The 144,179-nt window shown below is 40.1% G+C and overlaps 3 protein-coding genes and 1 long non-coding RNA gene across 8 annotated transcripts; 2 read left to right on the forward strand and 2 right to left on the reverse strand.

The window, feature by feature from the left end:
- The first annotated feature begins 9,580 nt into the window (after nt 1–9,580).
- Akr1c3 (aldo-keto reductase family 1, member C3) lies at nt 9,581–26,480 on the forward strand. Its single transcript, NM_138510.2, is given in 9 exon segments — nt 9,581–9,701; nt 15,542–15,709; nt 16,484–16,600; nt 17,564–17,641; nt 18,619–18,741; nt 22,625–22,734; nt 22,989–23,154; nt 24,057–24,139; nt 26,240–26,480. Coding segments are annotated over 9 exon segments (972 nt in total). The 5' UTR covers nt 9,581–9,617; the 3' UTR covers nt 26,283–26,480.
- A 28,384-nt stretch (nt 26,481–54,864) lies between these two features.
- On the reverse strand, nt 54,865–71,853 carry Akr1c14 (aldo-keto reductase family 1, member C14). The gene is given in 9 exon segments (NM_138547.3): nt 54,865–56,193; nt 57,636–57,718; nt 59,288–59,453; nt 59,720–59,829; nt 61,722–61,844; nt 62,385–62,462; nt 64,541–64,657; nt 66,675–66,842; nt 71,713–71,853. Coding segments are annotated over 9 exon segments (969 nt in total). The 5' UTR covers nt 71,797–71,853; the 3' UTR covers nt 54,865–56,153.
- An 8,215-nt stretch (nt 71,854–80,068) lies between these two features.
- On the reverse strand, nt 80,069–106,550 carry Akr1c8 (aldo-keto reductase family 1 member C8). Of its 3 annotated transcripts, XR_015640908.1 has the most exons (11): nt 106,406–106,550; nt 102,077–102,244; nt 100,804–100,920; nt 99,739–99,816; nt 98,684–98,806; nt 91,830–92,063; nt 91,336–91,732; nt 89,959–90,068; nt 87,274–87,439; nt 83,281–83,363; nt 80,069–80,402 (listed from the first exon to the last, which is right to left on the reverse strand). XR_015640908.1 is itself a non-coding variant. In NM_001109900.1 (9 exon segments), coding segments are annotated over 9 exon segments (975 nt in total). In that variant the 5' UTR covers nt 106,493–106,535; the 3' UTR covers nt 80,076–80,359.
- On the forward strand, nt 103,658–115,979 carry LOC120097737 (uncharacterized). 3 transcript variants are annotated; one of them, XR_015641798.1, is made up of 8 exons: nt 103,658–104,041; nt 106,004–106,124; nt 106,222–106,329; nt 108,165–108,331; nt 108,744–109,085; nt 110,272–110,395; nt 112,188–112,304; nt 114,011–115,979. It is a non-coding gene; the product is annotated as an uncharacterized LOC120097737 (long non-coding RNA). The 3 variants fall into 3 exon arrangements; XR_015641797.1 differs by lacking the exons at nt 103,658–104,041; nt 112,188–112,304; nt 114,011–115,979 and adding an exon at nt 105,766–105,817 and having other exon boundaries at nt 110,272–110,608; XR_015641799.1 differs by lacking the exons at nt 103,658–104,041; nt 106,004–106,124; nt 106,222–106,329 and having other exon boundaries at nt 108,038–108,331.
- Nucleotides 115,980–144,179: the final 28,200 nt, after the last annotated feature.

Here is a 144,179-nt window from a genome sequence, read left to right on the forward strand (position 1 = left end):
GCAGTCTCTTCTGGTTTCCCAGGCTTGTCTGCCTCTCTGAAGGTTTAGCTCTCCCTCCCACGGGATTTGGGTGCAGAGAACTGTTTATCTGGTCTATTTCCTTCAGGTTCTGGCGGTGTCTCAGGCAGGGGTCCTGCCGCTCCTGGGCCCTCCCCCACGGGAGCCCAGAGGCCTTATACAGTTTTCTCTTGGGCCAGGGATGTGGGCAGGGGTGAGCAGTGTTGGTGGTCTCTTCCGCTCTGCAGCCTCAGGAGTGCCCACCTGACCAGGCGGTTGGGTCTCTCTCTCACCGGGTCTGGGAGCAGAGAGCTGCTGCGGGCCGGGATCCGCGGGTGTGGGACTTCGAAAGTTAACTTTTTTTTAGTTTAAACTCTATCATGACAGATATGCAAATTCTGCACATCTGTATATTAAAGTAGCAAGAACCATTTTTACATTCCAGAAGAATCTGACACGTGAAGCAGATACTTTACTAGTCTCTGATTTTTTTTTTGATCCTCTTGACCATCAATATAGTAAGAATTAAACATGATTCACTCCTGAACACATTTAGTATATTTCCATGAGTCAATACTCATTGAAGACATTTCCAACAACACTAAATAATTCTTAAAATATTATTTGATACGTACATTTTACCATTGTGTGTAAAATAAGCACACGGGATTTTTTAAATTTAATTTTTTGATGAATGTAGATGATCTTTGAACTTCGATGATGGTCACGTGGAACTTTTTGTTATAGTTTTGTTTATGTTCTTTATATTTCACATTTTCATTAATATACAAGAAATAATTCAGAGGATGCAAGGAAACGAAGCCCTTGATTCTATTCATAAGGATCTACATTAGTTAAGCCACTAAGGAAATCAGCCCAGAATTTTACCATAAAATTAGAGCTGCTATGAGATCAATCTCAGAGACCTTACATCCAGGCCTTACTTCCAGGAAGACACAGTTGAGCACATGAGACATTGCCCAACCCCCAGGAGCCATGTTGCTTTTCTTGATTTAGTAAACTGGAGGGAAGTTTCCACCGCTACTGTCCCCAAGGCCTATGCCCCCAAGGTGTCACTGTTGGGGTCTCACTGTTACCACTTTCCCTGCTTCCCTATTGATGGATGACCTCTGTTTTGGCCTTTAATTGCCCAAGTGTATTTATAGCTTATTGGGTCACCAGGCCGCAAAAACCTTTTGCAAATGATTATGTAGTTCTTTTCAGTGTTAAAATAAAAATTTGTGTAGATTTCAGTTTTTCTAATCGGATATCCCCTTCGGGACAGTCTTCTCTTCAGCCTTCTTAAACCCATGTGGAATTCAGATCCTCAACCATTATAATGGGTCCTGGGCTCTACCTGTCTTGGGACTTGACTCAGGTGTTTCTTGACATTAAGGGCTATTTTGTAGGGAGTTATGTTGGAGTTATGTCATGTATTCAAACTTCTGAACTATATAAATAGACATATGACATCTAAAAATTATAAATAAAAAGACTCAGTTCTGAAACTTCTTAGTATATATTCCAATGAATCAAAATCCACCTGCACTAGAGATATATTGGTATTTATTTGGGTGCTATGCACAAGAACCAAGTTTAGAAAAAAATGTTCATCAAAAATAAATGGGCAAAAAATTGTGCAATGCATATACAATAGAGTTAGTCAACCATAAAGAAGAATACCATTATGTCATTTTCATGAAAACAGATGGAAAATAATACTGTTTTCTTTTCTTATTTTCTCCTATGGAGGTTAGAGTTTTGTTCTTTAAAGTCTTAAATCCACTGAGAGATAACTTGTGTTTTTGCTGTGAGGGAAAGTTTCAATTTCACTACTTTATTTGTAGATATAAGGGTTTCTCCTGCAATGTTTTCAAAGCAGTTGTTCCCTCCCTGTTGAATGGTGTTAGCACCAATGACAAGAAACAGAATATACATGTGTGACAGTCTATCTCTCCATTTTCTGTTCAACTCTACAGATGTATGCATCTGATGTATGTATGCTGCCAGTCCAGGGTAAATTGTGAAATGAGGAAGATGGCGCACCACCAGATAACCTCTTCCACTCCACTTGTTCTTTTAGATTTCATATCTACTCTGATCCAGTGAATTTCCCCCTTCCCAGTGGCACATCGTTTGCAATGGGACAAAAGCTGATCTGTTCAGACGAGTGAGGCTAGCCAGACTCAAAAAGAAACAAATGTTCTTTTGAATTGACAGAATCAACAGGTCAGGGGAGAAGATGTCATAAACATTAAAAGCTGATTGGATGAGAGGAAAGAAATCCAAATGAAAGGAAGGAAGGGAAAGTTCATTTAGGATAACAGGAGTGTGTGCTGTATGTATTCAACAGAAACCTCACTCGTGAAACTATAATCTATGTTCTGTAAAATTGTTACACACTAATAAAAAGTATTCAATTCAGAAAAATACCTGCATGTCCTGATGTTGTCAAACGGTGTCTGAATTTCTTCACTTCGTAAGACTGATTACTATTGAAACATCTCTATTTACCATATTGCTAATTCTCTTTATTTTCATATTTTCCATGTATTTTGGGTTTTAAGTAAGGCTGCCTTGAACTTTGTCATACAAATATCTCTTTTAGTCCCTATTTTCAAATCTTTTTGGAATATATACCTAGGTGAGCAATGGTCTTGTGTAGTAGTTACTACTTCGTCTTCTGAGCAAAGTTTATTTCCCTTCACAAGAACATCATCTTTTAAACACAAACAATTTAGTCATGAAATGGTTTCATATATGCAAATGATAGTATATCTAGTTATAATATTCGCCAAATATTCTTATGGAATGGATAATAAGATCCCTAGAGCAGATACCACAACCTTTAATGAAGTTTAATTTGAAAATTAAGCAAAAAATTAATAAACAAATTAGCAAGGGTAGCTCACAAAATAAAGTATGAGCACATTGTGCAGTAAGTTTGGGGTTTTTTTTCTAAAACCTAATTTCCTGCCCTGCACTGGTTTTTGTGACATGAGAAGAAGCCAATGCCTGCATGATAACATGGTGAACTGAGTAAGGTAGCACTTTAATGGTGAAATGTTTTAAGCTAATAAACCAATGTTACTGCAAGGCAGCCATTGAAATATCACCGAGGTCATCTGAAAGCAACATGCCAGTAAGTGACTTAGACACAAGTTGTTTACATGGAAGAAGAGGCTATTCCTCATTCCCCCCAGAACAGAGAGGGTTGGCACCGATTTCACCAGACTAAGGAGGACACCTCTCAAGTTAAGGCTCAAGGATTATTTATTTCAGTAATTCTATTGAATGAAATTAAACAACAGATTATTCTTGGTAACCAAAACTGAAGAGGCCAGGGGAGGAATCTGATCATGTATATGTTAGATCGATCACCTCACACTGTGACATCTGTAATACTCATTATATTGTTTAATTGCCATGTGGTGCTTAAGCTCAATGAGAAGCTGGCTCTGGAGACAGTATTGACCCCATGGATCTGTGACCTGACCACATTTGTCTCTAAGAGTTCTCCAAGATGGCTTGTTTAGGAATGAGTTGTGTCCTCTACGCAGTGATAGGGGAAGAAGAAAGAAAAGTCACTTGCCTACTTGTTCCTCATTCATGATGGGTCTGATCTAGCATTCTCTATTCATCTTCCTGTTACAGTTTTATTCTTTGGCTAGAGAGATGGTTCGGTGGTTAAGAGCACCGACTGCTCTTCCAGAGGTCCTGAGTTCAAATCCCAGCAACCACATGGTAGCTCGCAACCATCTGTAATGCAATCTGATGCCTTCTTCTGCCATGTCTGAAGACAGCAACAGTGTACTTATACATAATAAATAAATAAATCTTTTTTAAAAATGTTTAGTCTTGTTCTCCTTCTTGATATATAAGAATAAGCTCAATCAAAACCCAAAGTATGGGTATCAGGAATCATTCTCGTTACAGAACAGAACCCCTTTTCATTTCCAACATCTGTCCACATAAATTCTATTCACTTGAAACATTCTTTAAGTAGCCTTTTTTTTGAGTACCCACATAATAATCGCAAAATTATATCTCATTGTGATTTTGTTGTTCTTTTTCATAGTTTTTTAATAGAACATTAATAACTTGAACATTGTCTCTTAAAAAGAAACATATTAAGTTTTTGCAAATAAACAACTTGGCAGGTTGACATTTTTGGAATTATATTAATAAAGATCTTTCATATTCTTTGTACTGATCCCTCATTATATACATGTTTGGGGATATTCATCCATGCTATGAATTGCCATTGGACACCCTGGATAGTCTTCTTTGGTGTGAAAAAGTCATTTGACTGTTTGTTTCTACATTTCCGAACATCTTTTTTGATTATTTAATAGTTTCAGATATTTATATAATTAATTTTAATGTCTTATCCCTATTCTCTTTTCTCCTCTTCTTCCTTCATCCTATAAAATCTTTGTTCCCAACAGTCACCCCTTCTACTTTTATGATCTCTTTCCTCAACACGGGTGGAAGTTTGTCTGAGCAAGGACAAGTCTCCAACAGCTACACCACTGAAGAACATGGCAGTCCTTCCTTCAAGAGCCATTAGTTGTCAATAGTGCCTCAGGGAGGACTGGAATCTCATGGTTCCCTCTTGATCATGGCTGAGTCCTGTTCAGCCATGGCAGGGACAGTGTAACATGGTTCCTGCCCCTGGAACAGAACCAGCAGAGCATGAGCCTCCAGGATTGCTGACGGTTGCTGTAAGATAAGTCTTGTTTGTATACACACAAACCTACAGACACACACACACACATACACACACAAGCACACACACCACACACACACACAAGCACACACACCACACACACACAAGCACACAAACCACACACACACACACACACACACACACACACACACACACACATTATTTTATGTTCCTCTTTTGGGGAATGTCCTCTCTATCAAAGTTATCAATGACTCCACAACAATTCAAAACAGCATGAGTCCAAGATTGAGGGTGTGTCTGTGTCTCAGCAAAAGTGGTAAAGGCTGAGAGCTTCAAGACAGCCTTTAAGTCTGTGGGAAAGAATACTGAAAACATAAGTTCAAATATATATATACATATCTATATATGTATATATATATATATATTCTCAACTATGCAAAATATAAGGATGCAATGTAAATTATATGAGGGGCTTCATGGACTTAGACAAACAGAGGCAACTGTTTTAGGAGCCACCTTGTCAAAAAGATACTAAGGAAGGAGGCTTAGGGAGTGGTGATTACAAGGCGAGATAAAACCCAACTAATTTTTTTGATTTATGCTTAGAAAGAAATGCAAGCAGGTTCCTGAGTTCAGGACCAGGCACTGTAGGAATGGCAATTTGAGGGTAGGGTCCCAGTCAGCTATCTTATTGTCTGTGCTTAACAAAGGCAGGCAGATCTCTGAATTCTCTTGCAATATTAAAAACAAAGTGCTTGTAGTCTCTTTCTAAAAGACATTATTGTTGATGCCAAGAAGTGTTTGCTGGCAGGAGCCTGATATAGCTGTCTCCTGAGAGCATCTGCCAGAGTCAGACAAATACAGAGGCAGATGTTTGTAGACAATCATTGGACTGAGCATGGGAACCCCAATGGAGAAGCTAGGGATAGAACTGAAGGAGCTGAAAAGGTTTGCCACCCCATAAAAAAAGCAACAATATCAACCAACTGGACTCCCCAGAGCTTCCAGGGGCTAAACCACCATCCCAAGAGTACACAGGAATGGACCTATATCTCCAGCCGCATATGTAGGCCTTGTCAGGCATCAATGGGAGGAGAGGCTCTTGTCCCTAGGAAAGCTCAATGCCCCAGTATAGGGGAATGTCAGAGCCAGGAGGTGGGAAGGAGTGGGTGGGTGGGTGAGGGAGCACCCTCATAGAAGCAGGAGGAGAGGGGATGGGAGAGCAGGTTTCTGGAGGGGAAACCAAGAAAGGGGATAACATTTAAAATGCAAATGAAAATATCCAATAAAAGAAAAAAGATTTATAAAAAAGAACATTTACCTAAACACTAATAGTAAATTCCTTCCCAACCACAGGGTCTTCTTGACCAGATTTATAAAACCAGCCTGTGTTCTTCCTGTGGAAACAATTGGTCACGGCCTAACAGTCATGCCACTAGTTAGCAGGAAATCACATCTTGTCAATCAAATCATTATTGAAGACGGCAAGAATCATAACTGGGTAAAATTCCAATGACTTTTCTCCACCAGTAACCTGCAAAGCGCCTTCTGGAAATATGAAGGGTAGCCAGCCCAGAAAAAGATTCTAGCTCAACTCCACCTTGATTTCTTTATGCTCTGTGACCTAATTGTGTAACACCTTGAATAATAAACTCTTAATGAGTGCAGGCAAGAGCAACGGCAATCAGCTGCATTGTTTTGAGAGCTCCTGGAACCTTGCTGACAACAACTCATGGGAATATATATGCCCTTCGTTATAATAAACGTTAAGCTTTGATGAAGTTAACCCTACCTGGGTGGAAGGCTGAGGAGAGAAGTTGGTGTCTGACAGCATTTGCTGCTCCTGCAGAGATATGCAGTTCTCTTCAGAGCACCCGCAGGGTAGCTCACAACTGCCTGCACCTCCAGTTCTGTGGTATCTGACACCATCTCCCGAATTTCATGGGCTCCAGGCTTGCACGTAGTTCACAGATCTGCTTGCAGACCAAACACTCATACACACAAAATAAATACCATAGAAAATCTAATTTTTGCTTTTGCTGCCTGTTCTCAGCGTCCTACCAAGAAAATCACAGTCAAGTCAAGTTTTACTGAAGTTTTTTTCCTTATGTTTTCTTTCCTGGGTGTTGAAAGTTTTGTTCTTATACTTAGGTCTTTGGTCCATTTAAATATATTTCCTGTTTGTAAGCTGTGAGACAGTTTGAAGCTCCCTGTTTAACATGTGCATGTCAAGTTTCCCTAGCAGCACTTTCTGAAAGATGATTGCTTCCTCACCGGGTGGAGTTGGTAACAGTGCTGTGCATAACACCACATAAATAAGGGTTTAATTGCATATATCTTTAATCCCTCGGAAAGGCATATTGTCATACTCTTCTGATCAAGTTTGTGGTAAATTTCGACATAAGGACGTGGGAGTACTGCTGTGCGATTACTTTTCCAGTTTGTTGAGGCTTCTGAGGTTTTGTACCCCCTCCATATGAATAACAGGAAGAGATTTTCTGGTTTGAGAAGTAAAAGTGTTAATATCGTGGTGAAAATTGAGGTTAGTCTATAAAAATAAACAAAGAAGCACAGACTCAAAGGAATCAGATAGAACTTCTATACTTGGACTCTATGAGGCAAATGAGTCATGAAAATTCAAGGGAGATATTAGATAAGAGGAAAGGGATTCGAGCAAGGGAAAGGAGGGTGAAGTAAGTTAGTGTCGTGTGTAGACATTATCTCATCAAAGCACACCACTGCACGTGCATGTGAGACTGACGTCTTATGGAAGCACATGCATTTTCTATAGTATACTTATTCATTCATAAAATGTTCAACTTCAGAGAAATGTCTTTATGTCTCATCCATGTGATTGGATGTTACCTGAACCTCTTCTCAAAGGCTAAATGATATTGCACTCATAGGCAGCAGTTCTGCATTCACCTCTTTGTCCTAACGTTACCTGTCTCCCACTATTAGGAGTTTAGTGAGTGAGGCTCCTCGAACACTACCATGCAAACATCTTTCCGATGACTTCCTCTGAAGGTTTTGGCTGCAAACCTACAAGTAGAATATCTTATGGTATTTGATATTTAGTCTCAGAGAACACTTCTCTTTTCTCTCAAAGGGGCTATTTTGAATCACTTAAACATATTCAGTTAATACCATAGAAATATTATCATTATCTTATTTTTAAAGTTTTATGTGCATTGGTGTTTTGCCTGTATTCATCTGTGTGAGGGTGTTGGGTCCTCTAGAAGGAAGTGTACAGAGAGTCGTGAGCTGCCATGTGGGTACTGGAAAATGAACACAGATCTTAGTGAAAAGTAGCTTATGCTCTTAGCCATGCTCTCTAGCCTCTTAAATGGTCATTATAATTCACAAGAAAATCTCCCTGATCTAGGCCTTTTCTTAGTTGGGAAATTTTCCAAGTTATGATGGATCAGGTGTGTGATAAAATAGGAGAGATGGCACTCAGCTGTCAGCGCCACTCATAAACTTCCCCATACCACTTTGGAGTCTAGATGGCAAGATGTTTATGATGATGGTATAGCCTTAGGACAGTGTCTCAGGGAGAAAATGCCTATTATTTGAAGATTCATGGAAGGTTTGCAGACAAGGAATTTTCTCCACAAATCCAAGTTTATGTATGTAGGACAGGCGACTCCAAAGTGACTGAACAAGTTAGGACAGTGAAGTGTCTCCAACAGCAATGAACAGAGGACAATTCAAAACTTTATTTCTAAACTGCAAAAACAGCAGAATCCTCTCCTAAATATTTGTGAAGAGTGAAGATATTTCCCATAGTGCTGAATGCAAGAAAATTAAAAAAAAATCTTTGTTTTCCCCCACATGATTTTGAGGGCGGAACCCCTTTACACAATACAGGGATGACACATTAACTTGGATGTTTGTTCATGGATGTGGCAAACTGAGCTCAGTGAAAGTATGTTGCCTCAACACCAGTATGTAGCTTTGTGACAATGCTGTAACAACATTTTATGTATTGTTTTCCATACATAAAACCTTTTGTGAAGGTAGCCTTTTGACTATGTTGTAACACCAGTATTTTAGATACATAAAACCTCTTCTGAACTTAGCTTTCGGCAATGTTGTAGTTTTCTGTAGGGATTAACACATGTGTTTGTTTAATTCTACTGCATTTAATCACTGGTATAACCAGTTTTATGTCTCTTTTGTTATGTCAACCAACCTAAAATTTCACTTCCATGTCCAAAATACTCTGTGTGAGAAGTTGCAAGGATATGTCTCCAATTCTTCATTTCTCCCAGGAGTATAAACCACAAAAGGGGGAAACTACATTAAAACTGCAAACTGCAGAAAGAAGATAACAGAAAAGGAAAATAAACAAGGGAAGAGGGAACCCGGATTACCTTGGCACAGAACTGGGGATCATTCTGGCTAGAAAAGTAGTAGTAGGAAAGAAGTGGAAAGGGTTTTGTAGACACTGCCTCTAAAAAAAACCAAAGAACCAAATTAAAATGGAAGAGAGACAGATATCACCATTGTTGGCTTTGACGTACTTTGCTATGCCACGTCTTGCATGTACATAGTGTGTTTTTATAACAACAGACAACTAAAGCAATAGCAAGCTTGCCACTCTAGAAATTGTCAATAATCACTTGGTCTCTTATAAAGCAACTTAAAATAATGCATGGGGTATTCCAACGACAACATTTATTAAATAAATCATTAATGGGTCATTACGTAGGATTTTTTTTCCTAGCAAATTATCTTTCATATAAAAATAAATGGACTGGTGCCAATTCTTTCCTCACAAGTAGAATACTGTCCTTGGAATTCACCCCGCCCACATGCCATTGACTACCGATTACTCACTTACTTGAAGCTATAATTCGCACTTGTTCATTGACTTGAGAAAGCAGAGGAAGAAAGCGACTCTTCTAGGGAAGAGCAGCATCTGAGAATGAATTCCAAAATTCAGAAGATGGAGTTAAACGATGGTCACTCCATCCCTGTACTGGGCTTTGGCACCTATGCAACCGAAGAGGTAACAAAACTGGTTTGGGGGTGAAGGGCTGGTGAAGAAATACCTAAAAGGATGAAGCTTACCAATTCCTGTGGCATTTTGGTAGGCTCCTCTGCCTCACCAGGTTAGAGCTGTGCTATGTAGAAGAGAGGCAAACTGTGTGTGCTCTGCCAGCATTTGATCGTTAACTATTCTGGTCTTTGGGTCTTCCTTCTGGTTTGATCTGCTTCTGAGAAAAGGAGAAAATTTGAAATTTAGTTAATATCACTGCCTGATACTATGCATTACATGAGCATTTTATTTGTTAACCACTGAAATATGCCTATTCAATCAATTCATGAATTATGGTTTACTTGGTTTTTTGTTATCTCTGTTTGATATAAGTTCTGTGCATTAGTCTTTATGAAATAATTGGGTGACACTTTTTTCCTATTCTGTAGATTGTTTCTTTACTCTGTTGACTGTTTCTACTATGATAGGAAAGCTTCTTAACTTGACATACTATCATTTTCTGCTTTTGCTATTGTGTCTTGTACTTTGAAGAACGTATCTAAAAATCGCCTATGCAATGTTTTAGAGAGATTCCTTGATGTTGTTTCTGGTGCTTTTTAACATCTCAGTTCGTATGCAAATGTTTTTTGTTCATTTTGATTGATATTTATACCAGGTAAGGAACTGCAGCCACGTTTCCGTCCTCTCTGTAGGGACATTCAGAGCTCCTGGAGTCACTGGTTGAAAATCCCCTGCTTGAAAATCCCCTGCTTTCTCTTAGCCTTGTTTTATGCCTTTGTTGAGCATCACTTTGGACCATGGATTAACATCAATGAAACCTATTCCATTCCCTTCGCCTATGTGCCCAGTTTTATACCAATGCCACTGCTTGATTTATTTTCCTACAGAACCACTAATATATATATATATATATATATATATATATATATATATATAATTACTTGGATATCCCTTTTCTTGGTATATATAAAAATAAGTATATGGGTATAGCAAATCAATACTAACATTCATAATAAATCAATTCAGTGTGCAGCAACTAATGAAAGATAAAAGAAAGCATGAGACAGACAAATTGATAGAAACACATAGGCAGGCAGACAGACAGACAGACAGATATAGATGATATAGACAGAGGTAGACACAGAGATAGAGATGGTGATGATACATATGTTAGGCCAGTATGCATAGAGAAAAGTAACTGTTATGTGCAGCTGAATAGATGGAACTCTGAGATATTGTGCTAAGTGAACTGTTCAGGCACAGAAAAACAAAGGTCACATGTTCCTTTTCATAAGTAGAAACTAAAAGAGTCTACTGGAATATATAATATATAATGTATAATGTACACTGTATAATGTATAATTATAATGTATAATGTATAATATAATATATAATACATAGTACATGATATAATTAATATATTATAATGTACAATAATAACATATAATTAATATATGATATGTGATATATGGTGTATGATGTATGATATATGATAAATTATATGTGATTATGATATGCAATATATGATATACAATGTTGATAACTAGAGGTTATAAAGGATAGAGACTAGGAGAGAAGGCTGGATAAAAGTCGTATAACTTAGATATACACCCAATTAGATCAAGGGAATAAACTGTGTTTCCCCAAACACTGTGGGATTGAGTATAGTGCCCAAGAGCCTACCACATTTCATAAAATATGCAAGAAAAATAAAAGTTTGTTAAAAGAAACTATATGCAGGGGAAGTGCCAATTTGAATAATTTGACTAGTGCATACTACATACAAAATGCTGAAATATGACAATTAACATCAGTGATGTAAAGTCAGTACATTAATCAAGGCAATGTTTTCAAAAAATATACACATCATTGTAAAATTGTTATGCACTGAAAACCGAATGGCACTGGGTTTCACTGTACAGTCACCCTAGCTGCTCCGTGTTTGAAGCTTCCACATTTAAAGGCAGTGTCTTCCAGTCTCTAGAGGACATTTCACTTAGCACAATATCCCCAGGTTCCATCTACTCAGGTACAGATAACAGTTGTTACAGTCAGTGACCTGGACCTTTCATGCAACTAGCAAAGCTGTAAACAGTGAAATCTATTTCAATTTGAAGATTTTTTTTTCAGTTGAGCCTTGTCATCGTAGAAATGCTCTATTAATAAAGATGACATTGACTCATTTAATGAATAATGCACCAAACCAAATTCATACGCAGTGTGCAGTTTTCAACAGACATAGGATATGGGGACACAAAATTTATGTGCAATAGAATAGACGGCTCTGCTTTTGAGAAAGGTGTGAGCAAAGTCCTTTGGTGTTTGTAGAAAGTGCTAAGCATGTTCTCTTACTTTACATTTTTAACCGACATACGGTTCTCATCTATTTCAAACGCAAATTTTACAGATTTAAAAGTGGAAATAATTGATCTGGGCCACTCATAAAAAGACCAGGGAATACAAGTCAGAACTAACGGGTGGAAAGAAATCAAGAGAAGCTGCATAAGAGGCCCTGCTCAGTGGCAGGCTCTCGCACACATGAATCTGTATCATTTTCTCTTTTCCCTGAAAGAAAATTGTCCCTCAGACTTGAGGAGGAAGGGGAAAGCACGGACCTAGAGATTTTGAATCCTGAATTTAAAGTAATATTTAGGTAATAGCAATTTGGTCAGGTGTTACATCTGACAATTGTTAGTGACAATTGTTAGCTTGAAGAAACCCAGATGCCCTTCAACAGAGGAATGGATTCAAAAAAAATGTGGTACATCCACACAATTCAGTACTACTCAGCTATCAAAAACAATGACATCATGAAATTCATAGGCAAATGGAATGAACTAGAAAAATATCATCCTGAGTGAGGTTACTCAATCACACTTGGTATGCACTAATTTATAAGTGGATATTAGCCCAAAAGCTCGAATTACCAAAGATGCAATCCACAGACCACAGGAAGCTCAAGAAGAAGGATGACCAAAATGTGGATGCTCACACTTCTTCTTAAAGGTGGGGGGAAATATCCATAGGAGGGGATATGAAAGCAAAGTTTAGAGCAGCAACTGAAGGAATGGCCATTCAGAGCCTGCTACCACATGTGGCCCATATATATCCAGCCACCAAACTAGATAAGATTGATGAAGCTAAAACGTTCATGCTGAAAGGAACCGAATATAGATCTCTCCTGAGAGACACATCCAGAGCATGTCCAATACAGAGGTCAATGCTAGTAGCAAACCACTGACCTGAGAACAGGACCCCCTTTGGGGGAATTAGAGGAAGGCTTGAAAGAGCTGAAGGGACTTGCAACCCCATAAGAACAGCAATGCCAACCAACCAGAGCTTCCAGGGACTAAACCACTACCGAAAGACAATAAATGGACTGACCCAGGGCTCCAACTACATATGTAGCAGAGAATAGCCTTGTTGGAGCACCAGTGGAAGGAGAAGCCCTTGGTCCTGCCAAGGTTGGACCCCCAATGCAGGGGAATGTTGGGGGAGGGGAGGTAAGGGGTTGGATGGGGGGAACACCCATATAGGAGAGGGGGAGGGGATGGGGGCTTATGGACAGGAAACCGGGAAAGGGAATAATATTTGAAATGTAAGTAAAGAAATATATCTAATCAAAAAAAATTTTTTAAAAGCATTCTTGGGTCAGCAAAATGGCTGAGCAGTTAAGGTATTTTCTGCCAAGCTTAGAACCTGACTGTCCCACCCAGATGAAGAGAACCTACCCTAGAAAGTTGTCGTCTAGCCTCCATATATTCTCTCTCTCTCTCTCTCTCTCTCTCTCTCTATATATATATATATATATATATATATATATATGTGTGTGTGTGTGTGTGTGTGTGTGTGTGTGCGTGTGTGTGTGCGTGCGTGTGTGTGTGTGTGTCTTCTGTCTCTCTGTCTTTCTCTCATACACACACATACACAGACTAAATAAATAATAAATAAATAAACGGTGGTATCTTTAAAAGTTATTCTTACTACAACCTCTTTTAGCAATCACTAGCAGTCACACAGTTTTCCCAAGTTCTCTTCTATTAACTCTGTATAGGTTTTATAACGCAAGCCACACAATAACATCATGAGGTAATACAAATACCTATAAATCAATAGAGTTTTGTGTATAGACTCTTTAGGTTTGCTGGAGGCAACACATAACCCATGAGTAACTGATAACTGGCGAGGTCAGAAGTCAGGTAGCATGGGACTGGAGTTAGAGCTGCCATGTATGCACTGAGAACAAAACATGGGTCCTCTTCAGGAGCAGCAAGTACTCCTCACCTTGCTATAACTCTTAACCTTAGCTATAACTTCACCCTTTCCCAAAGAAATGCATTGCATTTATTGTTAATTTCATACTCCAGAAATTTAATTTACATTTATTTAAGGATTGGGCAAAATTTTCACTTTGAGAAATGACATCTTTTTCATGATTTCTTTTTATTTTCGAGATTATAATAAAATATGATTATGTCATTTCCCTCCCCCCGCCCCAAGTTCTCTCGTATACACCTCATTATTCTCTTTCAGGTCCATGGCTTTTGAAAAAATAATTGTCGTTGAGAACATTCCCTGATTAATTTCTCAGGTGACAGTTGAGAGATTCACTAACCTCTGGATAGAAGGATAAGTGGTCAAGAGTCAGTTCAATTCTATGGCTATTCTTATAAATAAGTTAATAAATATTCTTATAGATAAGTTCTTATCTAGGGCCTATGGCCTTTCTGATTACAGGTTCATGACCCCAGTAAGGATATCTACTCTTGGGGAGTAGGGCGGGCTTACATCCAGAAAGTAGTTATTCTCATACTATCTATGCCCCTATTGTAGCAGTGAGCATTTATTGCAAAGACCAGTCATTACTGAAGCTTGCAAGGTTCGCAGATAAATAAAATTGGTGATTAGTTTTCTGGTAGTTAAATTCTTGATTTAATAATTATAAAAACACCTTTAGAACTCTATGAAATGTCAAGGGTAAGAACAAGCAGTTTTTGTATATTCAACTGGTAAATTTCTACTTTTGGCTTCTAAAGGGCTTGATAAAACATGGAAAATTTTTCTTATGGGCTTTATTGCTTCTGTCTCTCATATGCAGGGTTGTCCTAATTACACAGATGCCTGCAGGAGCTCCTGAAGCCAGAACACACATTCAAGAGTTCTAGCTATGTCCCTTTGAGGCTCTCCCTTTAGGGCAAGCAACATCTGTTCAACTGGACCCTGTTTACAAACTATTATGATTTTTATTATGATAACTTGTCTTGCAAAACCTTCAACACTACATCATAAAAGAATATTTACATTTATTTTATTCTTCCTACCCTCAAAATTGAATTATGAAATAAATGCTAATTTTAATTAATCCATAACAAATAAATGATGTATTTGGTTCACAATTTTTTATTTTTTAACCAAACTTGGTGCACAAGACAATAATTTTAAATATTGCTTTATATATAATTTTCCTAAAATTATTACTTTTAATGTAAAATCTGACAATTAAATTTTCCTTTATGATGTAGATAATTTATTATGCATAAATATGTCTTCTGAGTAATCATTTTCATTGAGCATTTTTATTTCTGATACATATATATATATTACATATATATAATTTAACTGCTTATAAAAAAGATTAACAGAGCATATTAGCCACTTTTTTTAGAGTAGAGGTTGCTGTTTTCTGGGAAATGATATCTCTCATCAATGTGCTTATCGAGTTAGGAAAGACCCAATAAAACTTGGCTAGATTTATTACTCCAAGCACAACTAACTAAAAACATGGGGAGGGTTTGATTCATGACTCAATCATACAGATCTCTAAATAGTATTTGTTTCTGTTTCTTTAGAATCTCAGAAAAAAGTCTATGGAGTCCACGAAAATAGCTATAGATGTTGGGTTCCGCCATATTGATTGTTCTCACTTGTACCAGAATGAAGAAGAGATAGGTCAGGCCATTGTAAGCAAGATTGAAGATGGCACTGTGAAAAGGGAAGATATATTCTATACTTCAAAGGTATGCTCTGTATACCCTGCCTGACTTTACAGATTAATGAAAAGGGATTTAGAAAACACTGTATAACTAAACCTGTAGTTGGTAAATTGTGCTTATTGACCATCTTTTGTTCATGCATATCCACACATTGCATTCAGCCTTGAACATGGTTAAGGGTGATGGCTTCTCATAATTACTATGTTTAAATTCATAAGCTTAATATAGAGTCCAGTTGTTTTTCTGAGGCTCGACTGATAGGACTACGGTTTAGACGTTATCAGGGAGGACTCTGCTGTGACTACACATTCCCTTGTGAGCTAAATTGTTTGCTAAAACTTATAATTATGAATATCAATCATCATATATTTAGATAAGACAGAACATTATAAAAGAACCCTTAGGTATGAAATTAAGAAATAGTTACACTACTGTGTCTACAATATATTAAAATACTGAAAAACTTCTCTTTAGTTATACAAATTAAAGGGCTATTAAATCGTTCAGTGGATGAGAGAATTAAAATATTAAACTGTTTTCTAGTGCATAATTCCAATGTGAATTGACTATGTATTTATATCTTAAGAAATCCCCTTCAATTTTTGTCATATTTACTAATAATATTTATGTATATGAGTTTATATAAGTGGACACTATTTTAAAACAGATATCTAGGGGAAAATGAGTATATTTTTTGTGATCAGTTTTTAACCACTTGAAATTTCACAATATCAGGTGATAGAAAGCCACTGAGTAACTTATTAATCCAGCACAATTTCCATTATCCATCCTCTGTAGCTTTGGTCAACTTCCCATCGTCCAGAGTTGGTCAGACCCAGCTTGGAAAATTCACTGAGGAAACTTAATTTGGACTATGTAGACCTCTATCTCATTCATTTCCCGGTATCTCTGAAGGTAGGCAATTTGTAATGGTTACCTAACTTTAGCTATCAACATGACCCTCGTTTGTGAGCACATGGATTTAATTTCTAAAAGTGTATAGAATTCTTGGTGTACTTACATGAGTTATAAAACAACAATGTATTGCTCAGAAATAATGGAAGGAAAGACCTAATTCCTATGCACATGCGCACACACACACACACACACACACACATACACACACACACATACACACACACACACTCACACACACACACACACACACACTAAAAAAATGAATAAAATGCAAAAAAATTATAAAACACTACTCAGGATAACTTATGTAAAAAAAATTTACCACACCATGTAAATGAGCAAAGCTAAGGATATATTCACTATTAGGAGTATTCTTTGGGAATATCTCCACTTATCCATACCTTGCTTCTATATTATTAAAGGTTTGATCAGCTTTTGTTTCAGACACCTCTAATGATGGTAAACATTGCCTTTCACTCCAAGTTCATGCTCATTAATATTTGATGGCTTCCTAAATGTTCCAACATCAAAGTTCATCTTGCAAAGCAATGATTAGCTTTTTCTTACTCTGAGCTCTCTATAATTTATGCATGCAGAGTGCTGAAGGCCATCGATAAGAACCCTGATTGTCCTGGGTTAAGGTTACAACACACAATTATCTGAAATCAAAGCCATGTCACAAGTGACTTTTTCAGAGCAAACTCAGCATTGCAACACAAGTCAACAACATTACAACATATGACATGGAATTACAGTTTTTATGATCACACAGAGCATATGAAAATGGAAAGAACTGTTGCTGAAGGACTTCACTTACAATTATGCACAAAAAGCACTGTTTTAATATGTCAGGAGATGTTTCATCTATATTAGGGATTTAATTCCCAGACATAAACTTGTGTGGGAGCATAACTCCAGGAGGAAATGCTACCATGTCTCTAAAGGCTACTACTATTCCAGCCAGGGGATGAGCTTTTACCTCAAGATGAGCATGGAAACTTAATACTTGACACAGTGGATCTCTGCGACACCTGGGAGGTGAGTGACAACACTAATTGCCACAGAAAAAAATAAAAAGACAACCAGAAAATGTTATGGTTGATTATCAGCCATTCTAAGACTCAGAGAATATCTCAGGGAAGGGCAAGAAGAATTTAAAAGCCACAAGAAAGAAGCCCTGTGAAATGCTGTCTTCTGGACCTGATATAGGCAATGCAGACATGGTCTCACACCAGGTGTGCCCCATCCCCTTTGAGTAGGCCTGCACAAGATTAAACCTGTCATCATGGAGGGACGCATGGAGGCCCTATCTCTCCCTGCTGAACTACTGACTATTGATGATAAATTCTTGGAAAGGGACAGTTATTGTCTTCATCTGGTATCCACTCAGGAACTCACCAGGCACCAATAGGTTCTTCCAAAGCTGTGGTCATATAGATGATCCTGGTTAAATTCTGAGGGCCTCAAAACAAAAGGATATCAATGTGGAAAGGAGGTTTGGAGGGAAGAGGGACAGGTGGTAGATATGGGAGGGAGGTTAGAGTGGGTGCAGGTTACAGTAATTTGAATGCACTATCTAATACTTGTCAACAAACCAAGTCTGTGAGTGTTACTGAAAAACAGAAGAGAAAAATCTAGGTCATGCAACTCCACATGTAAGAAAGAGATATGTGCCCTTTGCTGTGGATATTACAGTCTTTCTCGTGACTCTTCTGCTTAAGTAATAGGGGAATTCAGGGCAGAACAAAGTGTAATAGGACTGGGGAATATAGCTTTAACCCTGTGCTCCTCCCTATATGATAATCATGATTGCCTAAGGAGAGTGCGGGCACTCTCTATCTTATAATCATGGTCTTTTCTGCCATTTCCTTTATTAATTTTCACTTCTTAACAATAAATAACCGTTAGTTGCATTTTCTTTTCTTAGCACTCTTCTTTCTAGCAACATAGCTTTGCATTCCTGTCACTGGATTCCAATTGCATATGTTATTCTTAACTAATGTCTTATACCCCAGGCCATGGAGAAGTGTAAGGATGCAGGATTGGCCAAGTCCATCGGGGTGTCCAACTTTAACCGCAGGCAGCTGGAGAAGATCCTGAATAAGCCGGGGCTCAAGCACAGGCCTGTGTGCAACCAGGTGAGAATCTTTCCCTACTTTTCTTCAGGCTTTCTTTCCTTTCTTCTTGTACTATTGACTGGTGTCTGTGTGTCCTCCCTACATGTTTGCCTTTCTTTTATATCTTTCTTCTAAGGTGGCTAAGAGCAGCACTCTCATCCAGGGTTCTGGGAGGACCAATAATTGTGTCTTTGCTTGGTAAAGCAAAACAATGACTAAGGGAGACCACAGCACTGAACTATGTGAAATAATTTAGAGAAGCCAAGGCTAACATTGGGAGAGGAAGCCATTAGTCACACTTCAGATCGAAGGCGCATTTAGTCCTGAGTTATTAATAATGATGAGACACTGAATCAGGAAAAATGGAGAGAGTATGGCAATACTGGCGTAACGTGTAGAGTTGATGCAGTACCTGAAAACATCTATTGTGTGCTGGTTGTATGATCTGACGTATTTTCATAACTTTCATATATGAAATGCATTCTTGGTTGAAAGAATGTGACTTATATATTTATGCCTTAGATACTTAATGACATTATTTTCAAATATAAATGTCAAAGAAACAACATGAAAATAATTTTACATTGGTTTTATAATGAACCACATTCAAACTTTTATAATATTTGGAGGAATGATAAAAATAATACTACTGAGTCTAAACCACTGGTTCTCAGCCTTTCTAGTGCTGTGGTCCTTTAAAACAGCTCATGTTGTAGTGAACCCCAACTGTAGAATTATTATTGTTACTACTTTCATAACTGCAATTTTGCTACTATTATCATCTGTAATGTAAATATCTGATATGTAGGATATCTGAAGTGCAACCCTTGTAAAGGGGTAACTTGACACTCCCACAGAGGGATCACGACCTACTGGTTGAGAACCACTGGTTCAAAAGAGGTTAAAAATTAAGTGTTTCAAATTTTAACTGACAGCAAGCAGCTGGAGAGAATCACAGATAAGCCAGAACTTGAATAATCTAACAGCTAGTGACATGAGACTTGATCACTTAATAAAATTAAACCTAGCCATATATCTTCTTTGTAAAGGTAAGATTTCTTTCTTTCCCCTTTATTTAGGATATCTTTTTCTCACATAATATTTCCTGATTATGGTTTCCCCTTCCTCTACTCCTCCAAGTTCCTCCCCACCTCCCTTCCTATCTGGATACAATCCCATTCTATCTCTCATTATAAAACAAAACGGCTTCTTTTTATTCTAATAAAATAAAATGGGATAGAACAACAAGAAATATGCATGAACAGAGCAAACAAACAAATGAACTAATGAACAGAAGGATCGCATACTAAGAAAAGGCACAAGAAGCCGATATAAATAGGGAGAATCACTCATTCACACACTCAGAAATCCCATAAAAAACCACCGAATCCATAATATGTGCAAAGGACCTGTGGGGTGTGTATTTTATTTATATATAAAAATATAGATATAGATAGATGGTTAATGACTGACAGATAGTAGTTCATAGATACATAGATATATATACAGATAGATTATGTCAGTAGATGATACATACATACATACATACATACATACATACATACATACACACACACACATAGGTGAATAGATACATAAATAGAAACAGGATAAACTTTTTAAAAACATGACATTATAAGACAATGAGCCTACAAAGATGAAGTTGAATTTGCTTTCTTTTGGCCACCTACTTCTGAGCATGTAGCTTTCCCTAAAGAGAAGTTTGTTTCCCCAATGAGACTCCCTCAGAGGAAACCAAATTTTCATTTGCAAGTGGCTATCAACTGACGACAGCTTCTTGTTAGGGATGGGATGTGCCCACTTCTCTTTTCTGCTCTAGGACTCCATCTGCTGCAGACCTGCACAGGCCCTTTGCATACTGCCTCAGTCTTTGAGTTCGCTTGCATATTGATCCTATTGAACCAGCGAGCCCAGTTTTCTCAATGTAGTCCATCCCAACTGGTTCTTTGGCTCTGTCCACCCTGCTCTTCCACAGGGTTCCCTGAGCCCTGTGGCAAGGAATTTGATGGAGAGATCTCCATTAGGTCTGGGTGTCCCAAGGTCTCTCACTCTCTGTAAAACGTCCAGCCATCAGTTTCTGTATTTGGTCACATTTACTGCAGGAGAAAGCTATTCTATTGATGGCTGAGCAAGGCCCTGATCGATGATTATAGCAGAATATTATTAGAACTCATTTTATTGCCATGATCTCTCAGTAGTATTTGGCTTTAACTTAGGTCCCTGGCCAATCTAGTCTTGGTTCTAGACCCCTCAAAAAATGTCTGGAATGAGTCCCATCTCACTGAGTGGGCCCTAAGTCAAATCAGACATTGGTTGGTTACTATCACAAGCTTTATGTCACCGTTGCACTAATATACCTTGCAGGGAGGCCACCATTGTAGAACGAAGAGATTGCACCTGGGCTGATGTTTGCATCTTTCCTGTGGCAGCCTGCAGGGTACCTTCCTGTACCAAAGATACTAGAACATAGGAGTAAAGGCTCTGTTGGGACACCAACATAACTTCTCCATGTTCAGTGAGTTGTGTAGGTGTTGTCTTCAACCATGAGGACTTGCTGTCGGTTTGTGAAGAGCAACCAACTCTTGGCTACAGCCTGGGTTGTATAAGAATCCCATGGACTCCTTTGGCTAACCATTCAATTAGACGTATCCCAAACCCAGTAGTGGGAGCTACATTTGCTAACAAGAGATGACCAGTTAGGACTCTGTCTCCCCCCATTGTTTGTTGATTTCATTTAGATCACCTTCACATATGTTCATCTTTTAGGAAGCCTCTGTTGTATTGGGTTTATTTTCTGCCACTCAAACAGCTCCTAGTTTTACCTGTCTCTCCCTGTATTTTCCCCTCATCACCTGTTCCTCTGTGCCTCCCCACGTGATCCTCCCATTCTAGTCCTCTGCATTTATGTTTCTTCTCTTGAAAATTCTGATGAGATCCGCACCCCATTTTTTAATTGGGTGGCTTTCTTGGTATCTAGTTTTTGAATCTGCCTTTCTTAATTTTATGTATATGGCTTCGGCTGACCACTCTGCATTAGACAACCAGTAAGGGAGCTCATCCCAAGGAGGCTAATCATTCCTCCAACATCTTTAGTTGCCTGTGTTTGTCTAGGACTGAGACCTGCGAAATTTCCCCTCTTGGACATTAATGATTCTTTTGATACTGCTATTCACTTTCTTACATGATATATTAGTGTAAAAGAACTTGATTATAAAGATCAAACTGACTGTATGATAAGCTGTACTTTGATTTCTTTTCTTTAATTATTAATGCTGTAAGAAAGGAGTTACTATAATAAACAATATCATTAGAGGACAATACTTTTGTGTTGCCTCTCTCTCTCTCTCTCTCTCTCTCTCTCTCTCTGTGTGTGTGTGTGTGTGTGTGTGTGTGTCCCTCCCTCTTTCCTTCTCTGTACTTGTGCTTATTTTAATTGTTCTTCTTTTGATATAGAAATCAACTCAATATCACTGGTCTATGTTTTTAACAATTTCCTTCAGACTTTACTTCTACTGAGTATTTGATCAAATCCTCGCTTTAGTCTGCTGTTCATTATCCAAACCTCTGTGAATTCATTCTCCTTCCATATGAAACGACATGGAACTTGGTATATCTGCCATAGTAGAAATTGGTATTAAGCATCCGAGACCTGGTTACCACAGGGTTACCGAATCTCGAGAATGCTATTTGTTTTATTTTGACTTCCCAAGAGAGATGATTCATTTATTTGAAAAAAAATCATGATATAGTATTGATACTTTCCATTCAGATTTCATGTTGATATTGGTTATTTTTACTCAGCTTCCTACCCTTTAATATTCCTCTTTGTTACCAGTGTGAGTTTTTATATACTTTGATACCTTTCTATTCTCTTTATGTACAGGTAGAATGCCATCTTTATCTCAACCAGAGCAAGCTGCTCGCTTACTGCAAGATGAATGACATCGTTCTGGTTGCCTATGGTGCCCTGGGAACTCAGAGATACAAATACTGGTAACAACAGCTGTAGAATTCACCTCTTAGTCACAGTTGCTAACATATTCTTCATTCTACAATTGTCAGGTTTCTGGAAGTCACTCGTAGTCAAAGTGGGTGTTATTTTTGAGAGGTCCCAGAGGATGATCAGCTGCTAGTCCACTGACCACATCTGAGAATTCATGGGATTCTTGCGGCCATTTTCATCTGTGCTCAATCCTGGCACAAGAGAAAAAAAAAGTGAAATTTCTGGAATTTGTCTTTCCTTCCAGTATTAATGAAGATACCCCAGTTCTCTTGGATGATCCCATTCTTTGTACCATGGCAAAGAAGTACAAGCGGACTCCAGCCCTGATTGCCCTTCGCTACCAGCTGGAGCGTGGGATTGTGACCCTAGTCAAGAGTTTCAATGAGGAGAGAATCAGAGAGAACCTGCAGGTGATGAAGAGATGGGGCACCAGGACTCTTCCTTCCTTCCTTCCTTCCTTCCTTCCTTCCTTCCTTCCTTACCTCCTTCCTTCACTTTCATCCCAATACCAGTTCCCCTCCCCTCCCAGTACTTCCTCATGCAGATCATAGATGCTCCCCACCACACTCTCATCCCCCTAGCCCCACCTGATGTCAAGTCACTGCAGGTCTAGGCGCATCCTCTCCCACTGAGTGAGTGCACCAGGACTCTTAAGCTGCATCTTCCTTGCTCCCCACATCCTTCTCATTTTTGTTTTGGAAATTTTCAAATGTACAAAAATATATAAATTAAGTAGTACATGTCTTACCTAAATATGTCAGCTTTAAAATTGTTGCTATTTTTATTATTTCTCACACTAGTTTGGAATAACACCAATGAATTATGGACCCATGTGTTTATCATCATCTTGATAAAACTGGTTGGAATGATTTACAATGAGGGTCCTCTTCAAGTCAGTCCTTTGACCAGGAATGATCAATAATTGGGCAACTGCTATTTTAAATAATATGGAAGTTGACTTTTTTCTCATCCTAACTCTTCATGTATGGGATATACAAATTCAATTGTATCCATGAAAATTACTGAAGGACATTTTCAAAACTATCTCTGCACTTTTGCATACATGACATTATCTCTTTTGAATCACATCAGCTTCATTTCTTCTTTTGCCTGTAGTATTACATACTGTGTGTGATGAAGTATTTCCACTTAATTTTTAATCTGGTCTTTAAGATTCACTTGAATGTTTTGCTTGATGGCTTTGAGAATTGGGGAGAACTTCACAGATATTTTTAATTATTGTCTCTGAAAAAGGTTGACATATATTTTTCATAAACAAATATTTAAGGTAACATTTCTTCTTCTATAACAGGTCTTTGATTTCCAGTTGGCTTCAGATGACATGGAAATTTTAGATAACCTGGACAGAAATCTTCGGTACTTTCCTGCTAATATGTAAGTAACTTTCATAGCTTTTTATAATTTTGATGGTTCTCTATTTATTCTCTTAGGAGAGTATTTTAATAGCATGTTTGTCAGAAGTGACCTCAAGATGAGGACATCAAAAACCAGTGAGTCAGAGAAGACACAGATTTGTAGAATGCTCGTTCTAGACTCTCAGAGGTTTACTCTTGAGCACAGCCAATGGGTGATGGATACAGGATCACCTTGATCTGATGCACCTGCTCCTCCTACATCCATTGATTAGAGGGCACTGGGTCAGCCAGCATCATTGCTAAGTCTTTATTCTTCCTGAAGGTCTTTTGAGTCTATGTGTATCCTGTGCATATTTCAATGTCACATGTTTGAATATTGTAATGATCAGTTTCAAAATGCCATTTTAAAAATCAGTTCCATTCCTTATCAGACCAAAGACGAGGCCACCATCACTGTGGTACTTGGTCAACGGCTCTCACCCCTCTCCATATATTTTCTCAAGAATGTCTGGATTGCTGTGGTCAATAGAACACTTGGTATTGATGTTCTTCAGTCTGAGTATCCGAAAGCAGAGTCTGAAGAGGCTGTAGTGATAAGACATTTAGAAATAGTGTGCAGCAAAATGCCTGACTGCAAGAAACACTTTCTAATTAGCATGCAAAGCAGCAGATTTCCTTATGGCATTTTCACATAAGCTTAGTTCTGACCAAACCTCCCCTCACATTCCATTTTCCATTTCCTTGTCCTTCCCCACTTGTCCCTTTTCCCCTTCCTTGTCAAGTATGTGTTTTCAAATTCCCCATTTTCCCTTATTACACTTTCTTCTCCACATTCACCAGCCTCTCTAGTTGTCTGACTTCTGCTCGCACCCACCCTCACTTCAATACGCGTTAGTATTGAAAGTTAGTATCTAGAATCTACATATGAAAGAGAACATGCATGAACAGTCTTTCTGTGACTGGGATGTAGCCCTTAATGTAGGACTTTGCACTTTCCTCCATTTCCTTTCATGTTTCGTAACTTTATTATTCTTTACATTTGGATTAAATTACATTGTACAAATGTACGTACATTTTCATCATGTGTTCATCTGTTGGTGGACATCTATACCTGTCCTGGAAAAATTTATAATCAATGAGAGATCATAGCTCTCCTTCATGTTACCTCGGAGTCTGTAGGATTTGAAAAAGATATAAAAGAGGTTAAGCAGGGAATTTCTTCTCCGTGTGAGAAATTTAATCATAATTAATTTAAATTAAGCAAAATAACAGATGAAATGTACTAGAATGCACAATTGCATGTGATCCAAAATCATTACCTACAATTAGCAAAACATTGCTAACATTCCAATGGTATGGAGGAAAACAATGAAGTAAGCAAACCTTTTCAAAGAGATGGAAATAATGGCAAACAATCCGTGATTTTTACTCTTATTAAAATGATAAATCATTTTATCCGTTTCTTGCTACGTCATAAGTTTCATACAGTTAAGTCCCTTGGAGAGGGAACTTCAGTCTCATGAATGACATCCCTGCTAGGTGGAAATCTAACTGTGTCGTAAGTAGCTAGTGAATAATTGATGATATTTTTAAATGACACTGGGCTGCTATCAGTTTCTTTGTCGCCTAAAAGTATTTTTAACTTTTTGTTATTTTTTTAAATCGATGTGTATTTAATATGATGTGCATAAGAGTCGGAAGACAACTAGCAGAAGTTGATTCTGTACTGCCATCATGTGGCCAGGGATATAAGTCAAGTCACCTGGGATGGCCCCAAGCAAGGTTATCTTTTGAGTCATCTCACAGCCCCTCAGAGGTATTCCTTGTCGTCAAATACATAACTAGACTTACCCAATTCAAAACAAAGCAAAAATCAGTTACTGCTTCATTGAGAATTTGCAGTAAACGTCTCTTTGCTTTATAGAAAGATGTATATCTTCGATTGTCTCTGGGCTCTCTATGTATTAAGTTCCAAGGGAAATATAATTTGAGCAGCTCACTTGTTCTTCTGGCTTTATCAAAAAACAGCTTTCAATTTTCCCCAGTGGCATCTTTGTAGAAATCTTATACTATATAAGCAGACACCAGAAACATTGTGTGTTGTTCTTTCTTATTGTAGGTTTAAGGCTCACCCTAACTTTCCATTCTCTGATGAATACTAAGATGGCAGCCCTAGCCATGAGTTCTGCTCGAAGCTCCTTTGTGTGATGCTGGACTCTCAGAGGCCAATAATACAACACACTGACTCCAATCCATACTGCTTAGCAACTCACCCCCAGTTTGAGCTGTGTCTGTACATCGGGGAGCAAATTCACTAAATTTTCCTGCTTTTCTGTAAATAAATAAAAATATTTTGCTTCAGCCTCACCTCCTCCTATGTATGACTTGAATGTTTTACTTCCTCCTGTCCCATCAGAACTCAAACTGATTCATCTGGCAATGTATGTGTGGTGTTTGAGAGATAAAACCCATTCTGCTGACATTTCTAGGGTAGGTATGGATAGAGTGCTCAACTTTTATGGAAGTAGCAATTAGAAGGGGGTTTTATCAGTCTGTGTTTCTCCTTGTGTTCAAACAACAAGAAAATATACCACATGTGGTCTAGAAGGCAAGACACACATAAGAAGAACAGCCAGAAGCCAGAAGAACAGGATCAAGGAATAGAACTCCAAGAAACTGAGAAAGCAGCCTCTGTAGGAGGCTGAGAGGGAGCCCAGAGAGGAGTCAAACTGCAAAGAACTTGAGCTCTTTAGAATATAAACAGAACCAAACTCTGGTGTGTCCTTATTCCAACAAAGTCATCAATGGTGCCCTTCTGTTGAAACAACTCAAGGAATTCCCTTGTTTCTTCCAAGATACTTTAAAAGGCCTGTGATTTTAAAATGCTTGTGGAAAAAATGATCTTGTGGCATATGAATCTGTATAATTGTGTGTGTGTGTGTGTGTGTGTGTGTGTGTGTGTGTGTGTGTGTGTGTGTTACTTCCTTATAAGCCAAGTTGTAATGAAGGACTTATCTGCAGGTGTCAGTGGATTTGCTCATTCCATTTAGATTACAGAATCTTGGGCTGGAGAGGTGGCTCAGCGGTTAAGAGCACTGACTGCTCTTCCAGAGGTCCTGAGTTCAAATCCCAGCAACCACATGGTGGCTCACAACCATCTTTAATGGGATCTGATGCCCTCTTCTGGTGTGTCTGAGGACAGCTGCAGTGTACTCACATACATGGAATAAATAAATAAATATTTAAAAAATAATAATAATAGATTACAGAATCTTTACTCATACCACACCAGAGGATCACACAATGACGTAGCATACATTTTATCGGAAACCTAATTTATATTGTGTAGGTCAGAGTCCCCCAGTCACTAAATAAGCCTACCTGGTCGTCTGAGCTGATTTTACCTCTAGTCAAAACATCAGGTGATGACTGTACTCCTCTATGCTGGTTAATTTTTCTAAAGATAATCCTGGCCATAAAGATACCCAAGCTCCAGATAACTGGGACAGACATAGAGGTCACCCACGGTGACATTCTGTAGCCAAAAATAGCCATCCATAAGGATGCCTTTTGTAACAAAACTCAGCACTGATGGCTTTCTCGAGAGGAGGTCCACTAATAGATGCATTTTCTAGGTGGTGAATGAATTATATATTCTCATTGTATCACACATCAGACGCCAATGATGTGGTCAGACTCTCACTGAACAGCTCTAGCCCACTCTACATGACTCGTCTATGAGGACTCCGTAATTAAGGACCTGCTAAATCCATAACAGTTCTGTGTGCTGCATGTATTATAGATTCTCATCACAACCCCTGGCCTTTATGAGTTTGCATCTCCGAATAAGGCATACAATGGAATTTTTGACCTGCTGGATCACACTCCAGGACTATGTTGAATGGAGCACACACCATCTCTTTGAGTAAACACTCACTATATAAATGATAATCAAGCGAACAGTTCTACAAATGGTTCTTCCTCGTAACTCGGGCCTTGGCACTATTAAGTGCTAAATTTCAAGGACATTTACAGATCATCACATGCTCCCTTTAAGTTTCAAGAAATATTCTTTAAAGTTCCCATGTTCTCAGAGATGTTATCGGTATGGAACACACTCCCTTCCTCCCACCCTCCTTTATAAGTCATTCTATCTTCTTCTTACAGAACAGATCACATAACTGAGGACAGATGTCATTCTGTGTCCTAATATCAACACACTGTTGGAAAGGAATCCCAGTGGACCTTTATGGGACCCCCACACAAGGACATAACTTCACTTTGCTAGTCCTGGTACCTTTGTAAGTGATCACATGGTTCATAAGGTTCAAGCCCCACCTCTTGAAGGAAACTTTTAAAAATTGCAACTAAGACAATACCAGAACAAAGATGAGAAACTCAATTTGGTAAATTCCAATCATATGAGGAAATAATCAGGAAAGAGCTTCTTATACTTTTTGTAGAATACCTCCCAACAACACCTCCATATTCACCGGGGTCCTTGTGCTTATGTATCAGGTATTACACCTTGCCCTGGGTTAATACAGCTCCATAGAGGAAAGGCTACAAAATCAAGAGGCGAGTGTGTCAAATGTTTTCAAACTTAAACAGGAAACACACAAATTTGACAAAGAGTAAGTATGCCATATGCTCTTATGTTTGTCAAATGTCCTATCTCTCAAATAATTATATAAAAGGCATTCCATGTCTCCAATGGGACTAGGACAATACAGGAAACTTACAGAGTCCAATACCAAGCACAAAGGTTTTAAGTTCTTCAAGTGATACAAATATAACCAACTGTTGACTTCTGATGATCAAAGGCCAGAGATCACAAGATAAAACCATCCCAAGAAACACTCGGTTTTGACTTCCCACAGAATAAACAGAAGTGTTTCCAAATCGCAAGGCCCTCCTGTTCTATGTGTCTTAACGACATGAGTAATACCACCTACCTAATCAAAGATGGTTAAAGAAGCCTTCGCATAACCGTGCCTAAATCTGCATTTCCACAGTCACCTTACCCAGAACACAGACACTTTTCAATACATGATAAATTTGTTCCATGGTTTCTGCCCACCAAACTGGGGTGCCTTGCTGTACTTTCTGATGCAAGACATCATTGTTACTATTTTTATATGATACCTGTACTATGCTTCATTTAAATGTAATGGATATGTGTTGAACTTGATCTTGCTCTATGCCCTATAAGTGTTCTTTCCACATAGGTCTCAGCTGTCTGGTCTCCTTGATCTATAATCATTTCCCAGTTATACTAATTGTCAATAATGGTGCTGACCTCCACAGGGTGGGTTGTATTACCTGGGTGTTAAAACTTTACATATCAAAGCTGTGACATTCACAAAACAAGACACTTTCCTCATATAAACCCCGATTTGCCTAAAAATATATGGAAAGTTTAGAACACACCCTGTAAGAAGAAGAATGAGCATGAAATTTCCAGGGCTGACACATTCACCCACAGCTAGCCAGCATTAGGAAGTATTGAAAGAGGTGAAGGAGCTTGCAACCCCATAAGAACAACAATGCCAACCAACCAGAGCTCCCAGGGACTAAAGCACCCCGGAAAGACTATACATGAACTGACCCAGGGCTCCAACTGCATATGTAGCAGAGAATAGACTTGTTGGGTCACCAGTGAAAGGGGAAGCCCTTGGTCCTGCCAAGATTGGACCCCCCGTGCAGGGGAATGTCAAGGGGTGGGGGACAGTAAGGGGCATAGATGCGGGGAACACCAGTATGAGGGAGGGGGAGGGGATGGGGGGGTTGATGGACAGGAAACCGGGATAGGGAATAACATTTGAAATATAAGTAAGAAAATACATCGAATGAAAAATTTAATTTAATTTAATTTAATGTAAAAAAAAAAAATCACTGATCTGAAGTTGTTTCCTCCAGTAGAGAAACAGTGTTGATGCTTGCCTACAATGTGAGATTTCTACCGCCACCTAGTGGCTTGGCTGTACTTCCTACAATGGGGCTGTTCTCAGGGAACTGTCCATATAATAATCCTTCTAAAGTACCCAGCCATTCTGAGTTGTGGGGAGGCTTTGGGTCCTTTATTCTCATAAATTTATGCTTTCTGTAGATAAAACAGATATATCCAAAAGGCGACTTAACCTCCATCTTTTCAAGTATTTATCCAAACTCAAACAAGTCTCCTGAACTGAGAATGTTCACCACCAATACAACACATAGGCTTTGTAATAAGATCTGAAGTCCAGGGAAACTAACGTCCCTTATATTTTTGTAAGCATGTATACAGATATATTTCTGTCCATTATTAATGTTTTATATACATTTGATGAAAATTGAATCTCGTTAAAAATAAGACTACTAGAATATAAAAACGTATGAATGTATTACTTTATATAAATTTATATTTTATTATGTCATCTTCCCTGTCACAAAAGTAGAGTACATTTTCTTCCACGTGTTCAAATATAAAACAAGGGCCCCCAGGGACTGCCTCCAAAAGGATATCACTGTTTAAATTTGTAACACTTTAAGTATCAAAGTGATTTTTACTCATTACTAAACCATCAGTCTTTAAAGAGAAAGAAAGAGAAACAGCAAAAGGTATCCCTAATTTATTCGCTGATGAATCTGAGTGATCAGTATCATTTTATTTAAACTAACTTTTTTTGTAAATTTGAATAGTATCAAAGCAAAATGATCAAAGCAAATCGATCAAAATTTTTAAGTACGATCTGACAGAATAAATACTAATGTTTCAGTGGGCAAAGTAAAAACGTTTTTAATAATATTAAAGGGTGATATGAAATTTAGAAATGTATACCAAAATCATATTAGAAAGATTAACTTTGTAAAAAATTAGAAAAAAATTAAATTAAAATTTAAAAATTTTTTTTAAAAAATTAGATTGTGTTTCAATGCAGTAAGACACTATTGGGAGAAGGCGACTCTACAATTTATCTAACCAGAGGAAGTCAAGTAAAAAGTAGGGGGGGAAGTAGCAATACTGCAAGCTTGGTGACATCACTCAGTGGTAGAGAACCTGCTGTCCTGCAGGAAGCCCTAGGTTCAATACCTAGTACTAAATTGAAAGTAACAAATCAAACACTCAGTTTCTAATATAACAGAGAAAGGTAATTGCATTAGTCAAAAAGGAAAGTAGCCAATTTTATTCCTAGAAACCTTTAAATGCCATTTAAAGGTTACGTTTCATTACAGTCATCCTTAAAACTCAAAAACTTCTATTTGGAATAAAGACAAGTTGGGAAAATTATCACCTGTATCTAACGTAACAAAACTCATTTTGCTCTCCATATAAGACATAAATACTCAATGGCCACAAAGCGAAATCATAAAAAAAACTGTAGCTACAATAAGGGAGAGATTTTCGTACACAAAAATATATCATGAAACTAGTGAAAATGGGTAAATTGTGGGGAAATAATTTTGGATGTGAAAATCAAATATTCAGAATATATAAAGGTGATAGACGGAGAGTAAAGCACACACCCCACACACATGCAAATTCTTATATCTGAGGGTGTGCACTTTTGTGATATGAACTTGCAAATCTTCTCAGTATAAAGTGGCATCTCTCTCCCCATCTCTTGAGTCTTACCTGGCCTGGAGCTTACAATGACCCATGGAGCATAACAAAATGATTATGTGATCATTTTACATCTACACATGAAATGAGTTTCCAAATATTCAGTGACTAATATTCATGTGACTAAATAGGACTAAATCAGTAAGACGGTCATGATATGGAACAATTTCAGAACTGTAGATTTCCCTTCCTCCTTTGAGCTTGTTGAGTTAATGCCAAAATCTGGAGTTGCAAAACTAAAATTATACTAAACTGGGTGTGTAGCACACTTGTAAACCCAGTTCTTGGGAGGCTCAGTGTAGAGAAAAGTGCATCTGAGGATAGCCAGGATTGCCTACAGAGATTATGCCTGGCAAAGAAACAGAGGTAAAGGGGGCTTAAAAATTAATGTATTTGTTTTAAACATATATTAAAATTGGCCAAATGAATAACTATTAAAAGTAACAATATTTTCTTACTTGAAAATAAAGATAATTAATCCACAGACTGGATCAATACATGAATACTATTCTTTATGATCATCAAGGATATACATAATAAAGTTTTAATATGGGTGGATGTCTTAGTCAGGGTTTCTATTCCTACACAAACATCATGTCCAAGAAGCAAGTTGGGGAGGAAAGGATTTATTCAGCTTACACTTCCACATTGATGTTCATCACCAAAGGAAGTCAGGACTGGAACTCACACAGGGCAGGAAGCAGGAGCTGATGCAGAGGCCATGGAGGGATGTTACTCACTGGCTTGCTTCCCCTGGCTTGCTCAACTTGCTCTCTTATAGAACCCAAGACTAGCAGCCTAGGGACAGCACCACCCACAATGGGCTGGGTCCTTCCCCCTTGATCAGTAGTTGAGAAAATGCCTTACAGCTGGGTCTCATGGAGGCATTTTCTCAACTGAGGCTCCTTATTATGATAACTTCAGCTTTGTGTCAAATTAACACACAAAACGAGTCAGTACGGTGAAAAATCACATAGTTCAGATCCCTCAGTGCAAGGAATGAATGAAAGGTGTTCACTTGAACAAGACTACTGAGTACATTGCTAACTTAAAGATGAAACCCTGTCAATCCTAATATCTACAGCCATGATCCAAGGGTGCTACTTTAGAGGAGAAAATTCTCATGCATCTAGATGCCTAGGGAATGCCAAGTACATTCACTCAACAAGGGAAACTGGGAGCTTGCAAAGAGGTCTTTAAGAGAGAAACACTGTACAGGAGCCCTGATGCCTGTAGCCTGCTCTTTGCATTCTTGATCCTCTTCTCTTTGAAACTCCTGGCAACAAGTACAATCCCACACTGAAACAAATACCAGAGAGAAATTAGGGCTGGAGTTTGTGCTTTTCTGTCATAGCACAAAGAATTAGATCTTCAAAAAGATATGGGGCATTCTTATGTATTCTGACAAAAAGGAATATTGGCTATTTAACATCAAGATATAATGTGTTAGGAGGCTGACAAGACACATGAATGAACCCACCCTAGAGCCAGGACTCTTAAATGTGACTAAATAGGACTAAATCAGTAAGACTGTCATGATATGGAACAATTTCAGAACTGTAGATTTCCCTTCCTCCTTTGAGCTTGTTGTGTTAATTCCAAAAACTGGAGTTGCAAAACTAAATTATACTATATTTGTCTTAGGTCTTAGGTATGATTAAGGCACAATCCTTCTTACCAGCTCTTATATCGTTATATCGGCCTAGAGCACCATAGGCAAGCAGAACAATATCTTTTGACCTACAGTAACCCAGTAGCTTGCTCTGGTTCAGATTAGAATGGCGTCCCATAGGGGGACAAGATAGAAAGATATCAGATTATAGAATAACCTTGTATGACTATGGGGAAGAAGAGACATTTACAATTGGGGTCACCATAACTCAAGGAACTGTTGATTAAAGGGTTGAAGCATTAGGAAGTTTGAGAACTACTGATTTAAGGTGACAGGTTTCTTTTTTTTTAATTCTTACTTTTATATTTGTTAATTCACAGCATTTCCCTAGGCCTTAACAGGTATCCTATTTCACTTGCTAACTGTTTAATGCCAGTGTGCTTTTCCCTGGAGAAACATCTGTCACTGAGAAAAATCCGTAGTTAGGTGGTCGTGACATCAGCAACTAAACAATTGTAATCTCTGGTTATAGAATCAATGTTTTCAATAGTGTTCATTTCCCTGAGCATAGCAAAGGTCAAAGGTTAGAAATGGCATCTAAACATTGTCTATCAAGGAACTGGGGATACAGCTTAGCTGGTAGGTAGAGTGTTTGGTATAGTATGCACAGAGACTTAGATTTAATCCCCAACGTTGCTTATATCAAGTATGATAGCAAGTGGTTATTGTTCTAAATCTTAGGAGAAGTAGATAGAGAGAGGAGAAATTCAAGGATATCCCCCACTACTTGGTGAACTGCATAAGACCTTGTCTCAAAAATAAGGAAGTGAATAGACAAATAAATACTGGGACCTGTGGACTTTTTTCAGTTATAAAAAGTATAAACTAAGAAAAGAGAGGCTATGGAAATAGAAAAATAGATAGGACACTGGGATCAGAGTCCCTCTAGAATAATTTTCTCTAAAATCAGATAATTAAGTCAGGAGAAAAAAATGAATAGCAAAACTTCTCAGCTGTAGATTCTAGAACTTACAGAAACGCCTCAAGATAATAAGTGCTAATTATAGCCCTTTCAATGGTAGACAGATTATAGGTAAATTCTGGTCCACCTAGGAAGTGTGACCCACTAATTAATTCTTGGGGCTCTGGATTCTGTTAGGAACACTAAATGAACATATTTACTGAGGAATTTGTTTTCTAGGTCATAAGATCAAATATTTCAATGAGCAAATATTTTCTTAACCTTAATCAATGTCTTTCAAAAGGCGACATTTCAATGACTTACATTTGTCATCCTTTCTCTGATTGTAAGGTTTGGTTTTGTTTTAATTTTTAGTTCAGCATGTCAAGTGGACTGAATCATAGGAGAAACATCTGTAGTAAATGTCATTTTTTTATTGACTAAACAGTATCAAGATAGTTAGATTTTCCACTATTTCTAGACATGGACTAAGTTTATCATTTGTTTTGTTGCATATTATTTTACAAATATTAAATCACATACATTTACCAACTTCCTGGCACTATATTAATTCACTTTAAGCTACTTTTTCCCTCTGTGAGTTATGTGGTATTATTATTATTGGTATTTACAGATAAGAAAATTGAGTCATGGGTTTTAAAGGACTACTCAATGTAAACCAGCCAACTAAAACAAAAACTTCAATAACATTCCAAATGAGCCTAGCCAGTTGACACACATCTGTCATCTCATGACCCAGATGATTGAGAAAGAATAATCAAAAGCTTCAAACCAACATAGTTAGGACCCATTCAAATACAAGATTGTTCAGTCTGCTAGGGCAGTGCTCATATCAAAGAGACACCATTTTATTTATTAAAATCCTCTCTTGCTGACTACAAGTCACCTACATTTGTGCAGTTTTCAAATGCTAGAAGGCAAAATTTTTCAAACAAAAACAGGTCAGTGGGCACAATAATACATTTCCATAGCCCTAGCTATGGAAATGTGGAGGCAAGATAGAATATATTCAATGTTAGCCTTGGCCTAACAGCAAGTTCAAAGCCAGCCCCATCTCAAAAAAAAAAAAAAAAAGATGAACTTTAAAATAAAAATTTAAAAGAAGAGGTTATTTTCAGGATTAATCTTTACACTGGAAGATGTAAATAAGTCACTGAATATAAACAACTGTGAACTATGAACAAGCTGTATTTGTTCCCAATGGAAAAGGAAGGAAGCAATGAAAGAAAGCCCTAAACTAATAGGTTTAAAAAATGATAAACAAACACATTTCTAAAGACTTTTCCAAATACATCAATCTAGTGTGATCAGGGTTTCTTGTCTTTCACATAAATTATCTGGAGTAGTTCCCATGACACATGCATTAATGTTTTATCAGTTTATCTAGGTTGAAATAAATCATCCATGAGACTAATGGCCATGCTGACCTCTGAGGTAATGTAAGGATGACAATGCCAATTACTTATCTTCATTGCACTGGGAAGTGAATAACACAACCAAAGGTCAAGATAACCCAACTGAAGCTTTTTCAATGGCTTTTCCAAGCAAGGTCAGTCCACCCCTAGTCTATGACCAGTGGGGGAAAGCTGCAAATATTAGAGTCAAAGTCGTGCAACATTAACATATTGTCCAAATTTGGGGATTTCTTAAACCCAAATTTGAGACTTTTTCAGCAGATCTGATCAGAATCTGACAACCGCAGAGCAAAAATATTCTGTCCAGTCTTGAATTCTCCTTTGTATAATCTATTAATGTCAAGTCTGATACGTACTTAGATTTTATTAGTCTATAGAATAATGGAAGGAAGTTATTAATACTTGTGTAAAAATCAGATCTAATAATAATAACAACCATTCTCAGAGTTATATTTCACAAGGGTTTACAAACTTTTCACTATTCACTCAATAGGAAATAGTTAATAGTCCTTTCATTTACATGAATGAAAGGGAATAATTCTGTCATTTTTAATATATACTGGACAAAATGCAAGAATTGAACAAGGCTTTATGAAATACTCAAGAAGCAAATTTTTGTTCATCTCTAACACTTAATGGAAGCAAAAAAAATGGATGTTCAGAATCCATTTAGAATTGTGAATCATGAATTTTGCTGGAAGATGGGTGGCACTTGAGAATATCATCCTGAGTGAGGTAACCCAGAACCAGAAAGGCATATATGGTATGTACTCACTTATAAGCAGACATTAGTCATAAAGGTCAGGACAACCATAAAACCAAAGAAAAACCAAAGAAAAACCCAAAGAAAGTGGGTAATAAATAGAATTATGTATGTTTAACAAATGTGTTTTTACTTTTTTGATGGTAATGTTAAAATATATAATTTTATTATTTTTTTAATTTTGAGATCATAATATAGGGTTAACATTTCTCCCATTTTTCCTCCCTCCAAACCCTCCTATGTAACCCTTTCTTCTCCCTTTCAACTCCTTCTTCATTAATTGTCATTAAGTGAAATTTATGTATAGCACTTGAACACTATATCACATGTATCTGCATATACATATTTTCTTCAATATAATCTGCTCAGTCTGTATAATGTTAATCCTATGTAAATTTTCAGGACTGAACATTTGGTCATGGATAACCAGTGAGTGTGTTCTTCCCTGGACAGGACTATTTCTCACACTCTCAATACTCTTTACTTGCCTGTAGGGTTTGTATGCAGCAAAGGGAACAGTAGAATGAAGAAAGAACAGGTGAGAAGAAAATCCTTGACAACCGCCCATCTATTCGGTTTCACTTTGTTGGCTTGATTTAAATATTTTTTAAGGAACAAAGCTCCCAGGGATTCCTGAGATACACATCTGGATTGGTGAGTCATGCTGGAATTTACAGAGGTAATTAGAGCAACAGGACTCTGGCCAGATCATTGCATTGATATATTGATTTAATTTTCTTGTTGGGGGGTGTGGGAAGTAGGGGTGTAATCTATTTGGAGAAAGTGAGATCCTGGGGCTGTATCCTAGTATCCTTGAACGGTATCTTGCCTTAGCTACTTCCTTTGCTTCTCTTCTCTCTGCTCTTTTCCACCAAGAGAAGAGCAGCTGCCTCCACATGACCCTACCTTGATCTTCTGCTCAGTCAGAGCTGGTCAACCAACAGTGGACCGGAGCTTGGGAACCATGTGGCAAAAATCAAAAAAAAAAAAAAAAAGAAAAGAAAAAACAAACCACCAATCCCTTCTTTGGTTTCTGTGAGGTATTCTGACCAGTGAGGCAAGCATAACTAAAGTGTTAACTGGAAAATGAGTACTCTTCAGGGCACAGAAAGAAGTCAGAAAACTTTATAACAAAATAAGTTAAATAGAGGGGAAGTGACCTGAATAGGTATCTCTCAAAAAAATGAAAATATCCCACAGATATTGAGCTACATGACACTCAGTGTGACTAACAATCTCCTCTTTTGTGCTTACCTAGAAATGGGTTTGTTTCAGGCTTAAAACTCAAGTGAAGGGCTGGAGAGATGGCTCAGTGGTTAAGAACACTGTCTGCTCTTCCAGAGGTCCTGAGTTCAATTCCCAGCAACCACATGGTGGCTCACAACCATCTGTAAGGGGATCTGATGCCCTCTTCTGGTGTGTCTGAAGACAGTGACAGTGTACTCACATACAATAAATAAATAAAGATCTTTAAAAAAAAAAAAAACTCAAGTGAAAGGCAGTACTGAGAATTACAGTCATTAACCCCGTGGTCAAACTCTCAGATGCCACTGGTCCTGTCGGCTTTCTTCTGACCTCCAAAACCACCATCCTTACCTCTTCTGAGGCAAAGGCTCATCCCACACACAGTCACAGCCAAAGAACTAAGCAAATGGGAACTGGATAGGTAACTCGGTGACTAAGAGTGTCGTACTCGCTACACAGCACGAGGGCTGCAGTTCAGAGCCTCCACAGCTACAGAACAGTCAGAGCGTGGCTGTGCAGACCTATAATTCTAGAGATGCCAGGCAGGGACACAGGAGAACTGCTGGTCAGCCAATCAGGCTTCTGCTACAGTAAGAAACTCTGCCTCAGCAAGTAAAGAAGTGAGTAACAGAGCAATATTCTCACAATTTTCCTCTGGTCCACACACTTTCATACACCACCTATGAATACATTGCATGTGCATAAACCCACACAAACACACTAAACATATACACATACTACACATGCATATGTATACACACATGTATATGCAAATACATGTGTATACACAACACACCTACACGCATGCACACATCATCACACATATACACATACTCACATGCATAGACATGCACGCATAGAAAAATATACATACACACATGCATATATATATACACATATCAGATTTGTATTTTGTATACAATCATACACAGTCACTTTCAGCAATTCAGACACACTTGTACCACTCTTCTCTCTCACAGACATAGCATATGCTGACACTTACACACACATACACATATATACACATCAGATTTGTACACAACTGCACACAATCACTCTCCATAATTCAAACACACACTGAAGAGACACTCATCTCTCTCACACACATTAGCACCACTGACACACATGAACACACTCAAACATGCACATGCTAGCACACTGGTGTGCTTATACACACTTATAATCACAGACACAGACTCATAAACATACACTAACACAGTGCCCACTTGTGAATAATAGTCACACTCACTGAAGTACTAAAACGCCTTACAAATACACTCCACACATTTCACACACCTGAACACACAGTGCACACATACCCATGTATGAGAATACATTCCTACAAACTCACTCATCTTCTCACACACGTATGCACTAATGTGACACATACATATAAACAAACTAAAAATACACTACACACCTATTGGATTCCAAAGATTGAGCTTGGGTATCCAGGATTGTGTGACAAGCACACACTCAGACATCTTGGAACTCAATTTTTACCTTTATATTTACTTCTCTCAGTTTAAATTTCCACTTGGAAGAAGTCGCTATAACCTTTTATCAGTAATGTGGAAAAGGCAAGCTTCCCTAAGAGGCTGATTCATACTTTAAATGTACTTTCAGGTAGTGACTTCTATATTTACTGCTTGGGATTCTTTTACAAGAAAAATCTTAACACAGCACACTGAGCAATCCTTTTGCTCTGTGGTCTCTCCTAAGCCTCCATTCACCAAGTTCTAAATTCATTAAGAGCTGCAACAATTGGGCACCACTTCCTCTGCTCATTCTTTTATTCTCCAGCCTTTCATTCTCATTAGATTTAAACTATCATTCAAATGAGATGTCACCATATCCCACTTACCCTCTCTATGATTCCCTTCAAAGTAGATTTACTGCAGGGGTCCCCTGTCATTCTGTCATTGTTCTCTCTATGTATGACCTGTGTAGGACCAGTGCACACAAGAGCAAATTGTTTTGCTTTTGCAAATAGGGATTGTTTTAGCTAACCCTGAAGCCACTCCTGCTGTACAGTAAATCTAGATATTTCCAGATCTTCAGACCTTGCCAAGTGGTCTGACAACTCTCCTTCAGGAGGGAGGTCAGAATGCATATGAGCTATTCATTATTTGAAGTTCAAGGATTGTATTACTTCCGACTAAATGGATCAGATTCTCGTCTGCTCTCCCTCCTCTCTGCTCCTGCTGTCCTAGCTCCCTTCTTCTCTCTTCCCTGGGTGTTTTGTTTTGTCTTGTCTTATCTTGTTTTGTTTCTGTCTCCCATAAGACGCGGAATTCCTTAAATCTCTTCCTTCAGTGGAGCTCCTCCTGTTCAACGAATTCTACAAAAACAGAACTGAATCCTTGACAATTCCATCAAAACAGATCAAGCAGGAAAGCAGGCCATCTCCTGAGACTCAGGCAGCTGCAGGTTTGTTAGCGTGTTCTAATCTGTACTGTATGCATGACCTAACGCAATTCCTGCCCTGCCCTGATTACATGCTGCGTGATGTGGCCAGATTCTTCTACACCCATATCTTGTTTGCTTTTGAAGGAAGATATCAAAAGCACAAAAAAAAATATTTAAAGTAGGTTAGCCAATATCTGTTTGAATCTAGACAGCTTGCCACTTTGTAATTCAGTCCATGTGGTGCATGTACATATACGAGTGACGCTGAGCATAAATATTTCCCTTTCTCCCCTACATTCTTCCATCATCTTATGTGACTTCTGCCCCAGTGGTCCAAAAAAACATACTGTGAGTCTCTTGTGTCTGCTTCACATACCCTTGGGCCAAGACTAATTTTCCTCACAGCTAAAGCTCACCCTCAGTTACTGATTCTGTGTCTCCCAGAAGGAGAAGGCACCCTATGTGGTATCACACTTGGTCACCATTCCATGGTTAGTTATTGCAGAAAGTGCTACATAGAGAGAAATGACTCGTTAGGAGAGTTTTGAGTCTGAGCACTGTTTAGCATATGCTCTATCTACAAAGCTAGAGTTTACTCTAGAGATATTGAATGGTCAGCCATCTGAAGCTTAGCCCTTCCTTCAAAATGTCTGGATCCCATAAAGGCACAAGTGGAGCTTGGGGTGTATCTCATTTGGTAAGATGCTGTCCTCACATGTGCAAAGCCCTGTGGTTAATCTCTAGCACTAGATAAGCAGGAATACTAGCTCATACCTATAATCCAAAGCACTCAGGTTCAAGGTCACCCTTGGCTACTTAGCAAAGGTAGAAGTCAGTCTGGATATATGAGACCCTACATCAAAGAAAAAATTTTAGAAAAAACAATAAAGGCAGAAGTGGCCAAGTTTCTTGTGATTTCTCCCTCTCCTTTCTCCCTTAATGCAAGAACTCATCACAACCCAGAGTCCTTCACAAAGTCCTTTGGTCTGAGCTCACCCTTTAATCTGTGTACTCAGCTAGAAGCAATGTGGCATTGGAGGTAATTGTACCTGATAGCCACAATCATAAACTAACTTCATAAAAAGCTTTCCAAATTGGCAGGAAATACACGATGTACCCTGTGCCCAATTCCAGACATGCTTGAGAAATCTTCAGATTGACTATGGACACCATCACTTCGCCAAAATTCATGAACTCTTACTTATACCAGCTTCAGCCTGAACTTAAGACGAACCTGGAAAACAGCTTATAGCAGCAAATTGTTTCTTTCTTTCTTTTTTTTTTTTTCTTGTCCTCCGATTCTACATAGGAGCCCAGAAATCAGAACCTGTTGTTCTTATAATGACCACATAATTTGATGCTGGTCTGGATAGGTTACTCACTTGATTAACTCTTTCAATAATGCACATAGATATCATGGGTCCTCAGTTCTTGCTGTGTCCCAGGCCCTGACAAGCCACAGGCAACGCCTACCAGAAGACCAGTAGCCTGCCCAAAGACCTTCTCTGATCTCTCTAATCCCACAGACCATCCCCAATGACTTCCCTCTCCTGACTCTTCCCTATATTCCAGCCTCCAATACCAGTAGAAATTCCCTGTGAACACACTAACTGAACAGAGAGACAAAACAGGTAACACATAGCCATAGCACTCTTAAAATCTAGTGAGGAAACAGAAACCAAGGAACAAAGCACACATGCAACAAAAATAAACCCGGAAATCAACACATAGGCCTATAGTCACACCAACCCCATATACTCAGACACCAGCATAATAACACGCTAACCGCCAGAACAATGCCTCCACTAGATTCCAGATATCCTACCATAACAGGCACTGAATATTCAAACATAGTTATAACCCAAGAAAAAGACCTTAAAACCAACTATGTGAAGATAATGAAAGTCATTAAGGAGGAAATGAATAAATCTCTTAAAGAAATTCAGAAAAATACAAATAAACAATTGGAGAAAATGAATAAAACACTTAAAGAAAGCCAAAAATCAAACAAACAGGCAGGCAGGCAGACAGACAGACAGACAGACAGGCAGAAAGACAAAACCTACGAACAAACAGTTGAAGGAAACAAAATTCAAAGCCTAAAAAAAGAAATAGAAATGATAAAGAAGACACAAATTGAGGGAATTCTGAAAATAAAAAAATGTAAGACTTTGGAACAGGAACAACAGAGGCAAACTTTACAAACAGAATATAAAAGATGGAAGAAAGAATCTCCAGTAAGAAAGAAATGGTTACATCAGTAAAGGAAAAATTTTAAATCTAAAAATTTTCTGACACAAAACATCCAGGAAATGTGGGACACTATGAAAAGACAAGACCTAAGACAATAGAGGAAAGAAGAATCCTGGCTCAAAGGTATAGAAAATATTTCCAACAAAATCACACAAGAAAAGTTTCCTAACCAAAGTAAGGAGATGCCTATCAATGTATATAGAACATGCAGAACATGAAATTTATCAGAAATTTCCCTCAGCACATAATCAAAACGCAAAACATACAGAACAAAGAAAATATTAACAGTTAGAATGGAAAAAGACCAAGTAACATAAAAGCAGATCTATTAAGGTTATCCCTCAGTTCTCAATGGAGACTATAAAGCAAGAAGGGCCTGGACAGAAATGCCACAGATTCTAAGAAACCAGAGATGCCCACCCAGACTATTATACCAAGCAAAACTCTCATTCACTATAAAGTAAGATATTTTGTAATAAAGTCCAATTTAAACAATATCTATCTATAAATCCAGCCCTACAGAAGGTGTTAGAAGGAAAACTCAAACCTACACCCATGAAAACACAAACTAACAATATCACACCAGCAAAACCGAAAGAAGGTAAACACACACACACACATACACACACATACAGACACACAAACAACAGCAAAATGACAGGAATCGACACCTAGTCATTGATATCTCTCAATATTAATTGTCACATTTTCCTAATAAAAAGTCCCAGAATATCAGAATGGATGCAAAGACAGAAGCCTTCCTTTTGTAACCTTTCTTTCCTGTCCTTATCATGAGAGTTGCATATATCCTATTTCTGACTCATTCTGTCAAATCTCTCTCTGATTCATCACTTTTTCTGCCCCTCTGTTAGATGACATTGTTTGGGGTTAAGGTGTATACTAAAGGTGTATTTGCAGTTCTCTGCACCCAAATCCCGTGGGAGGGAGAGCTAAACCTTCAGAGAGGCAGACACGCCTGGGAAACCAGAAGAGACTGCTCTCTGTGCACATCCAGACGCCAGAGGAAAACACCAAACGTCATCTGGAACCCTGGTGCACGGAGGCTCCCGGAAAGAGCGGCGCAGATCTTCCTGGTTGCTGCCGCCGCGGAGAGGACTTAGGCAGTACCCCACGAGCAAACTTGAGCCTTGGAACCACAGGTAGGACCAACTTTTCCCCTGCAAGAAACCTGCCTGGTGAACTCAAGACACAGGCCCACAGGAACAGCTGAAGACCTGTAGAGAGGAAAAACTACACGCCCGAAAGCAGAACACTCTGTCCCCATAACTGGCTGAAAGAAAACAGGAAAACAGGTCTACAGCACTCCTGACACACAGGCTTATAGGACAGTCTAGCCACGGTCAGAAATAGCAGAACAAAGTAACACTAGAGATAATCTGATGGCAAGAGGCAAGCACAGGAACCCAAGCAAAAGAAACCAAGACTACATGGCATTATCGGAGCCCAATTCTCCCACCAAAGCAAACATGGAATATCCAAACACACCAGAAAGGCAAGATCTAGTTTCAAAATCATATTTGATCATGATGCTGGAGGACTTCAAGAAAGACATAAAGAACTCCCTTAGAGAACAAGTAGAAGCCTACAGAGAGGAATCGCAAAAATCCCTGAAAGAATTCCAGGAAAACACAATCAAACAGTTGAAGGAATTAAAAATGGAAATAGAAGCAATCAAGAAAGAACACATGGAAACAACCCTGGACATAGAAAATCAAAAGAAAAGACAAGGAGCTGTAGATACAAGCTTCACCAACAGAATACAAGAGATGGAAGAGAGAATCTCAGGAGCAGAAGATTCCATAGAAATCATTGACTCAACTGTCAAAGATAATGTAAAGCAGAAAAAGCTACTGGTCCAAAACATACAGGAAATCCAGGACTCAATGAGAAGATCAAACCTAAGGATAATAGGTATAGAAGAGAGTGAAGACTCCCAGCTCAAAGGACCAGTAAATATCTTCAACAAAATCATAGAAGAAAACTTCCCTAACCTAAAAAAAGAGATACCCATAGGCATACAAGAAGCCTACAGAACTCCAAATAGATTGGACCAGAAAAGAAACACCTCCCGTCACATAATTGTCAAAACACCAAACGCACAAAATAAAGAAAGATTATTAAAAGCAGTAAGGGAAAAAGGTCAAGTAACATATAAAGGCAGACCTATCAGAATCACACCAGACTTTTCTCCAGAAACTATGAAGGCCAGAAGATCCTGGACAGATGTCATACAGACCCTAAGAGAACACAAATGCCAGCCCAGGTTACTGTATCCTGCAAAACTCTCAATTAACATAGATGGAGAAACCAAGATATTCCATGACAAAACCAAATTTACACAATATCTTTCTACAAATCCAGCACTACAAAGGATAATAAAGGGTAAAGCCCAACATAAGGAGGCAAGCTATACCCTAGAAGAAGCAAGAAACTAATCGTCTTGGCAACAAAACAAAGAGAATGAAAGCACACAAACATAACCTCACATCCAAATATGAATATAACAGGAAGCAATAATCACTATTCCTTAATATCTCTCAACATCAATGGCCTCAACTCCCCAATAAAAAGACATAGATTAACAAACTGGATACGCAATGAGGACCCTGCATTCTGCTGCCTACAGGAAACACACCTCAGAGACAAAGACAGGCACTACCTCAGAGTGAAAGGCTGGAAAACAACTTTCCAAGCAAATGGTCAGAAGAAGCAAGCTGGAGTAGCCATTCTAATATCAAATAAAATCAATTTTCAATTAAAAGTCATCAAAAAAGATAAGGAAGGACACTTCATATTCATCAAAGGAAAAATCCACCAAGATGAACTCTCAATCCTCATCTTCGATTGGTTTATATACAAGTGTGCAATTTCTAGGCTTGAAAGTAAAATGATGCTATCTGGTGCTGGATAGAGGAGCCTTATTTTTTATTATGGCAACTTGCTATTTTTGTAACATGGTGATTTGGTTGAACACAATAAAGTACAGTAGTAACTGATCTCCCCCTCTTCCTGGATGAGTGAGGAGATGATTAAATGTTGATGTCAGCATCCATGAGCATATTCAGATGAGCTTCTGCTTCTGTTGAAAAGGATGCTGTGTTTGATTGTGGTCCGAAGCTTTGAAGCACTACTTGGCATCTCCTTCCTTGGAGGTCTCACTGTTTAAACATAACAGATTTGATAGCTTGTTGGTAAGGTGAGGTCCAGCTTGTCTCCACTAGGTCATCTTCATGTGAATCCGGTGGTTATACGGTTTTGTTCTAGGGATATTTCATTTTTTTAATAACGGTTTTAGCTGACATTCATGGAGAGAATGAATCCTTAGAAGTGTGCCACTAGTGAAAGGAAATCCTGTCTAGAGTATGTTTCTTTACAAAGCTGTGTCACACCATCCTTTGGGCCCTCTGTTGGAAAAGTAGAATCAAGTCTCAAATAATGCCTTTTAAATTGTATCCTCTAGTATTATAGATGTAGGACAGTACTGTATCATACCTCTGTGGATGTCAAATAGCTTGTACCTGCTTTATGATACGTAGTAGTGACCGTGCTTTATCAGAGCTGTTTTTAATGATGTTGCTCAGAATGTTTTCTTTCCAGATGATGATTGAGAAGCTAATTTAAAAAAAAAATGGTGCCAGGTACCACAAGAGTAACAGAACTGTGCTGTTTTCTCGGGTTTTGTTTTTTTACTTTTTTTTTTTTTAATGGAGTATGCTGGATGTCTCTACAGTTTTGTTCAGATGACTGCAGAACCTGGAAAAGCTGTTGCTGCTGTTGATGCATAACACACTGCTATTATTGGTCTTTTTATATAAATATAAATATATATACAGATATATAATTTGAATTTTTTGAAACTTTACCTGTGCTGTCAACTTTGGAAAAAAGTATCCCCGTTTACTGTGTTGAGTTGGCACTGTACAGAAATTAACAGCCATATTGGTCTAGAAATGTTGAACTTAAGTTTTTTCCATTTGTACAGGGGTAACACACTGTATTAAATATGTAAGGTCTTATATACGTGGGTTTGATTACAAAAACTAATAAAGTATTCTCTAAATTAAAAAAAAAAGATGGGAACTATTTACACAAACGAGGCAGGAGATTCTTGGTATTAGCATTACAGTGCCATGCTCAGGTTGAAAGAAGAGATGAGGGCCAAGAAACCAGCCTTTGAAGAACCCAACAGCCAACGTTACACAGTGTCCAAAAAACATCACCCAACAGCCACAGTGTCCAAAAAACATCATGCCTACAGATACCCAAGCTGCTTTACCCATTCAGCTAGTTAACAAGTCAAGGACTGGGAAGACCAAAGTGTGTTCACCACTGTAGAGAGCAGGTAAATAGGAAATAAGAACAGAACTGAGGTGGATGTTAACAGCAAGCAGCAGCCAGCTCCTGTCAGCTCCGTGTGTAGCAGATAAAATGAAGTACAATTTAATGATGTAATGTTAGAGCGTGATTGGCTAGATTGTGATGGCCCCTTTGCCGCAGGCAGGCAGACCTTGATGCTGTGACAATGAAGACCCTTGTGCTGTCTTGCTTTCTGACCAGAGGATAACTTACTGCTGCCCCTGGCTGCATCGAGATAGAGGATCCAGAGGAAGGAGCCACCACCCAAGACACGCTGAGGGACAGACAGATTGTGAACCTGGCCTGTGAGCCTCTCTGCCACTTGCTTCTGAGTCAGGTACCTCATGCGTGTGCTGTGGACTGATTCTTGTCATTGTACTGAATAAACCTTGAGACAAAAAAAAAAAAAAGGTGTATTTGCATTCCAGCCAGATATGTAATCCCTTGTTAGAGCAGCCATGTTGCTGGATGAAAATTCCTCTACAATTATATCTCTCCTATCTAGTGTTAGGGGGTAAAATTGGGTAAATAAAAGGTAAGAGGGAAGAACCCACAAAGTATCAAAAAATCAGCTAAAACTGGTGCCCAATGGGGGCTCAATAAAGAAAAAAATGGAAATCTGATTTCAAATGCCATCGAGGAAACAACAGGGGATAAAGGGATGTATTTTTTTTTCAAGAAGCCAGCAAAAAAAAAAAATATCATGGCTACTATCAGTGTGATATCCCCAGGTTTGCTCTCACAGGGAGTTTTCTGGGTTTTTTTTTCTTTCTCTTCTTCATATATTCAAATTTTAGAAAAGGTTGGAAGACTGGATGAGCAGTTGTAAAAAATTATGGGTGGAAATGGAGGGACCTGGCAAACAAAAAAATGTCTGAAATGGAAAAACAAAAGGGGTCAATCCGCTCTCTCATTTCTGAAAGGGTTGTAGAGTTGGCTTTGCAACTGGAACTCTTGGGAATTGAGGAGCACCACAGAAAAAAGAACAAAAAGTCTAAGTCCCTGTGACTGAGCAAGAGAGCAGGAGTTTCCTTTTGAAGGAAAGAGGAAAGGAAATTGCTGGAGGCTGTTCAAGAAAGACAAAAGCTGATGAACAATCTAGATGGAGAACCATCTGGTAAAATAGACTGGAATGAACGGGTTGATTTTGTTTTGTTTTTTTTTCCATTTTTCCCTTTTCTGGTTTCCCCTCTGGAAACCCCTATCCTACTCCTCACCCCCTGCCTCCATGAGGGTGCTCCCTCCCTCACCTACTCCTTTCCTTCTCTTACATGCCCTGACATTCCCCTACACTGGGGCATCCAGCCTCTCCACCCATTGATGTCCGACAAGGCCATCCTCTGATACAGATGTAGTCGGAGCCATGGGTCACTTCATGGGTATTCTTTGGTTGGTGTTTTAGTCCCTGGAAGCTTTGAGGGGGGGGGGGTCTGGTTAGTTGATATTATTGTTCTTCTTATGGGGTTGCAAACCTCTTCAGCTACCTCAGCTCTTTAACTCCTCCACTGGGGACTCCATTCTCTGTCCAGTGGTTGGCTATGAGCATCCACCTCTGTATTTGTCAGACTCTGGCAGAGTCTCTCAGGAGACGGCTTTATCAAGCGCCTGTCAGCATGCACTTCTTGGCATCCCCAATAGTGACTGGGTTTGGTAAGTGAATGTGGGTCTCCATGTGTGGTAGTCTCTGCTCCACACTTTGTCTCCATATTTTAAACCAACTGCACTGTCAGAATCAGAGGAGAGACAGCCTGGTGTTTTAAGACTACCATCAGCTTTTCCAGTAGTCATGCATCATATGCCTGCTAAGAGTGTGGAACGAGGTTATGACAAGACAGGGTGCCATCCTATACAAACGATAGTTCTAAGGCATTTTAAAGATTTCCTATGGAAGGTACTTGCCTTATGGGAAACAAATTCTAAATAACTGGGCCACTCAAAGTATAATTACTCCCCAAGACTGGAAGGGATTGGTAAGGGCTGCACCAGAAGCAGGTTCACAGTTGCAATGGTTAACATAAGGGCAGAAAGCCATGAAAATTAAATAGTGAAGCAGTGTGAGGGGAATGGATATAGAAAAAAGGTGAGTTGCTATATGAAGAGCGATATGCTGATATACAAGAGCAGATTCAATTTGATTATGCTACTTTGCAGCAGCTCCTCTGCCCTCCTTTGTCCAAGTCACTTAGAGGCTTTAAGAGCTTGGGACAAAGGTGAGTATCCTGGGGGAAAGTTCAACTCATTACAAAGATTGTACAAGCACTGGAGAGGGCTTCACTGTTTTGTTTTGTTTTGTTTTGTTTTGTTTTGTTTTGTTTTTACAAAGAGTAGTCTGTAGTCTGAACTATGAACAAAACTGTATCAGACTGTGACACAAGGTCTCTTCCCCTCTTTCCTTCTGTGGGAACCTCCTGCAGAATCTCACCAGGACTGAGACTTTGTGTTCTCTCCTTTCCAGTGCTCCACGCTTGGCAAGTGCTTCCACCCACACACACAACCTCTCCAGTTACTCAGCCAGCTCTGCAGCCCTTTCAGAAATGAGAGAGCAGAGTGATCGCTCTTGCTTTCCCATCTCAACTATTTTTTGTTTCTCCAGTCCCTTCATTTCCAATCGCATTCTTTCCAACTGCTCAGCCAATCTTCCAACCTTTTTTGAAACAGAACCTAACATATAAACAAGAAAAAGAAAAAATATAAAGTCTCTTCTAGAAGCCAAGCACGAGATATCCCAGCAATATCAGCCCCAATAAAATTTTACGGCCACTTGAAAAACTATTTTTATGGACTCTTCATCCCCTGTGGTTTCCTCTACAGCATTTGAAATCAAATTTCCTAGAGAGAAACCTTGGCATTCGAAAATGTGATTATTGAATGTTAAAAAGGTATTAGATCTGGGCTGGAGAGATGGTTCAGTGGTTAAGAGCACTGACTGCTCTTCCAGAGGTCCCAAGGTCAATTCCCAGCAACCACAGGGTGGCTCACAGCCATCTGTAATGGGATCTGATGTCTTCTTCTGGTGTGTCTGATGACAGCTACAGTGTACTGATATACATTAAATAAATATTTTTTAAAAGGTATTAGATCATTAAAGGCACAAGCAGAGTCTATAGATAAATGGATAAGGGATGTGACTGATATTGGTGCTAACAAGTACCATGCTAATATAACAGGTCAATCTATAGCTAGAGATCCCCAATATCAAAATTCCCAGTGCTTCAATTATGGTAAATAATGGTAATTTGCAAAGAGACCGTAACCAAGCCACCAAAGGTCTCAGATTTCAAAATGCCCAGTCCTTTAACTGTGGAAAATATCCTTACTTACAGCAAACAAGTTACCTCTAAAGGGAATGGTTTTTTTCAGACTTAAACCAGAAAGGAAGCCTAGACGTTCCAGGGATATGCTGGTGATATGTCAAGATTACCATTGGACCACTGAGTGTAGGCCCCAAATAGATATCCAAAGTAATTTCTTATCATCAGGAAATGGTCTTGGGACGGGCCAGTAAAAATTATGAGTCGCTTTAGCAAAGGAGTGACATGCACCCTCGGCACTGGAGATTTAATGCATGTCACTGTAGACAACGCAGCTCAGGACTCGGCCACAGGTAAGCATCTTACTTTATCCCTCAAAACTCAATGCTGTAAAATCACCACTGGAATTTATGCTCCTTTGCCCTCACAGACACTAGGGACAATCTTGGGAAGGAGTGGGTTGACTTCCCAAGGATTCATGGTTCATCCAGGAATAATAGGTGAAGATTTCAACGAAGAAATTAAAATTGTGGCCTCTGTAAAGAGAGATGTGATTTTACCCAGGTCATAGCTCAGCTGCTACTGGTTCCCTAGATCAAAGGTAAAGCCACTCCATTAGAAAGAATAATGGGCTTAGAAGTACAAGAAAATATGTGCTCTGGCAAATACTTGTTAATGATCAGAGGCCAAAATTAAAATTGCAAGTAAATTATATTAAAATAGAACGTTTGGTGGATCCAGGACCTGGTAAATCTGTCATCTCATAAAAATCTTAGAATTCAGAATGGACTTCAAAAGACTTAGACTCAGTTTCTAGGAATGGAAAGTGTCTTGTTTAGGGTTTTACTGCTTCGAACAGACACCATGACGAAGGTAACTCTTCTAAGGACAACATTTAGTTGGGACTGACTTATAGGTTCAGAGGTTCAGTTCAGTATCACCAAGGCAGGATCATGGTAGCATACAGGCAGACATGGTGCAGGAGGAACTGAAAGTTCTAGATCTTCATATGAAGGCTGCTAGCATTAACAGGCTTCCAGCAGCTAGAATGAGGGGTTTAAAGCCCAAGCCCACTTTCTCTTCCAGTCCCAGGCACTGCGGGTTGCCGTGAAGACATGGCTAAGTCCAAGAACCACATCACACCACACCACACACAACCACTCTCGCAAGTGGCACAGAAATGGCATCAAGAAATCCAGGTCACAAAGATATGAACGTCTTAAGGGGGTTGACCCCAAGTTCCTGAGGAACATGAGCTTTGTCAAGAAGCACAACAAGAAAGGCCTGAAGACAGGAAGATGCAGGTCAACAAAGCAAGGGCAGTGAGTGCACTTGCAAAGGCCGTCAAGGCCCTTGTGAAGCCTCAGGCCATCAAGTCCAGGATGCCAAAGGGCCCCAGGCGCAAACTCAGCCATCTGGCTTTCATGGCTCACCCCAAGCTTGGAAAGAGGGCTCAGACTCCCAAAGGTGCTCAGGCCCTGTGAAGGCTCCATAGAAAAGGCTCCTGCCAATGTGAAGACAGACGGACCGCTGTGACACACCTACCTACACACTATTTGCAGACGGCCAGTGTCCTATGCCATTTTTACAAGTAAACTTAAGACAAGAAAAAAAAAAAAGCCCAAGCCCACAGTGACACACCTACTCCAACAAGGCCACACCTCCAATTAGCGCCACTCCCTGTGCACCACAGAAAGTTATCTTGGATTATGTTTTAAGTGTGCAAAAGTCATATAGGAACAGTAAGACCTCGTGTGCTTGATATACCATAAATTTATGGGGAAGGGATCTTTTACAACAGTGAGGTACTCAAATATAATATTCCTGCAACCCCAGAGACAGTCCATGATGAAATAAGGGGTGAAATGGCAGATGCTTCTGGGGATGTTATTGATGTGTCATCAAAAACGACCCCGGGCGGTGGCAATTGTTGAAACACAGGAGGTAACAATGATTGAGTTTCCAAATTTATAAGGAGGGGAGGAACTGCTGAAACACCAATGGCCCTACTCTAAAAATGGTTTACAGATAAAGCCTTGTGGGTAGATTAGTGGCCCTTAACTAAAGACACTGGACCAAGGTAAGCTGAAGACTCGACATTTAAGAATCTACCAGCTCATGGAATCCCTTTGTATTTGCAAAGGACATAGTCAGTAGGACAAATCATCAAGCTACAGATTGGGAAACAATCCTCACTAACCCCACATCCAATAGAGGGCAAATAGTCAAAATACATAAAGAACTCAAAAAGCTAACCTCCAAAAAACCAAACAACCCAATCAAAAAAATGGGGTATAGAGCTAAATAAGAGGATTCACAGCAGAGGAATTTCCAAGGGCTGAGAAGCACTTAAAGAAAGTTCGAAGTCCTTAGTGATCAGGGAAATGCAACTCAAAACATTCCACCTGAGATGCCACCTCACACCAATCAAAATGGCTAAGATCAAAAACTCAGGTGATGACACTTGTTGGTAAGGGTGTGGAGAGAGAACACTCCTCCCGTTGCTGGTGGAATTGCAAACTGGAACAACGCTGGAAATCAATCTGGAGATTCCTCAATATTAAAAATAGATCTACCTAAAGACCCAGCTATACCACTATTGAGTATATACCCAAAAGATGCCCCTCCAGGCCACAGGGACACATGTTCCACTATGTTCACAGTGGTCTTATCTGTGATAGAGAGAAGCTAAATGCAACCCAGATATCCCATGACAGAAGAATGGATACAGAAAACGTGGTACATCTACAGAATGGAATTCTACTCAGCTATTAAGAACAAGGATATCATGAGTTCTACAGACAAATGGATGGAACTAGAAAATATCCTGAGTGAGGTAACTCAGACCCAAAAGGACATGCATGGTATGTACTCCCTAATAAGTGGATATTAGCCAAAAAAGTACAGAATACCTAAGATACAATCCACGGAACTCAAGAAGGTAAACAAGCCAAAAGGCACAAGTGAGGATGCTTCAATCCCACTTGGGAGGGCGAAGAAAGCAATCATGGGAAGCAGAGGGAGGGAGGGATCTGAGTAGGAAAGGGGAGGAGAAAGGGGGGGACATGATCAAGTATTAGGGGTAACAGGAGAGAAGCCCTGAGGGCCAGCAGAATGAATGGAAATATTCAATTTCGTCAGGGTGTCAGGTGCGGGGATCCTCTAAAAAGGACCAGAAACCTGGGAGGTGAGAGACTGACTATCAGGACTCAAAGGGAGGGACCTTAGACGAAATATTCTACAGTGGGGAGAGGGAACTTATAAAGTCCACCTAAAACTGAAGTCTATATGATCGAGCTACAAAATTTATATATTCTAAATATTATTCCTTTTAGAACATCAGCAATACTTATTGAAATATTTTCTCGAGTAGATTTTTACTTGTTCATTTTTTACATGGCATATCTTATGAACAATACTTCACCCATTTGTGTGTACGTAAGTGACTCAGGTTCGGTTTTTGCAATATGTTTATATGTTATATATATATAGTTATATAGTTTTATGTGTGCGTGTGTGTTTGTGTGTGTGTGTGTGTGTGTGTATGTATGTATGTATATATTGTTCTTTTGCTTAGCAGTTATTTGGAAAATTCAAGCAGTTTAACCAAAGCTGAGAAAAAGTAGCTGGGGCCTCCTGACCTTAAGTTCCTAGAATAGAAAGTTGCATAATTTTCCCACAGGTCTTCCCATCAAGGAGATGAATTTCTAGTTAAACCTAAAATGGCCTCGGCAAGAATAAAAGATAGATGAACTTCTGCCCTGTATTTGTGTTACACTGGCCTCTCTTATTCTGGTTAGCATATTTAACTTTGTTGTGTACATGTGTGTGCACATGTGCATGTGTGGGTGTATGGAAGACAAAGGACAACCTTAGTTGTTATTTTTAATGCTATATTCATTTTCTGTTTGGGGTTTTGTTTTATTTTTGGATTTTTTTTTTATTGACACTCTCACTGCTCTGGAATCTGCCAAGTAGGCTACAAAGCCGTGGATATACCTGTCTCTGCCTCCCCAACACTAAATTTACAAGTGTGGTGTTTCCATACCTGGTTTTTGAAATGTGGATCCTGGGGTCAAACTCCAGTCTTCATGACCTCAAGGTAAGCATTTTTTTGAATGAGCCAGCACTCCAGCCCTAATGTATTTAATTTCTGTACAGTCTTTATATCTTGAAAGGCAGCCTTGTTATATAGAATACAAACATCTCCATAACTCTTTCTATTTAAGAGTAACTTTATTTTTGATTTATTAATATGTTATGTAAAATTTTTATCCAACTACCTTATCAACCTCCACAAAAGAGTCTATGATCATAATATAAGTGTCTAGCTTTTAATCTGTTGTTAAATTCATTTTGAGACATTTTGAGACATATACCCTGTTATAACATTTACATATTTTATTCCATTTATTAATAAAAACATGGCACATTGTATCAGCACATTTTAATACATTTCATAGAATTTTATTATGCTATTCATTCATATTTTATGAGTTATTATTAAACAACTAGAAATTTTATTGCTCTTTGATAATTTTTTTATAATTTTTTATAAACATATAAGATCAAGTTTCACAAAACCAAGTTTTAAGTCTGAGAAAACTTGATGAATATGAAGTTTATACTCCTGTGAATTAGTTTTTCTTTCCATAGCTCAATAATGCAACTACTGAAACCCTTGAAAATATAAAGATCAAGTATAGCTGTCTGTCTTGGATGAAATATGTAGATTTCCCTTTTACTTGTCACATGCAATTGTCAATGAGGGTGCTGAGGGTACCTGGAAGAGAATGGGGGACAAGAGACGCAAAGAAGGACGCCAAGACAAAAGTCTGATCAAGGAGACAATTTTATTTTTTACCAAGGCTGAATTTATACCATAACATGAGTAACAGAGGGAGGGGGGAAGTGTGAAACATTTACACAGGCCAAGGGCACAGTATACATGTAGTCAGCTGATGTCAACAGGATGTTGGTTTTTCAGAAAGCTTACAGGTCATCACATTGGGTATCTTGATGTCAGATGTATTTCTCAGCAAGGTCAGAACTTTATCATATCATTATTCATCCTGACCACCAGATTTGTATTAGTCTTCTGCAGCTGGCTGGGGATTTTCCATGAACCCAGTCATACTTAATTCTAACCATAACATCAATAATGGAGGGTTTCAAGGGCATTGCTCCCAACATGTAATTACAAAAAGAAAAAAGATGATATATTTCCCAAAAAGAGAGACACATTCAAATTTCCTCTCAAACTCCCCACATCTGAATCATGATGATGCTTTTAAATTGGTTCTCTTCTTACCAACATTCCAACCTTCCCACAAGAACTTGCTCTCCAGGTTCTTGGAGCTCTGGTTCTTGGGCTGTTGGAGAGAACCCTGGGTCTCTTGGTCACTCCTGCCACAGGTGCCCTACCTCAAAACTAAGAAAAAGGGAAAATCTATGGAGTACTTTCTTCTTCCTCAAAGAATATGGGGAATATTGACTAATCAATAACCTCGAACAATTAATTCCCTGAATGTTGAACGTTCTTTCAACTCCCACCCAGAAATCCCTTTGCAATAACTGTCCTCAACACCCACTTCATGCCCAAGACTTCTAGCAAATCAGCTTGGTGTCAGAAGTCAGGAGAAAACAAAACATTGAGATCACAGAAATAGTGGCAGGCAAGGATCTTTAGGGTTGGACCTAATGAGATGGCTCAGCATTCAAAGGCACTTGCTAGTCTCACAGAAGACCTAGGTTTGGCTCCCAGCACCCACATGGTAACTCCATAATCAATGTAACTCCGGTTCCAAGTGACCTGCAACACTCTTCAACCCTGCATGGACATAGACATTCATGAGATACACATACATGTAGGGAAAATATTCATATATGGAAAGCAAAATAAATGAATATTTAAAAACACAAGGAAAAGCAACGTGATGTTCCATTTCAGAGTGTGACAAAAACATGGCTTCCCTCATAGCACTGTGGACATTGCTCCAGCTGACTGTGAATTAACAGAAACAGTGGTCTGATGCGTTCAGTCACCAGTATCCAAGATATCTTTCAAATCACAATGCATAAACAGATCTTCCGATAGAAATGCTGACAAAGTCCACCATGTTACTATTCATCAGTAAATGGATGATTGGGATGGTCATCAAAACTAAAATTAGAAAAAAATGTATAGTGTAAGAAATTAATTCCTTGTTTTAAAGAAGGTAAGTCCAAATGTTGGTCAGTACTAAAGGCTAGATCAATAAACCTTTTCCTCCCCAGGTTTCTTAGGTCATGCTATATCTTCACAGCAATAGCAATGCTAACTAACATAAGGACTTAATATGTTAAGTTTATAAATGGAATATTTTTTCAGTTTTATACACAGGGTCTCATATAACCCAGGCTGGCCTCAAACCCATCTACAGCTAACAATAATGTTAAGCTTATGACCATCTCGCCTCCACCACCCAGGGTTAGTGTGTACCACCATGCCCAGTTTAAGAATGTTGAGTTCCTTACTTCAGAAGCATACTTTGGAATTTGATACTGAACCTTTACTAGTGACACAAAGCACAGCTGACAACGATCATTCTTTATAGTTTAACACTTAAAAGATGGGAACAATTCCTCTCTGCTTGTCATTCTATTTTTGCGTTATTGTCTCTACTTATCTCTTATCTGCCCTCTGTACAAATCAAAAGATTATTAATGCTGTATTAATATAAATTAAAAATAGCAGTATTTTTAAGCACATATAATTTTCCATCAGGCTATTCTCACTTCATGTACATTCTATCATTTCAATTGTGAATTTAAATTCCCATGAGCAGAAGAATTATCCCTGCCTACTCTCTTTGATAGGGTATGTGTTTGCTCAGTTCCTACAACCTTACGACAGGAAGGAGACTAGAAACCATCTGTCGGCTTCAGATTTTTCCAACAGTGACAATCTCTTCAAGATCTCCCTTTGATTTCTTATCTCACTAATCTAAGATTCCTCTGTTCTCCACACTGAGCTCTCTGTCTGTCTGAAATGTAAAACAATGGTTTCTATTCGACTCACAAAGATTGGCTGGTTTTCATACAAATGTAGCTTTGAGAACCAAACAAATGTGAAGCCAAAGGAATTGAGAGGCCCAAAATCTATTAAAAACATCAATTTTCAAGGTGTAATTACCAATCCCATATGAAATAGATAAGAGAGTCTAACCAGGACAATAGCATTGAAAGCAACCCTTCAATCCAGTTAACAGGAAGACTCAGGAGATATTCAGAAGCAACTGTCATTAGCTGACCTTTAGAAACATTTCATTTCTCCGTATGATAATGTACATGTCTTGTGACATCGTTGTAAAAGGCAGAAACCTATACAGGGGCTGGTTTCTATGAGGGCATTGTATCATGCAGAAGTTCAGTGACACGAGACTGCGGAAAAGCTAACCCTAGTTCCACCATTGGATAGAGCTCTGGAGATAATTGGTAAGAACACCCAGAGCAGCTCCTTCCCAACTCATACTAGTCTCTGTCTTACAAATATTGACTATTTTAACACGTGACAGTCCTACTCAAAAAGCAAATTGAAGTAGTACAATGATCAAAGTTACTCACTATTTTGCATTGTTGTATCTGAAATTTCTGTTCAAGCCATCCAGGGCTTTCATGTCCTCTGAAGCCAACTGGAATTCAAAAACCTATCACAAAAGTAGAAATTTTATTATTTTTATATTACATATTGCTAGTCTGGAAAATCCAAGTGAATTCAACAGAGTGTTGCAGTGGCGATATTGAAAACATAGGAGGCACATTCCAAATATCTTGAAGATACCAAACAAGCATCCAAATTATTAAAGGATAACAGGTGGAAAAGACAGAAACTCAGGTTCTTATGTAAGAGATTGAAACCACACGACTACAAGCCAAAGGAAACCTAGAGAAGAAAGAGAGATAATGAACTTAGAATACCAGAAAAAAAATTTAAAACTGAATTTTAGTACAATGTATGGGCAGAGACTCCTATATCCCATTAGTAATACAATGAGAAAATTAGGTTTATGTAGTTTAATTTATAAATTGTCAAATACTAATGAAGTCATCAGCAAAGAGCATAGGAATTGGCCTCAAAATATCTTATCTAAATTAGGGAGATTAAACATGAATATTATCATCACTAGCACCCAACATATTCAGACTAATGATCTTATGGATCTACAGTATTCCTATAAAGTATGTTGGAATTCAGTATCTGAGCAGCTGAGAAAACTATTAAGGATAAGACGCGCTGTGCTTTTAATGTGTAAGCCAAATAAACCCTTTCTGCTCCCAAGTTGCTTTTGGTCATGGTATTATGCCAGCAACAGAAACCAAATTATGACATTAAATTAACCCAATGTCAGCCATGCGCAAGAGGGACTCTGTATCAAACAAGGTGAAAAGTGAAAACTAACACCCAAGGTTGTCCGACATCTATGATATATACCATACCATGTCCATACACAACAGAGAGAGAGAGAGAGAGAGAGAGAGAGAGGAAATAGCAGCCATCTTTAGAATAGCCCACTCCACAACAAGTAACAAGATGCAGCCTAAGCTAGTTAGCTAAAGAGTAAAGAAAAAACTATATGAAAGAAAACTTGGGCAGCACTGACAACAGACCAGTCAATAAAGAAGCCTCACTCTCTTCCAAATGTAAGAGTGGACAGAAAAGACATGCCAAAGGTCAGCCCAGGCCAGCAAAATGGTTTAGCAAGACCCAAATGCAATCCTGGAATCCATGGTGGGAAGAGAAACTGACTCCTGAAAAAGCACAGAAATAGTCTGAGAGATCATGGAGGACCCATGTTAAGGACATGTGTTAGCTTGTCTTAATGTCAAACTTGACACAAGCTAGAAAAGTGGGAACTTCACTTGAGGAAAAATACCACCATAAGATCCAGATATAGCTTCTTAATTAGTGATTGAGCCTAGCCCATTGTGGGTATTGCCATCTCTGGGCTGGTAGTCCTGGGTTCTATAAGAAAGCAGGCTGAGGAAGTCATTAGGAACAATCCAGTAAACAGTGTCCCTGCCATGGCCCCTGCCTCAAATGTTGCCCTGAGTGAGTTCCTATCCTGACTTCCTTTGATGGTGCCCTGTGTTGTGAACGTGTAAGACAAGCCCTCTCCTCCATACATTGTGTTTAGTCGTAATGTTTCATGTCAGCAATAGTAACCCTAAGACGAGATATTTCACAAGCACTTCAAGGCCGACAGCCCAGTCGTCACCTGTGTTAGCTCTTTGATCCGCTTCGCGTTGAAACTCCTGATCAGGGGCACAACCCCACGCTGCAGCTGGTAGCGAAGGGCAACTAGGGCTGGGGTTTGCTTGTACTTCTTTGCTATGGCACAAAGAACTGGATCATCTAGGAGAACTGGACTTTTCTGATCCACCCTGGAAGGGAAGGTTAAAAGAAAATGCTGAACCCCTGAAATGCAAATTACCTTTATGTCAGGAGACTTACAAAAACAGGTAACCAGACCATAGATAGACAACTGTTCTTTGCCCTCCCCTTTGCAGGGAGAGTTAATATCATCTCAGATCTTCTCAGAAATACCAATCCCCCTGAGTCCATTGGGAATTCAATCTAGACAGTGCTATGGAACTAAACATAGTTTCAGCCATGATGTTTGAGATGCTCTGTCACCTTTGGTACTGACCATGTTTTGTCTCGTGAACTTCCCAGCGTGCAGTAGGAAACCAGAATGATGTCTTTTGACTTACAATAGTCCAGCATTTTGCTCTGGTTGAGATAAAGGTGACATTCCACCTGACAAAAGACAGTCAGATTACACGAAGCTTTGTATTAATACGAAATGGAAACACCAAAATGAAAGAACTCGAATTCTTGAAAAGCAAAATATGAAATTTGAAGTAAAAAAAAAAAACATTAAGTAGCAATCACTTTAACAAAATGAATTTAATGTGTCTTTCTTGTAAAAAGTTTTGTTTTTAAATATTTACCTGAGAAGAAACAATTCTATAGACCATTACTTAGATTCTAAGTAATCATTTACTAGTCAATATCATCACAGATCTTCAGAAATTTAAATACCAACACCTCTAAGCCTGTTGAGAGTTAAATCTAGAAAATTACTGAACTAAACTTAATTTGTTTAGGATTGGCATATTCCAGGGTGGGAACAAGGAAAATATTCTTGCAAACTTGTACAGTATACCACAGTAGAGGCAACACTTCGGCCAAAGGCCCATAATAGCACGTGTGAAGACCAAAATGATAGCACCCACATCAATATAAGAAGTCCATAAGTCAGCCACAAAGAGGAGAAAAGAGAGTACACAAATCCCTTTGCTCACCTTCAGTTTGGTGCTTTAGTCAGAACACCAGTATTCAAAGGCAAACTACTAATGTTTACATTAGCTTATATAGAAGTGAGTTGGGTCTTACATGTAAAAAAAAATCATATATAGCAAAATATCATGTAAGAAAACTAAAAGGAGCGGGTGCAATGGCTTAGCAGATTAAAGCACTCGCCATCAAGTGCTGATTTCAACTCCTGTGACCCACGTGGTGGAAAGAGAGAACCAACCAATTCTTACAAACCTCCAGATATGTGCTGGTCTGTGTGTGTGTGTCTCTGTGTGTGTCTTTGTGTCTGTGTGTGTCTGTGTGTGTGTCTGTGTGTGTGTCTGTGTGTGTGTGTCTGTGTGTGTGTGTGTCTTTGTGTCTGTGTCTGTGTGTGTCTGTGTTTGTGTGTCTAGGGGGTGGTGTGTGTGTGTCTTTGTGTCTGTGTCTGTGTGTGTGTCTGTGTCTATGTGTCTGTGTGTGTGTCTGTGTCTGTGTCTGTGTGTGTGTCTGTGTCTATGTGTCTGTGTGTGTGTGTGTGTGTCTGTGTGTGTGTGTCTTTGTGTCTGTGTCTGTATGTGTCTGTGTGTGTGTGTCTTTGTGTCTGTGTCTGTGTGTCTAGGGGGGTTGTGTGTGTGTGTCTTTGTGTCTGTGTCTGTGTGTGTCTCTGTGTGTGTCTGTGTCTGTGTGTCTGTGTGTGTGTGTCTGTGTGTGTGTATGTGTGTGTTTAAACAGTTGATTTGCTGTTAGAAAGCAGAAAGGAATCAACTCAAAGTGCTCTGCCCAAAATCCCCCGATATGGTTTCATCATACCCAGATAAGATATCTCACAAATTCAGATGAGTCTGATAGCTACCAGTTAATTTCCCTGTAACTATGACTTTGGTTAATCAAACTGAAGTTGAATGTGTCAGGACCAAGGGTGCAGCCATCAAACACGCATGGCTGTACCTTTGATCTTTCCTTGGACTTTATCACTATTTACTGCCCACACTGTGTTTCCAGGGCCACTCCCCCTGAACACAGTTCCCTCCACAGCACCTTTCTTCCTCCAATCTAATCTCATAGACGGAGAAGAAAAGCAACTTGCTCTCAGAAGTCACACTATAACTGCTGCCTCCTGCCCTTGACAGCATTTCCCTCTTCTCCTTCTTATAACCAGTTGGCCAGGTGGTATCCCTAAGCCCACTGGCTTTCTCACAGAGTTGTAATGAAGAGATTTTTATGTCCTCTAAGAGACTCCACTCTGAGAATTTCCATCCTAGGAAAGCGAAATGAACAGGACTAGACAACAAGTCAGTGGTACAGGAAGAAAAAAATTAGGAATGAAAGGCCAAGAGGTGGAAATAGCTCACCTGGTTGCACACAGGCTTGTATTTGAGCCCTGGCTTATTCAGAATCCTCTCCAGCTGCCTGCAGTTAAAGTTGGACACCCCAATAGACTTGGCCAATCCTGCATCCTTACACTTCTCCATGGCCTGTAGAGAAAGAGAGGGTGGAGGATAAGTTGTGCAGTTGTTCCAAGAAGTAGTGTTAAGAGAGAAGTTTTCGAGCAATGCTGAGGGAGCCACTGGCTCTGACTGTCTAGAGGAAAAGAATTGGTGGAGAAAAGAAAGGGCAGAGGAATAGAAAACAAACAAATGAACAAACAAAAAAAGAAGTCCTGAGTCCTTAAGAAATAGCTGACATTACAACATGTGCTTGGAAAGAGATTCCTAACCTCAGTTCTCCTCCCCTAGTACTTTCCAACAACAAATTCCTCTAGCATCCCCATAGCACCACTTGTGAAAATTATACAGTTCTAGATCAAGAAAGGTACATTATGTTCTTTTTTTTTTTTTTTTTTGGTTCTTTTTTTCGGAGCTGGGGACCGAACCCAGGGCCTTGCGCTTCCTAGGTAAGCGCTCTACCACTGAGCTAAATCCCCAGCCCCGGTACATTATGTTCTTACAGGCGGACATCATACCTGATCCTCTCTCCCAGTGTCCCCTTCTGTGCTCTTTCTTCCAAGGACTCACCTCCCATGTGTCACAGATATCCACTGTTTCAAACAATAGTTTTCCATGCTCATCTCGTGGGAAAAATATATCTCCAGGCTGGAATAGAATCATTCATTTTAGAGACCTCTCTGAAGTCAGGTTACTATACTTAGCCACACTGCCAAGTCCTTCAAAGTCTGGACAATAAAGCCTTCTTGAGTGAGTAGGACATTATTTTAGCTACTTTACATTTGGAGTGACAAGAGGCCACTCTTTAAAGATTGGCCTCCTCTAATCTTTTATATTTTCCATATAATTAGAAATGCTTTTTTCCCCTGTCTGATGGAGTCTTGTGTGATTTTTGTCATTATTTCAGCCCCTATATTATATTTCCTATAAAAAAATGTCTCTATATTTTTGATAAATCAGATAATTACATAGACCATATATCATGTGATAATGTACTATGTTCATGACAGTTCCTTATCATATGTGTGTGTGTGTGTGTGTGTGTGTGTGTGTGTGTGTGTGTGTGAGAGAGAGAGAGAGAGAGAGAGAGAGAGAGAGAGAGAGAGAGAGAGAGATTATATCCGGATTAATGTGGCTATTAAGAAAACCAGAATAGCTCTCAAGTTCTACTAACCATGACTCTTGAATTGCCACAAGCCCATATTTTCTACCAATAGCAAATGATAGCCCCATATTAAATAAACATGATGTAGAGCTACAAGATGGAGAAATATTTCTGAAGATAGGCTACTTCATGCCTTTAAACGTAGTCGCCATGGCTTGGACTTCCTGGTTATATAACATAATCACTTCCACTGTACAAACTAGCTTAAAGTTTTGGTAATTTTATAGCAAGAATTCTGCATGACACAGTTATTTTGGGCTAAGTGCCATCTACAAAGCCCTACCACGAAGCTATCCAAAGGAATACTATTCGCCAAATCTCCAAGGGCTGGTAATATGAGAACCAGATGTTCTAGTTTTCTTTCTGTTTCTGAGAAAAACACCATGACTGAAAACAACTGGAGAGGAAAGGGTTTACTTAACGTCTTACACTTCTAGATCACGACCCATCATTGAAGGAAGGCAGGACCAGGATTCAAAAACAACAAAAACAAAAACACTGAAGCATTAAAAATGGTGGTACACTGCCTACAGGTTTGCTCCCTTCCTCAGTCTTAAGCTAACTTCCTTATACAGGCCAGGACTGCCTGCAGAGAGATGGCACTTCCCACAGTGGGGTGGGCCCTCTCCCATCAACCCATAATCAAGATCATTTCTCAAAGACATGGCCTTTGGCAAATATGAACTGAGCAATTTCCCAACTGAGACTCCCTCAGATGACTTTGGGCACTGTCAAAAATGACAGCTAAAACTAATGAGGACACCCAGGGTGTGTAACACCAGATCTGCTCTTAGAGCACAGTTATGAGAGATGATGTCATCTCAGTATGAAGCCTATGTATGGCAGTTTGATTAATCTCCACAACTGCATGTACACACCTTCCAAAGACTAAGGCGGACTGAGGAGATGGCCCAGAGGGTAAAGCATTTGACTTGAAAGCCTAATGACCTGAGTTTAAACTCAAAAAGGTAAAAAGGTGGAGACAGGTGGATTACTGGGCAGTCTACCCTACTCAGAATTCTAGACCAGTAAAAGACCTTGTCTCAAATAATCTTTGGACAGCATCTAAAGAACATTAGTGGCTGTGTTCTGTCTTTTATATCCATTAGCACACACAAGCAATGTGCAGTCACACACACACACACACACACACACACACACATGTGCACCTTCATATACATGAACACCCACAGAAAAATACACACACACACACACACACACACACACACACACACACACACACACACACACACACACAAAGAGAGAGAGAGACAAAATAGGGACCAAGACCAGAAGTATGCCTTGAATGTAGCTATTGGGTTTTTTCCAGGTTTCTAATGCAGACGCCAGCTAAATTATTTTCTTTCACAAGCAGAAAGCATGGTTTTGAGGCTTCAAAAATAACATTAGGAAATGGGACTTAGGGATTACTGTGTCTAATTTTCACTAGAACAATGATTATCCATATATTTACTCAAGAAGATGAATCTCGAATTGTCCGATAACTGTTGGTTGTAGCAGCATCACTACTGAGAAAATTTTAAGCATAGCAATTGCTCACCTGCAAAGCCATTGGGAAATGAATAATATAAAGATCCACATAGTCCAGTTGAGTGCTTTTCAGTGTCTTTTCCAAGCAAGTTCGGACCAGCTCTGGTCTATGGAAAGTGCTCCAAAGCTGCAAAGTTAAAGAATGATGCTTTAACCTCAGAACGCATCTTCTTTGGTTGGGTTACTTTATCGAATGTGGAGACACTTTTATCCACACCTAAAAACAGCCTCCCTGCTTTCCTTCCTTTTCCTTAGGTTTTTCACATGTCAACTTCCCTGAGTGTATAGTCCAATGCTATGTCACTATGACATGTTAGGATACTGTCACGTATCTATTGAACATGGAATGGAACGTTTAAGAGAGAGTTGTTTTCTCTAATAATAAGGCTCAGTTTTCAAAGTAAGGGACAGCTTGGTCTAAGTCACTCAAACATTTGAATACACAGGGAAGAGGAATTATTCATTCACAGTACATAACTGAAGGTTGTAGAGAACCATCTTGGGGCCGTGTGAGTGTGTGCTGGACTTAACTGTGTATACTTCAGCTATGAGTGAACAGAAACTCCTGCAGAGTGCTTAACTGTTTAGAACTTCAGCGTTGGGGCTGGGGATTTAGCTCAGTGGTAGAGCGCTTGCCTAGGAAGCGCAAGGCCCTGGGTTCAGTCCCCAGCTCCGGAAAAAAGAACTTCAGCATTGTGGACAGGTTGGAATGTCAAATGTCCAAAGGTTAATTATCTTATCTAGTCGAGCCCTCTGAAACAGCCATTCCTTATCATCTCTGTGTGAACTAGATCTTGTGACTAAGAGATTAAAAAAAATCCTTTGAGAATATATTAACTTAAGGGAACTACTAGCTTCCAGCGATCCGAAATTTAAGAAGTCATCAACTGCATCTTGGGCCCACAGACAACACGCCCATCTCACTGTACCTGTCTCTCTGACGTACCCATCAATGTGTTTTAAATGTGCATTATGAGTTTCTTTGTTCTGTGAAAATATAAAACTTTCACGAAACTACCTCTATGTTGGAACATAGAACTTCGGGTAACCTACATCTAAGTTCCTAAGCCAGGGTTACTCCAAATAGCTCCAGAATAATCTGTCTCTTATTCCCTTTAAGATTCGAAGTATGGCTCCTGTAGCCTGCACACAATAGATTTTTATGTACTAGCCTGCTGTGTGAACTCTATCCCCACAGAACTTTTTTTTTTTATTTTCCTGGGGGGAGTGCCTCTGCCTGCCTAAGAAATGCCTCAGGCAAGACATTCCCTCCTTTTCCCCTCCTCAGTGATGAAACTCAGTGTGCTCAAGGGCATGGTGCAAATACCCACATTTATCCACTGGACCTTGTCTTCTGAGCAAGTCTGGTGATAGTGATGAGAAAGATTCTGCTTTTCGTTGTTTCTCTCCCTGAATTAACTTGAAAGAAGTTCCCCAGAATGCCATGTAAAGTCACCCAGGAACAGTATAACCTACAGTCCCCTGCTACTGTTGCTTCTCAAATTCTCCTTCAGTTCCTCAGTAGTGGTCACCATTGGGTCATGGTTGAGTTCGGTCTGACTGTACATTTCATGATGTGCCACTCTGCTTTGACCTGAGACTCAGAACAGTATATTTACATGAAAGTCACACATTCTGACTCCACAGAGGTAACAAAGAAGTATTTATCTATTTTTGATCCTAGCTTGAATGCATGAATGTGTGTGTGGGATGGTTTATATATGCTCAAACCAGGAAGTGGCACTATTAGAAGGTGTGGTCCTCTTGAAGTAGGGTTGTCACTGTGGGCGTGGGCTTAAGACCCTCATCCTAGCTGCCTGGAAGCCAGTATTCTGCTAGCAGCCTTCAGATGAAGATGTAGAACTCTCAGCTCCATGCCTGCCTGGATGCTGCCATGTTCCTACCTTGATGATAAAGGACTGAAACCCTGACCCTATAAGCCAGCCCCAATTAAATGTTGTCCTTATAAGAGTTGCCTTGGTCATGGTATCTGTTCACAGCAGTAAAACCCTAACTAAGACAGTGCATGACTAAACCTTGTAGTATTTAAAAATGATGTAAGAAACAGGTATTGATCCAAACACATATTATCCCTATAGTTCTATCACATTAAATAGTCCACAAGCATCCCATATACAAAATACCTTTGAAGTATAGAATATATCTTCTCTCTTCACAGTGCCGTCTTCAATCTTGCTTCTAATGGCCTGGCCCACTTCCTCTTCTACTTCGTACAAATAAGCAGAGTCAAAATGGCGGAATCCATTATCTATAGCTATTTTAGTAGCCTTGATAACTTCATCCTTAGCAACCTAAAGGAGCAACCAAAAATAGTATCTATGTAATGAAAGATATTTCAAATACAATCAATGTTTCTCCAGTGAATCAACTTCTTCTGTCTTGGGGTTGTTATGTATGTGTAGAGACAAGCTCAGTACAACTTCCCTGGGTCTCTTCCAATCAGTCCTAGAGGTAAGCATTCCCCACAAACATGCTCAGTCAATCACTGCATTACTGACATTGTCAGTCCTGAGTAGTATCTCCTGATGCAGTCCTTTGATCAAAGGAATCACAGACTCAATTGAGGCAGTATAGAAATATAGGACAACTTATGGGAATGGAATACAGGAAGAGAAAGGAGCCTCTCACCCAGGAATCAGCCTCTTACCAGCTGAAAACCAAGAATACCATATCAGTTAGCAACATATGCTATGGTGGCATATTCAGCTATATTATGTTAAAATAACAATAAAATTGGATTAAGTCCAGACATGTATATGACCTTGAAGAAGACACTGTTTCCTTTCCCATGTATTTTCTAGGTATCTCTAATAAGACTGTTACCTTTGTATACAGTAAAGATGTCCTGCTTGATGGATTCCTGTGAACTAGATTCACCTTACCAACTGTGACCCTGCCATATTCATGTACCACTCTGTGAACTCATTTTGTATTAACTCTCTGAAGATAATAACTTCAGTTAAATAGTATATGCAGCTATTACACAATCCACAGACCACATGAAGCTCAAAAAGAAGGAAGACCAAAGTGTGGATGCTTCAGTCCTTCTTAGAAGGGAAAACAAAATACAGGAGGAAATACAGGGACAAAATGTGGAGCAGAGACTGAAGGAAAGGCTATCTAGAGACTGCCACACCTGGAGATCCATCTCATATACAGACACCAAACCCTGTCACTATTACTGATGCCAAGATGTGCTTGTTGACAGGAGCTTGATATAGCTGTCACCTGAGAGGATTTGGCAGAGGCAATGCTTGCAGTCAACAATTGGACTGAGAACATGGTCCCCAGTAGAGAAATGACTGAAGGAGCCAAAGGGGTTTGCAACCCCATAGAAAGAACAATAATATCAACCAACCAGACACCCCAGAGCTCTCAGGGACTAAACCACCAATAAAAGTGTACATAGGGATGGACCCATAGCTCCAGCCACATATATAGCATTGTCAAGCATCATGAGAGGAGATGCCCTTGCTCCTGTGAAGGCTTGATGCCCCAGTGTAGGGGAATGCCAGGGCAGAGAGGAAGGAGGGAGTAGGTGGGTGCATGGGAAAGCACCCTCATAGAAGCAGGGGGAGGAGGAATGGGCTAGGGTTGCAGGGGGGGAAATCAGGAAAAGGGATACCATTTGAAATGTAAATAAAGAAAATATCCAATAAAAGGAAAAAAATGATAATGGGTGATTTTTTCCATGAAAAGCCCATACCTATATTTAGGTGTGTCTTCTTCTTGCTTTTAATAGCCCATGTTTAAATATATGCTTTAAAATGTGTTTTAGGACTAGGCAAATGGTTCAGCCAGTAAAATGCTTGCTGCACAAGATGAGACCCTGAGGTGGACCCCCGGAATTCATGTAAAAACAATGGGTGTAGCTGTGCATGCTTTTGATCCAGGCATTGAAGAAGCAGAGGCAGGCAGATCTATCAGGCCAATTTACCCTGCCTGGTGAGTTCCGGGCATGTGAAGGATTCTGCCCCAAATAAACAGCAAGGTGAATAACATCAGGAGAACAGCACTTAAGGTCGATCTCTGGCCTCCTCATGCATACACCCACATGCATGTGCATGTGTGCACACACATACACACACATACATACACACATATACATTCACACATACACACACTTATATATACATACATATATATACACACACATAATTATATACACATACACATATATACACACACATACATACACACATATACACACAGAGCTATTGTAAAGAAAAATAAGAAACTATTTTATATCTGTAAGAAATTTTAGATGATTTTCAATGAAATTACAAAGGTTATATAGCATCTTATAGTTCTCTCTCTCTCTCTCTCTCTCTGTGTGTGCGTGTGTGTGTGTGTGTATGTGTGTGTGTGTGTGTGTGTGTGTGTGTGTGTGTGTGTGTGTGTGTGTTCCCAGGAGTAATTATTTTCAATTCTACAAGACATAAAGATCATTCTCTAATTACATCTACATTGATAAGAACAAGTGGCCAATGGCAATGCATGTCAATGCGTTGCATTCTAGCCCAAGACTCTCTCATGTAGAAGTTGTAAGAGGACAATAAAATAGCCATGGCTGCTCATAAAATGACCCTGCACTGAAGTCAACACTATATCAATGCTTAACAAAATGTTCCTTTGCTTAGAAAGCACAAACCTTTGAGTCATGGTCAGAGTCCTCTATCTATTGATTCAGGATCAGAAAGGGGGGGCGGGGAGCTAACAACATTCTTCAATGTTTTGAGTTCACATTCTGTTGAAAACATATCTCATGAATGACTGGCATAAACAGGAACTAACTTAAAAAAAAATCTTGTTTTGCTGAGTGATGCACCAAGGTGCGTTTTGATCATTGGTTGCAAGAGGAAGTGTGGTTAGAAGTCATTTCCACTGAATCTTTTGCATTAGATCACTGTTAGGGAGCCTAAAAACTGAGTTATGTGTAAACTTGACTGCTCTGGCTTTATTTATTGACTGAGCAGCTTAGCAATACAGGAATAGCTGGATACAGATGGATGCTATGTCATGTGTTAATTTGACCTGCATTTGTACAATTCACAAAAAGTGAAGCTGCATCTCATTAACCCCAGAGCCTGGCTTCCCTACACACCTTCTTCTGGCCTCAGGGCCATATGTCCATACTCACACAGAGACACACATACATTCACACACTGAAATTAAATCTTTGAAAATATGAGCAAGTATGATGCTACTTCAAAACTCTATGGAACTCGAAATGTTGCATTTAATGCAAATAAAATGAAATGATAATGCTGTAAATTACTAAGAAGGCTTACATAAGCTAGCAAATGTCACATGGAAATATCTATTCCCATAAATATTTGTTCTGGCTCTGTTGTGAGAGAAATCAGTCTTAGGGATAAAGCTCACATTACCTCTCCTGGATAAAATTGCCTCTAATACCCTTGTGTTTTATGTGGCAGCTTTACCATCACCATCACTCTTTGTTGTTGTTAATTGTTGTTTTCAGCTCAAAGTAAAAAATCAGTACTTCAGCTATTATTCTCTATACATAATTTACATTCCATAATGTTAAGAAATTCCACTTGTGAAAAATATAACCAAAATGAGTCTGTTTTCAATACAGCATGGATCTGATTCATCTTAACAGCAAAGAAGATAATAGGAATAAAATGGAGGATGGGGAGGGGAACACCCATAAAGAAGGGGACGGGGAGGGGTTAGGGGGATGTTGACCCGGAAACTGGGAAAGGGAATAACTATCGAAATGTAAATAAGAAATACCCAAGTTAATAAAGATGAAAAAAATAAAAAACGAATAAAATGAATTATAGAATTTTTCTAATATTTTTATTATTTGCACGCATGCATATGAGTGTGCATTCATGCATATGTTCTTGTGTGTGTGTGTGTGTGTGTGTGTGTGTGTGGTACATCTGGAGGTCTGAGGGAGACCTTTGAGTGGCAGTTCTCTCTTTCTGCCATGTGATCCCGGGAACCAACCAAACTCAGTTCATCAAAAACCCTACAAAATTTTTCAGGAATTGTTTTCTCTGGTGTATTCAATCTACCTAAAACAGTATAATTCACAGTTTTCCATTCTTTTTTTTTTAAATTATTTTCTCTCACGTGTTTTGCCTGTATGCATGTCTATCTGTGTATCCCTCGTTGTCTGCTGCCAGCAGAGACAGGAAGAGAATGTTCAATCTCCTGGGCCCCGAGTTATAGACAGTTGTGAGCCACCATGAGGGTGCCAGAGCTTGAACCCAGTTCCTCTGCAAGAGGGGGCACTCCTCTTAACCACTGAGCTCAAAGACTGAGTTCCAATTTAAACAGTTTTCCCTGTGGCCTCTCTTGAGCCCAGCCCTGCCCTTCTCTAAATTGTTCTGAGCCCTACAGATGTATTGAGACCTCAGCTGCTGTGATATCTTTCCTCCTTACCTCTCTTTCAAGTATGTATGCTATGAAGTAAAAATTCCTATCAAAAGAGGTCATAGTGTCTCTATGATCCTGTCTTCTGCAAGAGAAAATTGTGACTCAAGCTTAAAGTGCTAGTCGTTGCCACTCACTGAGGACTAGATCAGAATGGAAAATGTTTCCCAGAACCTCCTGTTGTGTTTTGATTCAAATGTCATGAATAGGAACATGCAGCAAGGGTTTAGAGTCGCCTTGTTAAAGTAGAGTTCACCTCAAAAATAGTGTTCTATTTTCTTTTTAGGTAAATGTTTGTGAAGCGAAAGTAGGAAAGAAATCCTATTTCAATATAGGTCTGGAATTTGTGCTGTGGATTTAACCCCTGCTCCCCAACTGCTCATTTGACATAGACCACAACTCAGTAAATTCTACCACAAATATTTCTCTCCGGCTCACGTCTACCTGAGAGGAGTAGTTATCTGAATTGTAGAAATAATCCATGTGGCTAATCATTTTGTAACAAAACTCAAAGCAGAGCAGTAGCACTGATTATTTTTCATTCTCTCCCAAACAGACTGAAACTAAAAGAGAAGCAGAGCCCAGAATAAACAACATTGTCCACATGATAAATCTCCAAGGGACAATAACAAGTCTGACTTCTCTATTACACATGAAGAACTCTAATCTGCAGACCCTGAGGCAAACAGGAGCAGATCTGAAAGCACATCCTTGATCTCCTATAAACCCTTAAGCCCAAGACCCAATTGTTACCTTCTCAGGCACAGTGGTTCCAAACCCCAGTACAGGAATGAAGTTACCATCATTTAGTGCTACACGCAGAGATATGGAATCCATCGCTTGTTACTCATGCAACCAAGCAGGTCTTGGGTCTTCTTTTTGCACAGGATAAAAGCCAGCGAAATTGTTACAGCTCCTTAAATATCTCCTGGAAAGTTAAACAATGGCATGTGGGAGGAGTCAGCTTAAAGCAATAGTCCACAGAGACTGAAAACTAGAGGCTTGCTTGCATGTGTGTGTGCACGAGTGTCCAATAAATTAATGAAACATGAAAATGAAACCAGGAATTTCTTGTAGAAGGAAAGGTTCTGTTCACAATCCAGATTTACTTCTGTAAATTGTTAAGGGGAGGCTGACCGATGGTAATCAATTATACGTTACCTAAAACGTAACTTCAGCTACTGGACTCTGGTTTCTCATTTGAAAAGGATATCTCTTTCTTCTTTACTTTCTAAAGAGTAAGAGTCTCATGGTAACATTTCCACACAGACACAATGTTTCTTGATCACCCTTACCTCTCCCACTGCTCCTTCTGTTCCCTCTCTGCCCCCCTAAATTGTCTACCTTCTCCTTTCATGTCTTTTTCAAAGACTAGACACCATCTGTAGGGATGCTTGAACTATTTGCCTTTCTGAGTTGGAGGTTTTATGTTTAACAAGATGATTTTCACAAAGCTCCATCCATTTTGGTGCAAATGATATTATTTGTCTCTCCCAAATAAAACTCTATCTTAAATAGGTACCACACTTGGCTTTATCCATGTATCCATCAATTGGCACCTGGGCTGATTCCACATCCTGGACATTGTAAAAATAAAAAATAAAAAAGCACTTTAAAGAGAGTGGATGTATACTGTGATGATTTGCATATGCTTGCTCCAAGGAATGGCACTATTAGAAGGTGTGGTCCTGTTTGAGTAAGTGTGTCACTGTGGCTTTAAGACCCTCAACCTCAACCGGGGCTGAGGATTTAGCTCAGTGGTAGAGCGCTTACCTAGGAAGCGCAAGGCCCTGGGTTCGGTCCCCAGCTCCGAAAAAAAGAACCAAAAAAAAAAAAAAAAAAAAAGACCCTCAACCTAGCTGCCTGGAAGTCAGTATTCTGCTAGCAGCCTTCAGATGAAGATGTAGAATTCTCAGCTCCTCCTGAACCATGCCTGCCTGGATGCTACCATGTTCCTGCCTTGTTGATACTAGACTGAACCTCTGAACCTGTAAGCCAGCCCCAATTAAATGTTGTTTTTATAAAGCTTGCCTTGGTCATGGTGTCTATACATAGCCATGAAACCCTAAGACACATGGATACTTTTATTATACTGACTTTGATTATTTCACATTTATATGAAGGAGCAGAATATCTGCACCAAAAGGAAATTCTGTTTTTAGCTTTCTGAAGCTAAATTTATGCTGATGTCCATAATGGCTAAAATAATTTACCTTTTTACCAGCCATGTAGAAGGCCCCCACCATCTCCCTTCCTCATCAGCATTTATTGGTTCATATTTTTCTTAATGTCAGACATCTGATTGGTATAGGACAGCTTTGATTAGCATTTTCTTGATTGCTTTAAACAGTGAATAACTTTATATTTCTTTTGGACATTCTAGAGCTGTTTACTTTTCCATTCATGGTTGGCTGAATTATTACTTCAATTATAGATTTTTCAGATCTTTAAATTTTCTAGATATTTATGCTTTGGGAGGGAGTAACTGGTAATGATTCCCATATATTCCATAGGCTTTTCCTTTACCTTATTGATACTTTCCTTTTTCTTATGTTATATTTTTCCATTTCCCCTGTATTTGAAACTGAGATTTGCATAGAAGTTAGGAAAAATATCTCTTCTACTTTTATGTAAGGATTGTATTAGTAGCCAGCATTCTCTTCAAGACTTCTTTCTCAGGGCTGGAGAGATGGCTCAGTGGTTAAGAGCACTGACTGCTCTTCCAGAGGTCCTGAGTTCAATTCCCAGCAACCACATGGTGGCTCACAACCATCTGCAAAGAGATCTGATGCCCTCTTCTGGTGTATCTGAAGACAGCTACAGTGTACTTATAAATGGATAAATCTTTAAAAAAAAAAAAAAAGACTTCTTTCTCTATTCCATTCAGAGAAGAGAAAACAATCTAAAATAACAATCCAGCATTTTTATTTGCATTTTTATTCTCATTTCTTGTGCATTGGTGCTTTGCCTACATGTATGTCTGAGTGAGGATGTCAGATCACTTGGAAGTGGAATTATAGATAGCTGTGAGTTGCCATGTGGATGCTTGGAATAAAACCTGGGCCCTCTGGCTGACTGGTTCAATTCAGCCGTTCTGGTCCAAACTCCTCTCCAAGCTGACTGATTCAAACTTCCTTCTCTGGCTTGTGCTGGTTTTACCTGTTCCAGTAATACTATGCTCCCTCCCTCCCTTCCTCCTCCTCCTCCTCTTCCTCCTCCTCCTCCTCCTCTTCCTCCCTCTCTCTCTCTCTCTCTCTCTCTCTCTCTCTCTCTCTCTCTCTCTCTCTCTCTCTCTCCCTCTCTCTCCTGTCTGTTTTTGTGAGAGTTGGGCAGTTGGGTATATCCTATCTCTGACTTATCTGACTCATTTTGAGAGTTGAGCATATCCTATCTCTGACTCATTTTGTCAAAGCTTTCTCTGTTCTGTCACTTTGTCTGCCCCTCAATTAGACGTCACTTGTAAACATGGCTATTTTTTTTATAAGCTAACCTTACGTTCATTGTTAGATGTGTACAAAGGCACATCTGTATTCCAGCCACATCCTACTGTAATCCAGGATGTGCCTGCCTTCCAAGCCAGACCATATCTTTGGATGGGATCCCTTGCCAGAGCAACCATGTTGCTGGATTAAAATTCTGTAGTGAGCCGTATCGGATTTGGGCCTGGCCGTTTTGTGACTGTTTAGCTCAAAGTGGCTACGTGACTCTTGGCCACACATACTCCTCTAAGAGCCTCTCCCATGAATTACGGCACAGGAAGATAACATTCACAGGATGCTTCAGCCTAAGCAAAAATCAGTTATCTCCTCAGTCAACACCTGGTGTCTCCACCACCTGACCTCATCGCCTGACCTCTTTGCCTCCAGCTATCACTGCCTATACCCTCATCTCCCCCTCCTTCATGTTTCACAAAGGTCACTCCCCCTACCTGAAAGCCTTAAAAGCTGTAATGTTCATCCCAATAAACGAGACCTTGACAAGAGAATCTTGCTTGGTCTCCTTCTTCTCTCGCCCCCCATTAGGCCCAAGGGTAGCGCCCCTTCGGGCCTGAATAACTGGGTCCCCACTGGCGGGGACAAAATTCCTCTACAATGAGGGAAAATTCCAGCGTGGCCATCTTTCACTATGTAGCACAGACAGCCATACTTCCTTAAGGAATGGGCTATGCTTCATGACTATGGAGGTTCCCCAAAGCAACTGAGGAGCTAGATAATAAACTACAACCTCTGAAAGCAATGCACACAGCATGAGATTGTAAGCAAGCTGTGACAGACATTAGCTCTTGCTCTGAGCACTAAGACATGCCACTGAGCTGTTGGCTCAGGAAAAATAAATAAATAATAAAGATGCGCCTGAATAAGAGAGGAATTCCAAAGAGAAAAAGACAGGTGGATACAAGGACTATCTATAGTAACAATGAAAAGAGATGACAGTGTCCTGAATAGAAATCTAAACTGTGAGGATCAAAGGAGTTGGCCAAGTAGTGGGGAATATAAAACAGGATGATAGCAGCTTAAAAACATAATCTCATAGAGGTCTTTTGTCAGACCCTGCACGGAGCCATATTGGATTTGGGCCTAGCCGCTTTTTGACTGCATGGCTCAAAGTGACTAGGTGACTCTGGGCTGTTTGGCCACAGAGACTCACCCCTAAGATGACTGCCTTAAGTCTTAAGATTGTTGAATGAAAGCCTCTCCCATGAATTTACGGCACAGGAAGATAACATTCAAGGGATGCCTCAGCTCCCTAGCAGATACCTGTTATCTCCTGAATCAACACCTGGTGTCTCCACCGCCTGACCTCATCGTCTACCGCCTGACCTCTTTGCCTCCAGCTATCACTACCTATATCCGCACCTCCCCCTCCTCTGTGTTTTACAAAGGACACCACTCCCCCTACCTGAAAGCCTTAAAAGCTGTAACGTTCACCCCAATAAACGAGACCTTGACAACAGAACTTTTGCTTGGTCTCCTTCTTCTCTTCACCCCCATTTTGGCCCACAGGTAGAAAGCCTCTTCGGGACCCTGAATAACTGGGTCTCCCGATGGCAGGGACAAGACCCTCCTGGGCTCCCTCAGTGTTTGCCCCCTGCTGAGCCTTGCTGATGCATGTGGAAACTTTTGTTCTTAAGAAAAGAACATTTTGGCCTTTTCTGTTTGGCTAATGGGCAATGGGTGGTAACACCGTTGAGTCAGTTCCTGGGTTTTTTCCTGAGGGCATAAATATGTTTTTCCACTGTGCTTCCTGGGTTTTTCCACCCAGTGGACTTGAGGTATGTATTCTGTGAACCTCAGTAAAGCATTGGCATTCTCATAGCACAAATGAACCGAATCTCTGTCTTTTGTTAAATCCCTCAGGCCTACGCCCAGTTCTTGGTACCATGGCAGTGTGGGCACCATCAGTCTTTCCAACTTGATACATGAGGCAAGAGCTTATGTATTCACTAGGGTTTAGTGAGTAGAATTACTGCTCATAGTCGGGTTCCAATGGAATCATCATTGCCCAACCTACTGAAAATAGGGCCCACTCTTAGCTGATGAGCTACTGATAGGTGATGGCTGGTTTGGGGAAAGACATGGAGTTTTCATTAAGTGTGTGACCCCTGGTAGGTGAATTATGCTGAGTGTATAGGCAGTATAAACTCTACCCAATGAGTTCCAACACTTTTTAATTAAAAATGAAAATGAATACATGAAGTTAGGCAAAGTTAGCATGGCTCTAGGAGGAATTAGGGGAAATGGAAGGAACAACCATGATCACAGTATGTAATATGAATTGTGGCATTCCCAAAAGATTAAAAAAAAAACTATATTGCATTAAAAGAAAGAAAACACAGCCAGGCATAATTGCTCACACCTTAAACCCAGTACTCAGGAAGCAGAGAGAGGCAGATCTCTGTGAGTTTAAGGCCAACCTGCTCTACACTATAAGTTCTAGAGAAAACTCTATAAATCCAGAGCTTTGTAGAGAGACCCTGTTTCAGAAAATGAAGGAAGGAGGGAAATAGCACATAATACTCCCATTCTACCACAACTATTCATTCTTCCTGCTCTGGAGTCTTCTCCAAATAACTGTCAAGAATATTAAAGAGCTGATATTTTAATCTGACTTGCAAACTAATAAAGTAGCTTGATATGTTTTGATATGTGTGGCAGTGAAAACTCTTAACATTCTCAGTTAGTATGGTAGTGTGAGTGAAAATGCCCCTAAAGCTCATAGGGACTGGCACTATTGGGAGGTCTTGCCAGAGTAAGTGTGATCTTGTTGGAGGAAGTGTGTCACTTTGAGGCCTCAGATGCCCAAGCTAGCCCTAGTATTCTAAATCCCTGCTGCTTGTAGATCCAGAGGTAGAACTCTTGACCTCTCAGCGACCTCTGCAGTACCACAACTTCCTGTATGCCTCCATGCTTCCCACCATGACAACAATGGACTAAACCTTTAAACTGTAAGCCAACACCAATTAAATGTTTTTCATTATAAGAGTTGTCATGGTTAAAGACAAGTAATAGCTTGTTTTCAGGACAATATCTGTGGCCAAAATCAGGTCCCTTTTGAGATGGTTCCTGCATCTCTAGTTTCCAGAACATGAAGTGAAGCAATTCAGTGGCATTTGAACACTCAGTGGATTTAGAAGAAAGAAAAAAGCTTTTGAGCACTGGGAACCCAGCTTATTTGCAAGGGATGGTAAGCATAGCTGCCCCTTTGACAAGAAGGAAATTTGTTGCTTACTTTATTAGACACACTTCATATTTCCTTGAAGGGAGCTACAGTCACTACACGCCATGACTGTTCACTATACAAACTTCTTGAACAACTGACATAGAATGTGAAAGACCCCCGAAGTGGAGAGACCCTCACTCAAGCCTCAGGATGATGCGATCCCCCCCCCAAGAACTCACGAGAGACCTCCTTGCTGTAATCTCACAAGTTTCATTGATGTGCACTGGGGTCAAGACTCATATCCCATGCGGGGGTAGAGGAGTTCGACCCCAAGTAGCTGGGAGAAGAGGTATTTAAAGGGAAAAAAAAAAACACAATCCAAGGGGGTAGGGTTGGCGTCATTGGAAAATGTCGAGAATAGCAGCGGAAAAAAAATCGAAAGGAGAAGCTCCCTGTTTCTCAAGATTGTTCTTTAAGATTTTAATCTAACTTTATGGTCAGCTGGTTCCTGGGAGAGAGTTGTTGAACCAGCTGGTGTAATCATCAGTTATATGGTCAGTTAAGTTCCTGGAGCAGAGTCACTGAGCTGGTTAATCTACATTTTTGGCTCTACTCTGTTCGATAGGGGGTCTGAGTTTTTTCCTGGTCTTTCAAATGGACAACTGGTCCCTCTGTTTGTCACATGTAAAATAGCCTAGAAAATCCTGACAGGTAAAGGGTCACACAATCCTACCTCCACAGTCCACTTTATTTGACAGCACAAATTGACCTTGACAGTTGTTCGGTTTGGTTGGTTTGGTTTGGTTTGGTTTGGTTTGGTTGTATGGCTAAAGAAAGAGAAAGGGATATGTGAAGAGTTGGGGGACCAGAAAGTCTGAACGCAACTTACACAAAATTCTTAAAGAATTGATTTTAAAAAGGAACACATACAGAAAATAAATTAAAACAAAGACAAAGAAAATGAACTGGTATTTAAAAGAAAAAAATGTAAGAGACCAGGTAGAATTACTATCCAATAGATACCTACTGATTTCTCTGTCTTTTTAAGTGTTGTTTTTACTTTCTAATTATATGGATTTTTTGGGGGGGCGGGGGCTGACTGCTTTGTGTGTCAACTGAACACAACCTGGAGTTACCACAGAGAAAGGATCCTCCCTTGAAGAAATGCCTCCCTGAGATCCAGCTATAAGGCATTTTCTCAATTAGTGATCAAGGATGGGAGGGCCCAGTCCATTGTGGGTGGTGCCATCCCTGGGCTGGTGGTCCTGGATTCTATAAGAAGGCAAGCTGAGCAAGCCAGGGGAAGCAAGCCAGTAAGCAGCACCCCTCCATGGCCTCTGCATTAGCTTCTACCTCAAAGTTCCTGCCCTGTGTGAGTTCCAGTCCTAACTTTCTTTGGTAATGAACAGCAATGTGGAGGTATGAGCTGAATAAACCCTTCTCTCCACAACTTGCTTCTTGGTCATGATGTTTTGTGCAGGAATAGAAACCCTGACTAAGACATGGGGCAGGTAGGTTCACATGATTACATGTGCCCATAGACACAAATACTCAGGTGTCCTAGAGCTGGAGTTACACTTGTATCGCACCAGTGTGAGTGCTGGGAATCAAACAGCAAGAGCAGCCCACACTTTTAACCTCTCAGCTGCCCCATAACTGGGCGGGGACCCAGTTATTCAGGGTTCCGAAGGGGCACTACCCTTGGGCCTAATGGGGGGCGAGAGAAGAAGGAGACCAAGCAAGATTCTCTTGTCAAGGTCTCGTTTATTGGGATGAACATTACAGCTTTTAAGGCTTTCAGGTAGGGGGAGTGACCTTTGTGAAACATGAAGGAGGGGGAGATGAGGGTATAGGCAGTGATAGCTGGAGGCAAAGAGGTCAGGCGGTAGAAGATGAGGTCAGGCAGTGGAGACACCAGGTGTTGACTGAGGAGATAACTGATTTTTGCTTAGGCTGAAGCATCCTGTGAATGTTATCTTCCTGTGCCGTAAATTCATGGGAGAGGCTCTTAGAGGAGTATGTGTGGCCAAGAATCACGTAGCCACTTTGAGCTAAACAGTCACAAAACGGCCAGGCCAAATCCAATACAGCTCCCTACACTCAGCCCTCTCCAATACACTCACCCCCTCCCCATTTCTCATTGAATGCTTCTGTTTTATTTTGTTCATAACCCACGTATTCTAATAGACTTATATACTCAAAATATTTATGTTTCCTAGTTTATTACGAAAACAATGCCTGAAACTCAAAAAGAAAGTTCAAAAATAAACCCAAAAATAAAACTTCAACAAAGCTTAATTAGAAAAAAAATGAAAGAATGTATGTTACTGCCAACTAATAAAATTATCCAAACCTGCTTAAATTAAGTTGATAATATCCATTTCTTTACAATCAAAAAGGTTATTTAAAATAATGTTCAATAACTTGAAGAAAAAACATTCAAAAAGAAAACAGTCCAATTGTTGAAATTTATTTTAATTTTTGTAAATAAAAAATACACATGAAACATATAAAAATCAAGGACACTACATCAAATATTTCCTTTTATTTTGTAAATTCTCTGTAATTTTTCTGTCATTTTTAATCATCAGGAAAAACAAATGTCCCTCTTGTGATTCATAGTTTTGTGACATTAGACAAGCACAAGGCAACAAGGATACTGCTTCTTTGCCACCCCACCAAACACAGCTACACACTAACTGGAAGGAGGAAAGTCTCCATAATGTTTAGCAGCTCATGTTCAATATTCTTCCAAAAATGGATAATCAGGGTGATCCAGAGCACTGAAAGAGAAAAAGAAATATGTGTTTGTTCTGATAGACAAAATAATGGGTGTCCAAAATTTGAGGACCCAGCAAAACTTCAGTGGACACTATCTGGCCATATGAAATGGGATACATCAGTGACTGAAGTTGTGGATCAACTGATTTCTTTCTTTTTAAAATTGTGTTGTTGTTGTTGTTGTTGTTGTTGTTGTTGTCATCCTTGTTGTTGTTGTTGTTAACATATCTGTGCCAAGACACGCATATGGAAGTCAAAGGACAGCTCTGAAGAGTCAGTTCTCTCCTTCCACCTTCCAGGAATTGAACTCAAAGTTGTTGAGTTTGCAAGACAAGTTACTCTACCCACCGAGCCACCTTTGTCCCACCCTCCTGGGCCCCATCAGTGTTTGACCCCTGCTGAGCCTTGTTGATGCCTGTGGAAGCCTTTTGTTCCTAACAAAGGAACATCCTGACCTTGCTGTTTGGCCTGGGCGGTACACCTGGGTGGTATACCTGGGTCCATAACACTGTTAAGTCTGTTCCTGGTTTTTGTTCCCATTTTTGTTCCTGAGGACTTAAGCCTGTTTTTCTACTGTGCTTCCTGAAATTCTCCACCTGGTGCACTTGGGGTACATATTCTGTGAACTCAGTAAAAGCTTGGACATTCTCCTAACAGGAATGACGAAACTATGTGTTTTTCTTAAAAAGTTGCAGGCCTATGCCCAGTTCTCAGTATCGTGGTAGTACGGGCACCAACAATCCTGTTAGCCCCATTTTGTGGTCTCCTATATTTCAAATTAGTAAGAATATTTGCTAAAGAAATGGGCTTGTGACAGGAGAAAAAGGCTGAGGAACGTTTGGGAATACAGGGTGTTCTTGGAAAAGGACTGCCACAGGGCAAATGCCCTTCATTGGACAGAGAGAAGAGGGGGCTGAAAGAGATTCTTTCCCTAAGGTTTACACTTATCTTTGAGAGCCCATCTTCCACAAAGTTTAGTTGAAGTTCATGTTACACGGCTTTGGTATAGACAAAGTCAGAATAGGCTTGATATATTACTGTGTTCCTTGTTGAATTCTTTCTTTTGATTTTAATTCACATTAATGAGAAAACAGTTTCCTGGGCCTCTTAATATATCTTGAGCCCAAGTTAGTCTGCTCTCTGTGTCTGATAGACAGGTTAGCCCTGAAGACATTTTCTTTGGCCACAGGTCATGAGGGGATGATTTAAAGCCAGTCCACAATGATGCAACTTTGATCTTTAGGCATGCTTTCTGTGTTTACCTTAAACTTACTGAATAAAAGAGGATGACATCAAAGTACTGCCGCAGCCCCACCCCCGTTTCCACCTCCCGGGTGCTGGAAATCATTAATGGCATAGGCTACTGTGCCTGGTTTTCTACAGTGCTGGAGATCAGAGCGAGAGCTTTGTGAATGCTTGAGAAGCATTGTATCAATGGAGCGACAACCCCAACATGACCAATTTTTGGTTTGTCCTGAGTCTGACTACACGTTATGAACTTCAGAAGCAATCTCTCTCTTCTGAGGTCTATAGAGGTCTATAGTGAGGCATTTGTCCCACACCTATTCTGAAAACCAGGCCTGTCTTCTGTAATGACATTATATTGAAAAGTTATCCTACATTGTTTGAGCTTACTGGGAAGCTGGCTCTTGAAGCAGAGTTTTCCATTCCCTTATTTAAGACCTAAAGTATTTTGTCTCAACCTTTCCTCCAAGGCCCCTCATCTAGGGTCATTACACTACCACCACCACCACCATCACCACCAGTACCACCACCACCCCCTGCCAAACTCTTACAGGGAAAGGAGAAAGCAATGAAAGAACCCACGAGTGAAAACATCATGCCTTTGAGAACAGATAGAGGTTTCCAGAATATAAACGTGCCTATAGTGGGAAAGAGAAGCCAGCTCAGCCATGGGAACTACTTCAGCTTCCCCTGTGACCTGCATATAATAGACTTTCACATACCGTCCTGCTATGGGAACTCCAGTTCCCATAGAACTTTGTTTACTCCCATGAGAAGAATGCCTGCACCTGCCAAGGAATGCCAAGGGCAAGATATGTCCTCTCCCATCCTCAGCTGTGCTGCTTAGAGTGCTCAAGGACGCTAGGCAGACAGCCCCCATCCAGCCAAGAGACCTTCTGTCTCCTGAGCTCATCTAGTCATGAGAAATACTCTGAATGGTTTTCATTGTTTCTCTCTCCTTGCTTTGAACTCTGAACTGGCCAGAAAAACATTTCAAAGAATGCTAGTGATGATGCTGTTAAGCAGCAAAGCCTGGAGTCTCCTGGTTCTTTTATGTCTTGAATTTGACTTCAATTCTTCACCACCAGTCACTGGTGGATCTTGTTATTCCCCAGTTGGTTTGTGCTAGATGTTGTAAGCACCCATTTTGATAATGCAATCTCTGTCTTTGACCATTTGTTCTACTGGGAATTCTCATCCAAGGGGTTTGACTACTGCTCTGGTCTCTCTATTAAGGAACTCTGGTTGATGACCTTGACTTCCCCAGGTGGTTTTTGCTTTCCCCGGTTTAATAATGTTACCTTTCTGCTGCTATTTATCCTTTTTGCCTAGACACCTCATCTGAGTGGACCCTGTGCTCTAATCAGGACTTTTTCTATTGAGAACTCAGGCTGGTTGCTTTTAAAGCATTCTCTCAGTCAACTTCTGGATATTTAGAGGGCAGGGTTCAATAGTGTTTGCTGTTTATCACTATTCTTTTACTTTGACTTGCTGTATATGTAATAAACTCACCCATTCAAAAGCAAACATTTAGCTACACTGACCACTCCCTGGATCATACAGAACATCTTCAAGGCTCACCTACACGTTACAAAATGCAAACAAGCTATAAAATGGTCTAGAGGAGTCACTTACAATGCCATTTGAGAATATCGAAAATTTCTGTTGAGGCTGTCAATTGTTTTCATGTCCTCTGGGGTCAATTCAAAGTCAAACACCTAGAAAGAAAGACCAAGTCATAAATAAATAAATAAATAAATAAATAAATAAATAAGTAAATGTTGTAGAAATTTTTAATCCCAATACAGGGTTTCTACCCTGCCTTTGATCATTTGGTCCCCCAATAAAAGACACGTAACTTTTATTATTAACAATAAGCCTTGATTAGCACTAGAGCTTGGCAGATATCTACCCTCTATGGTATTAAAATCTATTACCCTATCTATAATCCCAAGTAATTACTTACTATGTTTCATCTGGACTGTTCTTAACTCCAATTGGCCAGCCCTCAGGGCCACATTTTCATGAAGTCACCTAACACATGGTGGCTTCTCCTCCATTCACCTTCTTCTCTCCCTCATGGTCCTCCTCCAACCACCCGAGTTCGGGAACCTTAAACCCCACCTATGTCTCTTCTGCCAAACTATTAGCTGTCAGCATCTTTATTCACCAATCAGAAATAACTTGGGGACAAAATCACATAACTCACTTGGCTCTACTGCAGACTCTCTTGTATCATGGCAACTAGGTCTTTGGGGCCCCACACTTAACATTACAATATACAGCAAAAGACCAAACCTCAACAAAGAAATAAACAAATAACCAAAGTTACATTCTAGTTGGGGATATAAAGAGATACAACGAAAGGTGGCTTTAAGAGAAACTTTTCTGTCACATTGGCTTCCAGATGGTCTGGGTCTGAGAACATTTGGTTGAATATTCCTACCCTGATCCACCTCACAAAAGAAAAAGTCATCAATTGCAAATCCTCATAACTAAGGCAGGGAAAAAAGGACTCCCAGATATATTTTCATATCTAGATTAAATACTAGATTGAGATTCACCAAAATTTTTTCTTCACCACCCTGGAGTTTGATCTAGCTTTAAATAGAATGCAATCTTAGGGCATAGCGTAACTCCTCTCCAAATCTTGACTGAGTTGAAGAAAATTGTCCCTTGATAACTTGTTCAATCATACTACTAGATTACCTCATAGTTCTCAAACATTATCTATGTCTATTCTTCCTTATCCAAAGAACCGTTCTGACTATCACTGAGTTAATGGGTCCTGTATTAATCATTTTCTCCCATTTGAGCACAACTCTCTTACTCCAATCCATCTTTCTTTGTATTTGATAACATGGAGTTCCCAGTAAAGTGTATTTTTTTACAGAATAAAGTTTATTCAGGGCATGGAGAGGGGGAGTTGAGAGTATAATAGAGACAGGGAAAGGCAGAAAGAGAGAGAAGGGGGAGGCAGGCCATGAGCACTTGGAGAGAGAGGGAGGAAGAAATTGGGTTAGGGTTAGGGTTAGGGTTAGGGTTAGGGTTAAGAGCAAGACCTCAATAAAGTGTTTTAATAGAAAAGCAGAGATCTTTGGTTAAAAAATTTCAAGATCTTAAGATATAGTCATAGCTTAGTGGGTGAGATCACTTGGTTCACAAGCATGGGGGGAACCTGAGTTCAAATCTTCAGCACCAATACAAAAATAAGTCATGACTGTGTCTATATCCCCAGTATTACAGGGTGAAGGACACAGCATGAACTACTCAGGCTTACTGGCTGTCAGCCTACACCCAGATCAGTGAGAAAGCCTGCCTCAAGATAATAAAATAGAGAGTAGAGAAGAGTACCCACTAAAGAACATACACAACATGCATTCACATCAAAAACAAAACCAAAAAATCCTGCAGAGTCTCTACATCTGCATCTGTCCACCTACATACTATGTATAATAGGTGATTCCAGTAATTTGGGAGAGAATCTCATGTAGTCCAACTGGCATCATATATAAAATGTATGTATGTGTGTGTGTGTGTGTGTGTGTGTGTGTGTGTGTGTGTGTGTGTGTGTGTGAAAATTAAATATATAGCTATCTATTCATTTGTCTAATAAAAGTATCTATGGTCGTTAATGTTCATTGTCAACTTGGCAAAATCTAGACCCATCTGTGAGATTGATCTTAGGATATGCCCATATAGGATTATATCAATTGATATGAGAAGACTCATCTTAATTGTGGGTAGGATCATTCCCTAGACAGGGCATCTTGGATGCATAAAGCAGAACAAGAAGAGCTGAGCATGCATTCAACCCTGTCTACTTTATTTTTCTTTTTCTTTTTTTTCAGAGCTGGGGACCAAACCCAGGGCCTTGCGTTTGCTAGCAAGCGCTCTACCACTGAGCTAAATCCCCAACCCCTCATGTCTACTTTTTAACTGTAAATACAATATGGTCAGTTCCCTTGGGCTCCTGCCACTAAGATTCCCCTACCACAGTTGACTATACCCTTGAACTATGATTCAGACTAACCCCTTTCTTCCTGGAACTGCTTTGTCCAGGCACTTTATCACAGCAACAGAAAGAGAAACCAAGACACTGTCCATCCATCTATTTACCAGGAGTCTATCTTAAAAATGTGTTCTTTAAGTAACAAGGCTGCCATAAAGATATCTATTAACATGTTGAATTTTAAAATAAAATTATTTTTCTGATTTAACAATAAAATGCATACTCATGTATTAAATTCATTCATGAGAATAAATTTAATCATCAGCCACAACATTTTTAATAAAATGTTCCAAATTCTTACTGTGATGGTTTGTCTATGCTCAGCCCAGGGAGTGGCACTATTAGAGGGTGTGGCCTTGTTGGAGTAGGTGTGTCACTGTGCATGTGGGCTTTAAGACCCTCCTCCTAGCTCCCTGGAAGTCAGTATTTGCTAGCAGCCTTCAGATGAAGATGTAGAACTCTCAGCTCCTCTTGCACCATGCCTGCCTGGATGCTGCCATGTTCCCGCCTTGATAATAATAGACTGAACCTCTGTAAGTCAGTCCCAATTAAATGTTGTTCTATATAAGACTTGCATTGGTCATGGTGTCTGTTCACAGCAATAAAACCCTAACTAAGACATTTACCTTTTATAAATATTGTACTCATGATGAAATTTTTGGCTCTCATTTTAAAATAATTCAAATACTTGAATCTATGGTGAATATTTCTCATTGAAACCAGCAGCAGGTAACAGTGTTCACTGCCACCTCCCTGCACCCCTGAGATCCTCATGGTAAAAGGGGAGTAACAATTTCATGACTTACCCTCTGACCACCCATTGTGTGCTGAGGAGTGTACCTTCAAGCATACACACACAGAGAAACTAAATTAAATGGTATTTTTTAATCTTATAAGATTAAAAACAAAATAAATTTAAAAACCACTTATTGGTAGGAAAGTTCTAGCTAGTGCAGACATAAGAAAGGATTTAAGCATAACTTTAATCATTGATTTCTTTATGTGGTCAGTCTGTAGATTTATCTAGACTTTCCTCCCAAGAGACACACCAATGTTAACAGTGAAAGTGGCCACATGTAACATTCCACACTCCGGAAAGCACAGTAACATATAACTAAATAGCTGTAAGCTAATGAAAACCTCACACAGAGCCATGCCCAGTACAATGGAGTTAAAAAACAAAAACAAAACAGGAAACAAAAGTGTATTGGAATATTCCAGTGGTTTAACCAACCAGCAATCCTACTTGGATTTAGTCTGAATCCAACTTGTTGTCTTTAATACAAATGGTAATTTGTAAAGCAAAGAATATGAAGAAGAGAAAAGGAGGTATTCCAGGTTAGCTCTCTACCATCTAAAAAGACTCCCAAAACCAAATGAGGTAATGGAGTGGAGATGTACCGTGTTAAAGAACTTGTAAAAGGTGAAGCCTAGTGCAGAGGAAGCAAAACCCAACCTTTCACCCGGTACTTTCTCTGTTGCCTTCGCAAGCACACAGAAGCCATGTGTCTGTGGCACTCAGAAGCCAGGCACCGGGATGAATGAATGGCAGGTGCTCCCATTTGAAGGAAAATACCTCCATGTCTCATTCTGGAGAGATGATCTTGGGCTTTTACCTGGAAGTTCTCTTTGATTCTCTTCTCATTGAAGCTCTTGGCCAGAACCACCACCCCCCTCTGCAGTTGGTAGCGCAGGGCAACCTGGCCTGGAGTTTGGTTGTGTTTCTTGGCAATGGTCATTAAGACAGGATCCTCCAGGAGGTATGGGCTATCACTGCTGACCCTGAAGAAGAAAGAAAAGAAAAAGAACACACACACATACTCAGAGAAAGATGAAAAATCTGGAATAGATGGCCCGTCCCCCTTACCCATATTCCCAGAGACCAGTGACAAGCATAAATAAAATTCAGCATATTTAAAGCAGAATCTTGTGACTATTCATAGGGATCTGTTTTTTTTTTAATTGTAGCAACTGTAAACAACTAAGTTGTCCATCGATAAGTGAGAAGTAAACACTTTGTAGGACATGTGTCTATGCAATGGAATATTTCAGAAATACAGGCACTCCCCATTATGTTTGGGGGGATCTGGAACGGCTCTGATCCCTAACAGGCATTAAACATACATATATGATGTGCTACCTTTTCCAAATTCAGTAAGTGCACCTTACATTTGGTGGCATAACAAGGCTAGCATGAACTTTCTTTTTTTTTTTTTTTTTCTTTTTTTCCGGAGCTGGGGATCGAACCCAGGGCCTTGCGCTTGCTAGGCAAGTGCTCTACCACTGAGCTAAATCCCCAACCCCTAGTGTGAACTTTCTTTTCCTTCTTGGCAACTTCAGGGATTGAAGATTCATTCTGAGCATGGGTCTTAGCAACCTCCTGCATACATCCTCTCTTTCACTGAGCTGAGAACTTTCCCATTCTCACAGGAAGCAGGTGCTTTCCTTTGTCCTGGGCCTTCATACGTAAAATAACGGTCAAGTGAGTGCAAGCCCTACCTTGCTAAAACTGTTGTCCGAATAAAGCAGACATGTGACAAGTGATTAGCAAGCATGGAATATATCTGATAAGGACTCTCAGCATAATATGAAATTTAAAGTTAAAAAAGTGCTTATCTCTAGAATTTTTCCTTTGGTAACTTCCAACCACCATTAATTAATAGCTGAAAGTATGGGAAACAAAATTAACAAGCAGTAAGTCATGGAGATTGCTATAAAATTTAATGAATCCCAGGTAGTTGTGGTCACAGTGGCTGCAAAAGCATAGATATGTGAATTCTAGATAGGGATGGTGGGCGGCACACGTCTATAATTCCAGCATTCTATCAATGGTTCCCATCCATGAGCTTGCAGCCAGTGTGCTCTACATAGCATGCCCTATTTCACACCATGCCCCTCACACAATAGCACAGGATTTCTGTAGAACAGGCAAAACTTCTCTAGAGCAAAAGAAATAGTAAAGAAACTAATTGTCTAAAGGTGATAAAAAACAAAACTGACCCCAAAAGAAATAAGAACTTCAAAAGACATATACAAATTTACTACTACTATTACTACTACTACTACTACTACTACTACTACTACTACTACTACTATTACTATTACTATTAATTAACCTCTGTTTCATTTTGTTTTACTTTAGAAAATCAAGCTTCCACATTAATCATTACACTCTATTAAAAGCAAAGGATAAAAGACCATGTCTTCAATGGCCATCAAAACACCTTTTTTCTTGCGCCCCATCTAGGTCATGGTTTCTATGGCTGTGATAAAGCACCAAGACTAAAAGCAACTTGGGAAGGAGAGAACTTATCTTACACTTCCACATCATGGTCCCTCATCCAAGAAAGGCACAGCAGGAACTGAAGCAGAGGCCATGGAAGAATGTTGCCAATGGCTTTCTCAGTCTGCTTTCTTACACAACTCAGGATCACAGCAGGCTGGGTCCTTCCACATTGATTAGTAATAAAAATACCACACAGTCTTGCTAATAGGCCAATTTTATGGAGACTTTTTTTTTTATTAATTGTGATTCTTTATCCTTCTTACCATGTAAGTCTAGGCTTTTGTGAAGTTGATAAGAAGTCCAGCAATGCGTGCATATACAAATAAAAATCTCTTTACCTACAAATAGGTATCAGAATTCGCTGATAAGCAAGCAGTACTGTCTTCCTAAGCCTATGGATTTTTTAATTATTAATTACTTTTAATTATTAATACATTGATTTAACTTGTTAATTATTGATTGTTAATACATTCATTTTAATTTATTAATGTACATATAATCAGACCCTCATGACCTCAGCCCCATTCATCCTTTGTAAAGTCTTGAATAACATGCTGCCTACCAGGCAATGTCAATATCACTTTAAAAGACAGTCATATTGTCTCCTGAGAATTCTCTCTTTTTGGCTCCCATAAAACATCATCTCTGATATTATGAGAGAAAATAGTTCTAAGCCCCTCCTAAATTAAAAATTAGATGTTGTAGAAACAACGTTTCTGGAAATGGTATGAATGTGGGTTTTGCATTCTACCCACGTGTCAAAAAGGCTAGTTAGTACATATGCCGTCTAATCTCTGTACACTGTGTCTTTAAATCCCTTTTGGAGTTATACATTGAGGAAACAGGTAGACACAGAGAAAGCCAGAGTAGGAGAACACTAATGAATTTGAGGTTCAGCCAAGGCTCACGAGAACTGGCTGCACTTTTGGGTTGAACTTTGCCATGGGGTCAAAAGTTAATCTTTATCAACATAAAATTATTGGCTGGAGGAAATAAAGTCCACGAGTCTCATTACCAGCTTGAGTCTCTGTGGGATCCCAGAGCACTATAGGCAACGAGAACAATGTCTTTGGACTTGCAGAACTCCAGGAGTTTGCTCTGGTTGAGATACGGGTGACATTCTACCTGTAAATTTCCAAAAGGAAATGTCATCAGAATACATGTAGCGACAATGTCATGCAGGTTTGAAAAATGCCTTAAGGACTGCCCTGCTTCTATACTGACTTAAGTACAGTATGTTTCAAATTGATCATTTTTTTCCCTGAAATACTTTCCCCCCTGTCCTTTTGTAAGCATTTTCAGACTAAAATCTCCTGTTTCTGATGAGTGGTCTCTGTCACTTTCTATAGAATGAAGCCTAATGCCCTAATAGACTACTGGCTGAGTATAGCCCTAGAGGAGAAGGCTGCAAGCTGAGCCTGAAATTGTTTGCCCTCTAGGCAGGAAAGAAGTTAGTGTCTTGCAGAAGGAGCAGAGGGCTCAGGAGAATAGATGAGGTGAGCGGGTAGACTACACTGGATGAGAAAAATCCGTTCTTTAACGCCCATGGACTCAGTGGATTTTAATCTTCTGTTATCAAGGTCTTTGCTCTGGTCCATATAAGATGTTCAAAAGCAATATCCCAAACTGTCACAGTGATCGGCAACTAATTTCCCCTATTTGGGGAGATTTTTATCTTTCATAATGAAGTCAAAGGAGAAAGAGAGGAAGAGTGGAAACTAAGACCCAGGGTTAGAGTTGGGGCAGAAAAGAGAGTAAGAAAGGGGAAGAGGACATGGAGAATCAAGAGAGAACCTATTGGTGTAAAGAAATCTTTAACAGTCATAACACCCAGCTGCAATGGAGAGACTGTCCTTCCTCCCTACTTTGAACTAATCGGTTATTTAAAAAAAAAAAAAAGTCACAGCTAGGCATAGTGGAAAACATTTAGCTACTTGGGACACTGAGACAGGAAGGTTACATTTCAAGGTCAACTGGGGCATTCAGAGAGATCCTACCTCAAAGTAATTCGTTAAAGGATCCAGGATATAACTCAAGGTTACAGGATTTGCCTACTGTGTGTGAGGTCTCTGTTTCAATCCCACGTAACAAGGGAATAAAACGACATGATCACGTTTTAACCCTCAAAATATTTAGTGATACCGAGCATTGCTAAAAGTGTAGGTGTTTTAATAGTATTCTAGTAACATTAACTTCTTTTAAAACCATGTGTTTTTAAAATACGGGGTCAAAATGGCAGAAGGCCTGCTCAAGTGTGGTGATGGCTGTATGTGAAAAATTCGCTGTGCAATGCTTGGTACCTTTTGTAGCTTTAAATTTTGCAAAAGTTAAGGGGTCTTGAAAGTTATTTAAAAAGTATTTTCAATCTTTTCTAGAAAAAAAAAAAACCCACCACGAATTTTCTAGATTGCCACCAGAACCATGCAGCAGCAGTAGGATTTTGCTGGGCTTCACTTCAATCTGTTTTTCACTTTCTAGGACTTTATATGATTTTAAGGACAGCACACGGAATGAGCGTTATTGGGCAGCTTTTCTAAGAGCCATGAGTTTAGTCTATCAAACTTGCTTTCATGGGTTTCCAGCCTTGGCGCTCCAGATGAAGCTGACGGTCCAGATGAAGAACAGGTCCATTGTGCTACGAGTCCATGACACTTAAGAATAAAATATGCTAGCACATTTATGTAAAAACGTTCCCTCTGCCCTTAGAGGCAGCCCCAGAAGACCCCTTTTTTGTGAAGCTGTTTTACAACAGCTTATGTTTGTTTCCAGGATACGACGTATCGCAACATCTAAAGGAAATAAAATACAAAGAGTCTGTGAGGAAACCAACAGTTTCCCTTTCGCCACTTCGTTTTTTTGAAGACCTTCTCTCGTCACCAGGCTGACCTTAGACTCAGTCTGTAGCTGAGGGAGCTTGAACTCGTGATCTTCCTTCCTCCGGCTCCTAACTGCTTGAATTGCAGGCCCTTGCTGCTGCACCCAGCTTCAGCGTCCTCACTAAGCCAACTCGGGCTGAGTTTTCAGTTTCTTGTGAAAGAAGCATCACACTTGAGCAGGAAGCGTGTTATTTGATATGGTTTTCCTCGATTATTGAAGCCACAGTTTTTTTTTCCTTCGAGTCTAAGTAGCAAGAATGAATGAATGAATGAATGAATGAATGAATGGTTCCATGAATCCACTATATGTTTAAACATTTCTCTATTGTAAGATATGTAAAATAAGTTAATATGAGAATGTTCATCAAATATGAAAACACCGAACTAGAAAGATGGTTCAGCAGTTAAGAGTGCAGATGGATCTAACAGTGGACCTGAGTTCTGTACCCAGCATCAAACCAGGGAGGTCACGACCAATTACAACTTTAGCTCCCGGGGAACCTGACACTCCTGGCTTTTGTAAGCACTTGAAGAACTTTCCTCCCTCCCCGACCCACCTCTCTCTCTCTCTCTCTCTCTCTCTCTCTCTCTCTCTCTCTCTCTCTCTCACACACACACACACACACACACACACACACACACACACACACACATGCAAGCACACATAAAAACGAATCGTCTAGAAAAAATAAGCAAAAATAAAATAAGCAAAACCAGAAGCCACGTGCATTGTTGTGAAACTGTAATCACAGTGCTAGAAACCCTAAACCAGGGCTGGAGAGGTGGCTCAGCGGTTAAGAGCACTGACTGTCGCTTGCCTAGGAAGCGCAAGGCCCTGGGTTCGGTCCCCAGCTCAGAAAAAAAGAACCAAAAGAAAAAAAAAAAAAAAAGAGCACTAACTGCACTTCCTAAAGGTCCTGAGCTCAAATACCGGCGACCACGTGGTGGCTCACAACCATCTGAAATGGGATCTGAAGCCCTCTTCTGGTGTGTCTGAAGACAGCTACAGTGTACTCACATACAGTAAATAAATAAATCTTATTTTTTTTAAGTTTTTTTTTTAAATCTTGAAAGAAAAAAAGAAAGAACAAAAGAACGAAAGAACGAAAGAGAGAAAGAAAGAAAGAAAGAAAGAAAGAAAGAAAGAAAGAAAGAAAAGAAGAAAGAAAGAAAGAAAACAAGCCAGCCTAAGCCAGAAAAATCTCAAGCCTTATTTAGTTTAGCCTGGACTGTGTACCCAGACTACAACTCAAAAACTGAAAGCAGAAACAAAATGAAAATCAAAATGCGATACACCCACATATGTATGTGCTCCCCCTCCCCCGGATTTTAATATTCTAAAACTAGATTCCTAAAGGCAGCTAAAGCAAAAGATACTAAAACCTGGATCACCTTTTGTATGATTATCAGAATATTTTTAAGACTATCAAAATTTTATAATAACCATTCACGTAGTGTTCTTGATCTCTGTGTGGTGGCAGGGTTTTCTCTGGTCCGATCTATTCGGTGTTTTGTGAGCTTCTTGTATGATCTTAGGCCTCTCTTTCTTGAGGTTTGGGGAATTCTGCTCTATCATTCTGTTGAAGGTATTTTCTAGGCCTTTGAACTGGGAGTTTTCTTCTTCTATTCCTATTATTCTTAGGTTTGGTCCTTTTCATAGTGTCCCAATTTTTCTGGATGTTTTGTGTCAGGAACATTTTAGCTTTAGCATTGTCTTTGACCAACATATCAATCTCTTCTGCCATAACGTCTATGCCCGAGACTCCTCCATCTCCTGTATTCTGTCGGTGATGCTTGTATCTGTTGCTCTGTTCTTTCCCTAGGTTTTCCATCTCCAGGATTCCCTCAGTTTGTGTTTTCTTTATTTCTTCTATTTCCATTTTCAGGTCTTGAACAGTTTTATTCATTTGCTTCGCCCTTTTGATTTTATTTTTCTGTATTTCTTTATATTTACAACCATTTCCTCTTCGAAGACCTTCACCTGTTGGACTGTATTTTCCTATGTTTTGTTAAGGGATTTAGTCATTTCCTCTTTAAAAGTCTCTATCACCTTCATAAGATTTGATTTAAGGTCATTTCCTTGTGGTTCCGTTGTGTTACAATATCCAGGGCTTACCGTGGTAGGATAGCAGGGCTCTGGTGGTATCATTTTGCCCTGGCTTTTGATTATGTGCTTATGCTGGCCTCTGGATGATAGATAGCGTTGATTGTCCCTGATGGTAACCGGCTTCCAGAGATGCAGGCAGAGCTGGTGGTCCTTGATGACTACAGGCCTCTACGGTTGCCTAAGTAACCATTCGTGACTGCAAGTATTGGGAAGGGGTTTTTGTACCAGTTTCGACATGTGTATGTTTTATTTGTTTGTTTTTCGTAGCTTTGATGGTGTAAGGCCTTGTACATGCAATGCAAACAATCTACCACAGAGACACTTTTCCAGCACCTCGAGTGTCTTTCAAATAGTTGTGTGGATTAGGATCTGTACGCTGGCTCACCCTTCCCTCCCTCTTTTTGACCTGCCATCTGTTCGCACCACTTTGTAGCCATGTATGTTAGGCTCCACCTGAACTCAGGCACCAAACCCATCTATTGTTTCCTATTCCTCTTGGAATAGAGGTCTGCTGCAAGATCCCGTTCGTTCTGACTTAGCCTCTTCCGACACTTTTGCGTCCTGTGGTTTCCATGTATCGTTTTCCCTCAGCCTAACACACAGTCCCTGTTCCATCTCCTGGCCAGAAGCTCTTGCCATGTTTACTGTCCTGTCCTCTGCCTTTCCTTTCCTTTTTTTCTGTTCCTATTTTTCTTCTTTAACTGTGGAGTCTATTAAATGTTTGTTGCTCAACTGCTCCTAAACACGATGTCTGTCCTGCAATACCTGATGTACTCAGGGTTGTTCCCATCGGAGAAAAGCGATTTTTCCCCTCCCAACAGAAATAAATGACCACTCCATAGTTAGCCTTTACCCTAGTGGCTAGACTTACATTCATTCATTCATTTTTAATATAACAAAATAAAATATAAAACAAAAACTAGACTGACCAACAGAAGTAGCCCAAGGGAGGGCACAAGAATCAGAGACCCACTTGTTTGCACACTCTGGAATCCCATAAAAGCTCGACTGGAAACCATAATGTAAGCACAGAGGACATAGTGCAGACCTGTGCAGGCCCTGTGCAAGCTACCTCAGCCTCTGTGAGTCACAGGAGCTTTGCTCATGATGATTTAGAGGGCCTTGTTTACTTACTGTCGTCTACCTCATCTGGGAGAGGCAGGTGAAATCAAGGAACACTTGAGGGGTAATATGGGAACCTAATAGAGTGGAGCCTTCATGTATAAATAAAGCAAAATTTTATATATATTAATTTATATTTATATATAAAACATACATGTATGAATATATAAATAATTAATAATGTAATTATATATAAAGTACATATAATACAATCTATGTTTATTATATTACATATATTTATTATACATTGTATATATATTATATTTACATATGTTGAATATTTATTATTTATTATATATTACACAAAATATGCCATTATTAATAATATATTCTATTATGGGGTATTAATAATGTAGTTACTATTGTAATAATACAACATTAATAATATTAACATATCATATTATATATTACTATACAGCTTTTGCATGGCTAAGAACGCCATCAATAGGACAAAACAGCAGCCTACAGAATGAAAAAAGATCTTCCCCAACCCTACATGTGACAGAGAATTAATATCTAAAAGACATCAAAAGCTCAAGTAGTTAAAAACCAACAAACCAAATAACCCAATTAAAAAATGGCATACAGAGCTAAACAGAGAAATCTCTAATGACTGAGAAGCACATAAAGAAATGTTCAACATCCTTAGTCATCAGGGAAATACAAATCAAAACAACCCTGAGATTCCACCTCACACCAGTCAGAATAACTAAGATTTAAAAAAAAAAAAAACAAAACAAAACAAGCAACAGCACATGCTGGCGAGGATGTGGAGCAAACGGAACACTCCCCCATTGCTGGTGGGAGTACAAACTTGTACAATTACTCGGGAAATAAATTGAGTGGTTTCTCAGAAATTTGGGGATAATTTTATCTCAAGACCAGTGCTGGGCATACGCCCAAAAAATACTCCACCATACCACAAGGACACTTACTTGGTCAACTATGCTCATAGCTTTATTTGTAGCAGCCATAAACTGGGAACAACCCAGAAGTCCCTCAGCCAAAGAATAGATAAAATGAGGTTCATTTACACAATGGAATGCTACTTGGATATTAAAAACAAGGAGATGATGAAATTTGCAGGCAAGTGGATGAAATTAGAAAATATCATCCTAAGTGAAGTAACACAAACACAAAAGAACATGCACGGCACATACTCACTTATAAGTGAGTGTTAGCCATAGAATACAGGATACCCAGGCTACAATCCACAGACGCAAAGAAGCTAAATAACAGGTGGGCCCAAGGCAAGATGGTTGAATCTTACACAGAAGGGGAAACAAAATAGTCATTGGAAGTGGATAAAGGAAAGAAACTCAGTAGGAGAGGGGAGGGGGGAGGGGTGATCAAATGTAAGGAGAGCCAGAGAGAGAGAGGAGAGAGAGAGAGAGAGAGAGAGAGAGAGAGAGAGAGAGAGAGAGAGAGAGAGAACAAACTAGGAGAGCAAGGAGAATGAACAGAAGTTGGCAGGGAAGGGGGTGGGAGTGTACCAGAGAACTCAGATATGGGAGGCTCCAGGAAGTCTACCAGGGTGACTTTAGCTGAAACTCCTAGCAGTGAGGGATATAGAGCCTGAAGTGGCCACTCTCTGTAGCCAGGGAGAACTCCCAGTGGAGAGATATGAAATGCCAACCTACCCATAACACTTTCAACCCAAAATTTGCCTTGCCTCCAAGAAGTGTAGGTACAAAAATGGAGCAGAGACCGAGGGAATGGCCGACCAATGAGTGGTCCATTGTGAGATCCATCCCATGACCAGAACCAATCCCTGGCACATTAATGATACTCTGTTATGCTTACAGACACAAGCCTAGCATAACTGTCCTTTGATAGGCTCCACCCAGCAGCTAATCAAAACAGATGCAAAGACCCACAATCAGACATTAGATGGAGCTTGGGGAGCCTTATGGAAGAGTTGGGGGACGAATTGAGGGATCTGGAATAGGAACTCCACAGGAAGACCAACAGTCAACTCTCCTGGACCCTGGTGGGCTCACAGAGACTGAACCAACAACCAAACAGCATATGTGGGTTGGACCTAGTTCCTGCTTCCCCTGTACATATGTATCTCATGTGCAACTTGATCTTCATACAGGGACTGTCTGTGACTCTGTTGCCTGCCCATGGATCCTTTTCCCCTAACTGGAATCCTTGTCAGGCCTCAGTGGGAAAGGATGTGGCAGGGTGGGTTGGTACCCAAAGGGACCTTCCCATTTTCAGAAGAGAAGGGGAGGGAGGAAAGGGGAGGGATTCTGTCAGTAAGAGGACAGAGGGCTATAAAATGAATGCATAAATAGATTAATGGAAAAAATTAAGTATATATTATTATTTAATATATAATAAATATTATACATTATATAATACATAGTATATATTTTATATGATTATATATTATACAGTATATAGTACACTATTATATACTATATATAGTATACACTATATACTATATATATTACATATATTATCTTGCTCCTCACAAACTGACAGCAAGGCTAAAAACAATACACACACAACTCACTGAACATGGAGAAGTCAAGCCGGTACCTACATAGAGGCTTCACCCCTATATTCCAGTATTTTGTTCCAGGGAGGTACTCTGCATACTACCAAAGGAGAAATGTAAACACCAACCTAGCTACAATCCCTTTGTTCTACAGTGGTATCCCACCTGTAAGATATACTGGTGCAGTGATGGTACAAAATCTTGTGAAAGTAACCAAGCAGTGTGTGATCTGACTTAAGACTCATGCCATGAGATGGAACCCATACCAGACACTGCTTGAATGACCAAGAACCTGAGACTAGATAGCCCAGGGACCTAAGGTAAATCCAAAAAATACTGAAGAAAGAGGAAGAAAGAAAGAAAGAAAGAAAGAAAGAAAGAAAGAAAGAAAGAAAGAAAGAAAGAAAGAAAGAAAGAAGAAAGAAAGAAAGAAAGAAAGAAAGAAAGAAAGAAGAAAGAAAGAAAGGAAGAAAGGCAGGCGAGGGGAGGGAAAGGAAAAGAAAGGAAAAGAAAAGAAGAAATAAGATGTAGAGATAAAAAGACTCCTAATAACATTCTGCTATACTCGTAGATCGGACCCTTGTTCAACCACCATCAGAGAAGCTTCCTCTTGCAGCAAATGGGAACAAATACGGAGACGCACAGTCAGACATGATGCAATGACTGAGAGATCTTGGAACCCATGGGTCAAAATGGGATATTTCCATCAAGTCCTTTCCCTCAGAGCTCAAGGAAGCCAAAGGAGAGGAGGAAGAAAGAGTTTAAGAATCCTTTTCATTACCACAGGATGGGAGAACCCGTCCATCCTGTGCCCTTAATGACCATCCATGAGGCAGCGACACAAAACATTGGTACATCTATCCCTAACCACCTTGAGCTTCGAACTAACAGATGCTTTCAACACATCTTCACCTGGGTGTCTCATAGAACCCTCAGGTCCACGCGGGATTTAGAGGGCCTTGTTCTTAACACTCTAGTTAACCTGAACCATCACTGATATTTCCTGTCTCAGGGCAAATAGTCATGATCCAATTAGCTAATTCGAAACAGAAATTTAAGAAGCATTGAGTATGGAAGAAGCTTGGGAAGAATAAAGGTAAGGGATGGCCAAGGTGGACTAAGAGCTCACCTGGTTGCAGGTGGGTTTGTATTTCAACCCTGGTTTGTTCAGAATCAGTTCCAGCTGTTTGTGGTTGAAATTGGACACCCCTATAGACTTGGATAGACCTGCGTCCTTACACTTCTCCAGTGCCTAGGGAGAAAGAAAACATGTATCATATTCTGTTCTTTGGTGTTTCTCCTTGAACATTTTTTGAACACTTATATAACGATTTCAGCTTCTCAAAGTGATGTTGTCACTTGAACATAGCCTTGACTAATGCTCTCACCTGCTATGAATATGTACTTGTCTGCTCGTTCAATAACGTGCACATGGAGAACAGCAAATACAAGTCCCCTTTTACCTCCCTCCACATCTATTTTGATGCCAGACATGCAATGATTTCTTCAATAAATGCCATCATAGTCAAAGACAAAGAATTCACAGATCTTGCGCTAGTACAAAACATGTTGTTATATTTTTCCTATAATGTCGAAAACTCTATATGAGATAGGATGCATAATTGCGTGTTTCATTCTCAAGTATAGCTTGCTCTGTACTAAGGCAGATTACGCTTCTCTACACTTGTGTTTCTCTGTCCTGGAGTAGTGTTGTAACCCTTGAGTTTCTTTCTGTTGACCACCTTTATCCGGCTTCTATCTTTGATCAGCTCTATCAGGCAAAGAAATTACAACATCAAACTATAATTGAGATTAAAAATTAAAGTCATGCTACACAACTCTTACTTTACAGCTGAGATTACAGTAATAGAGAAAGGTTTGTTTACATCCCAACCACAGTTTCCCATCCTTCACTCCCTTCAGTTCTTCTCCCCCACCTCCCCTCTCCCCAGATCTACTCCTCTTTTATTTCCCTACACAAAAGAGCAGTCCATCCAGACATATCACCCAAACATGGCATAACAAGTCACAATAAGACTGGGCATTATGATATGTCTTAGGTTTGTCAACTAACAGAAAAAAAACTCTCCTGATTATTTAGATTGAAAAAAAACCCTTCTAATTATTAATTAATTTGTTTCTACCCTGCCCATAATTCCTTGGGCATTACACAGCAGTACATACCTCCCAAGTATCACGAATGTCCACTGTATCAAAAATGAATTTTCCATTAGCATCCTTTGGCAGAAGTTCCTCTCCAGGCTAGAATGAGGAGAATAGAGAAGCTAACAAATATTTTCCATAATAGTCAATTTCTAGTTCCTAATGTGCTAAACTTACCCAACACTCAGGAGATTATATTAATCACTTTGTGTGTATTGTGCATATGTGTCTGTAAAGGGAGATGCGGGAGAAAATTGAATTTATCTAAGAGATTATAGCAGAACATCTTTCCCCTTGATTGCCTCCACTTTCTTTCCCCTTCCCCCTTCCCCCCTACTAAGAAGTCCTAAACTTGATCAATTATGAGAGCTCCTTCAACAGAAATTTATTTCATATCCCAAAAACAGAATGATGTTAAGGCTAGAACTTAGGATGTTAATCATGAGGTTTTTCTCCACTTTGTGATAGTCAATTCTGAGTTAATGAGTCTACCAGATGTAATCAACAAACATGTACCATGATAGAAAGAAAGAAAGAAAGAAAGAAAGAAAGAAAGAAAGAAAGGAAGGAAGGAAGGAAGGAAGGAAGCCACAAGGCCCAAAGGAGCCCAATCCCAAATTGAACCCAAATTCCGATCCCTTTGTCTTAGTGTCAAAGGTACACATAGGCAAGAACATTCCCTAAGAAGGTGGAGAAAGCCCAGACTCTTAATCACTTAGACAAACTCCACTGAAGAAAAAAATATGTGGTAAGAAACCTAATATAGTATTACTAACCAATTCAATGTTTAATACAAATATTTGTCAGTTAAAAAAAAAGAAGGTGGAGAAGCCTCTAGAGTCTCAGCTGTTTCCACATTTGGGGAACTCTGATAGCTAAAAGGCAGTGAAGTCCTCAAACTTCAACCTTTCAGAATACTAGAGGTTGGGCGTTAAGAAGTTCCACCTGTGGGTCACTCAGCTGTCATGGAGAGTCATAAGCATTTACCTCAGATACAGATTGATGCATCTCTCTTGAGGAGAGCTCAGAAAAACTCACTGGTCTGACATAATACAACAGTCAAAGGCATAAAAATCTAAAACTGACCTTCATAGCAATCGGTATATGAATAATGCAGAGATCCACATAATCCAGCCCAAGTTTCTTCAGCGATCTCTCCAGGCACTGACGTACCAACTCTGGTCTAAGGAAAGTAATCCAAATCTGCAATTTCCAAACAAAATTATACTTTATAATGAAAGGATAGGGATGCTCTATCGTGGTCTTGGCTCAGCTAAGAACAGCTGGAGCTAAATGTTTAGTGATCTTTTATTTAAAAAAATCTCAGATAATATATTTTGATCATGATTTTATTATCACCCAACTTTTCCCAGATCCTCCCCCATAACCCTGCCCAGGTTTATGCTGCTCTGTGTAGAGCACATCGTCAATAGAGTATTAACATTTACTTCAATGGTGACAAAGTGAAGGACTTTAACAGGATCTAGAAAACAACCAACTTAAGTATTTTGAGATTTAGAAGCTTGGGTCTCAAAGAAATGAAGAAATGATGGGCTACTGGGGATGGAGTCACTGTCCTTAGTAAGTCCAGAACAAACTCCAAGAAAGCCAATCTAAAAACAAGTTGTCACCAGTGTTGATAAGGAGGAGACATCATTAGGACCTCAGCTCAGATCATGTCACGAGTGATCTGAGAGAATGTGACAAATTTCAGTCTAGTCAGTGCTGATTTGAAAAATGATTTTTCCCTTTGTGAATCTCAATAGCATGTAGTAATAATCTCTTTAAGAAATAGTTACTACCTAGGAAGCGCAAGGCCCTGGGTTCGGTCCCCAGCTCCGAAAAAAAAAAGAACCAAAAAAAAAAAAAAAAGAAAGAAATAGTTACTCAGATTCCAGAGAGGCCAGATAATCCAACAGAACTGTTTTCTTATTTTAAATCTAAACAGTGTCTGATACTCAAAAACACTGAGTAGCTATATTCCACATTTAATACAAGTTAGAGCAAAGGAAAATTTTTCTTTTTTAATTTTTTTCATTATGGGTGTGTGTGTGTGTGTGTGTGTGTGTGCGCGCGCGTGCACTCTTCTGTATGTGCACATTCATGGATACCACAGATGTAAAGAATATCACAGATATCAAGAATTACTTCTTTTCTACCATGCACATCCCAAGGGTCAAAGGTTGCCAAGCATAGCAACCCGCATCTTTTCCCACTGAATCATTTTGCTGGCCCTTATATGATGGGTCTTTGCAATAAAGAAATTATGCAAATTGATACCAAAATGATGGTTTCTCCCTCCCCAGTAATATATCTAAATTGGCAGTGGCCTCCAAACATTCTGGCCCCAAGTGTGCACCTTGGTGGTGTAGAATAAATCCTCCCTCTTCACAGTCCCATCAGCCATCTTGTCTCGGAGGGCCTGTCCAACTTCTTCCTCATTTTGATAGAAGTATGCTGCATCTATGTGACGGAAACCCACATCAATGGCTACTTTTGTGGCCTCGGCAGCCTTGCTCTTTGGAATCTATGAAACAAGAATAGGGAAGGTTGGGGATGTGGCCAATTAACAAAAAACCATTTATCTCTTCATAGTATGTTCTCCGAGTTGCTGCCAGTGCCATGGTTGATCTTTTTTGATGACGAAAACCCTGATAATAGACTTGCAATCTATCTGAAGATACAGACTACAACAAGACTAACTTCTAAATCATGACTAAATGGATTAGTGATATAGGATTCACGTGAAGCATGCGAGTGCAAGTTTCACTCGATAAAGATCAGCTGTGGGAACTAGCTAGCAGGAAAGCAAGCACAATGGAAGAAAATTTCTAAGGCACCCAGGAACAGGACAGGTGTACATACTCACAGGTATGGTTGGGGTGACAGCTGAAAACTAGCTCCTATTACCCATCATTCCCAATTTCCACCCAAATAGGCTCTTTAGTTCATGCAAGATTATTTTATACCCTTCGTTTTTTCCAGTCCTTGCAATCAGCACTTATACAATAAGCATTTACTGAGTGGCCTCTTTTTGCCTAACACTATGCTAGATTCTCAAGTCCTGGATATTTTTCCATAAACAAAAGGACTGCTTCCCCTTCTTTTAAGAGGTATTTGAGAAGAGGGTGGAGAAGGTGATTAATACACAAGGAAGTATGAAAAGTGGGTATGGTAGCCCACAGCCACAATCCTAGGACTTAGGAGGTGGAGAGGCAGGATGATCAGATGGTCAGGATCTCCCTTATCTATAAAGTAAGTCTAGGAACTTGTCACCATCATCATTATCATCACCACCACCACCACCATTATAACACTGCTGTCTATACATGCTTCAAATACCTCTATCTTATTGTGAAAGCCACACAGCAGTGGATCTTTAACTGTTGAAGACTCCTACCATTGCCAAGATGAATTTTAATACCAAGTAGAAGTTTAATCGTAAGGGGTTGGGGATTTAGCTCAGCGGTAGAGCGCTTGCCTAGCAAGCGCAAGGCCCTGGGTTCGGTCCCCAGCTCCAGAAAAAACAAAACAAAACAAGAAGTTTAATCGTGAACACTGGATTTGTTAGTTATCGATTTATAATTATATAAAAGAATATGCATAAATTTATATCATACATTATGTTGGTAAATATTCATAGGCTCTTAAAAGCTCATTGAGAAGCTGGCTCTGGAAGCAGACTTTCCTCTCCCCTAACTTCAGACCCAAGTATGTTCGTGTTAATTCTTCTCCAAGACTCTCTGCCCCAGGTCAGGTTGACCCACTGGCTTTGTACCATGAAGAGGGAAAAACTCAAGTGGTATTGAAAACATGTGTCTTAAAAACGGCTAGAATATAAATCATTCCTGTCAGAAGTGACTGTTGTTTATCCCATGATATGAAAACAAACCACTACTTGGAGAAGGACGAGAGGAAGTAGAAGAGGAACAAGAAGAGAGAGGAGGAAAAGGAACAAGAGGAGGGGGAAGAGGAGGAGGAGGAGGAGGAGGAGGAGGAAGAGGAGGAGGAGGAGGAAGAGGAGGAGGAGGAGGAGGAGGAGGAGGAGAAAAGAAGAAGAAGAGGAGGAGGAGAAAGATGTGACACTGACATGAAGGGTCAGTCATGGGAAGTTCATTCATGAAAAAAGAAAGCTAAATCAGGAACTCCAACTTACCACCTTGACTTCTCCAGTGGATTCCTGCTGGATGCTGCAGGCATCCAATTTGATGTCATCTCTATCTGCTGCTTTTTGTTCAGTTACTTGGAAGCCTCACCTAAGAGGGTACTTCATTCTGCCCAGGAGGGAACTACAACAGGGAAATTCCAGCTGGCTGCCTCAATGGTACTCTCAGAGTTCATTTCTACTAGATGTTTGTCAACCCCCTGATTTAATAATGTTTTACTACATATTTGTTTCTATTTCCTCTTCATAATTCTTTCTTTTACTTTTGCCTGTAAATACTTAGTAAATTGCTCACTCAGAACCAAAAGTATGGCCATCATAGGTGATATTCCAGACCAGTAAAATGGGTATATTTATTCCTTTTTATTCACTCTACTAAACACTAGTTTGTTTATTCTACGATTTGTTTACTGACAAAAATTGACCCACTATTTTTGCATGAAGGAAATTTATATGAGTCTGTCCCTTTGCGCACATCAAAACTGGGAGGATTGAAGAGCAGGATGCTAGATTAATACCCAAAAAAAACACAGTGAGAGAGTAGCAGATGCCCAGAGAGCTGACAACTACCTACCTGACCCACTACAAGGACCACACCTCACTGAGATCCTGTTGGGAGGCAAAGTCAGGACAATAATATTTACAGATTTTCCTCGAATTTCAATCAGTGTATATTTTAATGATTTAATCTGCTATCCTGTGTTTGTGTTCCTCCCAGGAAACAAACTTGGCTGGACAAATGAAGTCACAAGACACACAACTTGGCAGGCTTTTGTTCCAGCAATGACCCATAGAAGGTCATTGGTGGAGTTAGAGTCACAGACAGGATAAAAACTTCTACTAGATTGTGAGGGAAGCTTCTGTTTGTTCCTTTCTATTTCTCAAAGGCATGTGCTACCTTTACTTTTGTAAGTGAGGGCATTATGAAATGCTTCTGTTCTGTTCCCTGAGACACAGGTTTGTCTTTGACAATAGTAACAGATGTTGGCTAAAAGCTACAGAACATACTATATGCTTAAATCTATCACAAAGGATCAATATACCATTGTAAATAAGCTGGTTCTATCAGATGCTAGTATTTTATCATCCTTCCACCAACATTGAGTATCTTGATATCTTTGTCATTTGGAGACAAACCTTCCTAAGCCACCCCCAAAGCTTCTATTTCCTGTGACTAAACTTTGATACTTTGAATTCACTGAAATGAGCTGTTGAACGGGTATATAATGTGTTTGATAAGAAGTGTGACCGAACCCCCATTGTTACTTTATGTTTTGTAAGTCTTCAATACTAATCTATGAATAGAATGACTGTAGCCTATCATAGACATTTTTTTAAAGTTTGACTGCACTCTAAATAGGTATCTTTATGCCTGCTTATAAATGCATCTCTCAGTCTTCATCAAAGAAACCTTGTTTTTCCATTAACAGTGACTAATAACAAGACCCACAACTAGTCAAAGTTGAATGTCTAGGTTTCTGTGAAATACTTAGCCATAAATGGAATATCTATTTCTTACCATGTCTTAAAGAGGCTCAGAGAACATCATAGGAAAGGAGGAAGAAAAATAGTAAGAGCTACAGGTTAAGGGAACAGGAAAACTACCATATACGTGTCTTCTGGATGTGACAGAACCCCTAGTATTCAGGAGCTGACAGCAGCTGTGGTTGTCTGTGCAAAGCTTGAACAAGTCACTACTGCAGCATGCACAGAGGATGGGATGACAAGACCTCACCCCTACCTAAACTGCTACTGACAGTTGATGGCTTCTTGGAAAGAGAGAATCTATTTCCTTCAGGCATATGACCCCAAATAGGTTGGCCATGTTCTATTTATAGAAATTTAATCAGTATTAATGGACTGGGTTATTAAAACGAAAGGCCATGATGTTTGGAGGAAGATGTGAGAATGTCTGAGAAGAGTTAGAGGTATGAGGTGAGTCATGGCTATGGCCAAAATATGTTGCGTACATGTATAAAACTTTAAAAACCTGTTCAAAGAGTTGAAACTCTCTAACAAATATATCTTTGTCTAAAACAAACAAAAGCAAATGAACAAACAAAAAACCTCATAGCAAAACTGTTATCCAATGTCTCCACTGTTAGCCATTTTCTCCCATAGCTATTTACCATGGGAATGTCTAGCCAAGAGCAAAATGCTGGAGAAGAGCCTGAGCTTTCGAAGCTAAGAATGCAAAGGTTAATAAGAATACTTACATCAGGGATTCAATGCACTCAACCATGTAAGTACTCAAAATATATGGTAAGCATCAAGATTTGTTGGGAAATTATACTAACAAAATGAAAAATAGTCCACTAACAGAATCATCTACTTCCAAGTCTACAGAACTAACATCTTGTCATCTCGCCACGTACTGAAGGTGATCACCAAGCATTAACGGAAGCAAGCTGTGTGCAGTCAAAGAAAAGTGCAGAATCATCTATCAGGTACAGGTCTCCTGCCTTCTTACTTGCTTCCAGAGTAGGTAGTTTCCAGCCCTGTGGTTCCAAAATATCCACTTACCTCTTTAGAAGCAAATGTGCCAAACCCAAGCACTGGCATCAAGTTTCCATCATTCAGCTTCACTGAACGACTATGTTTGAGATCCATGATATCCACAGCCCAGTCGATTAGACTGTGCCCTTTCTTCCCTTGACTAACCTGAGCTGAATACAAAGCAAGGCTCCAGCACTCTTTATTTCTGTCAAGATGGGCGGGGTCAAGATTACAGAGGTTCTAAAATAAAGTTGGAGTGAGTCCATTGACTTTCTTGTAATCCCTTCATGACTCTGCAGAAATATCTTAAGGGAAACACACAGAGAAAGTTCACATGTTAGAAGATGCTGGATTTTTCAGCACCTAAACTAAAAAGCTAACTGACAGTCTACCTCTGATAATTAATTACACCAGACTTACATTATAAGATATAAAATTATCACCACGGTGTTTGTTTCTAAACATGAATTCTGCTACAGAACCTGTTCCTTTCCTCACCCTCTGTTTGTTTTATGAATCACTTCAAAAATTACATTATAGAATTTCTCAAAGAGAATTTGATGTCTGGGCCCAAGCTCCTAGAATATCAAAATTCCTTTGGAATCTTCACCTTTAATTTCATTATTTTCCTCTCTGTCGTAAGTCTTCATTCAAAATTCAGACTCTCTCTATTTTGCTTCTTTAATGGATAGAGCTCTGTCTTGTTGCCTTTGTTGAAAATTGTTGAAATAGTTGCCTATTTCCAGAAGAGCCTACTCTCCCCCATCACAGTCGCTATTAACCTAGTATGTACTTTTGCTCATTATGTGCAGCATATGTACATGAGCCTCCGGTTCCTCATGACTCCCACAGGCTTGTTATGAGTTATATTCTAAAGTAATTCAAAAACTCAGCTAGGATCAGAAAACCCTAAACAGCACTTTGCTTGGGGTCCCAGTTGTGTCAAACTTCCTTGTCTTGAAATTCTACAAGTGCTTTTCCAACAGCATTATAATCTGTCTTGTTATTTCAGTCCATCCCCATTGCTTGGTAGGGGATTAATCCTTTTTTTTCTTCATCAGAATGTTTATTAAAAATATAGACTGTGCTTAAAGTCATTGTGGGTGTATGCTGACTTCCAAACAGATTCTTCACAAGTAACACTTTGAACAGAAGTCGTAAACAGAAATGACTATTCATCCTTTTGTTGTGTATTATATGCCAGCATAAATTTAATGAGCACACACTTTGTCTTTCCTTTGGTTCAACTATGAAACTAAACACAAATAACGCTCTGTTCCATGAAATGCTGGACACTAGTATAGCCCTGACCACAGAATAGTGGTCACCAAAGAAGAAAAGGCTCATCCTAGACACAAGAAAAATCCAGTAGATGAGCCAGTCTATTGTGAAGATGGACAGAATGAGGATTTGCGTCCCTCTTCACAGTGAATCATAACACTCTTTCTAGGTGAGCAAGAAGCCGTCACCTAAGGTAGACAGATGTACGGTCCATGCCTACATAGTTTCTATTTTTCTCTTTCAACTTGGAGGTTAGAAGAAAAACCTACCAGAAGAAGCAAGAAACCAAAAGCATTCTGTGCTTTCCTATGGCAAATTCCTGATAAAAGGCTAAAGGGTAGAAAGCACTGAGTCCCACAGAAATCAAAGCCAAAAGCCAGGAGAAAACTTCCATGATGAAATGTCACACTGTCTTCACCTTGCTCGTGTCTTGCATGCTGATTACTGTCGCTCAGAGATAGCGACACGGCTGTGGGGACCATTGATCACTTGCCTCCCTTGACAGCTGGCGTGGCACCTTCTGACACTCTGGACGCTAGATCTGAAGAAGGAGGCTTTCAGGACACATCCAGCTCTAATCTTCTAAATCCTTCTTCCTAAATGTGTGGTGTCTTCAGCAGTAGGGTTTGACCTTCAGCCTCTGGGAGGGGACCACGGCAACAGCAACAGCCGGTATTGTTTTGAGAGTTTCTTGGGCTATCCTGACCTACAGCTTGAAAGGTGGTTCCTCATGCCTGAGAACCGGGCTTTTGTGTATCTATGGTTCTTGTGAGGCACACTATCAGCCGTGTGTGTGTGTGTGTGTGTGTGTGTGTGTGTGTGTGTGTGTAATTTTATATGGTAAATATAAAACAATATGAGTTAAGGCTTTTTAAACAATGTTAGTGTTGTTTGTCCTTTCTCTCCTGTCCCCCTTTCATTCTGTATTGACCCCTCCCCTCTACCTCATTAAAGCTCCAGCCCTGTCGCCCCCTTTACATCATCTGTATCCTGATATTAGTACTGCCCGAGGAGGTGGTCCTGGGTGTACATGGAAGCAGGTTGAGCAAGCTGTGTTCCTCCACGACCTCTGCTTCATCTCCAGGTGCCGACCCTGAGTCCTGCGTGACCTCCCCCTGGGATGGGCCTCTAAGTAAGCTGTATGATGAGTAAACGCTTCCCTCTAAAAGTGGCTTTGGATCATAGCAATGGAAAGCAAACTAGGACAATATTCAATCTTGGAATGTGCCTCAGTTTCTTCATCTGTATAATGGACCCTGTCAACACTTGTCTATATGGTTGCCTTGAGAATTAAATAGATGGATATATTTACTAAAAAAAGAAAAAAGAAAAAAAGAAATGTCACACTGTGTCCAAGCCTCAGAGGACAGGAGAAGTAGGCGAGAGGCTTCTGCCTGACTTAGAGCCTGGAAGACGCTGAGGCAAGGTGAGTTAGGAATATACAAAATTTTACTTAGTCATCTAGCTGTATAGAAGCTGAGAAATCATGAAATGTCATAAGTCCCTGACCATTTTTCCCTTCATTCTGGGTGTTCCTTTTTTGTCGTAGTTTTTCTCTGTGATGCTTATTGCAGTATGAAATGTTCTTGGTTTTAGCTAATTTTAACTCATTATAAGAATTTAAGACATACTTAATGTGTATTTTAAAAAAAAAGGTTGTACTAAGAATCTCAGAAAGACAAATATCATGAGTTCTCTCATCTAAGGCTCCTGATGTTAGATTTCTTTCATAGAGATATGTAAAGTATGATAGATAATCATACTTATCGTATGATTATTCTAAACATATGATACGTACATTTACAGAAATTTAAGATAACTAAAACACAGAATGCTGAAAATCAGACTGAGAGATCCAGCTTTCCCTTGATTAATCAAATAGGTCCGAATTTTTCTTTAGGGAAAAGGGAATGTCTCCCAGTCCACAAGCCACCTAGAAAGAGAGTTTCATAAAGCACAGAAAGAGAAGCTTGCGGTAAAGGCAAGCATTTCAGTCACATCAAGCAACAAGCATAGCAGCCCATCTTCTATCAAGTGATAATGTTGGCTTTGGATGGCACAGCTAACCTCATCTAAAGGGAAAAGAGACCTAAGGAGAGGCATGCCAAAAACCCTTTTCCCAAACTCAGAGGGAGTCAACAATAGTCAGGCTTTATTTACTTCTATGGTCTTACGGAACCTGAGAAACCGTTGAATGCTAATAAGATTAAAGTTTCAGTTAAGCGTGGTTGACTTGAACCCAATAATAGACTTGGAGTCGCCAATACTGTGTTGGTATCTCCAACTGTTGTCATCTATTGTGTGAGTTTAAATCTGTGCCTGCCTGAAGGTCATCTTAAGAATCTGTCCCTAACTCTTTGTCTTTCTCTGTATCCATTGTGTCCATCTGTGTCTAGTTCATTGTTTGGAGAAGGAATAAAAGATACTTTACAGAAAACTCTAGTTTTACAAAGGATTAAGTCACTGACTCCAACTGTCCCCAACTGACCCAGACGATAAACAGTATTACAAACACCACTGTTTACCAAGCAATATCTATATGCTGTGTTTAACATTTATGGTGGATATTCATTTTATAAATTGTTTTCAACTGTTTCTGTTGTTGTTTTCAGCCAATGATTATGAGAACACATGTTCACGACACTGGGGCAGGAACTGGGAAGATACAGAACGTGAGATTACAGCTAAGCACTGGCTTAGGTTGTAAAGTCAAAGTTGATTACTGGGAAATCCAAGGCAAGTAAGGTCGCTTCTTACATTGTTCTCTTAAAGGCAGATTGAATAAACAGGATGGGTGTGCAGGGGTAACAGTCTTACATCTTGAGTGATCTCAAGATTTGTTATTAACTTCCGTTATAAAGTCCAGCGAAGTCCAAGTCTCTTAGAATATGAGCTGGTGTCATGCACTATGTTACCACAGTTAATAACTTCATTAAGATAAAGACTATAAGCTCTCTTTCATTTGTGGCCCCTAGATTTTACATATCTGTATAAAATCCTTCACATGAGGGATCTCTCTGTCTGTGGCATGAAAAGTAGAAGTAAAATGTGCAGGGAGACAGAGGAAATTCATGGGGATGGGAGTGGGGGTGCCTGGAAGAGGGGTCAAAAATGGGGGGGAGGGAGTTTGAGGGAATATTCTCAATATAAAATTATGCACGTAGAAAAACTTTAAACAATGAAAATAGTTTTAAAAACTAGACTAAGCGAAACTTGGGTAAGCAAAACTCTAGGTATCCAGTTCTTTCTCTATTCAATATGTCTACTGAGTCCAATAAGGCCTGTCTTTTACCTATCTACTCTATTAAAGCTGTACCTTGATGTCCTCCTTCTCCTCCCTTTTTCTCCTCCCTCCTCTCAAAATCCTCTAATCAGCCTACCCTATTGTTTATTCTAACTCCAATAAAGCCATCTTCAAGTTCTCCCTTTTGTGGTCTCAAAAATTCATTCAGCAGGATCAACAACGGCAAGATCAACAAGCTACAAAACTGTGTTCCGTTTCCACAGCAAGAAGAGCGACAGAGGCATATTATTGTCAACTTTTAGAATGTCTTGCTCAGACTCCCCAAACCACCTGAAGGTCTCTGGTCATTGCCTTAAATCTTTAGTCACCTCGTATTGCAGAAACCACAGGTCTGGCCTATAAATCCCTTTCTCTGGATTATCTTCTTCCAAATGAGGATGATCACCTGTGAATAGAACTCACTGTGGGCCCTCAATAAGTGATGACAGTGTTAACTCAAATGCCCTTACTAAGGCAGAACTGACATATTAATCAAGCAACCATATTTTGACCAAGGCTGCTTAATCTGGTTACCACTCACCAATTGCCTCAGCTCTTCCTCTGTTTAAACCTGAAGCTCATGTCACTTCTCAGAAGCCAGACTTGGGGTCCACCGGATGCCATTATCTGCTTCTCTCCCGCACTGGGATCACAATAGTAAATCTGTCTTCCTTGCTTTGGGCCGTAATGATTTCGTTCACCGATGTGTTGTAGTAAATCTTTTGGATATCACACAGCTGGGCTTTGTCTTTGCCCCACCTGGGCCCTGGAGATAACCCTGATATGAGCAAAACCTGATCCTAAAGAATGGCGAGAGTAAAGACAAAAGTGTGGATGTCAGGATGGGTAATGGGTTAACGAGCTACGGGCAAGAAAAGAACAAAATCCCATACATATTCCTGAATATGTTAAAACCTTCATTCAAATCCTATCAGGATCTATAAGCGCCAGGAAGACCCTCCCCAAAACTCAACAATCCATGAGTACTTCGCCTTTATAGATTATCTTCATGTTCTAAGTCTATCCATTTTGTCCTCTTGTTCTATTGCCAGTTGTAGGCTATCTGTTATGGTGATCACACACTTTGACAAACTTTACCTGACTGGCTGGGTTCCTTTCATCACTGAAACACATGTAAAAGAACTTCTTGCCATTCATCTGTCTCCTAGTAGTCCAAACTTACAGGCCTACCCCCAAGTTTAAGATATATAGAATGAAAATATTTTCTTTTCTCCTGTGCCTAAGTGAACCATCCTGACGTTCCTGGATGTCCTGGCCCTAGAATTGAGGTCTGACAGGAAATCCTGCTGATTATGGATGCTGGAGGTGCTGTGTACCACAGGATTGCCTGCTACCTGAAAAGTGGGTATCAGACACATGTGCCTGGAGATACAGACAGCTGTGAGGCACCATGAAGGTGCTAGAAATTGAGACAGACAGAGAGAAACACAGAGACACAGAGACACAGAGAGAGGACAGAGAGACACAGAGAGACAGGCACACAGAGACAGAGACAGACACAGACACAGAAAGCACAACAGAGAATTGTTTGACAAGTGACTAACAACTTTTTTCTTGAAGGTCAATCCAAGAAAGAAAATTATTTCCCAGAAAAACTTTCAGGCAAATCAGGCAAATCGGTGTGTGTGTGTGTGTGTGTGTGTGTGTGTGTGTGTGTCCCCTACTGAACCAGGAAAATGACTCTAGGTTTGTATAAATATTTAAATTTCAGATAAGCTTATCTTACTTGAAGTATCCTAGGGCAGTGACTGCCTGAAGTATGGCACTTCAGGATAGGAATCTCATAAAGAAATCATAATTTTATGAAAATAAAATTACATGACTTGTCAGGGTAGGTTTTTTGATCTTGTTGCCAAACAGCTCTGTAACTGGGTGCCTCCCCTGGGGAGTAACCATCTGCACATTTACTGTCTGGCAGAAGCAAGAAACTAAAACCTCACATTTTGAACTGTGTACATAAGAGAGCCGACCAGCCAGAGCTCCCAGGGACTAAACCACTACCCAAAGACTACACAAGGACTGACCCAGGGCTCCAACTGCATAGGTAGCAGAGGATGGCCTTGCTGGGCACCAAGGAAGGAGAAGCCCTTGGTCCTGCCAAGGCTGGACTCCCCAGTATAGGGGAATGTCAGGTGGTGGGGGTGGGGAGGGGAACACCCTTATAGGAGAAGGGGGATGGGATATGGGGCTTATGTCTGGGAAACCAGGAAAGGGAATAACATTTGAAATGTAAATAAAAAAATATCCAATAAATAAATAAATTAAATTAAAAAGAAAAAAAAGGACAGCAAACTAGGAATGGCTTTGAAATCTCAAAGGCCACTACTAGTATTCAGTCTCCTCAGAGAGGCCCCATCTCTGAGACCTCTCCAAACAGTGCTACCAACTGGGAAACAAATGTTTAAATGCCAGAGCCTAGGGGAGATATTACTGGTCAAACTACAACAGCTGGTTGGCAGATTTTGTTTTGTTTTGTTTTGTTTGACTTTTTTGTGCTATCATACAACAAACCCTTTAAGAACATTTTGAATAGAAACTCAGCTATTTTTTTAAGATTTATTTTTGTTTATATGAGTACACTGTTGTTGTCTTCAGACACACCAGAAGAGGACATCGTATCGCATTACAGATGGTTGTGAGCCACCATGTGGTTGCTGGGATTTGAACTCAGGACTTCTGGAAGAGCAGTCAGTGCTCTTAACCACTGAGCTATCTCTCCAGCTGGAGGTTCAGGTATTATTAACTTGCAATTTCTAACTCAAGCTGGGCCAGAAGGCCATACAGAAGACTAATGCTAGCAATGACCACTGAGAATGCAGTCTGAGAAATTAATAAGCACCCTTAAAGAAAGGTGGGGTGCAGGGTTGACTCTGTATGTTGTCATAAGGAAGAGTGTATGCATATTCCAACTACTTACTTGCAAAGTTGAGCCTCCGCTGGTTGCAAAGTGAATAGAGTCTGTGCATGGTGGGCGTGGAGACCCCTCCTCACCTGAATCTTGTGGCCTTGACAATTTTAATGAAGATGTTAATGTGCTCGTCCTGCAGGGTGATGGTCAAATGATCCCAAAGATTTCTACCCTGATCTGTGAAGAAACATGATGACATCACAAATTTCCCATCATGTTAAGCAACCCAGACACCATCAAGAAAAAACTGCATGGTATTGGTACAGAGACAGACAGACAGACCAATGGAATAGAATCGAAGACCCAGAAATGAACCCACATACCTATGGTCACTTGATTTTTGACAAAGGAGCCAAAACCATCCAATGGAAAAAAGATAGCATTTTCAGCAAATGGTGCTGGTTCAACTGGAGGTCAACATGTAGAAGAATGCAGATCGATCCATGCTTATCACCCTGTACAAAGCTTAAGTCCAAGTGGATCAAGGACCCCCACATCAAACCAGACACACTCAAACTAATAGAAGAAAAACTAGGGAAGCATCTGGAACACATGGGCACTGGAAAAAAATTCCTGAACAAAACACCAATGGCTTATGCTCTAAGATCAAGAATCGACAAATGGGATCTCATAAAACTGCAAAGCTTCTGTAAGGCAAAGGACACTGTGGTTAGGACAAAACGGCAACCAAAAGATTGGGAAAAGATCTTTACCAATCCTACAACAGATAGAGGCCTTATATCCAAAATATACAAAGAACTCAAGAAGTTAGACCGCAAGGAGACAAATAACCCTATTAAAAAATGGGGTTCAGAGCTAAACAAAGAATTCACAGCTGAGGAATGCCAAATGGCTGAGAAACACCTAAAGAAATGTTCAACATCTTTAGTCATAAGGGAAATGCAAATCAAAACAACCCTGAGATTTCACCTCACACCAGTGAGAATGGCTAAGATCAAAAACTCAGGTGACAGCAAATGCTGGCGAGGATGCGGAGAAAGAGGAACACTCCTCCATTGTTGGTGGGGTTGCAGACTGGTACAACCATTCTGGAAATCAGTCTGGAGGATCCTCAGAAAATTGGACATTGAACTGCCTGAGGATCCAGCTATACCTCTCTTGGGCATATACCCAAAAGATGCCCCAACATATAAAAAAGACACGTGCTCCACTATGTTCATCGCAGCCTTATTTATAATAGCCAGAAGCTGGAAAGAACCCAGATGCCCTTCAACAGAGGAATGGATACAGAAAATGTGGTACATCTACACAATGGAATATTACTCAGCTATCAAAAACAACGGCTTTATGAAATTCGTAGGCAAATGGTTGGAACTGGAAAATATCATCCTGAGTGAGGTAACCCAATCACAGAAAGACATACATGGTATGCACTCATTGATAAGTGGCTATCAGTCCAAATGCTTGAATTACCCTAGATGCCTAGAACAAATGAAACTCAAGACGGATGATCAAAATGTGAATGCTTCACTCCTTCTTTAAATGAGGAAAAAGAATACCCTTGGCAGGGAAGGGAGAGGCAAAGATTAAAATAGAGACTGAAGGAACACCCATTCAGAGCCTGCCCCACATGTGGCCCATACATATACAGCCACCCAATTAGACAAGATGGATGAAGCAAAGAAGTGCAGACCGACAGGAGCCGGATGTAGATCGCTCCTGAGAGACACAGCCAGAATACAGCAAATACAGAGGCGAATGCCAGCAGCAAACCACTGAACTGAGAGTAGGTCCCCCGTTGAAGGAATCAGAGAAAGAACTGGAAGAGCTTGAAGGGGCTCGAGACCCCAAAAGTACAACAATGTCAAGCAACCAGAGCTTCCAGGGACTAAGCCACTACCTAAAGACTATACATGGACTGACCCTGGACTCTGACCCCATAGGTAGCAATGAATATCCTAGTAAGAGCACCAGTGGAAGGGGAAGCCCTGGGTCCTGCTAAGACTGAACCCCCAGTGAACTAGACTGTTGGGGGGAGGGCTGCAATGGGGGGAGGGTTGGGAGGGGAACACCCATAAGGAAGGGGAGGGGGGAAGGGGATGTTTGCCCGGAAACCAAAGAATTATTATTAAGTATTAAATAAATTTAAAAAAATAAATAAATAAAAAAAATAAAAAAAAAGAAACCCTATTTTGCTTTCTTTGTTGTTGCTGGCGCCATTGTTGTTTGAGACAGGGTCTCCCATAGTAGTCCAGGCTAATCTTGAACTCCCATGATCTTCTGACTTTGGTCTGTCAAATGCTGATATTGACACATTGCACTGTGATGTGTTGCTAAACTTTGGTGCCTTACCCCATCTTACCTCACTGACCTCATGTGGAAGCTAAGCAAGCAAGATTTCTCAACAGAGGGCTTTGTGGAGAATAATTACAATTACATGATTTCTCTGAGGCAAGTATTTAGCTGAAAACTTAATTGTATCATGAAAGCCAGAAATAAATTATACAGTTGCTGAGGCAAAGGTAATACACCCTGACACTAGCTAAGGTTAACATTTGTTTTTAAAGACGGGGTTTCACTGTCTTTAAAAGTCTAAACTAGTCTCAAAGTTGAGCTTCTCCTGCCTCTGACTCCAATGTGCTAGCAATACAGGTAAGTACCAGAGTAGGGCAGATTTTAATCAACAACACACCACTGTAGTAAGGAAAAGATGCTACTGGGTAAAAGATCTTAGATAAAGAGAAAATTCAAGGGTGTTTATGGCAGTGATTTGTCGGGGATTAGAGCAAGGTGAAGGTCTACTTCCCAACCCTACCTAGGAGGGTTTGGAGTCTGGGTTTTTATTGGGGTACATACTTGTGGCATAGACAGATCTTTCATGGAATTGGGAGGGAGTCTCCCAGAATCAGTCCATTAGAGCTTTATGGGGAATAATTACAATTACATGGTCTCTTTGAGACAAGTATTTAGCTGATAGCTTAAATATCATGAATAGAAATGTGGATTTTCCAGATTTGGGTAATCAGGACCAACTATCCTTCTAACGCACTGAGTGGGTAGGTTTTAACTCTGTTTGGTCCTAACTGAGGGTGTGGAGGAACTCAATGTTACAGAATTTGCTGTACTGCAATATGAACCACAGGTTTGTTTACCAACCCAAAGGTCACTCGCAAGAGCCAATTATTTCCTAACTCCCGAAAAGATACTGAGCTCGACCTCAGCCAACATCCATGAGTACAGAAGTGGCCCAGCACGCATAAGGCCTTGTAGGGGAGGTAGGAGCAGTGGTTGTGGATCCTGTGGAGTTCACAAAGTGAGAATGGCAAGCCTGTGGGGTGATTACTAAGGCAATCAGTCAAGGTAATTTAATAACTAGTACTGATCAATGTTAAGCTCTGAACTTCGCAAGGAGACTGGGAAACAAGAGTGCTGTTTCCAGATGTGGGCTGGGCTGGGCAAACAGTAAATTCCTTAGATAACCCTAAGTTTTCTCAAGCAGGCACTTTCGAATGGCTTTGAAGGTGATCCTGGTCTTTACCCACTCTGGCTATCTTTATGAGAGCAATTATTGTTCTGTCAGCAGTGGCAGATATCAAAATACACCATCCCCACAACAGTCTTCTGAGAAATCCGGTTTATTTTTACCAATGTTGACTTATTAAAACTGAGTCCACGACTGTTCTACCAAAAAGAATTTCAGAATGAGCCAGTATTAAGCCAAGTTGGAGATAATTAAACCTAGATATAGGTGTACCGGGAAAGAACATGGCACATGGAGAGTATAGGTGTGGGCTTTTCAAGACCTCTACTTAAATGCCTTAGCCGTAGTATGTATACCATGTTGGCGACATTTACTTACTTCGCATCTTGAAGGATCTCTAGGAAACTTTTGTTCTTGCTTTCTTTTGTTTTCACTTAGATACGTGCACTATAGAGTAAATCGGGAGGTATCTTGAAAGGTAATAATCATCAAAAGGTAAGAGCCACTAGGAATATACAATGGAGATAGAGCATGTCTTCTTACTAGAAGGGATGCTTCTGTAATTGCTTTCTAGAAAACTGTGGGTTGACGGCATTGAGCAAATGCTACTATGTTGAAGCTCTTGGCTCCTAGTGGGTGAGAAGTTTCAACCGAACTCCTGGGTAAGGGCCTCCTTTTCCTTCTCTGGCCCACACCTTTGTTTCTATCTTGCCTTGGTAGGTATACTTCAAGAGCAACACAGGCTTCGCCCTTACAGCAATATTCTTCTGTAGCCACTCTAAGCATTCCTAAGGAATGTTGGAAATAGCCAGTGGACCGTGAGCTCTAATTCTCCTGGAGTTCTCTCTTGGAATGGCTGGGATCCTCCCATTGCTGTCAGTGAACCCACTGAGTGCTGGAGAACAGTCGTTATTTTCTGGAAGACCTAAATGCATTGACTAAGCCCAAGAAACTTTCAAAGAGGTTTCACCAAAGAAGGGACTGAGTTCACATAGTTCTGCAATTCTCAAAAAAGAAAAGAAAAAGAAAAAAACCAATAACCTCAGATTGTGGGTTATTCACAATTGTGGGAATATTTCACAGTGGTACAATACCAAGCACCTACCTAACCCACCCTAACTAAGTAAAAATTTAGAAGCAGCAGAGAGACTCCCTTGCTGGAATAACCCGTCCCACCCCGCCTTCATCACCCTATAAGAACAGGGCAAATGAAAACACATTCTTCCAGGGTCTTTAAAATGCACAAAAAGACACGTACCCAGGGGAGGCTCCACCTCCGACCGCTCATCTCCTCCCACTAGTAGCACCATATGATAAAAGTTATCAAAAAAAAAAAAAGTCATCCAAGTGTTAGGTCCAAGATCTCAAGATTTAACTTTCCATAGAAAACCCATCACAGACTCCTAGGTGATTCTCAATTCAATCAAGTTGACAGCGGAACTTTACAGAGGCAACTTCTCAGTAAGCCTATACCCTGCCCCCAAAACAGGAGGGAAAATAAGTAGTTCCCGATGCAGAGCCTCACTTCCAATCCTCACTTCCAGGAAGCTGTGAAATTACCCCTGTCCTTAGCCACACACAAATGGAAGTGATGTGTGTTGGCTGCTCCACTGTCTTCTGCTAGCCAGGGGGAGGGAAAGCAGGGAGTATGAAAGGAATGAAGCAGAATGATAAATACTCTGATTTGAAAGGAATGGGAAAGTAGCCAGTTAAACACATTTCCAGGCTTGCTTGGATGCAGTCTGCTTCATACATACCCTGGCTTTTCATTTCTAACACCACATAAATAGGATATAGTAGTATAGACCTACAATCTCAGCACTTGGGAGGTAGAGATAAAAATGTGTGTGTGTGTGTGTGTGTGTGTGTGTGTGTGTGTGTGTGTGTGTGTGAGAGAGAGAGAGAGAGAGAGAGAGAGATTTTGTAATTTTGAAATAAAAATTTTGACAATTAGGATTCACTGTCACTCATTCATATATCACGTATTGTTACACACATATTCACTGTATCTTATATTATATAAGTATAAAATAGGATATCTAGAAAAAATATTCCCTGCTATAGTTTGAAAATGTGCCCAAATATGGTATATTAGAAACTGAATCTGCAGTGCAGCTGGGCCGGGGAGGAGAACCTCTTAGGAGGGGTTTACAACATGAGAGCTCTGCTCACGTGTATGGATCTGTGTTGCTACATGACGATCCAGCAGCAGTGGGGTCTCCAGTCTGACCTTCCCCCAGGTGAAAAACAGTGTTACCAGCCTCAAAGGGACGCAGTGTTCAGACACAATCTTGGAAGGAGAGACCAGGCCCTCCCTAGACACTAACCCTGTCAGCACCTTGATCTCAAACTCGTTAGCCTCTGAACTATGAAACACCTATTTCTGCTGGCTATAAAGAACTCAACAGTAGTGTTCTTTTACAGCAGCACGTGACCAACACTCCACCAGATGGTCAAAGAAGTAGGGAAGTAAGCTGAGAATGTGGGTATATTAGAAACATTTTTTTTCTGGTGTATTGTAGTTGTTGTTTAATAAGTCAGGACAGAGGAAGCACACACACACACACACACACACACACACACACACACACACACACACAAATATGCTCCTATGTCTCTCAGCTTGCAAAACATTCCACACCCATGATCTCAGAGATCCCTAGGGAAAGCATTCAATCATCATTGTCAGCCCTGGGTTCGGGGGGTGGGGGGGGGCCGGGGTGAGGAGATTAGACTTATAACTCAGCATACACCTTCCTAAGGATTGGTAGCCAGAAAGTAGCAGAGGTACATTTAGGTCCTGACCCTCTGGCTTCTGGACTCACATCCCAACGCTACCATTCTGAAGTTGACACTTGACAACAACTTTAGCCCTCCTCTCTGTGGTCCCTGTTTCCTTCAGACATGATCAGAGAAAGAACGTTTTACAACATGGTCAGCTCCCATCTACATCTGTCCTCTATAGCTTTCTTCTGTGCTTTGATTACATAACTCAGTCAGGACCATTGAAGAACTGCCATGAGGCATCCGGGGCACTGTGTTAGGTTCCCTTTGGTGCTGTCACAGTTTATCACGTGATTGCTGGCTTATAGAAATGTTTTTGCCAGAAATTTGACATTCTAGCATGGGTATCAGCAGGGCTGTCCTCCCTCTGGGATTTGGGGAGAGGAAATTGCTTCATTTCTTCTCATTCCTGGTAGTCCCATGCTTTCTTTGGATTGCAACTGAAACCCTCAAATCCCTGCCTGTGTCTTTGGCTGTTTTTCTTATGTAGAATCTGCAGCCTGCTTAGAAGGGCGCCGTGGTTTACTCTTGAGGTCATCTGGATAAGTCATAGTGTTCTCTCCTATCTCGAGACGCTTGGGTTAGAACACATCTTTAAAATCCATAAGCTACTATCACAGGTTCTGGCAAATTAGGTCTAGATCGTTTTGAAGATCATGAATCAGCCAATTGCAAACATTCAACTAACAGGATGCCCAAGATAAACCTCATAATTTCCCTCTATTGTCCTGCAGGGTGAGACAAAAGGATTATAGAAAGTCCAGATGGATCTTGTTATAAACTGTTGAAAACAAGTCAGAGAAGGTCATCCATTCTGAAACCCACGGTTTACAGATGAAAAGCCTAAATAAAGTACCATTAAACTCCACAGTATAAGTCATTCGTTAGGATCATAATGCCATAGTAATGAAATCTACCGCACTACAGTCATTATAAGAAGGGGGAAAAAATAGAATCATGTCCAGCATCCTTTATGTGTGTCAGTCATCCTGAGCTCCATAAATGCTGCATTGTTGGTATTGCTTATCACAATTGCTACTGGGCCAGGATGCTGAAATGAGTTTCTCGACAGAGTAAATGGTAAAACAGCTAGAAAAACAGCTAGAACTACCTCTCTGAACTTCCAAATTCTCAAGGCAGTGCATTTTCCCACATTAAAAAAAAAGAAAGAAAGAAAAAAAGGTGCCCCTAGAGAGAGAGGAGAAGAGAAGAACCAAGATGGGGGCAGAGAAGGACGACTCAGATCTGTGTGGCCCTAAATGGCCACAGGTAGTTATGAATATTTCTTAAGGTCTGGGTTTTCGTAGGTCAATTTATCTTGTCTAGGTGGGCGGTTTATATCAGTTGACTCTGTGTTTATTGTGTGGACGCTTTGTGGAATGTAAGTCTGCTGAGGTGAATTATTGAGATAAATCTGATTGCTACGTAATGAGCTTCTGGAGTTTTGATTTGGTCGGGCTGTGGTGGGTAGGGACAGTGACTGCAAGGAATTTGAGCTGTGAGTCTTCCTCTTAGCACTGCTTTCATTGTGTCCCATACGTTTCAATATGTTGTGCCATCATTTTCATTAAATTCTCAAAAGTCCAAAAACAAAGTGTCCGTAGAAGCAGAAAAGCAGAACAGACCATCTCATTCTGGCATGGGTCCGTCCTCTCTGTCACTAGGGTGATCCTGAAAGCTGTCCCACTGTCCTACCTAACTCTGTATGAATGTACAATCACTTTCATTCTAGATCGCTTGCTTTCCAGAAACCCCAAATAACATTATTCTCCACCAACCAACAACACTCATCACACTCTAGCAACTGTTCTGAGGGCTAGATGCACGTGTCCATGTGTATGCCCACAAATGTGTATGCACGTGCAAATACGTGTGTACAGACACACGTACATCAATAGATACACACTAAGGTTTTCATCTAAGCCTGACTACAAGAGAACAGGGAACGAGATATTTAAATCTGTCAGGAAGAACTGAGGGAGGATTTACAGGGTAACTGGGGTTAAGAGAAAACTATAAATGAACTGCTAGAACAGAGGGTTCCAAATGCAGGGAGACAGTTGTGGGTTTAATCACAGGCCTGTACCCAGGAGCTGTCTTCCTGAACTGCACTGTTATCAGTGGGTCATGGAGGGGCACACTACCGCTTACACAGATGTAGAAAATACTCCCCTTTTAAATGTGCACCAATGTTTTGCCTGCACATGCAAACTATGGGTCACTTTTATGCCTGGTGATGGAAAGGCCAGAAGAGGTCCTCGGAACACCTAGAACTGGCGTTTCAGATGGTTGTGAGCAACCACATGGGTGTGAGATATTGAACCTGGATTATCTGAAAGAGCAGGAAGTGTGCCTAACCAAGCTACTTCCTGGCCCCAGAAAAATAGTCTTATCTTTCAGGTCCATCTTGGTACCTACTAGCAGTTTGTCTCTGAAGTTCCCTAATAAGTTCTTATTAACTCTGACTCCGTGACCCTACTCAGAAGTGACCATCTTCTTTGTTATGGTTGACTAGCCACTGTTTTGTCTTCTGTAACCTGCTTATGCACACATTCAAGGACAATTGTGAGGTCACCTTAACTACCTAATGTTAGCAAAACAGAATAATAGTTCCTGGCTTGCTTGTACAGATACTCAACGGTCTTCTTGGGGTTTCACCCTTTAAAGTTATTCTCTGCCCCATCTTCATGTGGCAGTGTCTAATTTGTCTCAGAGACTCATATCCAGCTAGGAGTATCAATACGTTTAATTATAATGTAGCTCGAGGCTGCAGCCTTTCCCCATGGTCTCAAACACCATGACAGTTCCAGGAGCCTTCTGCACATGTGTGCTGGACTGGGCTGTTTGTCTCCTTTAGAAACTTGCCAGGATGCTTGGGGGTAAGAGCATGTAGTGCTCTGGCAGATCTGAGTTTGATTCCCATCCAATGGCTAACAATTGCTGATGACTTGAGCTCTAGAGATCTCAGTGCCTTTTTCTGAACTCCCTGGATATCTCTCTCTCTCTCTCTCTCTCTCTCTCTCTCTCTCTCTCTCTCTCTCGCTTTATTTCCTCTTCTCTCCCTCTCCAACATTTATTAAAAATCAAAAATCTTTTTAAAGAAAGAAGTGCATGCATACGTATGTAAACAGATACACATAGTCATACAAATATACCACACACACACACACACACACACACACACACACACACACACACACATCCAGTGATGACAAATTAAAGTTTACTTTAGACTGAGAGATGCCGGTGTGCCTGGTTTGAACCACGTGCCCAGGTAACATGTTTGTCTAACGCCTCATCAGCTCCAGCAAAGAGAATGTCCTGTATGTCCATAGTGGGTGGTCTCAATCTTCAAAACAGAAATCTTACAGCCTCAAATGTGCTCAACTTACAGTTCACAAGCTTCTAGCTGTGATCACAACAAATTTGCCTATTTGATTCCATGTTTTCCTCCTTTGACTTTTCTGGTGAGGGATGGGTTGAATAACATAGCAATGATTGTCTTCTATATGATGTCTATACAATTTAAAGCAAATTCAGATACTTTTACTTCCTCTGCCATTGGCAAAGTGGCAAAGCAGCACTGGTAAATGTTGGCAACAGAGTGAAACTGTCTTCTCCTTTTCTCCTGTGTGCTGATCATTAAAGGGATCACTTCCATGGATATACTTGCTGGTGGGAGCAAAATATAAGTTTTGCTGTCTTATATTCACAGAAGTTTCCCACTGTCTGACTTACAAATCTTTTCTTCTAATTTACTGTGTGTGTGTGTGTGTGTGTGTGTGTGTGTGTGTGTGTGTGTGTGTTGTGGAAGTCAAAAAACAAACAATTCTATGGCATCTCCTGTTTTACCACCTTTTATTGGTTCTAGAAATTGAACTGTGTGTTTCAATACAAAAGAATGCTCTAACCAAAGAGTTTAAAGCAAGTGCCTTCTTTTTTAAATGGCTCTCAGTAAATCTTAGCTAATAGTGCCATCTTGTGGTCAGATTCAATATTACAGCACCACACAGTTGGTCCTTAAGGAATTGACCACTGAGGAGCCCTTCCCATGTCACAGCCCTTCCTGTGTCATAGCCCACCAGCCTATGTCACAGAAAGTCAAACTAAAGTTTTCAAAGCAGAGTGTTTAGTCCAAGGTGCACAGTCTGTGACTATGGCTATAATTAGAATGTCTTCCATCTCTAAGCTCCTTGTCAATCATTAAATCAGCACGGCAGGCTGTGGGCAAAACAGTTTTATTGAGCTTCTTACTCTGAGGCTTCCTAAAAATGCAAAGCACTGTGTGGTGCTTGTCTTCTAGGAGCAGTCATCCAAGATAGAAGAGGGGTATCCGCTTCGCAAGAAGCTCAACAAAAGCCATCTCTCGTTTAAGCCTTGCACAGATGGATAACATCACTGTTTTGTTTTGTGGGGTTTGCTGAAGATGGTTTAACTGATTAACTTTGAGACAGACTCTCATACAGACCAGGCTGACCTCAACATCACTCTGTAGCAGATGATGCCCTTGAATCCTGATCCTTCTCCCTTTGCCTCTCAAGTGCTAGGATGCCAGGCTTACACCACGAGACTGAGCCCCATGTTTCATCCACGCTGGGTAAACACTCTACCAACCCAGCTATGACCCAAGCTCAAACTGCTGCCTTAAACCGTGTCTGACTCAACAAAAGATAAGGAGACGTTTGCCTTTCACAAAGCAGTGGTGACCACAATACTGACTTCTGGTTCATCCTCATCACTAATAACGTGGTCTTAATAAAGAACCAGGGAACTGGCCCAGGGAGATGGGTCAGCAAATAAAGGAGCTTGCCACCCAGAGTGACATCTGAGTTCAGACCCTGAAACCTACAGTAGAAGGGAGAAGTCACGAAGTTCAGAAAAAAATAGGGCAGGGGTCATGGGAAGCATTGCAGAAGGAAGTATGAGGTAAATACTATCTAAATATGTTGCACTCAAGTACGAAATTACCAATGAACTTGCAATTATTAAAACAAGTCACAAAAAGGGCAACAAGTAGGCAGATCCACACCTCTCCTGCTGCCCCTAGAGATCCCCACAGTCTCATCTCCAGCTGTAGCAGAAAAACCTACTGTGGTCTCCATTTCCTCTCTTATCTCACCCTCAATGGAGACAAATATCTTCTCCTTCAACTTTCCTTTCACCAAAGTCACCTATTATGCCAGCGTCACAACGCCAGCAGACGTACCCTGGGAACACACCAGCCAAGCAGGCCAGGAAAGCAGATCCACGGAAAATACTTAACAAGCCACACAGAGTCAACACAACTCTCCCTAAGTCCAGGTATTAAGCAGAAGCCAAAGATCAGAAACTCTCACCCAACAGAGACAAAACTAGAGATTACTACTCAGACTCCCAATCCTGGATATCTAAACATCAGCAGAGAAAGACAATTAATAACAATCAAGACAGGACATCTCCATGGAGCCCAGCTACCCTTTGGGGGCAGGCACTGAATATTCTAACATAGCTGAAACCCAAGAAAAAGACCTAACGATAGGCTGTATGAAGATACCCTTGAAAAGGACGCTAATAAATCCCTTAAAGAAACCCAGAAAAACACAAGCAATGCAAGGGACAGAATAAAACTGTGCAAAACCCAAATATGAAGATAGAATCAATGAAGAAAACCCAAACGGAGGGAATGCTGGAAATTAAAAAATCGGGAATTTGAACAGAGACTACAGAGGCAAGTTTTACCAAAAGAATACAAGGGAATACAAAGGGAAGCATCTCAGGTGTTGAATTTTCCTAACAGTTGTGATAATGTGCTGTGGGCAATGGAAATTTTGAGTTTGTTCTGTGTGTGGCATAAAACCATGAATTGGTGGAACCGAGCGGTATGAGCATTGGGTTGTTATGAGGTCTTAAGGAAACTTGCCAAGTTTGAGACAGGAGAATCACTGGGACAAGTTCAAAGAAAAACAATACGTAGCTCTCCGTTTGCATGCGTGAACTCACTGTGAGTCTTCAGAGTTTGCGTACAGGGACACAACATACGGCTTTTCAGAGATTGGGTCCGTGGGATAAGAATTGGGATGTCTGTGTACTCTGCTCCTTGACCAATAAAATCTCAATTATGAAAAAAAAAGAATATACAATAGAAAAAAATGGGTACATGGGTCAAAGAAAATGTTTAATCTAAAAATTTCCTGACACAAAACATCCAGGAAACCTGGAATAGTATGAAAAGACCAAATCTAAGAATAGAGGAAAAATAAGAAACCCAGCTCAAAGGCCCAGAAAGTATTTTCAACAAAGTCATAGAAGAAAACATTCCTAAACTAAAGAAGGCATTCCTAAAGATGCCCATAAAACTACAAGAAGCCCACAGAACAGCAAATGGACTGGACCAGAAAAGAAAGTCCCCTTCCCACATAATAATCAAAACACCAAACGTACAGAAAAAAAAAAAGAAAAAATATTAAAAGTTGCAAGGGGGTAAAGACCAAGTAACACATAAAGGCACACCTATTAGAATTACACCAGACTTCTCAGTGGAGACTTTAAAACCTAGAAGGGCCTGGACAAAGGTGCTGCAGACACTAAGAGACCACATGTGCCAGCCCAGAATACTATTATAGCCAGCCAAACTAAGTCACCGTACATGGAGAAAATAAGATATTTCATGATAAAACCAAATTTAAACACTATTTATCTACAAATCCAGCCCTATAGAAACTGATATAATGAAAATTCCAACCTAAAGATTAACTACAACCATGAAAACACAGGGAATAAATAATCCCAGGCCACAAAAATCAAAGTAAGGGAAACCTCTCTCTCTCTCTCTCTCTCTCTCTCTCTCTCTCTCTCTCTCTCTCTCTGTGTGTGTGTGTGTGTGTGTGTGTGTGTGTGTGTATGTATGTGTATGTGGTGTAACACACAAAAAAACAATAAAAATAAAGGTAACCAACAATCATTGGTTATTGAAATTTCTTAATATTAATGGTCTTAATTCCCCTAATCAAATGACATAGAAAAACATAATGCAAAAACAGGACCCATCTTTTGGCTGCATCCGAGAAACAGACTTCAACCACAAAGATAGACATTATCTCAAGGTAAAGGATTAGAAAAAAATAGTCAAAACAAATGGATCTTTAAAAAAAAAAGTTGGTATAGGCATTTTAATATCTCACTTCAAACTAAAACTAATCCAAAAGGATAGGGAAAGATACTACATGTTCATCAAAGAAAACAAAATCCACCAAGGCGACATTTCAATTTTAACATCTATGCCCCAAACACAAGGGCATCCATCTTTGTAAAAGAAATATTTAAATCACATAGTGACTCTCACATGCAGATAATGTAAGATTCAACACCTCACTCTCACCAGTGAACAGGTCATCTAGGCAAAAACCAGGGAAATACTGGAGCTAACAGGCATTATAAATCAAATGGATCTAACAGATGTTTACAGAATATTTCACTCAAACAAAAATGAATACACATTCTTCTCTGTACCTCATGGAACTATCTCCAAAGCTGGCCACATGATCTGATGCAAAGCAAGTCTCAACAGATACAAGAATATTGGAATAACTCGCAGAATCCTATCAGATCATTTTGGATTAAAGTTGGATATCAACAACAGAAAACTTAAAAATTCATGGAAACTGAACATCTCTACTAAATGAAAAATAATGGGTTAATGAAGAAACAAAGAAAGAAATTAAAGACCTCCCAGAATTTAATAAAAATGAATATACATGCATACCCAAACCTATGGGATACAATGAAAGCAGTTCTAAGAGAAAAGTTCACAGTATCTACAAACATAATAGATATCTACATTTTTAAAAAAGATTGCAGAGCTCTCATACTAGCAACTTGATAGCACAACTGAAACCACTAGAACAAATATAATAAATAAATTAATAATAATAATAATAATAATAATAATAATAATAATAATAAATAAATAAATAAATAAATCACACCCAAAGGAATAGAAATCAAGAAACTTGGGACTGGAATCAATAAAATAGAAAAGAGAACAGAGTTGGTTCTTGAGAAAAATCAATAAGATTGGCAAACCTGTATCCAAATTAACTAAAAGGCAGAGAAAATATTAAAATTAATAAAATCAAAAATGAGAGAAGGGACATAAGAACAGACACTGAAGAAATACAGCAAATCATAAGCATATATTTCTAAAACTTGCACTATACCAAACAGAAAATCTAAAATAAATAGATTATTTTCTCAATAGATAACACCAGAGTTAAATCAAGATTAGATAAACAAGTTGAAGAGATCCATAAATCCCCAGTGAAATAGAAGCAGTCATTAAAAGTCTCTCAACCAAAAAAGCCCAGGGTCAGACAACTTTAGTTCAGAATTCTACCAGACGTTCAAAGAAGAGTGAGTGCTAATACTCCTCAAATTATTCCACAAAATAAAAACAGAGGGAACCTTGCCCAATCAATTTTATGAGGCCACACTTATCTTGAAACCCAAATCACGCAAAGACCCAACAAAGAATGAAAGTTATAGACCATTTTTTCCTTATGAACAAAGACACGAAAATACTCAATAAAATATTTACAAACAGAATTCAGTAACACATCAAAAAGATCATTCAATATACTCAAGTAAGCTTCATCCCAGAGTGCAGGACTAGTTTAATATATAAAAATCAATAAAAGAAATTCACTGGGAAGTCCCACACCCGCGGATCCCGGCCCGCAGCAGCTCTCTGCTCCCAGACCCCGTGAGAGAGAGACCCAACCGCCTGGAAAGGTGGGCACTCCTGAGGTTGCAGAGCGGAAGAGACCACCAACACTGCTCACCCCTGCCCACATCCCTGGCCCAAGAGGAAACTGTATAAGGCCTCTGGGCTCCCGTGGGGGAGGGCCCAGGAGCGGCAGGACCCCTGCCTGAGACAACGCCGGAACCTGAAGGAAACAGACCAGATAAACAGTTCTCTGCACCCAAATCCCTTGGGAGGGAGAGCAAAACCTTCAGAGAGGCAGACAAGCCTGGGAAACCAGAAGAGACTGCTCTCTGCACACACATCTCGGACGGCAGAGGAAAAAGCCAAAGACCATCTGGAACCCTGGTACACTGAAGCTCCCGGAAGGGGCGGCACAGGTCTTCCTGGTTGCTGCCGGTGCAGAGAGCCCGTGGGCAGCACCCCACGATCGAACTTGAGCCTCGGGACCACAGGTAAGACCAAATTTTCTGCTGCAAGAAAGCTGCCTGGTGAACTCAAGACACAGGCCCACAGGAACAGCTGAAGACCTGTAGAGAGGAAAAACTACACGCCCGAAAGCAGAACACTCTGTCCCCATAACTGACTGAAAGAGAGGAAAACAGGTCTACAGCACTCCTGACACACAGGCTTATAGGACAGTCTAGCCACTGTCAGAAATAGCAGAACAAAGTAACACTAGAGATAATCTGATGGCGAGAGGCAAGCGCAGGAACCCAAGCAACAGAAACCAAGACTACATGGCACCATCAGAGCCCAATTCTCCCATCAAAACAAACATGGAATATCCAAACACACCAGAAAAGCAAGATCTAGTTTCAAAATCATTTTTGATCATGATGCTGGAGGACTTCAAGAAAGACGTGAAGAACTCCCTTAGAGAACAAGTAGAAGCCTACAGAGAGGAATCGCAAAAATGCCTGAAAGAATTCCAGGAAAACATAAGTAAACAAGTAGAAGCCCATAGAGAGGAGACACAAAAATCCCTGAAAGAATTCCAGGAAAACACAATCAAACAGTTGAAGGAATTAAAAATGGAAATAGAAGCAATCAAGAAAGAACAAATGGAAACAACCCTGGATATAGAAAACCAAAAGAAGAGACAAGGAGCTGTAGATACAAGCTTCACCAACAGAATACAAGAGATGGAAGAGAGAATCTCAGGAGCAGAAGATTCCATAGAAATCATTGACTCAACTGTCAAAGATAATGTAAAGCAGAAAAAGCTACTGGTCCAAAACATACAGGAAATCCAGGACTCAATGAGAAGATCAAACCTAAGGATAATAGGTATAGAAGAGAGTGAAGACTCCCAGCTCAAAGGACCAGTAAATATCTTCAACAAAATCATAGAAGAAAACTTCCCTAACCTAAAAAAAGAGATACCCATAGACATACAAGAAGCCTACAGAACTCCAAATAGATTGGACCAGAAAAGAAACACCTCCCGTCACATAATTGTCAAAACACCAAACGCACAAAATAAAGAAAGAATATTAAAAGAAGTAAGGGAAAAAGGTCAAGTAACATATAAAGGCAGACCTATCAGAATCACACCAGACTTCTCGCCAGAAACTATGAAGGCCAGAAGATCCTGGACTGATGTCATACAGACCCTAAGAGAACACAAATGCCAGCCCAGGTTACTGTATCCAGCAAAACTCTCAATTAACATTGATGGAGAAACCAAGATATTCCATGACAAAACCAAATTTACACAATATCTTTCTACAAATCCAGCACTACAAAGGATAATAAAGGGTAAAGCCCAACATAAGGAGGCAAGCTATACCCTAGAAGAAGCAAGAAACTATTCGTCTTGGCAACAAAACAAAGAGAATGAAAGCACACAAACATAACCTCACATCCAAATATGAATATAAAGGGAAGCAATAATCACTATTCCTTAATATCTCTCAATATCAATGGCCTCAACTCCCCTATAAAAAGACATAGATTAACAAACTGGATACGCAACGAGGACCCTGCATTCTGCTGCCTACAGGAAACACACCTCAGAGACAAAGACAGACACTACCTCAGAGTGAAAGGCTGGAAAACAACTTTCCAAGCAAATGGTCAGAAGAAGCAAGCTGGAGTAGCCATTCTAATATCAAATAAAATCAATTTCCAACTAAAAGTCATCAAAAAAGATAAGGAAGGACACTTCATATTCATCAAAGGAAAAATCCACCAAGATGAACTCTCAATCCTAAATATCTATGCCCCAAATACAAGGGCACCTACATATGTAAAAGAAACCTTACTAAAGCTCAAAACACACATTGCACCTCACACAATAATAGTGGGAGATTTCAACACCCCACTCTCATCAATGGACAGATCATGGAAACAGAAATTAAACAGTGATGTCGACAGACTAAGAGAAGTCATGAGCCAAATGGACTTAACGGATATTTATAGAACATTCTATCCTAAAGCAAAAGGATATACCTTCTTCTCAGCTCCTCATGGTACTTTCTCCAAAATTGACCATATAATTGGTCAAAAAACGGGCCTCAACAGGTACAGAAAGATAGAAATAATCCCATGCGTGCTATTGGACCACCACGGCCTAAAACTGGTCTTCAATAACAATAAGGGAAGAATGCCCACATATACGTGGAAATTGAACAATCCTCTAATCAATGATAACCTGGTCAAGGAAGAAATAAAGAAAGAAATTAAAAACTTTTTAGAATTTAATGAAAATGAAGGTACAACATACCCAAACTTATGGGACACAATGAAAGCTGTGCTAAGAGGAAAACTCATAGCGCTGAGTGCCTGCAGAAAGAAACAGGAAAGAGCATATGTCAGCAGCTTGACAGCACACCTAAAAGCTCTAGAACAAAAAGAAGCAAATACACCCAGGAGAAGTAGAAGGCAGGAAATAATCAAACTCAGAGCTGAAATCAACCAAGTAGAAACAAAAAGGACCATAGAAAGAATCAACAGAACCAAAAGTTGGTTCTTTGAGAAAATCAACAAGATAGATAAACCCTTAGCCAGACTAACGAGAGGACACAGAGAGTGCGTCCAAATTAACAAAATCAGAAATGAAAAGGGAGACATAACTACAGATTCAGAGGGAATTCAAAAAATCATCAGATCTTACTATAAAAACCTATATTCAACAAAACTTGAAAATCTTCAGGAAATGGACAATTTCCTAGACAGATACCAGGTATCGAAGTTAAATCAGGAACAGATAAACCAGTTAAACAACCCCATAACTCCTAAGGAAATAGAAGCAGTCATTAAAGGTCTCCCAACCAAAAAGAGCCCAGGTCCAGACGGGTTTAGTGCAGAATTCTATCAAACCTTCATAGAAGACCTCATACCAATATTATCCAAACTATTCCACAAAATTGAAACAGATGGAGCCCTACCGAATTCCTTCTACGAAGCCACAATTACTCTTATACCTAAACCACACAAAGACACAACAAAGAAAGAGAACTTCAGACCAATTTCCCTTATGAATATAGATGCAAAAATACTCAATAAAATTCTGGCAAACCGAATCCAAGAGCACATCAAAACAATCATCCACCATGATCAAGTAGGCTTCATCCCAGGCATGCAGGGATGGTTTAATATACGGAAAACCATCTACGTGATCCATTATATAAACAAACTGAAAGAACAGAACCACATGATCATTTCACTAGATGCTGAGAAAGCATTTGACAAAATTCAACACCCCTTCATGATAAAAGTCCTGGAAAGAATAGGAATTCAAGGCCCATACCTAAACATAGTAAAAGCCATATACAGCAAACCAGTTGCTAACATTAAACTAAATGGAGAGAAACTTGAAGCAATCCCACTAAAATCAGGGACTAGACAAGGCTGCCCACTCTCTCCCTACTTATTCAATATAGTTCTTGAAGTTCTAGCCAGAGCAATCAGACAACAAAAGGAGATCAAGGGGATACAGATCGGAAAAGAAGAGGTCAAAATATCACTATTTGCAGATGACATGATAGTGTATTTAAGTGATCCCAAAAGTTCCACCAGAGAACTACTAAAGCTGATAAACAACTTCAGCAAAGTGGCTGGGTATAAAATTAACTCAAATAAATCAGTTGCCTTCCTCTATACAAAAGAGAAACAAGCCGAGAAAGAAATTAGGGAAACGACACCCTTCATAATAGACCCAAATAATATAAAGTACCTCGGTGTGACTTTAACCAAGCAAGTAAAAGATCTGTACAATAAGAACTTCAAGACACTGAGGAAAGAAATTGAAGAAGACCTCAGAAGATGGAAAGATCTCCCATGCTCATGGATTGGCAGGATTAATATAGTAAAAATGGCCATTTTACCAAAAGCAATCTACAGATTCAATGCAATCCCCATCAAAATACCAATCCAATTCTTCAAAGAGTTAGACAGAACAATTTGCAAATTCATCTGGAATAACAAAAAACCCAGGATAGCTAAAGCTATCCTCAACAATAAAAGGACTTCAGGGGGAATCACTATCCCTGAACTCAAGCAGTATTACAGAGCAATAGTGATAAAAACTGCATGGTATTGGTACAGAGACAGACAGATAGACCAATGGAATAGAATTGAAGACCCAGAAATGAACCCACACACCTATGGTCACTTGATTTTTGACAAAGGAGCCAAAACCATCCAATGGAAAAAAGATAGCATTTTCAGCAAATGGTGCTGGTTCAACTGGAGGGCAACATGTAGAAGAATGCAGATCGATCCATCCTTATCACCCTGTACAAAGCTTAAGTCCAAGTGGATCAAGGACCTCCACATCAAACCAGACACACTCAAACTAATAGAAGAAAAACTAGGGAAGCATCTGGAACACATGGGCACTGGAAAAAATTTCCTGAACAAAACACCAATGGCTTATGCTCTAAGATCAAGAATCGACAAATGGGATCTCATAAAACTGCAAAGCTTCTGTAAGGCAAAGGACACTGTGGTTAGGACAAAACGGCAACCAACAGATTGGGAAAAGATCTTTACCAATCCTACAACAGATAGAGGCCTTATATCCAAAATATACAAAGAACTCAGGAAGTTAGACTGCAGGGAAACAAATAACCCTATTAAAAAATGGGGTTCAGGGGCTGGGGCTTTAGCTCAGTGGTAGAGCGCTTGCCTAGGAAGCGCAAGGCCCTGGGTTCGGTCCCCAGCTCCGAAAAAAAAAGAACCAAAAAAAAAAAAATGGGGTTCAAATGTCAAGCAACCAGAGCTTCCAGGGACTAAGCCACTACCTAAAGACTATACATGGACTGACCCTGGACTCTGACCCCATAGGTAGCAATGAATATCCTAGTAAGAGCACCAGTGGAAGGGGAAGCCCTGGGTCCTGCTAAGACTGAACCCCCAGTGAACTAGACTATGGGGGGAGGGCGGCAATGTGGGAAGGGTTGGGACGGGAACACCCATAAGGAAGGGGAGGGGGGAGGGGGATGTTTGCCCGGAAACCGGGAAAGGGAATAACACTTGAAATGTATATAAGAAATACTCAAGTTAATAAAAAAAAATAAAAAAAATAAAAAAAAATGGGGTTCAGAGCTAAACAAAGAATTCACAGCTGAGGAATGCCGAATGGCTGAGAAACACCTAAAGAAATGTTCAACATCTTTAGTCATAAGGGAAATGCAAATCAAAACAACCCTGAGATTTCACCTCACACCAGTGAGAATGGCTAAGATCAAAAACTCAGGTGACAGCAGATGCTGGCGAGGATGTGGAGAAAGAGGAACACTCCTCCATTGTTGGTGGGATTGCAGACTGGTAAAACCATTCTGGAAATCAGTCTGGAGGTTCCTCAGAAAATTGGACATTGAACTGCCTGAGGATCCAGCTATATCTCTCTTGAGCATATACCCAAAAGATGCCTCAACATATAAAAGAGACACGTGCTCCACTATGTTCATCGCAGCCTTATTTATAATAGCCAGAAACTGGAAAGAACCCAAATGCCCTTCAACAGAGGAATGGATACAGAAAATGTGGTACATCTACACAATGGAATATTACTCAGCTATCAAAAACAACGAGTTTATGAAATTCATAGGCAAATGGTTGGAACTGGAAAATATCATCCTGAGTGAGCTAACCCAATCACAGAAAGACATACATGGTATGCACTCATTGATAAGTGGCTATTAGCCCAAATGCTTGAATTACCCTAGATCTCTAGAACAAATGAAACTCAAGACAGATGATCAAAATGTGAATGCTTCACTTCTTTAAATGAGGAAAAAGAATACCCTTGGCAGGGAAGGGAGAGGAAAAGATTAAAACAGAGACTGAAGGAACACCCATTCAGAGCCTGCCCCACATGTGGCCCATACATATACAGCCACCCAATTAGACAAGATGGATGAAGCAAAGAAGTGCAGACCGACAGGAGCCGGATGTAGATCGCTCCTGAGAGACACAGCCAGAATACAGCAAATACAGAGGCGAATGCCAGCAGCAAACCACTGAACTGAGAATAGGTCCCCCGTTGAAGGAATCAGAGAAAGAACTGGAAGAGCTTGAAGGTGCTCGAGACCCCAAAAGTACAACAATGTCAAGCAACCAGAGCTTCCAGGGACTAAGCCACTACCTAAAGACTATACATGGACTGACCCTGGACTCTGACCCCATAGGTAGCAATGAATATCCTAGTAAGAGCACCAGTGGAAGGGGAAGCCCTGGGTCCTGCTAAGACTGAACCCCCAGTGAACTAGACTATGGGGGATGGCGGCAATGGGGGGAGGGTTGGGAGGGGAACACCCATAAGGAAGGGGAGGGGGGAAAGGGATGTTTGCCTGGAAACCAGGAAAGGGAATAACACTTGAAATGTATATAAGAAATACTCAAGTTAATTTAAAAAAAAGAAATTCACTATATAAACAAACTAAAAGAAATAAAAAACCACATGATCACCTCATTAGACTCAGGAAAGGCCTTTATCATAATCCAACACCCTTTTTTGATAAAACTCCTGGAGAGGTTAGACATACAAAAGACCTACTTCAATATAATAAATACAGTTTATAGCAAGGTGGTGGCCAACATCAACTTCAATGGAGAGTAACTGAATTCACTTCCACTAAAATCAGGAACAAGACAAGATCGTACATTCTCTATTCCTTTTCAATATAATATGTGAAGTCGTCATTACCAGAGCAATAAGACAGTTGAAAGATTTCAAGGAGATACAAATTGGAAAGGAAGAAGTTGAAGTATTTTTACTTGCAGGTGATATGATAGTATGTGTAAGTAATCCTAAAAATTCAACCAGGCATCTCCTACAGCTGATAAATACTTTCAGCAAAGTAGCTGGATACAAATTAACCCACAAAAATCAGTAGCCCTTCCGTATATACATGGCAAGCAAATTGAGAAAAAGTCAAGGAAACAACACCTTTTGCAATAGCCTCAAATAATATAAAATATCTTAGGTACTTCTAACAAATCAAGTAGAAGACTTATATGATAAAACGTTTACGTCTTTGAAGAAAGAAACTGAGGAGTATATCAGGTGATGGAAAGATCTTCCATGGTTATGGTCTCCCTATTAAAAGTAATTTACAGATTCAATGCAATCCCCCATCTAAACCTTCACAGATCTTGAAAGTACAATTCTCAACTACACGTGGATAAACAAGAAAACAAAACAGCATAGCTAAAACAATCTTGAACAATGAAGACCAAAGGGAGGTCTCACCATTCTTGATATCAATTTATACTGCAGAGATATAGTGGTTTAAAAATAGTATTTACGTAAAAACAGGCACAAATCCACAAACCGATGGACACCTCGTTTTTGACAAAGAAGCCAGAAATGCACATTGGGACAAAGACAGCATTTTCAACAAATGATGCTCATCTGACTGGATGTCTACGTGTAGACAAATGCATATAGGCCCATACTTAGCACCTCAACTCCAAGAAGAGAAAATGGAAAATAGTCTTAAACACATTGGCACAGGAGAATACTTTTGAACAGAACAGCAGTAGCACAATCATTCAGATCAGCAATTAGTAAGTGGGACCTCGTGAAACTCAAAAGCTTCTGAAAGGAAAAGGACACTGTCAACTGGACAGAGAGGCAGCCTACAGAGTGGGAAAAGAGTTTTACCAACCCCACATATATATCAAAAATACATAAAGAGCTCAAAACCTTGATATCAAGCAACCAAATAACACAATAAAATTGGGTACAGACCTAAACAGAGAATTCTCATTAGACAAACGCAAGAGATACACTTAAAGAAATGTTCGACATTCTTAGCCATCAGGAAGATGCAAATCAAAGCTACATTGAGATTCCATCTTGCATCTGTCCAAATGGCTAAGATCAATAGCACAAGTGACAGCTCATGCTGACAGGGGTGTGGAGTAAGGGGAAGACTTCCCCCACTGGTAGTGGAAGGGTAAATCTGTACAACCACTATGAAAATCAATGTGGTGGTTCCTCAGAGAGATAGGAATCAGTTTACTTCAAGATTCAGCTCTCCCACTCTTGGGTATACACCCAAAGGGCATTGCACCTACTGCAGAGGCACTTACTCACAGAGAGATCATTACTACTTTATTCAGAATAGCAAGAAATTTGAAACAACCTAGAAGACTCCAACCAGAGAGTAAATGAAGAGAATGTGATACATTATACAATGGAGCATCACTCAGCTATTTTAAAAAAAAATGGCATCATGAAAATTGCAAGCAAATGGGTGGAACTAGAAAAAAAATCACGCCGAGTGAGGTAACCCAGAAAGATAAATATGGTATATGTTCACCTATATCTGGGTAGTAACAGTTAGATACATGATAACCAAGCTACAATCAGTAGACCCAGAGAGGTTAGGGATAGGGGAAGGGATGGGAAGGACACATGGATCTCCCTGGAAGTGGAAATAGAATCGATTTTATTGACAGACTGAAGCTGGTGGTGGAGATGAGAACAGGAGGAGCAAGTGGGATGAGGGAGAAGAGTTAGGATTGATAGAAGGGATGAGAGGAGAGACAACTAGAAGTTAATGGCATTTAAAGGGGGAACCTAGTGGTTTCTATAACCTAGGAAGGCTATCCTAATGAGATAGAACCTCAGCTGGGCCTCTCTCGTCACCAAGCAAAGCTTCTAGGACTAAGACCAAGTTTCATCCAACTGCATTGTTTGCTCAAAGAGTCGCGTGGAAATTCCGCCAAAATCCAGACTGTTTCTAAGACAATAGGTTTCTCTCCACAAACTGACGGCAAGGCCCTATTGTTGAAGACAACACCCACACAACTCACTGAACGCAGAGAGGTTGAACTGCTGTTTACACGGAACTGTCATCCACATGTCCTCGTGTCTATGACATGGAAAGGTACTCTGTAGGCTCCAAAAGAAAGAAGTAAACACCAACCTAGGTGCAAAACCTTTGACCTAAAATCTGTCCTGTCTGCAAAATACTCTAGGGCAATGATGACACAAACCTTGTGGGTGTAACTAACCAGTGTCAGATATAACTCAAAGTTCATTCCACAGATGGGACCCACATCGGACACGGCTTGGATGACCAAGAGCCACGGTCTAGATAGTAGCCTAGGGTAAAACCAAGTACTACTAGTCTATAAATTAATTAATCAATTAATTAATAATAAATCCTAATGATATTCTTCTCTACTCACAGATTGGTTCCTTATCATTGTCAAAGCGGCTTCCCCCTGCCTCAGATGGGAACAAATACACAGACACACAGCCTAGTGGGTGTAAGACCTTGAAACACACATCTCTAAATGAGAAGATTCTCATCAAATACCTCCCATCAGAGCTCAAGGAACCTTGTGGAAGAGGAGGCAGAAGGAGTCAGGGAGAGAGAGGGCATGGAGAATACAAGAACAAAGCCCTCTGGAAAAACAGAACAAAGTTCACATGAGCTCACAAAGGCTGAAGCAGAAATCACGGGGCTGCACGGGGCTGCACCAGGGCCTCTGTGTATACATTATAGCTTTCAGTTGAGGACACATGAGTGTGTAACTGAGTGTGTCTCTGATCCTTGTGCCTTTACTTTAGGCTCTTTTAATTTCTGTCGGTTTGGCTTGTCCAACTTTTGGTTTTGTTTTTATCTTAAAGGAAATTTAGGTATGCTGCACTGACATAGAACACAGAATGCTAGCTAAGTGAGCTAGTTAGTACTGTCAAACACCAGGAAGAGTGATCAAAATACCTACGGCTAGCCAATCAACCTAACACTGGGGAGATAGAAGCAGGTGACTCTTAAATTCAAGATCATCCCATGCGATGTATTGAGACCCTGCCTTGGAGGGCGTATTAGATGATGCCAATGCTGTGCTTGTGGGTAATAACGTAGGCCCCAGGCACAAGTCAAAAACAAAAACAAAAAAGAAAGTCCTTCCCAAACACCAGTGTTCTATATCAAGAGTATGATGACAAACTTGAAACAAGCATTTTTTTTCTGGGATTTATAACTAGAAAGAATCACCCAGCTGACCAAGCAAACACCCTTGGATCAGGTAACTAGGGCCTGGGCAGTACTCATTAACTCATTGATTCTTCCGGAAAATCAATACAGTTTGGTCCTCCAGAGGGCGCACTCCAGCAAGGCTCCCTGATTCAAGAGGCAGCTCCGATGTCTTACTAGTCGATGTCTTACTATGGCCACTTCCTTAACCTTGTCCTGTCTTCCTTTATCTGTAATAAAATAGACAAACTTCATGTCCCTCGGCGTCAACATCTATCTCTACAAAACAGGATCAGCAGTAACACCCCTTAGCCATGCTGAAATCTTTGAAATGTGTTTGGTTCATCAAGTGAGCCGCCCTCAGCATCACTTTGTGGTTATTGTTTCTCAGAGACCTTTGAGTCCCAGAGTTAAACAACGGCTCCACCTGAAAAAAACGTTGCTAAGATCTTGTCCTGATCTCCCCTCGGCACCCCAGTGATCTCTTGAATGATTTCTGACTACACAGAGAGAAGATGGCGTAGACAACAGATCGGGTCTGTCACAGTGTCCTTGGAGCCGCAGCAAGTGTGCCACACGTGTCCTTGAAGAACAAGTGACACTAAATCAAGGTTGAAGAAGTAAAAATGCAGCGCAAAGCTCCCTGGGAAGTCTGGCCAAGGACCCACAGCCACCAGGCCTCTGAGGTGAGGCTACTGCGCCTAAACCAGGTTGGTGGTATTTTCAGACCTACGGCTCTGCATCACTGCATGGGGAAGCTGTGGGATGGGAGAATGGACAGAACATAACCCAGTCAAGATCAGACCCAGTATCCCTCTGCGTTAAGGTCTCATTACTTGCTTCTGAGTCCGGAATGAGTGAGATCACCAGGCCTTAGTTCTCACTGCCTAGCTTTTCAAACCTAAAGACCTCTAGCAGAACAGATACTCAACACGTCAGAGAGCGTTGTGACAACTGCCTCAGTGTGTTCCCCAGAATGAGTTTCAATATTGCCTCAGTAGTTGTCTTCAGATGGACGCTTTTGAGATTTAGTTCTTCCTGTCTTTCTCATAATTGAGAAGAATTAGAAGAGAGAGTTTAACAAGGCACAAAACAATTCCATATTTCCCCATCTTATTTGCCAAGATTTGTCTTCATCCATCCATCCATCATCCACCCATCATTCAGTGCAGTATTCATTTTGTAAGCAGACACTCCAATAATAAAGGAGTTGGGTGTGGTGCCTTTGATCTCAAAATTTGAAAGCAGAGGAGGATGGGTCTCTGCAGATTGTGAATTTTAAGCCAACCTGGTCTAGAGAGCAAGTTCCATGCCCTGTATTTCAAAAAAAAAAGAAAAAGAAAAAGAAAGCAGAGAAGGAAAGAAGGAAGGAAGAGAAAAAGAGGAAGAAAAAAGGAAGAAACAGAGGGGGGTGCATATGGAGATGGTGCAGAATTTGCAAATCTAACCTTAGGGTCTCCAGAAAAGCTTTAAGATAGAACTACATAAAGAAGGCAAGAGGAGAGTGTCCCTGGGAGATACAACCACAAGGAAACACAAAGACAAAATTGCACTAAGGGAGAAGCTGACCCACAAAGCAGTTGCAGTAGCTCACGCTGTAGAAGTAGGTCCCTTAGGAGGATGCACTTTTGGGTAATATGTGCTCTCCAGTGAACCACTCCCTAGTTACGTAGCCAATTTTGTTAGGCCATTTCCTTCTCACAGGGCAAATAATTACATGCACTGAGAACCACCTGGACACTCTAAGAATTCCTAAAATTCATTCTAGCCACACTTTTTTCCATTGACGTGGCCCGAGGGGCATCCAGCTCTCTGTGAGCCCAGCTATTAGTCCTAGGCTAATGAGAAAATTCAAAGGAGGGAGGGAAACTACTTTTTCTATCGCTGGTCCCTGCAGGCAAATTTGGAACCTAGAGACCATCTAGGCCAAAGCTGCAGGGCCTGTGCCTCCCTGGCAGTGTAATTAGATAGAAGAGCATCTATGGCCTCATTAACCCTCTACCTGTGGCCATTAGCAGCCAGGTAAGGTAAACACCCTCACTGTTTGCCAGGGCTTCAGATGGCCGCCTCATCGCAGTAGTTAGGACGGGCTAAAGTGAGCGTGGTTGATAGGCCCTCTGCGCCGGGAGCAGGACCCAGCAAACCCAGACTGAGGCTATTAAAAGGTTCTCTGTTTCCATGAAAACTCCCAGGCCTAGTGCTTCTCAGGAATCGCACAGTCTTGTTGTTGTTGTTGTTGTTGTTGGTGGTGGTGGTGGTGGTGGTGGTGGTGGTGATGGTGGTGGTGGTGGTGGTGGTGGTTGGTTGGTCGGGTTGGGTTCTGTTGTTGTTTTCTATTTTGTTTATTATTTTGGGTTTTATTTTTCAATTGAAAATAGGTTTTTCTTGCCATTCAAAGTATATTCTAATGATGGTTTTTCCCTCCCAAATTCCTCTCGGATCTTACCCCATTCCTCCATCTACTTAAAACCATTCTCTCTCTCTCTCTCTCTCTCTCGCTCTCGCTCTCGCTCTCGCTCTCGCTCTCGCTCTCGCTCTCGCTCTCGCTCTTGCTCTCTCTCTCTCTTTCTCGTTAGACTATAAGCAGGCATATAATAATAATTATTATTACTTATCATATTATTATTGTTGGGCAGCACTAGTGCAAGCATGTAATAAATTTTGGACAGTATTGGTGCAAACCTTTAATTCCAACATGTGGGAGACAGAGACAGGTGGATCCCTGTGAGTTTGAAGCCAGCCTGGTTTACAGAAGGACAGCCAGAGCTGTACCGAGAAGCCTTGTCACAAAAAGGAGGAGAAGGAGGGGGTCAGAGAGGAGAAGAGGAGGAGGAGGAGGAGGAGGAGGAGGAGGAGGAGGAGGAGGAGGAGGAGGAGGAGGAGGAATAAGAACAAGAAGAACAATAGTATAACAACTAGCAAACCAGGATAGACCGTAACAAGTAAATAATAGAATGAGCAGAAGAAGCACAAGAAACACATACAGATGCACACACGTGCACACACATTCACACCTAGAGAAACCCAAACAAACCACAAAACGAGAAACCATAACATAAACACAAAAGACCGATAAGCTATAAAGCAAGCAAATAAACAGAAAGCCCTGGCAAAGTGCTGTGAGACAGAGAACCGCCAAAGACGCCATTGAGTTTGCTCTGTGTTAGCCATCTACTGCTGGGCCTGGGGCCGGCCTTAAATGTGTTTATATACTCAGTTTATATACTTCAGTTATCAGTCAGAGATAACTTCCTTCTGGGTTAGGGATGCAGGCTTGTGACCACTTTTCCTCTCAGCACTGGGATACCATCTGATTGAGCGTCATGTGGACCTTGTGCGTGTGCTGTCTCTAGAGTTCATAAATGTGCCAGTCCTGCTGTGTCTATAAGGTTTTCTTTGCATTCTCCATCCCCTCTGATCCTTAAATCTTTCCACTCCACCTTCAACAGGGTCCCCTGAGCCCCGGAGGAAGGGATATGGTGGAGACATCCTGAGTGTTCCAAGGTCTCTCTCTACACATTGCTTGTCCCTGGGTCTCTGCATTTGTTCCCATCTGCTGCAGGAGGAAGCTTCTCTAAGGACAGCTGAGCAGACACTGAGCTATGAGGACATTAGGAATCGTTGTATCCCTACGTTTCTTTAGTAGAATAGTAGTGTTTGGTAGTACTGTAGGTCTCTTGGCTGTCTAGTCTCAGGTTCTTGGCTACCCAGGCAGTGTTGGAGAGAGATTCCATCTCTTGGAGTAGGCCTTAAATCCAATCAGACATTGGTTGGTTACTCCCACAAGCTTGTACCACGGCTACACTAGTGTACTTACATGCAGGCCACCATTGTAGATTATAGGGTTTGTAGCTCTGTTGGTGCTTACCTTTCTTCTGTAGTACCATGAACACTAGAAAGTAGGAGTGAAGACTCTAGGTAGGCACCACCTCATCTCTGTGCTCGGGGAGTTGTAAATGTGTTGTTTTCAGCAACAGGGCCTTACTGTCAGTTTGTAGAGAGCCACCAACAGTCCTGGCAACAGCTCAGGTTGTTTAGGGGTCCGGACGAGAGCCCTTTGGCCAGCAACTTGATCAGATGCAACCCATCTCCAATACTGTAATCTTCATTTACTGGGAAAGGATGTCCCGATAAGGCTGTTTTCTCAGTGTCTGGTAACGTCACTTAGATCTTCTTCATACATGTATATATCATATGATTCAGGGATCCCTTTGAAGGGCTCTCAATCTCTTTGATAAAAGAAATTTTAAAGTGTATTCAGAAGCTTCGAGATTATTTTGTTGGAACTTAGGAAAGAAACCACATAGTAGACAAGCTGTAAATTGTGACCGCTGCCCATGGGAAGGTGATGCAGAAGAAAATCATCCTGTTTGAGTTAAGGATTTCAGAAATAGCAATAGCACTGAGTTATATTTCAACCAAAGGAGAAATGGAAATGAGGAAAAGGAAAGACTATGCAATTTTGAGTTAAAGCTCAGAGAAGGGGGCAAGCTTAGAATGTAGGACCATAGGCAGCCACACGGAGGGAAGGATGTCTGAGTTATATAAATCGTTATCTGATTAAGGGGATAATGACTTCTCCTATCTTTTTAGTAGGCTTCGAGGTGATTCCGTTTTCCCAAGACTGGTCTCCTCATTAAGTTATTGACAGGTGCAGCTGGGTTAACAATTAAGGGAAGAAACAATAGTATGTAATATTTTGAGCAGCTTACAACATCATGTCCCCACATAGGTAGAATCCAGATTCTAGTCATTTGACCAGGAGAAAACTTGTTTGTTAAATGTGAATCAACAAACCCCTAAGGAACGCCATCTTTTCTATATGTTACTTGGAAATTCAAGGAGTGAAAAGTCTGATCGTTCCCTCTCCGGTCTTACTAAGGAAACAGAAGATTGGTGA

The sequence above is a fragment of the Rattus norvegicus genome, chromosome 17 (genome assembly GCF_021556685.1).
Source record: "Rattus norvegicus strain SHRSP/BbbUtx chromosome 17, alternate assembly SHRSP_T2T, whole genome shotgun sequence".
NCBI classification, from domain to species: domain Eukaryota; kingdom Metazoa; phylum Chordata; class Mammalia; order Rodentia; family Muridae; genus Rattus; species Rattus norvegicus.